General features: G+C 41.4%; 7 protein-coding genes and 1 long non-coding RNA gene across 11 annotated transcripts; 7 read left to right on the top strand and 1 right to left on the bottom strand.

The window, feature by feature from the left end:
• Positions 1 to 4555: 4555 nt before the first annotated feature.
• Positions 4556 to 19777, bottom strand: LOC108709063 (erythroblast NAD(P)(+)--arginine ADP-ribosyltransferase-like). Its single transcript, XM_041584684.1, has 4 exons — positions 19526 to 19777; positions 10593 to 10689; positions 8904 to 9633; positions 4556 to 5090 (listed from the first exon to the last, which is right to left on the bottom strand). The coding sequence occupies exons 2-4, from the start codon at positions 10671 to 10673 to the stop codon at positions 5041 to 5043; spliced, it is 861 nt and encodes a 286-aa protein (XP_041440618.1). The 5' UTR covers positions 10674 to 10689; positions 19526 to 19777; the 3' UTR covers positions 4556 to 5040.
• A 10481-nt stretch (positions 19778 to 30258) lies between these two features.
• Positions 30259 to 39336, top strand: art5.S (ADP-ribosyltransferase 5 S homeolog). Its single transcript, XM_018248765.2, has 5 exons — positions 30259 to 30349; positions 32840 to 32915; positions 35890 to 36595; positions 37735 to 37776; positions 38271 to 39336. The coding sequence occupies exons 2-5, from the start codon at positions 32853 to 32855 to the stop codon at positions 38342 to 38344; spliced, it is 885 nt and encodes a 294-aa protein (XP_018104254.1). The 5' UTR covers positions 30259 to 30349; positions 32840 to 32852; the 3' UTR covers positions 38345 to 39336.
• A 6951-nt stretch (positions 39337 to 46287) lies between these two features.
• LOC121400734 (E3 ubiquitin-protein ligase TRIM39-like) lies at positions 46288 to 47995 on the top strand. The gene has a single exon (XM_041584683.1). The coding sequence runs from the start codon at positions 46319 to 46321 to the stop codon at positions 47912 to 47914; it is 1596 nt and encodes a 531-aa protein (XP_041440617.1). The 5' UTR covers positions 46288 to 46318; the 3' UTR covers positions 47915 to 47995.
• Positions 47996 to 62581: 14586 nt separating this feature from the next.
• On the top strand, positions 62582 to 69232 carry trim39l.1.S (tripartite motif containing 39 like gene 1 S homeolog). Its single transcript, XM_041584682.1, has 2 exons — positions 62582 to 62629; positions 67031 to 69232. Exon 2 carries the CDS (start codon positions 67043 to 67045, stop codon positions 68666 to 68668), a length of 1626 nt encoding a protein of 541 aa, XP_041440616.1. The 5' UTR covers positions 62582 to 62629; positions 67031 to 67042; the 3' UTR covers positions 68669 to 69232.
• Positions 69233 to 72824: 3592 nt separating this feature from the next.
• On the top strand, positions 72825 to 117056 carry LOC108710094. Of its 3 annotated transcripts, none has more exons than XR_005965947.1 (4): positions 72825 to 74194; positions 115168 to 115445; positions 116303 to 116517; positions 116649 to 117056. It is a non-coding gene; the product is annotated as an uncharacterized LOC108710094 (long non-coding RNA). The 3 variants fall into 3 exon arrangements; XR_005965948.1 differs by lacking the exon at positions 72825 to 74194 and adding an exon at positions 108693 to 108927; XR_005965949.1 differs by lacking the exon at positions 72825 to 74194 and adding an exon at positions 108702 to 108816.
• Positions 82665 to 85570, top strand: LOC108710093 (E3 ubiquitin-protein ligase TRIM39). The gene has a single exon (XM_018250498.2). The coding sequence runs from the start codon at positions 82745 to 82747 to the stop codon at positions 84323 to 84325; it is 1581 nt and encodes a 526-aa protein (XP_018105987.1). The 5' UTR covers positions 82665 to 82744; the 3' UTR covers positions 84326 to 85570.
• trim39l.3.S (tripartite motif containing 39 like gene 3 S homeolog) lies at positions 96387 to 98630 on the top strand. 2 transcript variants are annotated; one of them, XM_041584681.1, is made up of 2 exons: positions 96387 to 98139; positions 98236 to 98630. In XM_041584681.1, exon 1 carries the CDS (start codon positions 96409 to 96411, stop codon positions 98074 to 98076), a length of 1668 nt encoding a protein of 555 aa, XP_041440615.1. In that variant the 5' UTR covers positions 96387 to 96408; the 3' UTR covers positions 98077 to 98139; positions 98236 to 98630. The 2 variants fall into 2 exon arrangements, with proteins under 2 accessions (XP_041440615.1, XP_041440614.1); XM_041584680.1 differs by having other exon boundaries at positions 96388 to 98151; positions 98248 to 98630.
• A 4977-nt stretch (positions 117057 to 122033) lies between the features above and the next one.
• On the top strand, positions 122034 to 132598 carry trim32l.S (tripartite motif containing 32 like S homeolog). The gene is made up of 2 exons (XM_018250496.2): positions 122034 to 125805; positions 129170 to 132598. Exon 2 carries the CDS (start codon positions 129234 to 129236, stop codon positions 132204 to 132206), a length of 2973 nt encoding a protein of 990 aa, XP_018105985.1. The 5' UTR covers positions 122034 to 125805; positions 129170 to 129233; the 3' UTR covers positions 132207 to 132598.
• Positions 132599 to 144179: the final 11581 nt, after the last annotated feature.

Genomic DNA, 144179 nt, shown 5'->3' with positions numbered 1-144179 from the left:
GTAATAATTGAAATCACTGCTGGCAAAAACTACAAATCACTTTGTTTTTCCAAAGTTACTCCAGGTGAGTTGCCCCAGAAATTTCAATGATTTCTGATGGAGAAGAATTTTTCGGGAATTAAAACCTTTATACTACTAGAGCTGACATATCTATGTTACAAAAAGCCCATTTGTCTGAAACAGAATCTATGAAGTAGGAGAGAATGGGTTGGAACGATTGGGGTTTTTTCTCCAGGAATTCACAAGAAAGCAGGGGTAGCAATATTACTCAACAATTCTTTAAATCTACAAATCCTAAATTCTGAAAGACATCATTTTGCTAGATTTGTTTTTGCACCTGTGTTCTCTATATGCACCTAACATTAATAAAAGAAGAATTTCACTCTCTGATAATTAAAAAAAAATAAGTCTCTGTTCCCTAAACAAATGAATGGTTGGAAGAGACTTCAATGAGTCAAATATCAGTTTTTTGGTAAGAATAGAACTTTGCAAAGATTCTCTTTACCAAATCCAAATTACTATCTAGTTTATTTAAAACAAGCAGATTTAGTAGATATATGGAGAAGACTGCACCATCTGGAAAAGATTTTACTTTTATCCCCCATGCACATGAAATTGGAACTGGAAACAAACACAATAAAATTAATAGAATTGAATTTTGGATTTAAAACACAAAGTACATTTCTACGCTATTTGGGAGTTAATCTTACAGCTAAGCTCTCTGAACTATATAAAGCCAACTTTCCTATGATGTTTAAATCATTAATACAAAACTTGTTGCAATGGGGTAAACATCATATATCTTGGATAGGGAGGATACATTGTGTTAAAATGGTGATAATACCAAAAATTGTTTACTTATTTCGCACTTTGCCGATTAAGCTCCTTATAGCAGACTTGAAAAAATTCCAATCTCACATAAACAATTTCATATGGCAGAATAAACGCCCACGAATTTCGAGAAATATTTTGTATCTACATAAAAAAAATGGAGGCCTTTCGGTTCCAAATGTTATAAGATATTACCAGGCGGCCAGACTGGCACAATGGACTTTAGTACATGCAGGATCATCGGCTCCTATATGGGTCCAAATAGAAAATAATCTATTGTACCCATATAGCTTGCAGCAAGTATTATGGTTAGCGAAAATACCATTCCAAAATTTCAATGAGGTCTCCCCTATTACAGCTGATATGCTAGATCTTTGGCGAATGCTTGCAAAAAAGAACGATCTTTTATCATCCCCCCCACTACTCAGATCTTTTTTAAACAATAGAGAATTTATCCCAGGACTTTCACAGCAACAGTTTGGGTGGTGGATGAATAAGGGAATCACTACGCTAGATTCTCTAATTAGAAGAGGAAAATGTCTCTCTATAAAACAGCTTGTCGACACCTATCAACTTCCTCCGCAAGAACTATTTAGAGCCTCACAAGTATTACATTATGTAAAAAAGCAGATTGCATTAACTGAAAGTGGATCACTTACTTTGTCTAGTTTTGAAGCAGTGTGTAAACAAACACCACTGGCTCCCGGGATACTTAGCCTGGTATATAAAAAATTAAATCGATTGGCACCGAACAACAAGAAGCTCCCCTATATGCTGGAGTGGGAAAAAGATTTTAGTGACCAATTTTCAACTCAACAGTGGTCAAATTGTAACTTGATAGCGAACAAGGGGAGTAACTGTGTGGCTGTCATGGAGACATCTGTAAAATTGTTACATAGAGCGTACTTGGTCCCAGCTAGATTGCATAGAATTTATCCCTCATGTGACCCGAGATGTTTCCGGGGGTGTACTGAAAGGGGAACCATGGCACACATATGGTGGGAATGCAAGGTTGTATCTAAATATTGGGATAAGGTAGTTCACCTGTTATCAAAAGTGATAGGTTCCAGATTTATTAAGGATCCTTTTGTTATGCTGTTAGGAATGAGACCAAAAAAGATGTCTAAAATAACATACAGATTATGTCAACATATACTTATGGCAGCTAGGATAAATGTTTCCAGTAATTGGAAAAAGACAGATATATCTATAGCATCTCTCAAAATGAGAATAATTCAGATAGCAGCCAATGAGAAACTGGATCATATGCTATTAAATGATATGGAAACATATGAAAAAACTTGGCTTCCATGGTTAATATATGAAAAAGATGCAACACTCAATTTAGTACTACGTATCTAGAGAAATATACTGGAATTATGAGAACTGAATAATTAGGGCCACTGCTAAAAAGGCAAAGGTTGTAAATCATAATACGAAAAACCCTGGTTGCCAAAGGGGGTTGTGTTTTTTTTTTTTTTTTTCTTTTAGGGGTTGTTATGTATAGGAAATATTGTGAATGCCACTTTTTTTCCTGTAATTTATTTTTCTTTTTTTTTCATGTCTTTTGTTTGAAAATGTAATAAAAATAAAAATATAAAAATTGAAAAAAAAAAACAAGCAGATTTAGTAGATATATGGAGAAGATTGCACCATCTGGAAAAGATTTTACTTTTTTTCCCCCCATGCACATGAAATTGGAACTGGAAACAAATATTTATTTTCCTTAATGGATGTTTTTAATAATATCATCTCAGATAATAGATGAGCAATTGTGCTTCTGTTTTTGTTCAAATCAAGTCGAGGAGAAATCACACCAAATAAAATGTGATTTTTTTAATAAAGAATTAATGACAATGAGAAAGAAACAAGCCTATCTTACATTTATCAACTATCCGACAAAACAAAATAGAGATAAATAGAAAGATACTGTGAAAGCTCTTAAATAGTGGAGTAAACTTAGAGATACGTTTTTTATGAGCTAAACCAAGGCCACATTCAATAATTTCAACAATAAATCAAATAGACTTCTTTTTAATTTAACCCTCCAGTCGAGTTACTCAGTTCACTAAGGGGCAGATTTACTAAGGGTCGAATATCGAGGGTTAATTAACCCTCGATATTCGACTAGGAACTAAAATCGCTCGACTTCGAATATCGAAGTCGAACGATTTAGCGCAAATCCTGCGATCGAACGATCGAAGGATTATTCGAAGGATTTTAATACAACGATCGAAGGAATATCCTTCGATCAAAAAATCCCAGGCAAGCCTATGGGGAAGTTTTTCTTAAAGAGACAGTACTTCGACAATCGAATGGTCGAATAGTCGAACGATTTTTAGTTCGAATCCTTAGATTCGAAGTCGAAGTAGTAGTCAAAGGTCAAAGTAGCCCATTCGATGGTCGAAGTAGCCCAAAAAACACTTCGAAATTCAAAGTTTTTTTAATTCGAATCCTTCACTCGAGCTTTGTAAATGTGCCCCTAATTGTCACGCAAGAAGTTAAATTCATGGATTCAAACGTTTTAAAGCTGGGGGTCCTGATAGTCTTACTTCCCCTTTCTACATATCTATGATTTATATATTAGCCCATTTTTTATCCACTTTATTCAATGACATTTATATCAACAAAGTAGTATTACCTTTCTGCTTCTCATGTTAAACTAGTTCTGAAAGAAGGTATAGATCCATCATTACCAACTTATAGACAAATCCTATGGATGTATTTATTTGATTATCTAAGACTTTAAGATTTTAAGGAACACTGGGGTTCATTTATAAACACTGGGCAATTTTGCACCTGGGCAGTAACCCATAGCAACCAATCAAATGCTTGCTTTCATTGTTCAACCTGCAGCTGGCTTAAGAAAGCTAATCACGGATTGGTTGCTATGGGATACTGCCCAGGTGCAAATTTGCCCAGTGTTTATAAATGAGCCCCAGTGTGTCAGATAGAAAATCAACCATTCTTCTTGATATAATATCTCCCCATCAGAACAGTTTTGTTAAGGGATTAGGACCTTAATAAACACAATTTACTTTCCTAATAAATGTGGTACATCTTGTAAGAAAACAGAAATGGAGTTACTTTTCCTTTAATCATGCATTAGCAGTTTTAAACCACTTATATGCTTTCTGTACCAGACAATACAAAGATATAAGTTGTTGTGAGAGCAGAGTCTGTGCAGCTCATGTTCAATCTACTGCTCGTCCAAACCCAAGTGTCTCCAGTGATTTCCCTGATAATATAAAGGTGTGTTGCTATTCATTCACATCTCCCAGATTCATTATTATAATATTTATTCCCAGTGCCACAAGGTTCTGCCCCAGTAGGAACAGACAGAAGTAGTGGTGGGACCTTTGCTTGGTGCTGGTCAGGAGAACATGGTGACCTTGGGCAAAAAAAATATCTCCTCTCCTGGGATGAGAACCTCACTTTCACTGATGTCTATGGAGAGGAACTCAATGTTCACCCCATAGCTGGTAATTATCTGAAAGAATTAATCCTGGCCAAACCCTACAGCAATATGTTCAATAAAGGAGAATAATGTCAGGATCTGATCCTCTGGGGGCCTCTAGGGTTACCACCTGTCCAGATTTCACCAGTATAGCGATTGGTTTTTGGAAGGACTATACTGGTGAAAGTGCCTGACAGGACATTGAATTTAATGATCAGCCAATCACTGATCCCCCTGATGTAACAGAATAAATGGTGATTCTGCTGATAACAATACAAACATTTATTTAATATAAAATTTGTGAACATGCAAAGGTTTTAAGCCACACAAAACAGCACAAAACAGACTGTTTCCATATGTGCTAATGGGCAAAGAGTCTCAAGCAGCTCCTAATCAAAGCATTGCATGGCCTCTCTATTCACACGGCTGAGAAACAAATTACAATTTAAGAACAAATTATACCAGTCGCTGGAAGAGGCAGCCGATTGGCTGAAAAGCGGAAGCCACACACTAACCCCCCCACTGCTCTATATGACAGGATGGAACACAACCAACTAATACCCACAATGCAAAGTGTCAGTGAAGCTGCTTGGGGCTTACAGGTCACTCAGTGGGAAATCAGTCAGATCCTTACAGAAGACATTGAGAGGTTACAGTCTCTGGGGACCTTTGGGGGAATGAGGCCAATCTCCAGACTGTAGAAATCAGGGGTCAGGGGAAGAGCAGAGACCCCAAAGGGCCCCAAAGGAGTATCAGCCAAAATAATGAAAAATCGGAAGACTTCCATTCCCGGCGCTTGTGGCTGGAAGAAATAAAGAAGAAATATTAAGAATAATTTAGAGACCAACTGCAACATCCCCACAGACACAAAAGGCACGATTTTACTTTTATAGAATGGGTGCAAAAAATTATTGGAAAATATATTTCTTGTCCATCATAATGGATATAATTTCTGGGTAGTTATGGCAATGGTAAAGCAAAGTCATTTCATCAAACACTTTGTAGGGGAAATATAAATTGGCGACCCAGGGAGGCGACTGTGAGTTTTATATAAAGAAACCCATTCTTCTGTGTAACACCATTATCTCTCAGTAACTGTTTCTATCTTTATTTGTGGGATCACACACTCAATACATCACACTGTTTCCTATTTGATATGGACAGTATGGGGTCTGGCCTGGATGTGATGACCCACAATCTGAATTGATCATATATATATATATATATCTATTGTGCCTGAAGTGTTACTATAATGGGTCACATGGTGGATCACATGTACATGTCACCTTTAGAAATATTATAAAGAGGTGCAAGAGAAGAACGATGGCTAAAAGAGTGGCACTTTTATTTAGTAGACCACTACTTTGCCTTTAGTCATAGACTCACACAAGTCACATACCTTTAAAAAACTAGGTGTAAAGTTGAGGGCGAGGACTTACAAGGTAATTTTCTCCGAGATATTCCCTGAGCCACGAGCAACACTAAGGAGACAGCGGGAGCGTAGGGAGATTAATGTGGGGCTGAGAGATTGGTGTAGGGAGGAGGGTTTTGGGTTTTTGGAGAACTGGGCTGATTTCTCAGTCGGCTACAGGCTCTTTCCTAGGAATGGGGGCACCTCAATGATGATGGGGCAGCTGTTTTGGGAGAGAAGATGGCTAGAGGGTTGGAGGAGATTTTAAACTAGGTGGGGGGGGGGGAGGGTTCAGTAAAAGATTCAGTGGAAGTCAGGTTAGATGAGATAGTGGGCAAAGAAAGGGAAAATGGGGGAGGAGATTCGTCTGGGGGTTAAGGATAGGGAGGAGCACATGTCATATGTTCAATATGGGACCAGTATTAAATGTATGTTTGTAAATGCAACGAGTCTGACTGGTAAAATGGGAGAACTGGAGCTGCTGGTGCTGGAAGGAAAATATGATGTGATTGGCTGAAACATGGCTGAATGAGTCACATGACTGGGCAGTAAATATCAGTGGCTATACTTTGGGACAGAGGCAATAGAAAAGGAGGAGGGGTATGTCTGTATGTTAGGCAGGATTTAAATCTAATATAAAGGAGGAGGTTATGTTAGAAAATGAGGGGGCAGAAGTCGTATGGGTGGAGTTCTTCACCAATTGTAAAGAATCCAGCAAATTAATTGTAGGAGTCGCTATAGACCCCCTAATGTAAGTGACGAGGAGGAGGAGAAGCTCCTGATGCAAATAGAAAAGGCTGCTAGTTTGGGTAAAGTAATGATAATGGGGGATTTTAATTAGCCAGATATTGACTGGAGCAACAGTACTGCCAGATCAGTTAATGGGAACAAGTTTATAAACTGTTACATGACAATTTTATGGCACAGGTTGTTGAGGAGCCAACCAGAAAAAATGCTATTGTGGATCTAGTGATCTCTAATGAGCCAGAACTTATAGCAAATGTGCAAGTCATTGAACCCCTGGGTAATAGTGACCATAATGTTATATCATTTAATGTCTGGTGCAAAAAACTAATATATACTGGGGCAACAAAAACCAGGAATTTCAGGAAAACTAATTGTAGTGACTTGAGGGCTGCCCTACAGAGTATTGATTGGGGCATTAGGTTTTCAGCTAAAAATACAGAACAGAAATGGTTGTCATCTAAGAATCATCCTGTGTGGCTTAATACAGAGGTAAAGAAGTTAATGGGAAAGAAGAGAAAGGCATTTAATAACTACAAATCTGTAGGGACAGAAGCTGCATTTAATTAATATAAAAACTGTAATAAATGTTGTAAATCAGCAATCCGGAAGGCTAAGAAAGGAAATGAAGAGTTAATTGCGGTGGAGGTGAAAACTAACCCTAAAAAGTTTTTTAAATATATTAATAGTAAAAAGATGCAGGTTGAGAGTGTTGCTCCATTAAATAATGGTACCAGTCTGGTTGTAACAGATACAGAAAAGGCAAATGTGTTAAATCAGTTCTTTTCTTCAGTGTATACAATAGAGGAGTGTGAGTTCCCAGGCTCACTTTATAGCTGCACTAATGGCTCAGCTCAATCTAGTCAGTGGCTGACTCAGGATATGATTCATAAAGCTTTAATACAAATTAATGTAAACAAGGCTCCAGGGCCTGATGGCATACACCCCCGGGTTCTAAGAGAGCTTAGTTCAGTTTTAGACCAGCCCCTATTTCTGATTTTCTCAGATTCACTTACATCTGGTATGGTGCCTATGGATTGGAGAAAAGCTGATGTTGGAGAAAGGGCACTTAAAGGGATACTGTCATGGGAAAAACATGTTTTTTTCAAAACACATCAGTTAATAGTGCTGCTCCAGCAGAATTCTGCACTGAATCCATTTCTCAAAAGAGCAAACAGATTTTTTTATATTACATTTTGAAATCTGACATGGGGCTAGACATATTGTCAATTTCCCAGCTGCCCCCAGTCATGTGACTTGTGCTCTGATAAACTTCAATCACTCTTTACTGCTGTACTGCAAGTTGGACTGATATCACCCCTGTCCCTTTTTTCCCCCAGCAGCCAAACAAAAGAACAATGGGAAGGTAACCAGATAACAGCTCCTTAATACAAGATAACAGCTGCCTGGTAGATCTAAGAACAACACTCAATAGTAAAAACCCATGTCCCACTGAGACACATTCAGTTACATTCAGAAGGAAAAACAGCAGCCTGCCAGAAAGCAGTTCCATCCTAAAGTGCAGGCACAAGTCACATGACCAGGGGCAGCTGGGAAATTGACAAAATGTCTAGCCCCATGTCAGATTTCAAATTTGAATATAAAAAAATCTGTTTGCTCTTTTGAGAAATGGATTTCAGTGCAGAATTCTGCTGGAGTAGCACTATTAACTGATGTGTTTTGAAAAAAAAAAAGAGGTTGAACTTGATGGACGTGTGTCTTTTTTCAACTTTACTTACTATGTATGTTACTATGTTACTAAGTAACATATATAACAGTAATAAATATAACAACAGTAACATATATAACAGTAACATATATAACAATAACATAACACTACCATATTTAAAAGTAATATAGTGTATATAATAGTAACATATATGAGTAACAGTAACATATAAAACATTAACAGTAACATATATAAGAGTAATATATACAACAGTAACATATATGAGTGACATATATAACAGTAACATTTATAACAATGACATATATAAGCGTAACAGTAACATATATAAGAGTAAAATATATAACAACAGTAACATATATAAGAGTAACATATATAACAACAGTAACATATATGAGTAACAATATCATTTATAAAAGTAACAGTAACATATATAACAGTAACATGTATAACATTAATAGTAACATATATAACAGTAACATATATAAGAGTAACATAAATAAGAGTAACAGTAACATATATGACAATAAATAACATAAAACACTACCATATATAAAAGTAACATATATAATTGTAATATATATAAGCGTAACAGTAACATATTTAACAGTAACATATAAAACATTAACAGTAACATATATAACAGTAACATATATAAGAGTAATATATATAATAGTAACATTTATAACAGTGACATATATAAGAGGTAGATGAGAGTTTACTGTACATAAAGGTGGAGCATCTGAGTAGAGATTTTAAGTAGAAACACTTACCTTTCACCAACTCACAGTTGTACCTACTATGATTTTTCATAGACTTAAGGGTCATCTTGTTTTTATTATTGTTTGTACTGAAATCGGTGACTTTGAATTTCTCAAAGGGCGGGATAAGCACTTCCTCCTCATTAGGGAAGAACGATAAGTCCCTAATTCTGACCCCATAGCAGGTAGTGATGGTAAAGACCGTGTCATCTCCAAACTCCAAAGCTTTCTGGTAATCTGTTGATGAAGATGTGAACCGGCCAAAACGGACTTGTTTCCCTTGCTCAGTTGTGAATCGAGTCTTTGCTCCTCTGAAGACTAAGTGACAAGTTGGTGATTCCACAGCATCGAGCAGCTGAAGGGCCCTGGTCAGATAATAATGTAGAGCCTTGAAATGGAAATGATTTAGATAGAAATCTCTGGATTTCCCAGCCTGGCGCACGGCCTTATTGAAGGGAGAGTAAATATTTGGCTTATCATTGGTGTAGACCAACGTTGATATTGCATACTCATCCTTAAATCCAATGGGAACCTTAGTGTTTCCCTTTCTCTTTTCCCATTCTCTATTGGCACAATCCCAGGCATCAGCAAAGTCCTTGTTTGAGGTCTGCTCATCATGAAGGATTCTGTAGATGTTGTTATCCATGGCCTCAGTGCAGCCCAAGTACTGATCATCATAGGAAGATTCAGTCATGTCCAACACAATCTTCTTTGATAAATCTCTTCTGAACCTCCTGTCCCCCTGAACAGAGACACAATATAATCACTGGGCTCTTGTCCATCATTCCACCCAGGTCCCCCCCAAACACAGTGTCAATGTGAAGCTCCTCATTACTAAAAGGCCGGGGCTCAGAATTTCACCCCATATATAATAAAGGCCACTGAGTTTTCCTAGGGGCAGTAACCCATAGCAACCAGTAAAATCTTTGTTTTTACATGTGACCAGTAAATGCTAGTGGCTGATTGGTTGCTATGGGTTACTGCCCCTATTTTATTACTGCCCATATCTTTTACCATCTCTCCTACCGGCTGTACCATAAGGGGCTGCTCCACTCTCTTCCCAAACTCCCACCCAACATCCCATACTGGGGGCAACATTCAGTGACAGAGAAAAACTGGTCCCATGGTTTAACTGGTGAAGTTACATATGTCATGGGGTGAATCAGTAACTACCACACGGGGAGGATCAGTACCTACCTATCAGGGCTGGATCAGTACCTACCTCTCAGGGCTGGATCAGTACCTACCTACCAGTGGTGGATCAGTACCTACCTACCTACCAGAAGTGGATCAGTACCTACCTCACAGGGGTGGATCAGTACCTACCTCTCAGGGCTGGATCAGTACCTACCTCCCACGGGTGGATCAGTACCTACCTACCAGGAGTGGATCCATACCTACCTCCTAGGGGATGATCAGTACCTACCTCACAGGGGTGGATCAGTACCTACCTCACAGGGGTGGATCAGTACCTACCTCACAGGGGTGGATCAGTACCTACCTCACAGGGGTGGATCAGTACCTACCTCACAAGGGTGGATCAGTACCTACCTCACAGGGGTGGATCAGTACCTACCTCACAGGGGTGGATCAGTACCTACCTCACAAGGGTGGATCACTACCTACCTCACAGGGGTGGATCAGTACCTACCTCACAAGGGTGGATCACTACCTACCTCACAGGGGTGGATCAGTACCTACCTCACAGGGGTGGATCAGTGCCAAGGTGGAGATGAGAGCGAGTGCCCAGGTGATGCTGATAGCAGGACTTCCAGTCCCCATCCTGATCAATATATTTCTATAATGACAAGGCAGTGAGGAGTCAGTTGTTTATAGTTCCAGCACCCAAACCCAGAAGCACCAATCCCTCCTCCCCAGAGGGGCCACTCACTATACACTCACATGTTATACAGAACATTTCCAGAGCAGAGGAACAGAGCAATGAATCCCTTGCTGGATGTGGTATATGAAATTACATAGTCCTACTTGTGAGATAACTCATGTGGTATATGAAATTACATAGTCCTACTTGTGACATCACTCATGTGGTATATGAAATTACATAGTCCTACTTGTGACATCACTCATGTGGTATATGAAATTACATAGTCCTACTTGTGACATCACTCATGTCACTATATGAAATTACATAGTCTTACTTGTGACATCACTCATGTGGTATATGAAATTACATAGTCCTACTTTTGACATCACTCATGTAGTATATGAATTGTATTGGCAAATAATAAAACTCTCCTGCTGAATTATATCTTCCCCTGACCCTTGAAGGTTCTCAGTGGGTGAGAGATGGGTGTTGTTGAACTACAGGCTGCTGTTATCAGGAATAACTGAACCCACAGACATGCCTATCACTAATGTTCCACTCACTGTGTACAAATTACACACACTGTGCACAGAGGATACACTAGTTGTATCATTAGTACGAGGCGATTAGGTTGTGTCTCTGGAGGATTCCCCAATCCTGGGCTGTTTTATATCAGCCTCTCCCTGTATATAAAGTGCAGGGAGTGGGGAATATAAAGTAAATAACTGGCCCGTTACCTTTTCTCCTCTTGTGCCAGTGACCAGGGATTGCTCAGCTTTGAGGATATTATATAAGGCCTGAGGGTTGTTGCTTTTATTGAGAGACATCTGATCATATTATGGGATATAGTATTAGGGATATGGTGTAAGGAAAGAGCAGCAATTCCCACTCAAGTACTAGAAACTGTTTGGGGGGCTGAAGAGCCAAAACTATGAGCCCCTGGGCTTCTTTCTTAGACAGGGGGCCCTTGTGTTCCTTATGGGGCCCCACCAGAATGGGGGAGCTGATGTCCATCCCCATGTCCTGGTTACACAATTAAATGGTGAAGAGATTGGGGGGAATGTGGGGAGAGCAGTGACATGTAGGAAGTGCTGAATGGAAAGTGAAAGGAATTGCCTAAGGTATAGAGGAGGGGCAGACAATATTTGATTGACAGCTGAGATGTTTAAATGAGTTTACAACAGCTATGAATGCTTTAATAAAAAATAGAAATTGGATTTCCTGTTTAATTTGAAAAGGACTTTTATTATACAGATTTTTGTGTCTGGGTGACAGGTCCACTTTAAGCAATTAAAGGCAATTCCAGTAAGTATTGGCAAAGTGTGTGGAACCATGTGACCTGGAACAGGAGATCAGATATGGGAAATAATAAGGTTTAAGGTATAAGAAGGGGTTGGATGGTGTTTAGCAAGTGAGGGAATACAGGGATATGGGAGATAGCTCATAGTACAAGTTGATCCAGGGACTGGTCCCATTTTGGAGTCAGGAAGGAATTTTTCCCCCTCTGAGGCAAATTGGAGAGACTTCAGATGGGTTTTCGCCTTCCTCTGGATCAACTGACAGTTAGGCAGATAAGAAAAAAACTAAAAGGTTGAACTTGATGGACGTGTGTCTTTTTTCTACCTAACTTACTATATTACGAGGTTCACCTGTAACTCACATTTTAGAACGTTGGAGATAGCGAAACTCTCTTTTGAATTATTATGCAATTAGTCTTCATATTTTATTTTTTATGTATTTTATTTGAATTGTTAAACTTTCAGCAACTCTCCAGTTTGGAATTTCAGCAGCTGTCTATTAATGAAAAAGAATTGGGCAATTTATAATATACTGAAAAAAGTTAAAGTGATTGTCATGATGTTTATGGTGTCGTTTTTATTTCTAAATGACACTGTTTACACTGCAAATAATTGACTGTACAATATAAAAAGTCATTCCTGAAGCAGCAAGTGTATTTAGTTGTAATATTGGTGTGTAGGTGCATCTCAGCTCATTTTGCCTGGTCATGTGATTTCAGAAAGAGCCAGCACTTTAGGGTGGAACTGCTTTCTGGCAGGCTGTTGTTTCTCCTACTCAATGTAACTGAATGTGTCTCATTGGGACCTGGATTTTACTATTGAGTGTTGTTCTTAGATCTACCAGGCAGCTGTTATCTTGTGTTAGGGAGCTGCTATCTGGTTACCTTCCCATTGTTCTGTTGTTAGGCTGCTGGGGGGGGGGAGGGGTGATATCACTCCAACTTGCAGTACAGCAATAAAGAGAGACTGAAGTTTATCAGAGCACAAGTCACATGACTGAGGGCAGCTGGGAAACTGACAATATGTCTAGTCCCATTTCATTTCAAAATTAAATATAAAAAAATCTGTTGAGAAATGGATTTCAGTGCAGAATTCTGCCGGAGCAGCACTATTAACTGATGTGATTTGAAAAAAACATGTTTTCCCATGACAGTATCCCTTTAAGGTTCTCTGATGCCAGGAAAGGAAATACCTGGAAACATTCATGTCCTTATGTACAATAATATCAGAGGGATGGGCAGGAATTCTCTTTCCATTTTCCTGAATTCTTTCCCACAAATTCTTAATTGCCCTTTAAACATGTGTCATTAAATGGTTTGTATGTATTGCCCGGGCATCTATACGGGCAGAGCACACGGCACTCGTGAGGTTCCTTTATACAGAGGCCGGTGGGAGGGTTTGACCTCTGATTTGTGACTCAGAGAAAGTATCTTCCTTAAAGGAGAACTTAACCCTAAATCTAAAAAAACCCTACCCCCATCCCCACCAAGACCCCCCTCCCTCCTCCCCCCAGCCTAAGTGTTACCCCCAGCAAATGCCCCTAATTCTTTACTTACCACTCGGTGCAGATTCCGGCATCGGAGTTCACTGACGCCATCTTCTTCTCTTCGCTAATCTTCGTAATGAGACCGGCGCATCGGCGCATGCGCAGTTGGAGCAATTTTCTGTTCCACGACAACTGCGCATGCGACAAAACTCACAAAAATTGCAGAAGCGCCGGATATCAGGATCTCCTGCCCCAACACCTTGTGTGAGCTGAGCCTTCTGTACTACTACAGCGTAGCTTCGGAGCTGATCAAGCTAAAGAACTGATTCTATTATAACCAATATATTTCCAATATTAATGGCACCACACACTGAACCCACATCTTGTTACTATGGCAACCACAGGATTCCAGGTGAAATGCTCAGGAGCAAATGTACAGATGTTCAACTCTGCTCCCCACTTATACATTTTGGAGATGAGATGGATCCAGACTGGATATACTGAGAATTCATCTTCTGTTTCTTCATGCCCACCTACGAGAAGCTCAGTCACCTCTCCACTACACGTGCCGTTATATTGCCACTATTATTGTTTATCTTGGACTTTGGATTCTGTGCCCTTCTGCATTAAACCTTTGCCTGGACTTTGACCTTGAACCTGCATTAACCCTTGCCTGTACTTGTGTCTGAACTTTTACCTTGTGCTTCCTCCTAGGTCCTGACTCCCCCACTAGGAGCCGCTAGGCCCCCTGACAGCACCAAAAGCAGTGGTTCTCAACCTTCCTAATGTCGCGACCCTTTAATACAGTTCCTTATTAATGATCTGTGGCGTTTCAATGCGCCAAATAATTTGCGAATTTCACAAAAAAGTTGCGAATTATTTGGTGAAATGAAACGCCACAGATTCGCCCATCACTAACAAGGAACAGTATTAAAGGGTCGCGGCATTAGGAAGGTTGAGAACCACTGGTCTACGAGGCGGAGCAGCTGCACAGAATGAAGCACAAACTGTAGGACTATATGAGTCTCTGTCTGTCTGACTCAGCTCTGAGTTCTGTCTGTCCCACAGGTGAAACACCCAGGATCTCCAGCTCAGTGACTTGTGACTTGCCCTTTAATCTGATCTGCACTGCTGTATCTATACTATATATATATACTATATACTGTAACTATACTATATTTATATATAGTAATATAATATATTTGCCCCGATGCTATCATGTTGGATAAGGTTTTTAGTCCATTGATCCAAATGGCTCCTTCATACATTAAAGAGACAGGTCACTTTTTACACAGACTTAGATCACTTGAGGATGAGGTGGGAGGAGATACCATTCTGGCCACATTTGATGTGGCAGTTTATATACCTCCATACCCAATGCAGATGGTACACGAGCATGTGCTTGGATACTTAAACGACCAGTAACATCAAAAAAATGTTTTTAAAAATTTGTTAGTACACAACAAAAAAAAACACCTAGACAAATTATACTTTAAAATCCCAAAGTCTTTATTAAGAAATAACTTACAGAAACTCTGCTTACTGTCTTCTACAGAAAAGGCGACAGGGCGACTATCCATGGAGCGGCGCTCCATTTCTCCCCCCTGGCTTTCTGCTGCTGGATCCTTTAGCTCCCACATGAACGATGCGGCTGCTCTCTGCTCTGCTTTGCTCTCCTCTACTTCTCCTCCCTCCTGACGAGCTCTGCACCCCCATATTCCCCTCCTCCCCTCTCCCAGTCTCTCCAGCCTGACAGGCCCCGGGCTGCTGTATCTTCCTCCCAAGAGCTGGGGGATGCGGTGGCTGTGACCCAGACGAAGAGGGGAAGATGGGAGTACAGAGCTCGCCAGGAGGGAGGAGAAGTAGCGGAGAGCAAAGCGGTGCAGAGAGCAGCCGCATCGTTGATGTGGGAGCGAAAGGATCCAGCAGCAGCAGAGAGAAAGCTCAATATTCTGATGCACAGATGTCCTTTTTTTTTGGAAGGACTGGAGCTCATATTGGGTTGTAAATATTTCACTTTTAACAATCGGTTTTATCTCTAGTTGTGTGGTACTGCGATGGGATCCAACATTGCCCTATAATATGCCAATGGCTTCATGGCATGGCTTGAAGATTTTTCGCATGTAGACTTCACCATGCATTGTCTGGCATGGTGGAGATACATCGATGATATTTTGTACTTGGCGGGTGACGTTGGCTCCTTGTTGCGGTTTTATGAGTGACTGAATGAGATGCACCCTTCGATCACTTCAACACTGACCCATGATCTCCATCAAATCAATTTTTTGGTTGTCTTGGTATGGAAGGATCAGGGGGGACATTTAAGTACTTCTCTTTTCACCAAGCCTACAGACCGCAATCAGATTTTGCACTTTAAAAGTAAACATCCGCCACATGTAAAAAATCGATCCCCGTGAACCAATTATCTAGAGTACATGGGCTAGTAAGTGACACACATGAACGGGCTACTCAATCACATAAGATGTGTAAGAAATTCTTTGAGAGAGGTTACCCAAGGAATATCATACGTGAGGCACAATATCGGGTGAATCACCCAAGAATTAGGAAGAAACAGGGTGAACGTATCCCTTTTGTATCACAGTATTCTGACTACAGTGAAGCAATTGCTGAGGTATTACACAAACATTGGTACATACTTAGAAACGTAAATCCTACAATGAGAGAGTTTAAGTTGCCACCTTTGATTTCATATCACAGGGGTAGAACCATTGGAGCCTCAGTCACCTCCTCAAATTTGAAAGTGAAACCAAAAGAATCCACTACCTTTTTGGGTACAAGATTTAAAGGCACGGATGTGTACAGTGGCCTTATGTTCATAAAGGAAAGGAGTTTGTTTGTCCCAATAATGATCTGAGGATACAAATTAGGGACAACTACACGTGTGACTCCAAGTATGTGATTTATGTCTTGATGTGTCCGTGTGGTGTCATGTATGTAGATGAGGCCACACAGATGGTCAAGTCACGTATTTCACAACACCAGTCAGCTATTATTTTATAACACTTTATAGAGAAAGGACACACTTCTGAACAGCTGACGTTTATGGTATTAGAGTTTATTGCCCCTCAGAAAAGGGGAGGTGCCAGAGATCTCAAGTTAAAAAACAGAGAGGTTTGGTGAATCAATAGGCTAAATTCATACACCCTATTGGTCTTAATAGAGACTATGATTTGTTTCTATTTATGTAAAATAATGTTTGACATTGTTTGCAGTATATTTATGAAATGAAATGTATACTCATGTTACTTGATATGTGATGTCACTTCCTTCTGAATCCCTTTAAATGCATTCTGCGTACCTGTAGCTTCATAAAGGGCATGTGACTTGCCCGAAACGTCGCATTATGATGTGACTCTTTTAATATACGTTTTCAGCAAATTACTAAAGAAAATGCCGCCTCTGCTTCTTGGACTTTTATCTATGATTGGGGACTGAGCACTGGGACGGGTGCTAATAGAGAGTGTGCTGGGGCAATTATCTAAGCTTTTTCTATATATATATATATATATATATATATATATATATATATATAGTGAATAAAGTACCCCCTTTTGTAAAATATAGGGATATTATAAGTTACCGAGGAGTTTTTATACAGGTCATGGAACTCCGAGGTGACTTCTAATATCCTCATATTTTGCAACTGGGGGTACTTTATTTATTATAATACACAAGTTTCAGTGAGTCATGTGACCGAAATGACATCACTACTCACCATTTATAACTGATGACATCAGAACTCACCGTTTATAAGGATATAATTTACAGGATATTCATGGCTTTTGTGTATTATATAAATATACACTATATTCTGTCACTACATATATATATATATATATATAGAAATCCATCAGTAGAAAGCAGCGCACACTGGAATTTTTAAAAGTTTAATTTATTTATCAAAAATTTTTAAAATATTACATGTATCGACGTTTCGGTCCTGGTCTTGGACCGTTCTCAAGACCAGGACCGAAACGTCGATACATGTAATATTTTAAAAATTTTTGATAAATAAATTAAACTTTTAAAAATTCCAGTGTGCGCTGCTTTCTACTGATGGATTTCTGAATATTTGACACAGCAGCAGCACCTGGTACTTTTCCATTCGAAGGTGTGCGAGAGACCAATTTTGTGCTTTCTATATATATATATATATATATATATATATACACTATCTATTACTATCTATTACTATCTATTACCATCTTTTACTATCTATTACTATCTATTACCATCTATTACCATCTATTACTATATATTACCATTTATTACTATCTATTACTATCTATTACCATCTATTACTATTTATTACTATCTATTACCATCTATTACTATCTATTATCATCTATTACCATCTATTACTATCTATTACCATCTATTACCATCTATTACTATCTATTACTGTCTATTACCATCTATTACTATCTATTACTATCTATTACCATCTATTACCATCTATTACCATCTATTACCATTTATTACTATCTATTACTATTTATTACTATCTATTACCATCTATTACTATCACTTACTATCTATTACTGTCTATTACTATCTATTACCATCTATTACTATCTATTACTATCTATTACTATCTATTACTATCTATTACTATTTATTACTATCTATTACCATCTATTACTATCTATTACCATCTATTACTATCTATTACTATCTATTACTATCTATTACCATCTATTACCATCTGTTACCATCTATTACCATCTATTACTATCTATTACCATCTATTACTGTCTATTACTGTCTATTACTATCTATTACCATCTATTGCCATCTATTACCATTTATTACTATCTATTACCATCTATTACTATCTATTACTATCTATTACTATCTATTACTATTTATTACTATCTATTACCATCTATTACTATCTATTACCATCTATTACTATCTATTACTATCTATTACCATCTATTACCATCTGTTACCATCTGTTACCATCTATTACTATCTATTACTATCTATTACCATCTATTACTATCTATTACTATCTATTACTATCTATTACCATCTATTACTATCTATTACCATCTATTACTATCTATTACTATCTATTACTATCTATTACCATCTATTACCATCTATTACCATCTATTACTATCTATTACTATCTATTACCATCTATTACCATCTGTTACCATCTGTTACCATCTATTACTATCTATTACTATCTATTACTATCTATTACTATCTATTACTATCTATTACTATTTATTACTATCTATTACCATCTATTACTATCTATTACTATCTATTACTATCTATTACTATCTATTACTATCTATTACCATCTATTACCATCTATTACTATCTATTACTATCTATTACTATCTATTACCATCTATTACCATCTGTTACCATCTATTACTATCTATTACTATCTATTACCATCTATTACTATCTATTACTGTCTATTACTATCTATTACCATCTATTGCCATCTATTACCATTTATTACTATCTATTACCATCTATTACTATCTATTACTATCTATTACTATCTATTACTATCTATTACTATCTATTACCATCTATTACCATCTGTTACCATCTATTACTATCTATTACTATCTATTACCATCTATTACTATCTATTACCATCTATTACCATCTATTACTATCTATTACTATCTATTACTATCTATTACCATCTATTACTATCTGTTACTATCTATTACTATCTGTTACTATCTATTACCATCAGTGATGTAAGTAATGTGCAGTGTACAGATAACTGTGAAAATAAGACTAAATAAAGAGCAGAACTAAATATAAAAAGTATAACGCATCAAAACAGTGTTAATGTAAAGTCCATTATAAGAATATTCAGTTTCTCCCCGTGATGAAAATGTATTTAATAGTGACCTAAAAGCATATATTGAGCAGGGCGACTATTGCGGAGAGCGACTACTATCGGGTAGCAAAACAGGAATCTATAGAACCCATTCAGGGAAAGTGCATTTAGTCCTTCAATACTTACGCCCGTGTCGCCCTTCTTGCAGTTGCGGTGTGATATGTATGACCTGGCACCCTAACACGTATGACCAGCTGCTTGTGTCCTCCTCCAGCTCCCGTGTGGCGTCTGGTTACTATGGCAACAATACGCTTACTATAGCGCTTCTCTGCTGCGTCCGTGTGTTGCTCCCATCCTTGGCTTGATCACTTCTGTGCCGGCTGGTTTGGCTGATTTAACTGTCAGTTCCACGGTGCTGCCACCACGCCCGCTCCTGCATCATCCACTTCAGTCTCTCATGTATTACTGAACTGGCAGAAGGAAATGCCTGGGAGTCAAACACTTGGTAACCCTTTAGCCTCTGGGTTCCTGTATCCCCTTAGTGTTTGCCGTATTTCTAAAAAATATTCAAAAAATCGGGAGTCCACAAATGAATTCCAATTAAGCCGAAGGGACCTGCCCCAGTTCACAGGCAGTCGCATGCAGAGAATTTAGATCAAAAAGATATCTGTCCCACGGCCTCTTTCTTTCAGTAAAAATTGTTTTTTATTTATATTCACATTAAAATTCAGATACACACTGACCCCACATGGCCCACCTTACGCGTTTCACACCCTCCGGTGCTTAGTCATAGGCTTAGTCATAGGCAAATATTCTATTCTATCCGATTCAGGTATAACAGGTAACATCGAACTCATCACCTGTTATACCTGAATAGGATAGAATAGAATAATTGCTTTAAATACTTAAAAGATTTTTACTGGAGAATTCTCAACAGAGAGAACTAGTGACGGCTTCTATAGTTAATAAAATGTGCAAAATGGTTGATGTAAATTAAGTTTGGATAATAATACAATTTTAACATAACATGCTGTATTTACTTAAAGGGATACTGTCATGGGAAAACATGTTTTTTTCAAAATGAATCAGTTAATAGTGCTGCTCCAGCAGAATTCTGCACTGAAATCCATTTCTCAAAAGAGCAGATTTTTTTATATTCAATTTTGAAATCTGACATGGGGCTAGACATATTGTCAATTTCCCAGCTGCCCCCGGTCTTGAGAAATTGTCCCATACTGGAGATCCATCCTGCTTTTAGCCCTATGTCGATTTCTTTATCAAGCTCAACATTGAATAAAATTTCATACTTTCATTACCAAGTCCTGTGAGTGCAGCTTACTGTATCTCTGGGTGCTATAGATATATACAGTATATATAATATATACTGTAACTGTACTATATATACTATATACTATATACTATAACTATACTATATACTATAACTATACTATATACTGTAACTATAACTATACTATATACTGTAACTGTACTATATATATATACTATATACTATAAATATACTATTTACTGTACATATATGATATATTGAACTTACCTGCCCGGAGTCTGTAGGGGGAGGAATATTAGGAAAGGCAGGTGTGAGGGCTACTCACCCTAGTGGCCTAGTGGTCCGGGAGCGCTCTCGGTGGGGACGCCCGCCATGCCGGTCTTCTTCCTCTAATGCGCCGGTTTCCTAGTGCGCGTGCGACGTGCCTCTGCTATACTTATAGGCGCATTGGCGCTGGCGTAATGACTTCAGCACGCAATGGCGCCAAACTCAAACTATTTAAAGGGGACTTGGTATCTTATTCATTGCCCGTTATAGGTTCATTCCTTGTGAGTTCCTGGTGCCTTTCTGAGTTATTCTTGTCTGATATCTGATTCCTGTTGTGACCCCTGCCTGCTACTGACCATCATCATCATCATCATTTATTTATATAGCCATCCTGACTTCTGAAATCCTGACCCTGCCTGGTAACCGGGTCTCCTGTATCCGTATCCCTCCTGATTGATCTCCTGGTTGACCCCTGCCTCTCTGACTCCGCTTGTACTCTGCCTGCCCCGACCCCGCATGATTGACTACACTTTCTGCCTTCGCCTTGTCCCGTGACCTTCTACCCAAAGACTTTGCTTTACCGTCGTGCCCCTTTGCTCATCCAGATCCCCTCGCTTGGCTCCTCTCTTAATAAGACCCGGCAACATCCGATTAGCCGAGGCTCCTCCCGAGGTGAAAGGCGACTGTTAAAAGCGGAAGCGAGAGCTGAGACCAGGGAGCATCGGTTCTGGATTTAGGCTGCCGACCGTGACAGCAGGGCATGATGGGAGATTGGCTTGTGTGACATTCATAATGAAGGACCAATTACTGCAAAGTGCATTTATTTACACTACATGTTTCGGGTGTCGAACCCTTTATCAAGTGTAGATACTTTTTATAAAGGGTTCAACACCTGAAACATGTAAATAAAAGCACTTTGTAGTAATTGGTCCTTCGTTATGAATCTTATAGTTGCACTAGTAACGTCTGGACGAGACGTGGAAGGAAATAAAGCTATAACTGTGTGTGGGCAAACAATTGTGTCACTAAAGTGATTTCTATCAAATAAACGTATAAAGTGATGTCTGTCTGCCCCCATGTGTTGCAGGGTCAGTGTGTGGGGGGGGAGGGGTATGTGCAGCTGGGAATGCTGGGAAATTGCAGCTAAGCCTTTGTGCTTGGGAGGAGTGAGAGCTGTGCGGCCATTACTCTCTAAACTCCATGTCCTGCTGATCCAGCTAATTAACATGCAAGAGAAGCCACCAATCAGAGTGTCTGTTACCATCCCCCAACTGTTTGGCCTTACTCTCCCCATCCTCCCTCTTCTCTCCCCTTCTATATTTCTCCTCTCCCCCATTTGTCTCTCTACTCCCTAACCCCCTTTCCCTTCTCTCCTTCTGTTTCTCATCCCCTCTCCTTTCCTTTTCTCCCCCAACTGTTTGGCTTTACTCTCTTCCATCCTCCCTCTTCTCTCCCCTTCTATATTTCTCCTCTCCCCCATTTTTCTCTCTACTCCCTAACCCCCTTTCCCTTATCTCCTTCTATCTCTCACCCCCTCTCCTTTCCTTTTCTCCCCCATCGGTTTGGCCTTACTCTCCCCCATCCTCCCTCTTCTCTCCCCTTCTATATTTCTCCTCTCCCCCATTTGTCTCTCTACTCCCTAACCCCCTTTCCCTTCTCTCCTTCTGTCTCTCATCCCCTCTCCTTTCCTTTTCTCCCCCAACTGTTTGGCCTTACTCTCCCCCATCCTCCCTCTTCTCTCCCCTTCTATATTTCTCCTCTCCCCCATTTGTCTCTCTACTCCCTAACCCTCTTTCCCTTCTCTCCTTCTGTCTCTCATCCCCTCTCCTTTCCTTTTCTCCCCCATCGGTTTGGCCTTACTCTCCCCCATCCTCCCTCTTCTCTACCCTTCTATATTTCTCCTCTCCCCCATTTGTCTCTCTACTCCCTAACCCCCTTTCCCTTCTCTCCTTCTGTCTCTCATCCACTCTCCTTTCCTTTTCTCTCCCAACTGTTTGGCCTTACTCTCTCCCATCCTCCCTCTTCTCTCCCCTTCTATATTTCTCCTCTCCCCCATTTGTCTCTCTACTCCCTAACCCCCTTTCCCTTCTCTCCTTCTGTCTCTCATCCCCTCTCCTTTCCTTTTCTCTCCCAACTGTTTGGCCTTACTCTCCCCCATCCTCCCTCTTCTCTCCCCTTCTATATTTCTTCTCTCCCCCATTTGTCTCTCTACTCCCTAACCCCCTTTCCCTTCTCTCCTTCTGTCTCTCATCCCCTCTCCTTTCCTTTTCTCCCCCAACTGTTTGGAATTACTCTCCCCCATCCTCCCTCTTCTCTCCCCTTCTATATTTCTTCTCTCCCCCATTTGTCTCTCTACTCCCTAACCCCCTCTCCCTTCACTCCTTCTGTCTCTCATCCCCTCTCCTTTCCTTTTCTCTCCCAACTGTTTGGCCTTACTCTCCCCCATCCTCCCTCTTCTCTCCCCTTCTATATTTCTCCTCTCCCCCATTTGTCTCTCTACTCACTAACCCCCTTTCCCTTCACTCCTTCTGTCTCTCATCCCCTCTCCTTTCTTTTTCTCCCCCAATTGTTTGGCCTTACTCTCCCCCATCCTCCCTCTTCTCTCCCCTTCTATAGTTTAAGTGGAAAGGAGAAGTTGCAATAAAATCATCTGATCGGAAACAAAAAGATTTAAAAAGAAAAATTTATACAATTGAAGCTAAACAAATAGAGAAGCTGCATGAAGAAGTTGGACCCTGGCAGGAAATATATAAAATAAACAAAGGTCTGTAAGTTGTGGAACCCGGAATTGAAGACAATTTAGCAAATCTAATAGTCTGGGCACAGAATTTGCTGAAACGTGAACAGAATATTGATAGAGAGGCAAGAGAAAGAGAACGGGCAGAATGTGGCATTAGATGAGAAGGAAGATGAGGATGAAGAGGAAATGTCGAATTCAGTTGAGACTAGAAATGTTTTTATTTGCAGTTTTATCAGACGTAGTGATGTCACTATGGGGCTCATTTACATCCGATGCTGCAGTTGCGCAAATTCCCCACTGTCAGTAACGTTTAAACCCCAATTACTAAATGGCAAAATGAGCTCCTTGCTCCGCCGTGTAGTTGCACCGAGTGCGGATCCATCTTTCTCACCTACTGTCCCAAATTAAACTCAGTTTCACCAATTGGCTTTGGGGAAAACTAGAGCTACAGCCAACTCCAAACCAGGTGTTAGTTTGGGGGTTCAATAAGCGCAGTGTATAAAGAATCAGTCCCACGTGTCACTCTCACTCCCAACACTGGAAATGGCTCAGACCAGAGATATAGAAAAGATTTAGCACAAGGTGTGTGTGTCGCACAGGTTATTGTATTTAGTAGCACAATAAACTCAATGAGGGCAAGTTTCTCTGAAGAGATGTGGATAAGAGAACATTTGGGAGAAAGTGGGACAGAGTGTGGGAGAGAATTCCAGAGGAGGGGAGCAGCCCTAGTGAATGTGAGTGTGTGAGGAGGTAATGAGAGTTGAGGAGCAGGTCAGTAGAGGAGAGTAGTAAGCGCTTGAGTATATAGAGATGAGTTCAGAGATGTAGGAAGGAGCAGAGTTATGAAGTGCTTTAAAAATGTCAAACACTGGCACCATGGGTCACTGGGGTTAAAAATTTGAAAAGTGGGCGGAGTCTCCCATAGCCAATCAAATATTAGCCATTTGTTTCAATGGGAAAAGTTAAAACTGTCGCCGCTCTTAGATTGTTCATGGGAGGGGCCTCAAACTTGGCACAGTTGGTCCCTGGAGGACCGGGATCAAAATCTGGAAAAGTGGGTGGAGCCAAAAACAACCAATCAGATTTCTTGGATGATTTAAATGGGAAAAATTAAAATTGCTGCCATTTGCACATCATTGATGTCATAGACCTCGAATATCACAAATGTGCTCACTGGGTGTTTGCACTTCAAAGTTAGGAAAAGTGGGTGGAGCCACCAACAACCAATCAAATGTCATTCATTGATTTTCAAGAGAAAAACATAAAATTGCTGCCATTTTTACAGGTTAAATGTCATGATTCCGAAACCTTAAAGTGTTAGTCACTTGGTGACTCTGGTTCAGAATTAGGAAAAAAAGGGAGCGGGGCAACAACAGCCAATCGGATTTCAGCCATTGACCTTAATGAAAAACACCAAATTGCTGCTATTATTACGGCGTCCATGCCAAGTGTCCCAAACTCAGCACAATTACTCACTGGATGACTGTGGTCAAAATTTAGGAAAAGTGGGCGGAGCCAATAACAGCCAATCAGATTTTACCTATTGACTTCAATGTAAAAGTTTCAAATACTGCCATTCTCACAGTTTTAAAGCCAGAGGCCCCAAACTTGGTACAGACCATGACTGGGTGACTGGGTTTAAAATTCAGAAAACTGGGTGGAGCTTAAAACAGCCAATCAAATGTTACCTATTGCTGATCAATGTCAATATATAAGTTGCTGCCATTCTTTCACAGTTAATGGCAGGGACATCAAACTTGGCACAGTCGGTCACAGGGGGACTGGGATTCAAATTTTAAAAGTAGGTGGAGCCAAAAACAGCCAATCAGGTTTTTTGATTGATTTAATGGTACAATTTGATCTGCTTCAATTTTCACAGTTTTAAACCAGATTCTACCGACTTTGTGTACTCTCTATGCACCAGGGGCGACTGGCCCCAACACCCTTGCGTTTCAAAGCCAACATCTTGTGGTTTCTTCAGAAATGACACCATCTAGTTAAGAATTGATCTACTACACAATGGTCAGCAAGGAGTGATCCCATGCGTCAGTCTGAGAAGATCATGGAAGCAACTCAAAATGAGGCTACAGGACTAAGCAAAAACTTGCAAGTTAAAGAGTGCCATCATGACAATATTTTGGAGCTTCATTTTAGAGTGATTTAATGCTACAAACATTTATAGTTTGTGGATATTGCCATTGGTACAGTTTAAGACTTTATGATGGTCTCACCACACTTGGGAGATGAATTTGAAAGGTTTGAGAGAGATGCTGGGGAATTATCTGGGCTAGAAGACTATGATTCATCTACAGCAAGACCAAGAAAGATAAAACGACCATTTGATGTCAGCCCAACAAGGGGGCAAATTCACTAAGATTCGTAGTTGTGCCCGGTGTAACTTCGCCACACTTTGCCAGACGTAGTTTCGCCAGTGCTTCGCAAATTCACTAAAATCCGAAGTTGCGCTCAGTGGTAGCGTAAGGCTGCGAAGTTGCACTAGCGTTGATTCGCTAAGTGAATTTGCATACGGCCCCAAATTCAAATTTCAATGGAGGAATATGTAGCAGCACTACACAAGCCTGGGAAACCTTCAAAACATCAAATAAAATGTTTATTTTGCCCTACACATGTGCCCACTGTATAGTTAAGGTGCCATGAGTCAGGAAATGTAGGGGGGAAGGAGGGGAGCCCCACAAAATTTTTTCAGTCTAACACCCATAATATAGAAAAAACGCCAGCGTTTTTTGGGAAAAAATTGTAACTTTTTTTGAAGCAATCCCTATCTACTCTATTGCGCTTCGCCTGGTCTGAGGTGGCGAAGGAAGTCTGGCGTAAAAGGTAGCGTTCAGTACACTGCGCAAGTTAGTGAATTTGCGTAGTTATGTCACTAGCGAAGATTCGCCTGGCGTAAGGGTGCGAAGTAACACTAGCGAAGTTACGCCAGCGTCCGTTAGTGAATTTGCGAAGTAACTAAAATGGCCATCGCTAGTGAATTGGCACTAGCGTTAGGCGCTTCGGCGCTTAGTAAATTTGCCCCAAGGACATGCGCAACTCAGCGTAAGAGATAAATTCAGGGTTAACCCTTTCCTCCCTATACTGGATAAACTGTTCCATGAGCTTAGAATTAAAGCAGAGGATTATTTAGAAATACGATCATACAGAGCAATGGGGATTTCACCAAACCCATCATCTGTTCAGTCAGTACCCAAATGACTTGGATAACAAACTGCCTAATGAATGTCTGTATCTCTGCTCTTATTTAAAGTAATGTATTGGTGCCCTGGACATCACTATATCTGAGCTGCTGAAAACCAGTGTTGAAGACTCACTGGGAGTGATTTAGCCAAATGTAACATTCCACAAGAACAAACTGCAGGGCTGAAAGATCCTTTTCTTCTACCCAAGACCTTCTCTTAGTGAAGAAAGGCTAAACTGCTTCATTGATACGTTTGCAAAGATAAAAGTTCATTCTAAAAGGCTTTGTTAATCCTAAACTATAATCTCTATACTTCAAGCTAATTCATGTGTTATTGTTTAGTATATTTACTGATATATACAGATATACTGATTATTGCCCAAAAGTCCAGTTTCACTACTTTCAGTCCTGTCCTAATCTCTCAATTATGGGAGAATTTATAAAGGTTCCTGTCTCTTATCTTAGAGGGGAAAATAAAACTGTAGCCAATGTTTGTTTTATTACATTTAATTGAGGGTGATTTTTTGACAACTCAGCCTTGAAACAGAGAAGGAATTATTAAGTTTATAAATTTTTTATCTTTATATTTCTTTACTGGATTCAGAGAGAAGTCCCTACTTCATAGGAAGTTCTTTTCTCTCTAATCCAGTTGTGCTTACAAGAAGCTTTTAGATACATTTTTAATTAAAATAAAATTGTTTATGGTTCAGATATCTGGATTTATTTGATAGGCCCAAGAAAAACTTACTGTCTAAATTGAGATTCACAAGGTCATCTGAATAAAAATTTTATTAAAATTTGGAATATTTCCTGGGAATTTTTCTCTTCTTCCCATTTAAGGTTCTAAGTGATTTACCCCCACACGTAATAAAAGGCACTAAGTTTGCCCAGGAGCAGTAACCAGTAGCAACCAATAATATGTTTGCTTTTAAACATGTGACCAGGAAATTCTACCTGCTGATTGGTTGCTATAGGTTACTTAGTGCCTTTAATTACATAACCCCATATATGTTTCATCTCTTCCATGTATTTTTCTTTGCTGTAATTGTGTTTGGATCTACTTTTACTTTTACTTCTGTAATTGTTATGTTTTTAACATACTCCACTATTTCAAGCTTTCTTAGTGATACAAAGTTTAAAGACAGTGGCACTCGTTTTGGACACACCACAAGTAACAAAAGTTATAATTCTGCTTTATTAGAATAGATTTCAGCTCAGATGAGAAATGTCTGCAGCACCGGCACAAAGAGAGCTTTGATGGGTGAAATAAAGGCAGAATTATGGAAGAATTAAATCATTTGTGTCGTCTTAATGAATGAAAGAAGCCCTCTGACACTAAACTATGTTGTGCAAAGGCAGGAATTTTTTTTTTAAATATATTTTTATTGGTTACTGAGGTAAAGCAAAACAGGGGGGGGTACAGAAATGAAAAAAGGTGGGGGTTGAGGTCTAATACAAAGTACAAAATATCCAGATCTCACAGTACATTTATATGTTTATACAATGTATCGTGTTGATGAAGTACGACAATGGTCTCCAGCAGGGTATGTCGCCAGAAGCCAGCAATTGAAAACGCATAACAGATCAACACAAAAAAGTTTTCGTGCGTACCAAAGCATTCGGGGTATCAGGGTTCCCAGGAGGGCTTAAATCTTACAGAATCTATGGGGCCGAGATGCATGTCGAAAACGTCCGTCTTAAGGGCGAATTCTCTATGCGCCGAAGCGTTAATTCGCTAGCGTTTGGCATTTTCGTTACTGTGCAAATTCACTAACGAACGCTGGCGTAGTTTCGCTAGTGTTACTTCGCACCCTTACGCCAGGCGAATTTTCGCTAGCGACGTAACTACGCAAATTCATTAACTTGCGCAGTGTACTGAACGCTACCTTTTACGCTAGACTTCCTTCGCCACCTCAGACCTGGCGAAGCGCAATAGAGTAGATAGGGATTGTTTGAAAAAAAGTCAACATTTTTTCTAAGTCCCAAAAAACGCTGGCGTGTTTTCTACATGATGGCTGATAGGCTGAAAAAGATCGAAAAAATTTTTGGGGCTTCCCTCCTTCCCCCCTACATTTCCTGACTCATGGCAACTTACCTAGACAGTGGGCACATGTGTAGGGCAAAATAAACATTTTATTTGCTGATTTGAAGGTTTTTTAGGCATTTGTAGTGCTGCTACTTATTCCTCCATTGAAATTTGAATTTGGCGCCGTATGCAAATTAGCCTTCGCTAGCGTAACTTCACTTTATATAGCGAATCAACGCTAGCGCAACTTCGCAACCTTACGCTACCCCTGAGCGCAACTTCGGATTTTAGTGAATTTGCAGAGCGCTGGCGAAACTACGCCTGGCGAAGTGCGGCGAAGTTGCGCCTGGCGAAACTACGAATGTTAGTGAATTTGCCCCTTAGGGTGTCAAAAGTTGTATATAATCGTCTGTATCTCTAAATAGCAACCATCTCAACCATATGTCTCTATATTTCGAGTGTTGCTTGCTAGAGAAGGTAGATAGCTCCTCAAATTTTTTGACTTTCATAGCCCATTCTTTAACAGAGGTGGCAGATTTCCAAAGTCTAGGGATAAGTACCTTGGCGGCGTTAAGTAGGTGTCGCTCTAATGACATATCCGGGGATCCCTCTTCATTCTCCATTTCCCAAAATAATAGTATTCGAGCAGGGGAATCAGGTAATATCCTCCCTAAAATGATAGAGCAAAGCCGTAGAATGGTGGCCCAATATTCGGCTAGACCGGGGCATTCCCAACAGATACGCAGAAGAGAGCCAACGTTGGCTTTGCATCTCCAACATGTGTTTAGATCTACTTTTTTATGATTTGTGTTGGATCTTTATGGTTCTACATTTGTTCATGTAGATCAGTTGAGCTCACAAGAGACATGTTACTCACAATCTACTTGGATGTTGCTCCCAGTGGCCTTAAACAGGAGATTATTTTTGAATTCCAGGCTTGGAGGCAACTTTTGGTGCATAAAAACTGGGTGTAATGCTATAAAAGCCTCCTGTAGGCTGCTAGTCCACATAGGGCACCAAATAGCCAATCATTTGGCAACTCCAGGGACTTCTTTAATGCTTGTGTTGCTCCCCAACTCTTTTTACATTTGAATGTGGCTCATGGGTAAAAAAAGTTTGGGGTCCCCTGATGTAGATCAACACCCGTTACTGCATTTTTATGCTTCTACATTCAATATTTTGGAATTCTGTTTGTGCACTGCTCTATTATTAACTTATTTCTGATAATAATAAATACGTTGTAAAATGAAATGATTGTGCAATTGTGTCAATTGTATTCTTAACGGGAAAACAGTAAAAGAACTTCCAGTTTGTTACAATTCCCCTTTAATCAATGAAAGGCCTGTCTGCTCCCCCTGCACCTCCCTAACTTTCTGCTTGAGTTTCTTCCCCTCATTCATTCCTTTAATTACAACAGAGAAGTGAAAGTAGAGCAGCCAGAACCCGAGGAACAACTCACAGGTCCCATCACTTCTTGCAGCTCAGCGTCGGGGGTAAGTGCCATAAGAATATGAATTGGGCTCAATGGACTGCAGGGTAACCAGCCATGTTAGTGAGGGGCAACTGGTGGGTACAGGGAACTGGCAGCTTTAGGAGTCTATTCCGGTGTTTTGGAATCTTCCAGTTCTGCTCTGAGTACCAATAAATCCTTATGGACTTTCCCATAGATCCAGTGACTGTCAATGAGGAAACATTGTCACCAGATCAAAGTCTTTATCATCAGAATATTCAGCTTATTCCAGCCTCATACATGGATCACTTCATACAGATCAGGGAGGCCATACTTCAGAGACCCCCTTAAATCCAGAAAGTAACATTTTTATCCCCCCCCCCGGGCACATAGGCTCACGCTCGTGTTCTTGCATTTGTTATCGGTTCTGCCCAAATCTCCAGGGCACTTGTGTTGTAAGGGGATCATTATATACGTAATAACCAATCAGCAGGCAGCATTTACTGACACTGTTTTAGGAAGTATTTGAGTGTTACTCTTGGGAGAAACAAAACAAACTGTTGTAATAATACTCTATTAATACTGTAAGATTACTGGGGTAATAATTTTATGAAACATAGCCTTTTATTGAAGGATAGATTAGTTTGGGGCGGATTCATCCGTATGATATGGGATTTTGGGGGGATATGATCATTATATATAAATATATAAGGGGATATGACCACTATATATAAATATATAAGGGGGATATGATCACTATATAATATATAAATATATAAGAGGATATGATCACTATATATAAATATATAAGGGGATATGATCACTATATATAAATATATAAGGGGATATGATCACTATATATAAATATATAAGGGGATATGATCACTATATATAAATATATAAGGGGATATGATCACTATATATAAGGGGGATATGATCACTATATATAAATATATAAGGGGGATATGATCCTATATATAATATAAAGGGGAATGATCACTATATAAATATATAAGGGGATATGATCACTATATATAAATATATAAGGGATATGATCACTATATATAAATATATAAGGGGATATGATCACTATATATAAATATATAAGGGGATATGATCACTATATATAAATATATAAGGGGGATATGTACTATATATAAATATATAAGGGGGATATGATCCACTATATATAAATATATAAGGGGGATATGATCACTATATATAAATATATAAGGGGGATATGATCACTATATATAAATATATAAGGGGATATGATCACTATATATAAATATATAAGGGGATATGATCACTATATATAAATATATAAGGGGATATGATCACTATATATAAATATATAAGGGGATATGATCATATATATAAATATATAAGGGGGATATGAATCACTATATATAAATATATAAGGGGGGATATGATCACTATATATAAATATATAAGGGGGATATGATCACTATATATAAAATATATAAGGGGGATATGATCACTATATATAAATATAGAAGGGGATATGATCACTAATATATATAAATATATATGGGGATATGATCACTATATATAAATATATAAGGGGGATATGATCACTAATATATAATATATAAGGGGGATATGATCACTATATATAAATATATAAGGGGGGATATGATCACTATATATAAATATATAAGGGGGATATGATCACTATATATAAATAATAAGGGGGATATGATCACTATATATAAATATATAAGGGGGATATGATCACTATATATAAATATATAAGGGGGATATGATCACTATATATAAATATATAAGGGGGATATGATCACTATATATAAATATATAAGGGGATATGATCACTATATATAAATATATAAGGGGATATGATCACTATATATAAATATATAAGGGGGATATGATCACTATATATAAATATATAAGGGGATATGATCACTATATATAAAATATATAAGGGGATATGATCACTATATATAAATATATAAGGGGGATATGATCACTATATATAAATATATAAGGGGGGACAGTAATGAAATAAAGTACAGAGAAGAGCGACTAAGCTGATAAAGGGAATGGAAAGTATCAGTTATGGGGAAAGACAAGTTGGGATTGTGACTGGGGGGTATGATCATTATATTACACATTAACAAATCAAACACCAGGATCAATGTTTCAGTCTCTTGGCTCATTTATTCCATAACTCCTATTGGTTAGGGTCAATGTCTGGTTTACAACCCTATACCCTAGTGGTCTCTATATCACCCAATATTTAAATATATATAAAAGCTGAGCCCCAGTCTATCCTGACACGCCCAGTTATTCACATAAACTCCACCCACTTTCCAGTGATTAGGGACAGTCCCACCTTCTCAGGAACAAACCAATATGGATGAAGGGCCCCAGACCTTGTATTACACAGATACACTGACACTGCACATATTAGTTATAGTCAGTACCGTGGGATTATTTGTTCTATTTAATTCTATTTTGTACAAACTCATTGTGATTCCTTTATTATCAGACTAACAATCAAGATGAATCATCTGATACGTAACTGGCCAATCACTTGCCTCTTAATCCTGCCAATAACAGCGCAGGTAAGCTCCGCCCTTTCTTACTGATAATCTCGTGTTTTACCTCAGAACCCAAAGAAAACTGTAGCACACCGATCAAACTTGTCTTGTGAAAAAAAGTGTTTTTATTGGCTCACGGCAGACATAAAGTTTGGCAACGTTTCGGGCCACGCAGGGCCCTTTATCAAGCCTGTGGACTGTCTAGCACCCGGCACCCGAGAGGGTAATTACGTTCAGGTGAGCACTCTAACTCTGTGTGGAATTACCTCAGAACCCAGACATAATAAAAGAGGTTTTTAGCCACACCCAGTAACCTATGACCCCACACTTGGCATAGAGGGGACGGTGTCATATCTCCCAACATTTCAGAAATGTAAAGTGGGACAAAAATATTTTATCTTAAATTGTTACAAATGTATCTAAGTGCAGCTGCTGAGTGTTCTGGGCTCTCTGCCAAAAAGCCTCTCGTTTTAATTAAATTTCAGACACTTTGGGGCAGATTTACTTAGGGTCGAATATCGAGGGTTAGTTAACCCTCGATATTCGACTGCCGAATGTAAATCCTTCGACTTCAGATATCGAAGTCGAATGATTTCGAGCAAATAGTTCTATTGAACGTTTGAAGGAAAAAAAATTTCGATCGAACGATTAAATCCTTCGAATTGTTCGATTCGAAGGATTTTAATCCATGGATCGAATGATTTTTCTTCGACTTAAAAAACATCAGAAAGCCTATGGGGACCTTCCCCATAGGCTAACATGGCATGGTTTTAGGTGGCGAAGTAGGGGGTCCAAGTTTTTTTTAAAGAGACAGTACTTCGTCTATCAAATGGTCGAATGATTTTTAGTTTGAATCGTTCGATTCAAAGTCGAAGGTCGAAGTAGCCAATTCAATGGTCGAAGTAGCCAAAAAAAATCATTCGAAATTCAAAGTTTTTTTTTTTTTCTATTCCTTCACTCAAGCTAAGTAAATGGGCCTCTTTGTATCTTTTTCTGGGATCAGTGCAGGACATCAAAGAGAATCTCGGGACATTTTAGTAAAAAACCCAGGACTGTGGGCTGAAAATCAGTTTTGTCTCACAGAAATTGGGAGGTATAATAAGGAGTGGAGATCTGGAAAGAACCATCTACTGGTGCATTTGAGTCAACTGTACCCCCAGATCGGCTGGTTTAGTAGCAGAGTTCCCCCCATATTCAGTGGGACAGTCAGTTGAGGTTGAGGTGATTAAGAAGCTTCATTGAGAGGAGGATTAATGGTTTATTGTTGGATGAGACTTGGCCTCATTCCTATTGGGCAGACCATTTCAGAGGGGGATGATCTTTGGGGTTCAGGACTCTTTGTCTGACAGTTTCGTTTTCTGGGAAATGACTGAATCACTAACGAGTGGTGAAACCAGTGATTATTCAGGGGGATTTGCTTTCCATTCAACAGCACAAGAGACAGAGAGGCTCCAGGAGGCAAATACATCAATTAGAACAATATCTGTGCTGTTTAACCCTTCTTATACCTTTCTCCTGTAATACGTCTCTTCATTCCATTCATTTCAGCTCCCACTAAACTTGGTACAAAAAAATCTCAGATTCTCTGCACCTCCTCCTCCTGGGCTGTTCTCTTTCCCATGGTCCTGAAGGAACCTCCCCTGGGATATGTGAATCCAATCTCCCCCAGTATTTACCCAAGTGCAGGACCGTATTTACCTTTAATATTTGTTATTGGTTGTTTTTGTATCTAATCAGTGTGTTTTGTCTGTACACCCATTCATGGTGCAGTGTGGGATATGTCGGCACTTTATTAATACATGTTAGTAAGTCAGGTAAGAATGTCCCTCCACCTCCAGACAGATCTAGGGGCACATTTACTAAGGGTCGAATTTCGAGGGTTAATTAACCCTCGAATTCGACCCTCGAAGTAAAATCCTTCGACTTCGAATATCGAAGTCGAAGGATTTACCGCAAATACTTCAATCGATCGATCGAAGTAAAAATCGTTCGATCGAACGATTAAATCCTTCGAATCAAATGATTCGAAGGATTTTAATCGATCGATCGAACGATTTTTCTTCAATCAGAAATAGCTTAGAAAACTGATGGAGGTCCCCATAGACTAACATTGTAGCTCGGTAGGTTTAAAGTGGCGAAGTATGTAGTCAAAGTTTTTTTTAAAGAGACAGTACTTGATTATTGTATGGTCGAATAGTCTAACGATTTTTAGTTTGACTCGTTCGATTCGAAGTTGTAGTCAAAGGTCTAAGTAGCCTATTCGATGGTCGAAGTACCCAAAAAAAAACTTCGAAATTCAATGTTTTTTTACTTCGAATCTTTCACTCGAGCTTAGTAAATGTGCCCCATAGTGTATGTCATATTTCACCTTCATTTTTCCCTTTCCAACATAATTGCCAATAATGGACAGCAGGGGGCGCTGTATCATTCAGTCAGTTTGCAATTAAAGTTTTGTTACCGGAAACTGCAGTGATACAATGTAACAATGTGCTGTTGTGACCCCCAAACTGACTGAGTAACTTCCCTTTGCATTGAATGAACTGGCTGTGCCAATATGGTGTGGGGCTCATTTACATTGCATTTACATTGGCCGTGTTTTTGCACTTTGTATGCCGTGTCGTGCATTGTGTAACTACATTAGTCAGCACTGTGTTGGTGTAGGTGGACAAAGAGATTAATCTGGTGGGCAAAGCTGCTTACTCCGGGGTGTAAATGCCTCCTAAGTGAGCACTAAGGGGTGTACCCTATATCCTCTAGCATGAGCTCAAGCAAACGACCCCTTGTACCACTTCATTGCAGGTTTTCCCTTATTCCTCAGTGAGAAGAACCCCTCCTGCCATACAAGTAATGGCACCAATACTGGGCACTCAATATCCAGTGCTCCCCAATTACCATCACCCCAAAATGAATTTCTTGTGGTCACTTGACTTTTCATGCTTATTGTCCAACGGCTCAGTCCTCATATTCCTGATTACATTCAGCGTTTCTCATTTTAAAGGGAATCTCCCAGGAGCCCCTGGACATGGCAGCGGATGCCTTTGATGACCAGTACATTGGGTGCAGGAACCACGTGGACCTTCTGATGGAAGAGATTCTAAAGACTGAGATGTCCGAAAATAAATTGTTGAGAAGAGCTTGGACTGAAGCAGAAAAGATATGGACCCAGCAGAAGAAAAGGAAGGTTGAGTGTGAGCTGCCGGATGGGTTTAGAGATAATCATGGCATTGCCCTGGTGGCATATTCTGGGTTTATTAAAACATATTTCAATGTGGCTGTGAAATCAGCCGGCAGGTCCTACAGTGATTATTTGCACGGGTTCCACTACAAGTCCCTCCATTTCTACCTGACTGTGGCTGTGCAGCTCCTGTCTGACGGATGCACCAAATGGCACAGAATTGTCTTTTCTGGCACCGAGTCAGCCCATTACACCAGTAACAATACAGCCCATTGGGTCAGGTTTGGCCACTTTCTATCCACCTACACCGAGAAGGAACAGGCCACGGTCTTTGGAAACGGCACAGTCTTCACTATCAGGAGCTGCTATGGGGTTGAGATTGAGAGGTTCTCCCAGTTCCCCCATGAAGAAGAAGTTCTGGTCCCAGGATACGAGATGTTCTATGTCTCTCATTCCCATGAGTCCAATGAAATTACTTTGGAGACTTCTGGGCAAACCTTCAGCAAATTTAACTGCGTCTTAACTGGAGGTGGGTCTGTTCTGGCTGGTGCTGAAGCTTTGGCAGATATAGGGGCACTTGTTCTCATGTCGGACCATCATGGTCGCCTTTATTCCAGAGGCAATTGATAGAAATTCTAATCCAAAATATCATTTGATCAGGTACAAACAGAACCCTCCCCAAGTGATAATGAATAGATTGGAACTGGAACCTCCTAAGAAAAAGTCACAAAATATAGAAAAGTAGAGAAAGTTTATTTTACAAAATATCATAAAAACAAAAACCTAAACTTTTTTCATCTAGTTGAAAGGGGGCCGAAGGGGAGGTGCCTACATGCCTCTACCCACCCCCCACCCCTCATTAATACAGAGTTGCTGAACTCAAGGGGGGTCACAAGTCTTTGTTCTCCACTGCAGGAGAGAAGAAGACAGTGTGCAAAATAAATGGCTGATTGCACCCCACTTTAGCACTTTGCACCCTGTCTTCTGTTTAATAAGTGACCCCCATTATGTTCCTACGATGGGTTCAGTCCAAGAATATTATAGGCTGCCGGGTACATGTCAGCACATGAAATGGGTGTTGCTGCTGTTATACAAACATGAGGATGATGATGATGATGGTGATGATGATGATGATGATCTGTCTCATTGGAAATGCAAGAAAAGAACTCAATTAGGGTAAGGCCAGACGAGGAGATTCAGGGAGATTTTGTCGCCTGGCGACTTATCGCCACGTCTTTTGCGCGACTATCTCCCCGAACTGCCTCAGCATCTTTTCCCCATAGGCTACAGCGTAAAATCGCCTGCGCTAATGCACACGCGGCGATGCGTTTTCAATAGTCGCCCAAAGTTGCCTCAGTGAGCATTAGCGCAGGCGACTTTTCATTCTAGCCTATGCGGAAAAGACGCTGAGGCAGTTCGGGGAGATAGTCGCGCAAAAGACGTGGCGATAAGTCGCCAGGCGACAAAATCTCCCCGAATCTCCTCGTCTGGCCTTACCCTTAATAGCATAGAAGTTAAATTGCCACAATGCACCAATCAGAGCTTACGGTGACTCAAGGTTAGGAAGTGAAAGCAAAGATCTGATTGGCTGTTGTGGTTGAATCCACTTGTACAATTTACCCCTGTGTTTATTCCCTTCTATTCTAAATGGATTTTATTTCATTACAGGCAGGAAATACCACCCGAACCAATCAGAGTATTTCTCCTCCGGTAAGACACATTTAAATCTCCTCATCAACAGGACCCGCCATTATTGTGATTGGCTCATGTAGATAAAATGGGACAAGGTAGTGATTTGGGGCCTATCCCCCTCTGCCTATGATCTGCATTGGCATAAAGTGAACTGAGCCTTGTGGCAACCCAGTCCCTGTGGCATCTGTCCCACTGATATTTTACATTTAGTGTCCCGTTACATGTGAACTCTCCTAACTCTGTTTATATTTATTGCAGTATATTTATTGTGCTCTGTACATGGAAGCTGCCATATTGCTTAGAGTTTGATGCAATACCCTGTGCTAACAGCAGGTGGCTCCACTAGTGACTCCAGCTAACACATTACACAAATCATATCCTTTATCAGTGGCTTGGGGTTGTGTCACATGGAAGTCACTAGCGTGTGAATTAGGAAATGTGCCTGTATGTGACCAACTCTACAGACGTCAGACATTCCCTTTGCACTAACGAGTGTTTGTGTGTTGGTGCAGGTACAACGGGGAGGATCCTCCGTGCGGCTACAACTCACCTGCTCCTGCCTCTGTCCATATTGACCTTGGTATAAAGCCCTGACCTTCCCTACGGATGGAACTCATTGCCCTCTGTGCCTGGGACCCCCCGCTCTTTCCATTCATCTCATTGGTCTTTATTAGACAGGGGGTGGGGTCAGTAGTGGGTGGGTGGAGCATGTTTGTGTAAAAGCATTAACACTATAGTGGGTTGGTACATCAGTTGGTTTGTCTGTGGATATTATTAATGCCAGTGGTGTCGCTCAGGTCCAAACTGGTCAGAGTCAGAATAGTCTCTGGCATTTCAGGTACACCCCAATAATAGTGCTTTACCTTTAAATATGTTATAGAATGACCAATTCTAAGCAACTTTTCAATTGGCCTTCATTATTTATTTTTTTTATAGTTTTTGAATTGTTTCTTCTTCTGACTCTTTCCAGCAATCAAATAGGAGTCACTGACCCCATCCAAAAAGCAAATGCTCTCTAAGGCTACAAATGTATTGTTATTGCTACTTTTTATTCCTCGCCTTTCTATTCAGTCCCTTTCCTATTCATATTCTCTTATTCAAATCATTGCATGGTTGCTAGGGTAATTTGTACCCTAGCAACCAATGGCTGAAATTGCAACCCGGAGAGCTGCTGAATAAAAAGCTAAATAAGTCAAAAAACCACAAATAATAAAAAATGAAAACCAATAACAAATTGTCTCAGAATATCCCTCTCTAGATCACACTAACAGTTAATTTAAAGGTGAACAACCCCTTTAAGGCATCTTACAGCCCCCAATAAATAGTGGGTGTCTATGGCATTTTACAACAGCTCCCCAGATTTTCCAGAACCCCCAGATTTCTAGTCTGATGTTGAGGGGATTTTTGGGGATTGAAAGTTTCTTTTCATGTTACAATTTGTCGTATGTTTTCTAATATTGTGTTTTTTGCATTGTATCTTGTGTTCCCATTTGCTCCAGTATCCTGTGGGAGGATCTCGTTGGATTTAATTGTGTGGGTGATTATTAGCCAGGAAATAATAAAGTTTATTGGCTCTTTCTTCCTCCTCATATTTGGGTTATTTCTCCTCAGACGCCCCCTAGAGGTGGGTCAGGATATGCATTGGGGGAGGGGGACAGTAAATCCCTGTGGGTCAGGGACAAATTAACTGGACTGAAAGTCCTGAAGCCGCGAGTTCAGTTCTACCGACACCAATGTGTGTTTTTATTTTATTAAACCCCTGGCCCCCAATGTATTACTTTAATACTCTATAGGTCCCTGTCATCGGTTTTTTAAAAAAAAAAATATTCTCTGGGGCCCCAATGTTTCTTTTTAACTTCTAAGGTGGGGCCCTGACACCAACATTTTTTTAACCTATGGGGAGCCCTGACCACCAATGATTTTTTTCAAAACTTTTATGGGGGCCCTGGCACAACAGTTTTTTTTTGTAACTTATAAGGGGGCCCACACCATCAATGGCTTTTTATAACTTGTGGGGGGGGGGCGATTACCATTTTTAGCGCTGACGTCTGTGTGGTCTTTTAACTGTGGTGTGGGGGCGGCCCCAGAAAATGTTGTTGTACAGGGGCCCTTGATTTCTAATGGTGGTCCTGCTCAGCAGTGCCCCTCCCCTAGTCTGCTGGACCCCCTTTAAACACTCAGGTAGGTTCTATATAATCCACCAATTATCTGGGTTCTTTCTATTCTCACCTATGATTCCATTTCATGCAAATAAAGTGACCGGTTCTGTACACGTGTGGTGTCCTGTGTAGCCACTTCACCCCCAAAATCTGTGCGACACCCCAACTCCATTCAGTTATTTTTTCAGCCTTCAGTATTTTGTGTTGATCATTAATAATCCACTCCCCATTCCAATGCCCCCCAAGCCTTTCCACCTCTGTATCCCACCCCAGGCTCAGTGTTATTGATACAGGGGGGTTATATCATCCATTCCAAGACTGACAAATCTACAGTCAACTCTAGTCCATGGCCCCAGCCTTGCAAGGGGAGATCTGTTATTGCCCCCCAATCAGGAGGTAGTTCCATGGCTGCCTTTGCCCTGTAGCTTCTGTGGCACCATCTCATTGCAGTCCCCAATATATAATAATGCCCCATTGGTCAGGACCAGAAGCCATATTTGTATCCTTTTTCCCATCAGCCCCTGTATCACCTGGCACCTCATTTACCCACAGGCTCATTTCCAACTCCAGGTGTCTAATCCTCTCAGTCTTCTTATCTGCACTGGATACCAGTTCTCCCAGTTTGGTCTGTACAGAGTTGGATTCCAGTCTCCCAACCTTCATCTCCAGCTCCTGCTCTTTGGCCTCCAGCTCATCAGCCAACTTCTACTCCAAGATTCCTTGGCATTAGGATACTCGGTCTGTGTGTCTCTAAAGTTCTCATTGGACAGACAGAAGAGGTTAGAGTAACCAATGCTAGTTATATTGGCTCTTCTGCTCTTCCCAGAGATGAGCAGAGAATCAGAGGGACACAAGTGAGACAGAATTTAATTCATAAACCTAAAGAGAGAGGATGGTTCAAGGAGGCGATGAGATAAATTAAAATTGAAATAAAAACTTTTTGCACCTATACAGAGGCACAAGTGAAACAGAATACAACCTTTATGGACTCATAGAAATGCAGAGGTGAGATACTGGAGCTTTATAAATAAGTGTGAGGAGTTAAAGGAAAACTATACCCCCCAAACAATGTAGGTCTCTATAAAAAAGATATTGCATAAAACAGCTCATATGTAAAATCCTGCTTCATGTAAATAAACCATTTTCATAATAATATACTTTTTTAGTAGTATGTGCTCAACCAGGTTAGTATTCAACTCAAGTGCCAAGTATCAAGGTATGTCTCTCAATGATGTTCTTCTCACTAGTCCTAACCTAACTAACAACCTTGTTGGAGTACTTATGTGATTCAGAAAGGAGCCAGTCACTATCACAGCTGATATCCAGCAGACGTTCCATTGCTTTTTCTTACAAGAGGACCCCTCAGTGCAGATTCAGGCATCGGTGTTACATAGTTACATAGTTACATAGTTACATAGTTACATAGTTAAATTGGGTTGATAAAATACAAAGTCCATGAAGTCCAACCCCTCAAATTAAAACCCAGCCCCATACACACACCTCTCTCTACTTTTAATTAAATTCTATATACCCATACCTATACTAACTATAGAGTTATAGTGTTCATGGGCGCCATCTTCAGCCGCTTAGGTAAACTTCGGTATGAGACGGTTGCTTCAAGTTTCGGTGTATGAGCAGCTGTCACGTGCGCTGCTCCGGTGGTCTTATTCCAAAGATTACCGAAGAGAAGAAGATGGCGCCCGTGAACACCACTGAACAGAATCTGCACAGAGGGCTGAGTAAAGAAAGTAAAGAAGGAGGGGGGTCTATGTAGGGTAGGGGGTAGGGTTTTTTTTTAACTTTTTAAACTTTTGGGTTTGCTTCTCCTTTAAGATGGGACTTATTGCATGACACATTTGGCTTCCAGGTTACCACCTCAGACAAACCATTTACCAGACTTAGTATCTTATCAATAGTGAACAGCCTGTATAATCCACTGGGGTTTCTTGCTCCCATCACTATACAAGGTAAATCTTTACTAAAACATCAGAGACTGTTAAACACTGGAATACTCCCTTAACAACTGACAAACAGTTACCACAAATCTGGGCCTGGCTGGATCACTCAGTGGGACATTCAATGAGATTAGTTGTTGCTCCAGTGTCCGCTTTGCCGCACTTCGCCAGGCGTATTTTCACCAGCGCTACGCAAATTCACTAAAATCCGAAGTTGCGCTCAGGGGTAGCGTAAGGTTGCGAAGTTGCACTATCGTTAATTCGCCAAGCAAAGCAAAGTTACGCTAGCGATGGTTAATTTGCATTCAGCGCCAAATTGAAGTTACAATGGAGGAATATGTATCATCACTACACAAGCCTGGGAAACCTTCAAAACAGCAAATAAAATGTTTATTTTGCCCTACACATGTGCCCACTGTATAGTTAAGTTGCCATGAGTTAGGAAATGTAGGGGGGAAGGAGGGGAGCCCCAAAAAAAATTTGATCTTTTTCAGGCTATATCACTCATAAAAAATGAAAAAACGCCAGCGTTTTTTGGGACTTAGAAAAATTTTTAACTTTTTTTGAAGCAATCCCTATCTACTGGCGAAGGAAGTCTGGCGTAAAAGGTAGCGTTCAGAATAATTTGCACGTTATTGAATTTGCGTAGTTCGCCAGGCGTAAGGGTGCGAAGTAACACTAGCGAATTTACACCAGCGTCCGTTAGTGAATCGTTAATGCGCTACGCTGGCGCATTCATGCTAGCGTTAGGCGCTTTGTTGTTTAGTGAATTTGCCCCTCAGAATCTACAACTTCTGCAGGTATTTTCATTCTCCTGGATCCAGACAGAGACCCTGAGACTCAACCTTTGTCACGAGAATTGACCAAGGCTTTAAGGTTGTCAATGATGTGAAAGCTTCTCCTAGTGGGCAAGACCATTGTGACGTTAGTCTACATTGAATATTGTTAACATTCATAATGTACAGATGCTAAAGGCTGATGTGCCTGGCACCTACACCACAAATCTCCGACTCCAGCAGATATTGATCAAAGTGAATAAATTCTAATGTACAGCACCATGGCTTTTCTGCAGAAATCAAGCGCATTCTTAGTAAGAAAAACATTTTTAAAATAAGTCCTATTGCCAACCTGAATCCAGTAATTGAAGTGATTGATAGCACGTTAAGGGTTGGCAGATGCTTGAACAGGGTCACAATACAACAAAATTAAGAAAACCCTTTGCTAATACCTGGTAACCATCACATTGCTTATTCGCCATCACTATGAGTAAGTCAACTTGTACTGACCCTATTGTAAGAGACTCGCACTGTTTTTCACTTGAGAACCTACAAGGGCCATTGTTATATTGAAATGTCGTGTGTATTGCATCGCAGGCTTCTTTTTCTCTTCTGTTTTTCAGATCTCAGGATCTTTAAGCAAATTTGCACTAATGTTTATTTTGCATTTTCATAACTACCGTTACGTTTAACACAATATAGTGGTATCTAAAGATTCCAGACGGGGAGTGTGCTGTCCTAGTAGTTATAAGTTTGTTATGTTAAAATGTATATGTTTAATGCTTATATGATTACCCATTATTATGCTGCCACCTAATGACCAAAGCTATACGGCAGTCTCTGTATTTCCTTGTTTGTAAACCCTCCTCCTATTCCTTCCTCATGTATGATGTCACTTCCTCCCATCATTCTTTGTGTTCCTGCCTTTGACGAGTGAGGAGCTAAAGCTCAGAGGTTAGAAATATAATTTTTGACCTGCAGTTGTGCTTATACATCCACTGGTACATTTGTCCATCCAGCTCAAATAAAGCAGCTTTGTGGATCCCTGGTGAGTTCAGCTCTCTTGGAAAGATTGCCCTCAGTGGTTGTTACAGCTCCATACAGGCCCAGCAGGGAGGTCTCACTAAAAACATTGCTTCCCTCTTTCCATAATTGGCCAACCAGATTCTATTGGTACAATCCTCTGCTCCTGCCAATACCCCCATAGGAATGGTATATGTGCCACCCGAGCGTTGCCTTCCCATCATCCAGCAAAGCCATTGTTCCAAGCAGGCCAGGCATCCTGGTACCAAGAAAACTTTGGAACTTGTAAAGCGACTTGTCTAGTGGTGAACACTTTGGTAGGATGTCAAAGACTCGGCGCTATCTGTACTTCTTCAAAATCTAGTCACTCACATCCATCTGTTGCAACCTCTACCCATTCCTTCCCGTCCTTGGACTCACTTCTTCCAGGGGAAACACAGTTACATGGGTAGTTATTGACCACTTTAGTAAGATGGCACACTTCATTCCTCTTCAGAAACTTCCTTCTGCAGTAGAGCTCTCTCAGTTATTTATTCAATACATCTTCAGACTTCATGGCTTTCATGGCTTTCAATCCAACAAGGCAGCTGAAAAAGTAAACCAATCACTGGAGCAGTTTGTGAGAAGTCACATATCTCTGGTCCGATCTACTCTCTTGGGTGGATTCTCTCACAACAATGCTTGTCATACTTCTACTGGGCAACATCCTCAAGCTTTCCCTCCCTCTTGTCAGATGTTCCAGCAGCCAATGATCATTTGGCCCACATGTCCACCATTTGGTATTCCACCAAAACAAATTTGGAAAAGAGTGCATTGGTCCACAAAGACTATGCCGATCAAAGACAGAAATCTTCTCCCTAGTATAAAGCAGGAGACAAAGTGTGGCTCACAACAAGAAACATTCATCTTAATTCATCCTAACTGGAGTGGGATAATTGGGGGACTGTGATATTCCTAGTGCTAGTGAGTCTGTCAGTGGGTGTTTTATTTGCTAGTCACACAGACCCCCACGTGTCCCCAGTACAGGAGTTTATTGTTGCTGCAAATCTCTGTGTATTCTATATGGGTTGCCCTGATGTGTTTCCCTCACTGCTCATTAGATGGAGGCATTGTGGTGTAATAACCCAATTTCCCAGTCTCTCCCAAAAGGTAAAAGTGCCAGACTAAGGGATCCTACTCTAAGGGAATGTGCCAAGAATTGGTTACTCAGTACTTCACTAGTCAGGCAGGTGCCACTTCAGACGGGTTCTTCTTCATTAGAAGCCAACTCTTCTCTTTCACTATAAAGTTTATTCCAGTTACAATCTTGTGTATTTCATTTCCTAGTGTGTTCCCTTGAGGTGTATCTCTTATTGCCCAATATGTGAGACACCCCCAGTCAATTCAATAACTAATTCCATGGGTTAGACTTAGACCTGCATATGTGCAATAGTGTAACAATTACTGAGTACCAGCCCAAACAAACTTAATTGTTGAATTCATGGAGGGGTGTAACAGCACAAATGTGTAAGAGGATGTGGGCATAGGGTAGGACTCACACAAACACAACTCCTTTGGGGAATGAGCTCTTTATTGTAGCAGGGCAACTTCAACATCACAGGTTTTCCTCAGAGTCTAGATGGTAGCCAGTTGGCACTTAGTGGTTCTGCCTGGGAATGATGCCAGAATTGGCCACTGCTATTGCTGGTCACTGGGAAATGTGGGTACAGCTGTGATGGCTGCAGCTTGGCAGTCTTTGTGATCTTCCATTTGTATAACAAGATTTGGAATTTTTGGTAGCCAACTTTGTAAGCCAGAAAGGGAACGGACCCTGTTGTAAATGCGGAATAGGGTTTTATTCTTTCTGCCGACTACAAAAGCAGCTTCCAGAGGGGACCAATTATATTACATTCCGGTTGGTCCATTATAGGTACCGATCCAGCCCTGAATTGTGATAATGTCAATCACAGCTAAGATTGCTTGACCAATGGGGTGCCATTTAGTGAGCATGCCCAGTTTAGTCTGCATACAGAGTCTTGGGAACAACTGTGTGTATTGTGTTATAGAGGGTCCTGGAATTGTTTGCCCTGCCAGTGGGGTCACATAACAAAGAATGGGGGTTGGCTAAACTTAACATTAAATAGGGCAAAGATTATCAGTTACATAGCATCTGATAAAGAAATGTGGCACAGGGTGTTAAGATACTTTTAAACATAATGCTATATAATAAGCTGTTTTATAGTAGGGGACACAATTATGGACTCCCCAGTGAATGCAGGTTTCCTTGTTCTTTAAATTACAGTTGTCCCAATCTTTCCAGCAAATTCAGAGGATTCCAAGGTTTTCCTCAATCAGCAGCAGGTGGGTGCCCTGTACTGGAGTGTGATGCTGTTCTGAAGGAGTGGGGCAAGAAAGGGTTAAATGCAGACAAACTGATCTGATTGTTTTCCTCCAAATACTAATGAGATTTACACAATTGTACTCACAGATTTTATCTTTAAGTAAACTTCATTGGTTTTGATTGGATTATGCCTTAAATCACTAGTGATATTGCGTGGGAAAGAATCTTGCCCTGTGTGGGTTAATGTTTCAGTGAGAAAGTTCCAGGATGTCCAAACTGTTTCCCAGACTTTCGTTTATTTTTCCTGTTTCTTGGAGGAAGTTCCTGATGTCAGTGATGGCGACTGCAGACGTGAGAGACGAGCTGAGCTGCTCCATCTGTCTGATCCTTTATACTGAGCCTGTAATGCTGCCGTGTGGGCACAACTTCTGCCAGGGCTGCATTGAGAAGGTGCTGGACACCCAGGAGGGATCTGGGGCTTATTCCTGCCCTGAATGCAGACAGGAGTATGAGGAGCGCCCTGCCCTGCCCAGGAACAGAACTCTGGGGAACATAGCAGAGAGATTCCGTCCAACTGAGACACAACTGGGAGAGACCGGGATCTTCTGCACCTACTGTGTCCTCTCTCCTGTACCTGCTGCTAAATCCTGTCTCCTGTGTGAGGCTTCTCTGTGTGATACCCACCTGAGGGGGCACAGCCAGTCACACAAGCACATCTTAACTGCCCCCACACGTTCTTTTGGGGAGAGGAAATGCCCCCAACATGATGAACTTCTAAATTATTACTGCCTCAAGGACTCCGTCTGTATCTGCCTGTACTGTGCTGGGTTTGGGCATCACAAGGGGCACAATGTGGAACCTCTGAATAAAGCCTTTGATAATAAAAAGATCCAGTTAAGACAAGTTCTAGAGAAACTGCCCATAAAGAGAGAAGAGACTGAGAGACGAGTGCAGAGACTGCAGGAGCGCAGGAGAGAAGTAGAAGAAAAAGCAGCCGGTGAGACAGAGAGAGTCACTGCCCTGTTTAGAGACATCAGGGAACAGCTGGAAGCTCTAGAGAAGAGACTCCTGAGTGACATCTCCAGCCACAAAGAGAAGATTTCTCTCCCACTCACTAATCTGATCCGGGAGCTGGAAATAAAGAAGGAAAAGCTGGGAGAGAAGATGCGTCACATTGAGGAGCTGTGCAACATGGGAGATCCATTCTCTTTGTTAAAGAAAATGGAATCAGAAGGGGCTGATATTTGGGAAGCCGACTGCAGAGATATTGGGGGCCAAGAGAGTGATGATGAAATGCTCCGTGATGCCAATGATCTGGATGAGGTTCTGATTATGGATCCGATATACAGGGGCTTACAGGGTATAGTAACAGGGACAAAGAAAGGACTGGGGAATGAGTCAATAATCATGGATACAAACACAGCTCATAGGGACTTAACAATATCAACTGATGGTAAATCTGCATCTTACTCAGCATCACCTTTATACCAGGATTACTACAATCAATCACAGAAATTTCAGGTTTATGCTCAAGTTTTAAGCACCAGGAGTTTCTCCTCAGGGCGACATTACTGGGATGTAAATTGCAGTAAGTCAGCACAGTGGCGGGTTGGGGTGGCCTATACCAGTATAGAGAAGAGGGGAGATAACTCACTTATTGGGAATAATAAAAAGTCCTGGGCTGTTCAGAAACAGTTTAACTCAGTTCTAGTGACACATGATGGAAACACAATCTCTCTTCCTATTATTTCCTATTACTTTGGTTACAAAATCCGAGTGTATCTGGACTATGAGGCCGGACGTCTGTCCTTTTATGGGCTAACTGAGCCAATCAGACACTTACACACCTTCTCTGCCAAATTCACTGAGCCCCTCCATGCTGCATTCTGGGTAGGGGAGGGCAGTGTGATTGTTATTTACTAGAGATGAGCCCAACAATTTTGATAGCTGAGTGTGCAGCACCCAGTCCCCAGTGTTGTAAGGAATTAGTGGGAAATCAGATGTGGGGGGGTTAGAATGCTGCCTCTAAAACCAGTCAGGGCACTGTTATATGCCAAAACCATTTATATAGCTATCGGCATCACTGGGGGCAGGAGGGCAGTGGTCGGAACTACCGGGGGTGCAAAGGGTGCAACGGTGCCAGGGCCCATGCACCTGCACACCCGATGGGGCCCGCATCCATTTAGAGAAGTTACTTATCTGAGCGTCACTGTGCCGCTTAGCACGTTGCACGTGATGTCACAGACGGCGCGCTCATGTGCGCAAACAGTTCCTTCCATTTGGCGCCAATCCCTCCTGTTTGTCGGGCACACTGCCCCGCAAATCTCTCTGAATAAGACGGAGAACTAGAGGCTCTCCGACTATGTGCACATGCAGTACCGGCTGTGTGTGAGTCGACGGGAGATGAAGGGATAAGCAGCGGCACAATGGCAGGATTCCTATAGAGATTGGTGCTAATCCTGCAAGCGAGCGCTGACATCTACACGGCAAGTAAGCGCTGCTCCCACCTCTCTGCTCTCAATCAGTTGAAGATAGCTGGTCAGGGCACTTTGGGATGGGTTGTGGCATTGCTCGCAATGGGACTGTAAATTGGATTCTGTATAATGGGACTTTGTGTAATGGTATTATGATGAGGGGGTTTGGGAATAGCATATGGGATAGTCAGGAGCTCAGGGGACAGAATATAACATTTGTGAGCGCTGTGTGTGGCCAGTATGCACTATGAGAAAGGGAACAGCTTGCATTGTCTCACCTTACCAGAAGCTGCTGCTCTCATCACAACACACCTCACTAAAGCAATTCAAGCAAAGGTGTTTTTACAGGTTGTTCCAATGCTCCTTCTTATGTTGCCTATGTAATTGCAGTTTGGCTCTGTCTTTAAATATTTCATTTCAATTAGTCTGCACCTACAGTCATGCGCCAGTTTACCTATTGCACATGCCCCCCATAATGTAACATTAAAGGGGTGGTTCACCTTCAGGTTAACATTTAGTATCTTATAGAATGGTAAATTCTAAGCAACTTTTCAATTGGTCTTCATTTATTTTCTCTTAATAGTTTTTGTTATTTCTCTCCTTTTGAGTCTTTTCAGCTTATAAATGGGGGTCATTGACCCATCTAAACAACAAATGCCTTGTAAAGCTATACATTTATTGTTATTGCAACTTTTTATTTTTGTTCAGGCTCTCTGCAATTCGTATTCCAGTCTCTCGTTCAAATCAATTCATGGTTGCTAGGGTAGGTTGCTAGGGTAATTTGGACACTAGCAACCAGACTGCTGAAATTGCAAATTGGAGAGTTACTAAATAAAAATCTAGATAACTCAAACCACAAATAAGGAAAAAAACAAAAACAATTGTAAAGTTCTCAGAATATCCCACTCTGCACCATATTAAAGTAAAGTAAAGTAAAGGTGAATGACCCCTTTAATGCTGCAGTGATTAACCCTTGTCTTTACAGTAAAAAATGTATTTCAGACTCCTGTGCTTATATCATTTGAGTATAGGTATGGAACCTGTTATCCAAAATGCTCAAGGCGTGGGGGTTTCTGGATAACTGATCTTTCTGTAATTTGGATCTACATTAATAGAAAATCATTTAAACATGAAATAAACTCAATAGGCTGATTTTATTTCCAATAAGGATTAATTAATTGGGACCAAATTATTTTTAAAAAGTTGTAATGTTTAATTATAATGGAGTCTATGGGAGACAGCCTTTCCATAATTCGGAGCTTTCTCGATAACGGGTTTCTGTATCCCATACCTGTACTAAAACACTAATTGTTTTTAAAGAATAATTGTCTTTCTCAGATTGATTTATTTTTCTCTGTCCCTATATATATATATATAGAGAGAGAGAGAGAGAGAGAGAGAGAGAGAGAGAGAGAGAGAGAGAGAGAGAGAGAACTCCATTTGATGTTTGTATATATATATATATATATATATATATATATATACAAACATCAAATGGAGTCCGCACTCTCAGGATTTACAATAAACTTTTTTATTTAATAAAAGCTACAAGCTCACATTTGGCCTCTCCGAGGCCTTTCTCAAAGCATTGGCCTCAAATCATTGAGAAAGGCCTCGGAGAGGGCAAAACATCAGCTTGTAGCTTTTATTAAATAAAAAAAGTTTATTGTAAATCCTGAGAGTGCGGACTCCATTTGATGTTTCTATGAATATTTACTGAATCTGCACCCAGGCAATTTTGGACTATATATATATATATATATATATATATATATATATATATATATATATATATATATATATATATATATATACACACACGTATATACTGTAATTCTGTATTCCAGCCCAATGTGTGAGGAGGGAGGGGGGCCCAGTTGTACATTTCCATACCAGGGCCCTTAGGGGTCTAGTTACGCCACTGCAGGGGGGTAAGGACACAAATGTTTCCAACTGGTTCTGAATTTTCATGCAGGTGGGTGGGTGGCAGTAGTTTTTGTAATGGCACACATCATACTACACTGAAACCTACTGCTTCCCCCAAATGATCTTTAGTGGTCTCTCTGTAAATACATATGTAGGTAACTAATAAATAGATTCCCCATTTATATTACAATCCCCTAAAGTTTTGCAACTGATAGGTCCCTTTGTTTATACAGAAGCTATGCTCCTCTTCCTGGGTCAAAGCATGACCCCTAGAGTTCTCAGGTTTAGCCACTAGATAAGCTGATGCACACATGTGCTCAGGGTCCATTTTGCCAGTCCCCTTACCTAAGCACGCAGGAAGAGTGCAGTGAAACCTAGATAAGGTCTAGCTAGTAATAGGCTACTGAAAGGTCCCTCTAGGATTCATAGATAGTCTGGACTATTTAGCCAAGCAGACTAGACCTACAGATGCCCAGGGGAGGCCTCTTTGTGCAATTCCTTTAATTAAACCCAGGGGAGGTTCATTGATGCCCAGGCAGAGAAGAGACCCCCTCTATTGCTCAAATGTCCCAGCTACTCACAGAGTGGAGAAAAGATTTGGAGGTAAACTCAGGTGCAACCTCTGGGCCTGACACCCTCAATAAGGAGGGAACAGCAGCCAGACAACCACCCCTGGAGCTACCACTATAGAGCTGGGAGTGGCAGTGGCCCCCAACGCACCTGGAGCCAGCAGAGCCAAACATTGGGTTAGATTCCCCTCTCATAAGAGGAGGGTAGTGACCAGGACAGAGACTTGACTGCACCCACAGTGGGGTTACAGATGCGTGATGTGACACATGCCCCCATAGAGAAGTATACTCAATAGGGGGTGACTTTGGAAACTAGGCCCAATCATGCCTCAGAGATGCAGGGCCATCAACAGATAATGGAGCCAATGGAGTACAACCAGAGGGATCATTATATCACAAGGTGGCAGTATGTGACTTGGGGTTCATGGGGAGGTTGACTCTGACAATTTATCCTACCCCTCTGGAACCACCACGAACTCCGGTGATGCCCCAAAGCTAGACTAGGGCAGATTTTCTTTGGGTAGGCTAGGATGTGTATTGCCTGTGGCCCCAACATTTAGAGACCCACCCTCTCCTGAGACAAAGGTTGATCCCAATTGGACCTCTTTCCCCATGGATAGTGATGAGGAGTCAGGGTCAGAGACACCCAAACAGATTCAGTGTGAGTGCCAAAGAACTGTGGTCAGTGAGCCAGTAATGACACCAAGCTCCAAAGTTGCTGCACATGTTACCCTCACCTCGAGGTGAGAGAGAATTGGTAACTACAATCCCCAAAGTTAAAGAGGGCTGTATATTGAGATTGCTTCCAGGTGGGAAGAATATGAGGAGGAGACCCCCAAGCCTGAGGAAAAGCCTACTTCCTAAGTGGTTATGCCAGTCAGCTTTTCTGCACCTCCAAATAGGTCCTGAGGAGGAGAAAGATTTTTGGGTACTCCCCTGGACAAGCAGACCCCAATATTTTCAGGTCGGTTTCTTGTGTGCAATGGGTAATAAACTTCCACATCCACAGAATCTGAGGCTATTTTATGCATTATAACCCACTGAGGGTTTATGATAAAGTGGTTGCATCCCATGAAAACTGGTTGATTGATGAGATCATGCAAAGGAGAAGATGCACCACAGACTGTGAATACCTCAGGTCAATAGAGAAGGAATGGGGGTACAGGCTTACCATCTTAAAGGATGATTTGAAAAGCTGTAGGAAGAACAACCTCACCAAGAACTCTGGAGGTTTAAGTGGGGGATGGACAATGGGTGGACAAACTGCACCCCAAATTGGGTGTATTATTTTGAAATGTGTTACTTTGTTCCTTGCCGGGACAGAAGGAATTCACCAGAGGAGAATTGTCACGGTCGGCACCCTAAACCAGAATTAGTGCCAAGCTCCCTGGTCTCGGCTTCACCAGTAGTGTGACCGCCTTTGGCTTTGGGAGGAGCCCTCAGCGTACTCAGATGCCACCTGGACTTTTCGAGAGGAGCAAGGCTAGGAGTTCTGGCAGGCAAAGGGGCTCGACAGTTGTAAAACTCAATTAGGCCACGGTACAACGGGATTAGGCAGAATCGTAGTTAGGCAGGCTGGGTCGAGGCCGGCAGATAGCAAGGATCGTCAAACAGGCAAAGGGTCAAAACCGGGTGATCAATCAAGGGGTTAAACAGAAGAGTTGTCGTAGGCAGGCAAAGGTCAGGATCCAGAAATCAGAATAGTCAAAATAGCCAAGCAGGGGTCACAACAGGAATCAAACAGGTTCAGAAGATAGCAGACAAATAGCACAAGGCTCAGGAGAACCAGGAAATACAATCCTATCACGGGCACTGAATCTACACAGAGATCCCTTTAAATACTTTTTAAATTGCGCACCACTGCGCGCTGATGTCATCACGTCAGCGCGCATGCTCTACAAATCAGGATACAGTTCCTAATGGAACCGGTGCCTGCGGAGGAGCAGCAACTCCGCGCGGCGGGCGTCCCTGCCGTCCCCCCACTAGACTACCAGGGTTAGATTTCATTGCAAGAATGTAGGGGACTGATAAATGGCTTCCCCATTTATATTGCAATCCCCTAAAGTTTGGCCACTGAAGGGCCCCTTAGTTTATACAGGAGCTAGGCTCCTCTTCCTGGGTCAAAGCATGACCCTAAAGTTCTCCGGTTTAGCCACTAGGTGCAGTATATAACAATATTCAAGTTGAACACACCTGTGCTCAGGGTCCATTTTGCTGAGCAGGCAGGAAGGGTTCAGTGGAAACTAGACAAGGTCAGGCCTAGCTAGTGATAGGCTACTCACTTTAATTACCTCATTCTAGGAGTGACAGATAGTCATGGCTATTTAGTCAAGCAGCACAGGCACAGGCTCCACCGAGGAGTGTTGAGTAAAACTAGGATCCCTGGTACTAATTGCCCAGAAGTAGGGACTAAGTGTGCAGCTCCATTTAGGGGAAAGGCTGAAAGCTGGGAGTGCCTCTGTCTATTCTCTCTCTTACCCAACGGGGATTTATATTGACCATTGGTGCTGTGAGTATCTGCATATCCAGTGTTGCTCTATGTTCCTGCTTATCTCTCATTGAACTCCTATGTGAATTGTGTTCTTTAATAAATACATTATATAGTTAAGTTATAAGAACCACTGGCGTCCAATTATTGTGCACTGTATTCACTTTTAGTTGCACAAGACCCTGCCTCCACACCATTGTGAGGGCTCACCTCCTGAGAATATGGGGTCTCAATTGAATCAAATATATGGTTAAGCTAATAGCTCAGGAGTAAAGTTAAAGTAAAGTAAAATAGAGTTGCTTTCTTTTGTGTAATGGCTGCATGAGCCTGCTAATAAAGCACTGTTATACTCTACTCATCCTCGGCTACCCAAACATAACAAGTAGTATTGTCAAGCTAATCTATTTGTAATTAGAGTTCCTGGACAAGTTAAATTCAGTTATGGGACCTGTTATCCAGAATGCTTGGGACCTGGGTCTTTCTGGATAACTGATCTTTCCATAATTTGGATCTTCATACCTTAAGTCTACTAGAAAATCATGCAAACGTTAAATAAACCCAACAGCCTGCTTTTGCTTCCAATAAGGATTCATTATATTTTAATTTGGTTTGATTATAAGCAACTGTTTTATTATTACAGGGAAAAAGGAAATCATTATTAAAAAATTTAATTATTTGGATAAAATGGAGTCTATGGGAGACAGCCATTCCATAATTCATAGCTTTCTGGATACCGGGTTTCTGGATAACAGATCCTTTACCTGTATAGGGGTTTTGTCAAAGGTATCCACTACTATTTGAGCAGATTGGATCCTTTTACTCATTTAGCATTTCTTTCTTGTAATTAGCGATAAGGGAACATCTGGAAAGAACATCATTCCATTTTGTGGTCAATTCTAAATCATCCGGTGCAAAAGTTGCAAATTTTAGGATATGTAATCCCCTAGGGATTCATGCAACTGAGATATATTTTTCCATAGAAGCAATGGAGGATATAAAATGGGGCTGTAGACATTGTCTACTTCTATTTCATTTGAATCAATAAAAATGGAATCCAGGCAAAATTGTGCATACGTTGTTCTGGACCCCTTAACTAAAATATACACAACAGCTCACCAATATATCACCATTTTTTTTTACATTTTGGAGCCTTGATTTTCCCCAGTTATTATTATTTTCTGATCTGCTCAGTGTAACCCCAGGCTGCTGTTCTGTATTATACAACAGGCCAATGATAATACTGAGCTTCATCACGTGACTTATAGGAAATGTGCAGGTTCCATGAATGTTCCACTTTTGTCAGCAGGAAACCTGATCATTTGAGATGCATTTACATAAATAATAAATCATTGCTCAGTAATGCAAATTATTAGTTGCTTGCCCATTCTTTTCTTCTATATAGTCAGTGCTTGAATTGGAGTGATAAAAGTGGAGGGATGCTCTGCGTGGTGAGCGTAGCGTAGCGTTCTAAAACAATCCCCTCCTACAACCATAAGCCACACCCAGTGTTATAAAAAGCCTCACGCACTAATACTTTCTGTTTCACCCACTATAAAGCAAAGCCATTTTGCTATTTCCATTTTGCTATTTCCTTCTAATGTAAAGTTTAATGGCCAATATGCATAGATTTACCTAAGTATGTGACCCGTAGGGACCCCCAAAAAGAAAATGTACTTTTCTTGCCTGCCAATTCAACTTCTGCAAACATAACACCTTTTCTGTGTATTGTGTGTCATAACATAGCACAACCCCATCCTATTCTATATTACCCAAGAATATTTCATTTATATATCATTCTCTTACTATTCCTTAATCTGATGCTGTTTAATACATTTTCTTTTTTTGTTTCCTGTTTTCTTCTTTTCTCCTTTCTCCTCCGTCTTTATCTGTTTAACACTTCTCTATCTTTTCTCTCCTCTATATATTTAACTATATTATATTTTCCCTTTATATTTTCTTTGCATGCAGAAGTGGGGAAGAGCAAAATAAAGTTCTGGGATTCAAAACTCTTGTCTCCCTACTGAGGAGATTAATATTTTACAGAAATAAAGAAGTGAAGGGATGGATCCATGTCTATCCCTCCCCAATGTGTGAATACAAATGGTGTTTAATACAAAGTTGTGTTAAACACCAGTGTATTCAACCTGCCTCTTCTGTCCAATAGGGATTAATTAATTAATTAGTGACCAGGGCCCCCTATAATTTAAAAAAAAAAAAACATTGGTGCCAGGACACCCCTTACAAGTTAAAAAAAAGTGGGGCCCCAGAGAATATTTTTTAAAAAAAACATTGGTGCCAGGGCCCCCCTTAAAAGTTAAAAAAAATTGGGGCCCTAGAGAATATTTCTTTTTTTAAAAATGGTGGCAGGGACCTAGACAGTATTAAGATAATTCATCGGTGGCCAGGGGATTAAAAAAAATAGCTGTTTCATGACTTTGGGTCTTTTCGGTGCTTCAGGACTTCAATTTCGTCTAATTTCATAACTTCTGGTCTTTTTGTCGCTTTGGCTGTTTTTGTGACTTCGGGTCTTTTCGGACTTCAATTTCAGATGTTTTCGTGACTTTGTGTCTTTTCCCGCTTTGGGACTTTGGCTGTTTTCGTGACTTCGGGTCTTTTTGGAGTTTCAGCTGTTTTCGTGACTTCGGATCTTTCCAACCACCACTTTGCAAGTTCAGCTGTTCAGTTTTTCGGCACCTCAGCTGTTCAGGACTTCAGGAGAGGCGGCACGGCTTCGGTGCTGTCAAGGGGGGCCCAGTTATTTTGCTGCAGCACAGCCAGGCCCCCTTCAGGCCCAGTACAGCAGTACCCCCTGTGCCCCCCTGATGGTGGCCCTGAATGGGACTGTGTGTTACTTCATGTTTGCCATCAGGGAGGTACCCCAGGTTTCTATTTGGTTTTCATTATTTGAACTGCTCTACAGGAGTCGCCTACAAGGCCTAATTGCCATTGAGAAAGAAACATGGGAGCACATCATGCAGATTAATAAACCCACAGTAGGGAATATAATCAATCGGCTAAAGTCCTTTATCCCTGGGGATATATTACTCATTATAATGTTAGCGAAAAAAGGGCCTGCACTCCAAATAAATAGATAGACCAAGTGGTATTTGAATAGTCATATATTTATATATTTAAAAAGAAGTACATGCATAATACAGGGCAAATAAAAAAAAGAAAAAAGAACGCGGATACACCTGCCCCCTTGAAAAAGGCTAAAAGCCGAAACGTCGGGGTGATTCTCCTCTCAGGGCAGGTGTATCCGCGTTCTTTTTTCATATTGATGTTTGACCATATTTTAAGTGGTATGTATAATTGATTTTCTGTGATATCTTCTGGCTTGTTATTTGCCCTGTATTATGCATGTACTTCTTTTTAAATATATAAATATATGACTATTCAAATACCACTTGGTCTATCTATTTATTTGGAGTGCAGGCCCTTTTTTCGCTAACATTATTCTGTCTTTGGCCTTATATGGGGGCTTCTTTTGGGCTTTTTTTGCACCCATAAGGTAATAATATTGCATATACTTTATATTAGAGTGCCCTCCATCTGAGAATATTTTTGATAGATTACTCATTTAGCAGGTTAGAGCTCCTCTATATCACAACACCTCACATTTATAATTAAAATCAATCCCCAGGTTTATATATTCACAAGATATTATTGGAGTGAACAGTTAACAGTACCAATCAGAAATGACAATGAAATCCACTGTACAAACTGATTATGTGACAGTATTTCTCATAAAATGAGAATCAGGAAAGAATAAAAACAGTTGCACAATCTCAGCTTTTTCACTGTGAGTTTCCTGCACATTCAACTTAATGGGATAAAACACTTTGTATATCAATATAATGTCACTTACTCTGAGTTCCACTTCTAAATCCTTTACTTTGCAGTTTAATATAACACTAAGATCCCCCCTGAAGATAAAACAATTTGCTCCCAGCCAGGGTCTATAAATTGAAATATAAGATGAGGGAACTTTGCTTCTCCAGTCCCTGCTGAGATTAGTTTAATATCACGTCATGTAAATGTCTGTTCGGTGTCACCGGCCTAATCTTCTAGTGGGACTCGGGCAGTGAAACTTCTACACATTTCACACTTTGCACTTTCTCAAGAATGTCACCTGGGGGTTCCAAATAGCTTTAAATACCCTCATCTCTTAACCCTTTACTTCCCATCAATGAGACTATGACTCCCATCATGCTCAGCTTGCTGTACTAAGTTCTAGACTAACCATTCACAGATCATAATATGTAATTAAACAACCCTAATATTACTGCATATACCGTATATACTCGAGTATAAGCCGTCCCGAGTATAAGCCGAGGTACCTAATATAACCTCCAAAAACTGGGAAAGCTTATTGACTCGAGTATAAGCCTAGGGTGAGAAATGCAGCAGCTTCTGGTAAGTTTCAATCAAAAAATTGAGGGTTTCTGCTCCCATTGGAGGTGCCGGCTTCTCGTTTTTGGATGCCAGCGACCATTCTTGGACGCCGGCGAATATTCTTGGAGACTACTCTTGGACGCAGACGACTATTCTTGGACGCCGGTGAATATTCTTGGAGACTATTCTTGGACGCCGGCGACTATTCTTAGACGTCGGCAACCGTTTTTGCTCTTGACCCGAGTATAAGCCGAGGTAGAGTTTTTCAGCATATTTTGGGGGCTGAAAAACTCGGCTTATACTCGAGTATATATGGTACTTTAATAAAACTTATTTACCTAAATAAAACATTCCAAACATTACTGCTTTTACCCCAACTAAACATTCCAGGTGTTACTAAATATACGTTAATAGAACACTCCAGGTGTGACTGCATACAGGTAGAAAATACTTGGCTTTACAACAAGAGAAATACCAGAGGAGTTATATCAGTTTTCTGAAATAAATATATCAATGAAAAATAAACATATTTCAAATAATGGCACGTCATAAAGCTAAAACACCCACCTTTATCATTCCAGATCTTTTTTCAATTTCACCTTGAATTATTTTACAACATTTCCCATGTACCCCTGAGAGACATTCATTCTGTGTACTAGAGATATTTCTGTGTACATAATTATTTATAACAAACATCACCCCATACAAGTGTAGACTTTTCAACTTTTGTCAGCTTTGTCACTTCAATGAAATGTAGATTGTTTTTTTCTGAGAGCAGACAACTCAAGAAGCAACAAAATACAGTTGGTCAGTGCCCAGAACACACCACCCTGAAAGCATCTGATCTCAGAAGCCAACCAGGTCTAGGCCTGGTTAGTACCTGTATAATGGAACACCTGGGAGTACCAGGTGTTGTAGGCTTTTCAACATCTCATCTCAGAAGACTTCCAGGGCTGGACCTGGGAAACCATCTACTCTGCCTGTGTCTGCTCTTCTCTTTCTGTGTGTGTCATACTCTGCCCTATGCTCCCTGTATGTGCCATACTCTACCTGCCCTATGCTCCCGGTGTGTCTCATACTCTGCCTGTGCTATACTCCCTGTGTGTGTGTCATACTCTGCCTTCCCTATGCTCCCTGTGTGTGTCATACTCTGCCTGCCCTATGCTCCCTGTGTGTGCCATACTCTACCTGCCCTATGCTCCCGGTGTGTCTCATACTCTGCCTGTGCTATACTCCCTGTGTGTGTCATACTCTGCCCTATACTCCCTGTATGTGCCATACTCTACCTGCCCTATGCTACCTGTGTGTGCCATACTCTGTATTCCCTATGCTCCCTGTGTGTGTCATACTCTGCCTGTGGACAGTGCACCTGGTAGGGGGTTGTTAGCAAGGTATTTAATTATATGCTGGGGGTGCGGTGTTACCCACAGGGGAGGAGGAGGAATTTGGATTTAAGGAATTAAAAAACTTGTTTCAAATAAGTGATATCCCTGCAGTGAGCACCAACCATTTGGTTTTTTTTGGTTACCAGCATTAATGTGGGTATTATCTTAATATCACTTGTTTTACATGGATGTGGTGTAAAGTGGGTGTGGTTTAAAAGGGGTGTGGCTAGCACTGGCTTCCGTTATTGGCCCTTCACTATAGTAGCGCTGAACAATTACAGCCCTTGGTACCATAGAAGTTGGACAGCAGTGCAGTAAAATGTAGATGCAGTGACTCATTGTAATAGAAGATAATAACAGTGTATGGAGCTCAGTGAGACAGAAGTGATCAATTGAACTGTGTATGAACAGGGCTACGAGCAGAGACACCCAGGGAATTCCATCCCGGAATAGAGACTTATCCTGGGTCCTTTTCCACTTAGAGCCCAGTACTAGGCCAGTATTGCCTGAGGGACACTAACTCCACTAATATGACTGTAATGCTAATTTGGGCTATCCAGACCCAAAGGAGTTAATGTCCAGCAAGTTGTTAGAGCATGGGGTACATGTGACACTGCAGGCTTGGGCCTTCCTAAATGAAAGATTTCAGGAATGATGTAGTGCAACTACAACTCACAGGCTACTGTGCAACAAAACAGGAAAAAATGGGCGCCAGGAGGTTCTTGTAATATAACAAAATAAGTTTTATTTGTCCAAGACAAATGACCCACAGGTTACTTACAGTGGTACAGAGGTAGAGGCAGAATATACAGACACAACTGTCACACAGAGCTGACAGAGAGATGCCGGGAATTTCCTCCAGAGACAACACTGTGACCTGGATCCTCACACGTTGGATCAGGGAAATGACTAGACCCAATCCCTATTAGTCTGTGTCCCTATATTACAGTCTTGCCTGAGAGGAGACCCACCTCCTTGTATCCCTCCTAGTTGGAGCCAAACTGCTCTTTCTATCTGTTCTCTCTATCTCACTCTCCTACAGAGTCTATAACAATTATATTCCTGCCACTCATTCACGGGGTCCCTGCTCCCCAACTTATCTCACTAGAGGTACTGGTCCCTGTAAAGCACATGGCTTCTCTGGGCCTTGTTCTACTCAGGCTCCCCTGGAACACCAGTCGGATCAGCATCCAGCAGCCAAAGAGGAAGCTCCACCCCTTCTCTCTCACTACAGAGTATGAGAGGGCGTGGTCACAGCACCTCCTGGCCAATAATATAAATATGCAAATATCTCTAGCTACATGGGAATCTGCCCAGCAACTAGGACTATCATATCAGGAAGTGAAAGGAATTAAAGCTGTAGGGGCACATTTAACTGTATGGGTCCCTAAAGGCTAGTCCACACGAGGAGATTCGGGGAGGTTTTGTCGCCTGGCGACTAATCGCCTCGGTGAGACAACTTCGGCGACTATAGAAAACGCATCGCCGCATGTGCATTAGCGCAGGTGACTTTGCATTGTAGCCTATGGGGAAAAACGTAGAGGCAGTTCGGGGAGATAGGTGCGCAAAAGACAAGGCGAATTAGTCTCCAGGCGACTAATCTCCCCGAATATCCTCATGTGGCCATACCCTAAATACCTGCCCCTAATCACTAACCCTGTCTGACTTACACCCCAGGCTTCACCATAACTATAACTATCAATAGCAATTCCTCAATCACTGGCTCATGGTATCAAGGTTTAATCCAGAAGGTGAGGCCCAGTCCAGCCTCTGAACTCCTAGTGCTACTCCTGGTTCTACTCCTAGTTCTACTCCTAGTGTTATTCCTGTTTCTACTCCTAGTTCTACTCCTAGTGTTACTTCTGGTACTGTTTCTAGTGCTATTCCTAGTTGTACTTCTAGTGCTACTCCTAGTACTATTTCTAGTGCTATTCCTAGTGCTACACCTTGTTCTAATCCTAGTGCTACTCCTAGTTGTACTCCTAGTGTTACACTTAGTTGTACTCCTAGTGCTACACTTAATTGTGCTCCTAGTGCTACACTTGGTGCTACTCCTAGTTGTACTCCTAGTGCTACTCCTAGTTGTACTCCTAGTGCTACTCCTAGTGCTAAACCTAGTTGTACTCCTAGTGCTTCTCCTAGTTGTACTCCTAATGCTACTCCTAGTTGTACTCCTAGTGCTACACTTAATTGTGCTCCTAGTGCTACATTTAGTGCTACACTTGGTGCTACTCCTAGTTGTACTCCTAGTGCTAAACCTAGTTGTACTCCTAGTGCTTCTCCTAGTTGTACTCCTAATGCTACTCCTAGTGCTACACTTAATTGTGCTCCTAGTACTACATTTAGTGCTACACTTGGTGCTACTCCTAGTTGTACTCCTAGTGCTACTCCTAGTGCTAAACCTAGTTGTACTCCTAGTGCTTCTCCTAGTTGTACTCCTAATGCTACTCCTAGTTGTACTCCTAGTGCTACACTTAATTGTGCTCCTAGTGCTACATTTAGTGCTACACTTGGTGCTACTCCTAGTTGTACTCCTAGTGCTAAACCTAGTTGTACTCCTAGTGCTTCTCCTAGTTGTACTCCTAATGCTACTCCTAGTTGTACTCCTAGTGCTACACTTAATTGTGCTCCTAGTACTACATTTAGTGCTACACTTGGTGCTACTCCTAGTTGTACTCCTAGTGCTACTCCTAGTGCTAAACCTAGTTGTACTCCTAGTGCTTCTCCTAGTTGTACTCCTAATGCTACTCCTAGTTGTACTCCTAGTGCTAAACCTAGTTGTACTCCTAGTGCTTCTCCTAGTTGTACTCCTAATGCTACTCCTAGTTGTACTCCTAGTGCTACACTTAATTGTGCTCCTAGTACTACATTTAGTGCTACACTTGGTGCTACTCCTAGTGCTACTCCTAGTGCTAAACCTAGTTGTACTCCTAGTGCTTCTCCTAGTTGTACTCCTAATGCTACTCCTAGTTGTACTCCTAGTGCTACACTTAATTGTGCTCCTAGTGCTACATTTAGTGCTACACCTAGCTGTACCCCTAGTGCTTCTTCTAGTTGTACTCCTAATGCTACTCCTAGTTGTACTCCTAGTGTTACTCCTAGTGCTACACCTAGTTGTACTCCTAGTGCTTCTCCTAGTGCTACTACTAGTTCTATTACCTGCTCCCGACACACAGCACAGAAAGCCCAGCCCTATGATCTAATGTTAAATACATCCCATAATATCAGCACTAAAGAGAAACAACTTCCTCCCACCTCAGTAAGTGAGTGCTGGCTTTACACACGCCCCCAGAAGGGAGGGGAAGGAGGAGGAGCCCCTAGTGAACCTGTGAGGGAGGGGGAGGAGCTAGCTGTGCTGCTGTTACACTGGCTGGAGGTTTTGTGCGTCGTGTGAGGAGAAAGTAAGTGACTGGACTGTTTCTTGTTTCCTCTGTGAGTGTGAGTGTGAGTGTGAGTGTGAGTGCTGGCTGTGTTACTGTGTTACATGGGGGGGAGTAGATAGAAATGAGAGAATGAGTTGTAAATAAAAAGTCTGATAGAATAAAAAGGAGGGAAGTGAGTGTGAGCTGTAACCCTGTGATACAATATATAATTAATTACACAGACTAATTGTCCATCACAGGGGAGGGGCCTCACGAGCAGCTTTAACCCTAGAACTGCCCATACGACTCCCACAGCTCAGTCTAATACCTGACACTTTATTTCCTCAGTCACAGCCATGAAATAGATTTAAGTACAAACACTGAGACTATAGTGTAGCTCCTCCCATCTGCCCCATCAATATATATCAGTAACGAGTATCTGCCCCTGCAGCAAAGTGTTACTACTCCCAGTCATTACACACTGGCCATACAGTAGTACTACTAGCCCACGGGCCTGAGCTCCTCTTATACTTATACGTATTGTGTGTAACGGAGACTGACTCACGCGAAACTTCGGGCGACTTCGGAAAATGAAGCGAGTGCCATCCCACCGTTCACTTAAACTCTAGCCGACAGGAAGGCTTTTCAGGAAGATTAGTCGCCCGAAGAAGAGGCGATTTGTCCCTAGGTGACTAAATGTCCCCGAATTTTAGTGACATTGATTCACATATTTCTAAGGAGAATAAGGGGAGTCCACTCCTCGGCGCTGATATCATTACTACTACTACTACTACTCTGTATTTACTACAGGGAAAAGCACCTGCGAGTAACGGCACTCGATTATTACTCACAATTAATTTATATGTAGCGCAAGACACAATTACATTTACAAACAAATTGTATTAATATTCGCCATAATAAAACTGATTCATTATTAATTCATTGTATAAAGTTATATGTAAAACACAATATTTCTATTTACACAATGTGTAGCGACCCATAAACTTTACTCATCGTATCCCAGTCCATCCGGTATTTAAAGGGCAAGTCAAAATAAAAATTCTAAGTCTAATTAAAGAAAACAGGATTCTAAGCAACTTTCCAAGAGACATTAAAGTTATTTGTAATGTTACTTCTTTTCCATATTGCAAAAGTCTTGGTTCCCCGGCAGCAAATACAGGTCAGTGAATCAGTTCCTTGTCCTACATTGTATCAACAGTCTGAACCATCAAGGCAGAGAACAGAAAAGGACAGACACGGCTTTCAGTAGCAAAACATCTTCAAATAACTTAAAAACCATAGAGAATTTAATGAATGTATATTGCAAAGTTGCTTAGAATTATGAATTCTTTTATTAGGCAAAAAAGTTTTTTTCTTGACTTGACATTCCCTTTAACTTAGACGGATCTCAGTACAGTTCTGTACTATGCCCAGATCTGAAGAATTTGCTGTTTAATTGCATTTTCCAGACATTTCTAAAAGTGCTGTAGTGGAGCGAGTCAAAGTGGACTCCAAGTCCCATGATGCACAGAGGTGATACCATTGTGTGCTCAGTTTGTCTTATACTCAATATCAACTTGTAGTCTTAGTCCTTAGTAGTGAGGGGCGAATCTCACCATTTTACTCCAATGAAAATTAGCAAAACAGTGAAAGGTTTATGGGCGCGTCTATTACATGTGTCAAACTTTTTTTGACGTGCACCAATTTTTTCCATCCATTAGACTCTATGGCGCAAATTCACTAAGCGCCGAACGCTAGCGTCAATTCGCTAGCGTTTGGCATTTTCGGTACTTTGCAAATTCACTAACGAACGCTGGAGTAGTTTCGCTAGTGTTACTTCGCACCCTTACGCCAGGCGAATTTTCGCTAGCGACGTAACTACGCAAATTCACTAACTTGCGCAGTGTATTGAACGCTACCTTTTACGCTAGACTTCCTTCGCCACCTCAGACCTGGCGAAGCGCAATAGAGTAGATAGGGATTGTTTCCAAAAAAGTCAAATTTTTTTCTAAGTCCCAAAAAACGCTGGCGTGTTTTCTACATTATGGGTGATAGGCTGAAAAAGATCGAAAATATTTTTGGGGCTCCCCTCCTTCCCCCCTACATTTCCTGACTCATGGCAACTTACCTAGACAGTGGGCACATGTGTAGGCCAAAATAAAATTTTTATTTGCTGATTTGAAGGTTTTCTAGGCATTTGTAGTGCTGATACGTGTTCCTCCATTGAAATTTGAATTTCGCGCCGTATGCAAATTAACCATCGCTAGCGCAACTTCGCAAACTAACGCTCCCCCTGTGCGCAACTTCGGATTTTAGTGAATTTGCGGAGCGCTGGCGAAAATACGGCTGGCGAAGTACGGCAAAGTGCGGGAAATTGCGCCTGGCGCAACTTCACATCTTAGTGAATTTGCCCCTATGGGTGTCATTCTTGTGATGAAAAAATTTTGCTTATCACTAGTCGTTAGTCATAATCTTTAACAAGCGCAAGTGTGAGGTTTTATTCAAGGACATCCTATGACATCACACCACTGCCAGTACTTTACTGTACAGCACACCTCTGTCATTCATATTTAGTGTGTTTTATCTGTATATGTAACAAATTGGATGAGATATCTGTTGCAAATTGCAATCCAGGCCTGGATTTGTGGCAAAGCCACAAAGGCCCAGGTTTAGGGCAGCAATATTTTAGGGGTGGCATGCCACCCAGCCACATGCAGAGCAGAGAATGCAGAGTTCCTGCTTTGCGCTCGCATGTGGTGCGTGCTAGGACCGCGAGGCCTCGGGGTATTGTGGACGCAAATCTAGCCCTGTCAGAAACATTTTAGGCCATTTTTGGAAATGTAATAAAAATCACTAACTTTAGCAAGGTTTTGCTGTTTGTCAGTTTGGAGTGGCGAGGCATCTATCCAGGACATACACATCAGCTTGTTTATATAAACTATAGTAGTACTTATCTGTTATCTACTGTGTATCCTGTGCTTGAATGGCTGCCCCCATGGCTACACAGCAGCTTGTTTATATAAACTATAGTAGTACTTATCTGTTATCTACTGTGTATCCTGTGCTTGAATGGCTGCCCCCATGGCTACACAGCAGCTTGTTTATATAAACTATAGTAGTACTTATCTGTTATCTACTGTGTATCCTGTGCTTGAATGGCTGCCCCCATGGCTACACAGCAGCTTGTTTATATAAACTATAGTAGTACTTATCTGTTATCTACTGTGTATCCTGTGCTTGAATGGCTGCCCCCATGGCTACACAGCAGCTTGTTTATATAAACTATAGTAGTACTTATCTGTTATCTACTGTGTATCCTGTACTTGAATGGCTGCCCCCACGGCTACACAGCAGCTTGTTTATATAAACTATAGTAGTACTTATCTGTTATCTACTGTGTATCCTGTACTTGAATGGCTGCCCCCACGGCTACACAGCAGCTTGTTTATATAAACTATAGTAGTACTTATCTGTTGTCTACTGTGTATCCTGTACTTGAATAGCTGCCCCCATGGCTACACAGCAGCTTGTTTATATAAACTATAGTAGTACTTATCTGTTATCTACTGTGTATCCTGTGCTTGAATGGCTGCCCCCATGGCTACACAGCAGCTTGTTTATATAAACTATAGTAGTACTTTTGCATATACTGCAGTACTAGCTATAGTTCTAAAGGTGTGCACTTTTTCTGAAAATAAATATGTCCGTATGTAGCACATTCCCTATGTCGGTATTTGATCAGATCACAGAGCTGACGGCTGAGCCCTGTAAACATAGAGAGCAGCCAGGGTTGGACCCTGAAATAACCCTGTGGGTTCCCGTTTCTTGTGGGCCCTGCCGGCCCAGATCCTCACCCTGCACCTCTTCCTTTCCTTGTGCCATAAGCAACCGGTTGCGGCAAAAATAGTGCGCATTTGCGACAGAGGGGGGTCGTGAGGAAACAGTCCCAGTGGGCCTTGGGCCCCCCAGTGCGACCCTGAGAGCAGCCGTAGTTACAGGGAGATTCCAGGGAACACAGTTGTTGGGAGAAAGCTTTGCATTCAGCATAGGGGAGGGTGGAACTATGTTTGTGATTTTGTGACATCACAGCAAGGTGTACCCCCCCCCCCACTCAGTAATCTCTTTCAATTGGCTCTCGGAGAAAGAAGCCCAATAGTCTGTGATATTATTTTATTTTAAAAGTAAGTATTTTTATTAAACAGATTTGAGCATATTATTTTCATGATATCCGTCCAACTGGACACTTCTTATTTTTATGATGGTTCTGCTTCGTGGTAAACTCCATGGATTTTGATTGTATTATCCCTTGAACTTATCATGATATTGAGTGGGAAAGAATCCTGCCCTGCGTCGGTTAATGTTACAGTAAGAAAGTCCCCAGATCTGAAAATTGTTCCCCAGAAAGACTTTCAGTTTCGTTTCTTTTTTCCTGTTTCTCAGAGGCAGTTCCTGATGTCAGTGATGGCGGCTGCAGACGTGAGAGACGAGCTGAGCTGCTCCATCTGTCTGATCCTTTATACTGAGCCTGTAATGCTGCCGTGTGGGCACAACTTCTGCCAGGGCTGCATTGAGAAGGTGCTGGACACCCAGGAGGGATCTGGGGCTTATTCCTGCCCTGAATGCAGACAGGAGTATGAGGAGCGCCCTGCCCTGCCCAGGAACAGAACTCTGGGGAACATAGCAGAGAGATTTCGTCCAACTGAGACCCAACTGGGAGAGACCGGGATCTTCTGCACCTACTGTGTCCTCTCTCCTGTACCTGCTGCTAAATCCTGTCTCCTGTGTGAGGCTTCTCTGTGTGATACCCACCTGAGGGGGCACAGCCAGTCACACAAGCACATCTTAACTGCCCCCACACGTTCTTTTGGGGAGAGGAAATGCCCCCAACATGATGAACTTCTAAATTATTACTGCCTCAAGGACTCCGTCTGTATCTGCCAGTGCTGTGGATGTTTTGGAGATCACAAGGGGCACAATGTGGAATCTCTGAATAAAGCCTTTGATAATAAAAAGATCCAGTTAAGACAAGTTCTAGAGAAACTGCCCATAAAGAGAGAAGAGACTGAGAGACGAGTGCAGAGACTGCAGGAGCGCAGGAGAGAAGTAGAAGAAAAAGCAGCCGGTGAGACAGAGAGAGTCACTGCCCTGTTTAGAGACATCAGGGAACAGCTGGAAGCCCTCGAGATGAGACTCCTGAGTGACATCTCCAGCCACAAAGAGAAGATTTCTCTCCCACTTACTAATCTGATCCGGGAGCTGGAAATAAAGAAGAAAAAGCTGGGAGAGAAGATGCGTCACATTGAGGAGCTGTGCAACATGGGAGATCCATTCTCTTTGTTAAAGAAAATGGAATCAGAAGGGGCTGATATTTGGGAAGCCGACTGCAGAGATATTGTGGGCCAAGAGAGTGATGATGAAATGCTCCGTGATGCTAATGATATGGATGAGGTTCTGATTATGGATCCGATATACAGGGGCTTACAGGATATAGTAACAGGGACAAAGAAAGGACTGGGGAATGAGTCAATAATCATGGATACAAACACAGCTTCTATGAACTTAACAATATCAACCGATGGTAAATCTGCATCTTACTCACGCTCAAATTCAATACAGGTTTACAGTAAAAAATCACAGAAATTTCAGGTTTGTGCTCAAGTTTTAAGCACCGGGAGTTTCAACAAGGGGCGACATTACTGGGATGTAGATTGCAGTAAGTCAGCAGAGTGGCGGGTTGGGGTGGCCTATCCCAGTATAGAGAGGGGGGGAAATAACTCCCTTATTGGGAATAATAGCAAGTCCTGGGCTGTTGCTCACAAAACGTTTTTAAGTTTTTTTATGGATGGATATATAGTTTCTGCGGCACATGATGGGAAAAAAAACAGCTTATCTGACCCACATGGCAGATCTGAACCCATTAAGCAAATCCGAGTGTATCTGGACTATGAGGCCGGACGTCTGTCCTTCTATGAGCTGAGTGAGCCAATCAGACACTTACACACCTTCACTGCCACATTCACTGAGCCCCTCCATGCTGCATTCTATGTAGGGGAGGAAAGTCTGACTGTTATTGACTAGAGCTGAGCCCGACAAATTTGACAGCCGAGTGTGCAGCACCCAGTCCCTAGTGTTGGTAGGAATTAATGAGAAGCAGATGGGGAGAGGGTGCAATGCTGCCCCTAAAACCAGTCAGTGTGCTATTACATGCTGGAGCCACATTTATAACCATTGGCACCACTGGGGGAAAAGGGGTCAGGACCTATATTTTTCTACCTAGTTCTGAATTGTCAGGTATGAGGCACTGAAACCTAATGCTCCCCCCCAAAATGACCTTCCGTGGCCCCTCTGTATATACATATATAATAGGGCTCATTCATGAAATGGACCACAGAGACCAGTGGCTATTCACACAATGCTCCATGCAGTGGGCAAAGTGCAAAAAATGTCACATTATGTAGGACATGTTCTGTATATAAACCCTAATGTGTTGGGCAAAGCAAAAAGAAAGATTTATGGGAAATAGTTGGGAGAATCCTGCACTGCCAGTAGGATAATGATCTATAATACACAAAAGCCATGAATATCCTGTAAATTATATCCTTATAAACCGTGAGTTCTGATGTCATCAGTTATAAACGGTGAGTTCTGATGTCATTTCTGTCACATGACTCACTGAAATTTGTGTATTATAATAAATAAAGTACCCCCAGTTGTAAAATATGAGGATATTAGAAGTTACCTCGGAGTTCCATGACCTGTATAACTCAGCCTTCCGCCTCGTACTTTTATATGGTCATGAAACTCCTCTGTAACTTATAATATCCTTATATTTTACAAGAGGGGGTACTTTATTCACTATATTATAATATGCTGGGCAATCCAGGGTCACTATGCTGTTATAAAATGGGAAGTATATGCTGTGGGGTCATTGTATTATTCTACTGCTGTCCTATTGAATTGTAATTATATATATATATATATATATATATATATATATATTGGTGAATGGAATAAACAAATTACTTACATCTGAATACAGTCTGCAATTCTGAGCAGGGAAAAATATTTATTGTACTTCTGATGTTTGTTCCTGAATGTGGGAGAGAATTCCCTTATGTTCATGTAACTGTCTGTATTTCCTTCCTGTCAAACACAGCAGCACTCTCTTGCTTTATGGCAGACATTTTCTAACTGTGACATTTTGACCACTCCTGTTTTGTGACCGCACCCCTTAAATGACGCGTCCATTTAACCAAATTTGGCAGGTTTTAAAAAGTTTTAACACGGGGTTTAGGGTCTTGTTTTATATGTTGAGTAAATTCATTTACAGGTATAGGATCCCATATCCGGAAACCCGATATCCAGAAAGATCCGAATTACGGAATGGCTGTTTCCCATAGACTCCATTTTATCTATATAATCCAAATTTGTAAAAATGATTTCCTTTTTCTGTGTAATAATAAAACAGTCGCTTGTACTTGATCTCAACGAAGATATAATTAATCCTTATTGGAAGCAAAACCTGTCTATTGGGTTTATTTGGGTTTAAAGGAATTTCTAGTAGACTTAAGGCATGAAGACCCAAATTACGGAAAGATCCGTTATCCGGAAAACCTCAGGTCCCGAGTATTCTGGATAACAGGTCCCATACCTGTATTAGTATTAAGAATTAATGCTGTTATATAATAATTAAAAAATGGCCGGCCTACCTTTTTGCACCTCACATATAAAGACAATAAATAGCTGTATTAAATAATCTAAAAACCATTAAAATTAATTAAGGAGGGATTCATAAGCAATGATGTTTAGTTAATAGAGTTTAACCTAAAGCTCATGAATGGAGGCATTAAAGGGGTTGTTCACCTTTAAATTAACTGTTAGTATGATGTAGAGAGGGATATTCTGAGACAATTTGCAATTGGTTTTATTATTTGTGGGTTTTTACTTAGCATTTTATTCAGTCTACAATTTCTCCTATCTGGTTGCTAGGGTCTAAATTACCCTAGTAACCATACATTGGTTTGAACAAGAGACTGGAATATGAATAGGAGAGGGACTAAATAGAAATAAAACTCAAATTCGAGTTTTTGGGTTCATTAAATTTGTCCAAGCTGAGAAGATTAGATTTTTGATTTGTCAAATTTAGAATTTATGGGAGTTTTGAATAACTCACATGAATTCGAAATTTGACCCGTGATAAATGTGCCCCTAGATGTGAATGAGTTAATAGCTCTAGTCATGTATGCCCTCCTGCCCTGCCCATACACATATTGATTTATTTTATGGGGCAGATTAATCAAGGGGTGAATAAAAAATTTGAAATTCAAATTTTCCATTTTTTTTATGATCAAAACTGTCAAATTTGAATAGGGAGTTTTTAAAATCCGATTCGAAGAATTGTTATTATACGCGAATTTGATCTGTGATGACTGCTTACCGCACGAAATGTATAACTGGTAGATGGAAAGTGATAATGTCATCTATGTCACATGTAATAACTGCATTTTGAAATTAAAAAAATAAAGTTTAAAAAAAAAAAAAAAATCCAATTCGAGTTTATAAAATATTTCATTTCGATTTTTGAGCTTTATCATACTCTGGCCTTTTAAGAACTCAAATTCGACTATTCACCACCTGCCGAATTGCTGTATTAGTCAATGGGAGCTGTCCAGGGATCATTTTGGTGATGTTTGCAGCCTTCAAACTCAAATGGAATTTGATTCGAGTTTTTGGGTCCATTTAATCTATCTGAGTTTGAAAAATTCTATTTTTTAATAAATTTCGATTTTGAATTTATGGGAGTTTAGACGAGTTTTTAAAAACTCAACGTGAATTCAAAATTCGACCTTTGATAAATGTGCCTCTAACTGTTACATTGGGCCTTAAAGGGGAATTAAAGCCCCCCACTATTAAAAATCCCTACCCCTACCCTACATATTTCCCCTTCCCTGCTCCCTCCAGCACAGGTGATAACACCTGTAAGTGACCCTAATCCTTTAATTACCTCTTGTTGCAGAGTCAGCGCAGTGGAGCTCACGGCCGCCATCTTTGGTATTCTTGGGAAAGTGACTGCAGTATTGGCGCATGCGCAGTAGGAGGAGTCTTCCAGTTCATGAAAACTGCGCATGCGCCAAAAGTGATGAAAATTGCTGAAATGAAGGAAGAGGACCCAACCTGAAGAGCCGGAAGATGGTGCTGTTGAGCTCCACTGTGGGACACACATTACACACTAAGGGGCACATTTACTTAGGGTCAAATATCGAGGGTTAATTAACCCTCGATATTCGACTGCCGAATTAAAATCCTTCGACTTCGAAGTCGTAGGATTTAGCGCCATTCTTACGATCGAAGGATTTTAATCCATCGATCGAAGGATTCTCCTTCGATCAGGAAATTGTTAGCAAGCCTATGAGGACCTTCCCCATAGACTAACATTGACCTTGGTAGGTTTTAGGTGGCGAACTAGGGGGGTCAAAGAAATTTTTAAAGAGACAGTACTTCAATTATCGAATATTCGAACGATTTTTAGCTTCGAATCGTTCGATACGAAGTCGTAGTCGTAATTTTCACCTGAACAGTTGGGTTTTCTGTGGCCCATTTGAGTCTCAACCTTGTGAAACCCAAACAATAATCTGCCCAATAAATGAAAAACATTTAAATACGAAGATCCTCACCTTAATGTGGCTCAGTTATTATCAAGTGCCGTTCATTTATTATTACAGGCACGGGACCTGTTATCCAGAATGCACGGGAGCTGGGGTTTTCCACATAACGGATCTTTCAGTAATTGGATCTTCATACCTTAAGTCTACTAGAAAATCATATAAACATTAAATAAATAAAATAAATTAATGATATCTTAGTTGGGATCAAGTACTGTTATGAGACCTGTTATCTAGAGTGCTTGGCACCTGGGGGTTTCCAGATAACAGATTTTTCTGTAATTTGGATCTTTATACCTTAAGTCTACTAGAAAATCATATTAAATAAAGCCAATAGGCTGGTTTTGCCTCCAATAAGGATTAATTATATCTTAGTTGGGATCAAGTACAATATATTATTATATATCATTTATAAGAATATTAATTTTTTGTATAAAATTGCATCTATGGCGTTTCTGTAATGATGAGCTTTCTAGATAACGGGTTTCCAGATAATGGATCCCTTACGTGTATTACACAAACACAAAAAAGCAAATGAATAAAAACTATGAATTTGTTTTTCTAAATGAGCACTGCTGTATTTCAGAGCTTTCTGGATAAGGGATCCCATACCTGTAATGAAAGGGTTGGGCGTTACTCGTCGGGTGGAATATACACAGAGTTGTCACCCGTGTGGGTCTGAATTGGACATGAAAACTTTCTGTCTGGTTTAAGACATTGAGAAACCTGGACAGAAATTTGCATCTAAATGATGGGATAACCCCTTTCTGGTGGACAATGGGGTCCCCACCTGTGATGTCATCACTGCCCCACCCCCAATGTTATCTGCCCCACCCCCTTGTTTGGCAGTGACAGTCACATTAACCCCTTCTGTAAGGCCCATGCACTGGGGAGGACCAACTGACAGAACATACAAGGGGGGTTTAGGGAAAGTCCATTAGGGACTACAGTCTGGCAAAGATTCTGCTCAGTGTGTGACTATTATTTCCACACAGAACTTATCTGGTCCGTCTATTATAGATAAACAAGAAGTGCTGTATGGCTCTGTCCTTGAAATGAAAAAGTTATAAGTCCAAAAGAAAAAACAAAATCATGAATTATAAAATGTTCCCTCAGCAGGACAGTCCCTGGGATGTTAATCTATTTTTTAATATGTACAATTCAAAGTGGTGTGAGGTCCATTTACAGTAAATCAGTAGCCTGAGTCTTGATAAGATAAAGACTTTATTATAACAAACACAAAGCCTGGACGGCTGTTATTCATAGGTCTGTCCATTATAACTTAATTAGAACCAAAATAAACAGTAAAACATACAACCTTATATGTTGCACTCCAGGTAGGGTTACCACTTGTCTGGATTTCACCCCAATAGCCCAGTTTTTGGAAGTTCAGTCCGGGTGAAAGTGCCTGTCCAGACTTCCAAATGAGGAAATCCAGGACATTGAAGTTAATGACATGGTGATCAGCCAATTACTCATCACCATATTCACCAGTCCCGCCCACCGACATCACCAGTCCTGACCTGTGATACAAATGTGATGTGTGTGTCTATGACTGACTAATTGATTAGCCAGAATAGAAAGGACTGGGGTCAATATAATGAAGCATAGGCAATAGAGATAATGATTAAGGCTCCTGTAGGTTACTAAAAGTCAAAAGAACAATTCATATAAACATGTTGTTGCAAGCGTGAATCATAGTCATGAGACTGATATTTGCTGCCAAATTCAATAGTTCCTGTAGGTTACTAAAAGTTGTTGTGCAACATCAGGCCCAATCAGTAATTGCCTTGTGGGATCAACCCCACGAATGAAGTATAAGGTTTGAGATTTTCCCATAATAGCTAGGGACTTTGCCACTGCTGACGAGCTGTGTGATGTTGTTATGGTTTGCTGCCTCCAAAATCGTGTCCCCCGGTTGGAGTGATGATATAATATCTCGGTAACGTATTAATTCATTAACCCTGTATATATTAACTCTTTTCACTGATAAGTGTAAGTAATAAAAAGTGTTGCATGACAATTGATTTCCTGTTTTAATACAGTGAGGTGTGGGTGGGGTAGGTTAAGCTACCAATCATAGCAATACATGACCCCAACGTCATCCGCAATACAAAAGAGGAGGGTTGTGGGTGCACTCCAAGGCTAAGTAAAAATGTGTTTAAATATAATGGAAGTGCTACTGATTTGGCCAATTAATCAATGCACATTCCCTGGTCTCTGTCTCATAAGTAATTCAGTATATATATGTAGGGAAGTGTTATTTGCCCTTTCCCTAACTGCATAACCCTGTGACTTTAAATCTGGAGCCACCAAAAACATGGCCGCTGCTTGCACTGCAGTGAGACAGTTTTCTGCCACAGCCTGGCCAATCAGCAAGAAGGATTTGCTTCTGACCTTGTGACCTCTCTGAAAGAAGTTTGGAGCCAAAATGAAAGTGAGGCTGAGGTTAAGCAGGAAGAAGAGAAGAAGAAAGCATGGTCTCTGCACAGCAGCCTGAGATTTCTTCTCTCTGCTGTAAGTGTTCCTGCTGATTTATCTGAGTAGGAAGCCAGGGATTTCACCTATAGAATATTTACCCATATAGGGAATCCCATAGTCAGAGCACAGGGAGTTAACCCTTTCCAGTCAGCCATCATAGTGAGTGGAACTAGTGCAGCTGAGCTATTGCTGGGGGAGTGATCCCTGTAGGATAGATAGGACTTCAGCCCTGTAGTGAGTTGCCAGCGTGTACACCCGATCTGGACTGTGGATTTCCCATCAGCCTCTGTGACACGTACAGTGGATCCTCAGGAATTCAGGAAGCCTTTCCCTACACCAGCATTCCAAGCTCAGTGTGGATTAAAGCTGCCAGACTGCTTCCCTGTATCTGCTCTGCCTCACAGGATCCTTCTTCTTTCACTATCACTGGGAGTTGGTGAGACCTTCACTTTACACATCCCGGGGGCTTCAATCTGGTGTTGCAACACATAATTCTCATCATATTACTGTAGGGTTAGGGTTATATCCCCTCAGACCCCTAGTGTGCACACTCACCATTCTTAAAGTGACAGTGGACATTTTCATACAAATGGTGATACTTCTTATATTGTCTAATATTCATTGTATTATTGTTATTTCACTGTTCTTATTGCATTGCATATATTACATTACATATTACTGCATATCTGCTTATTGTGTGGTTTATTGTCTGCTACAATTGGTACCAAAATCACTGCTATTGCAGTTCCCAGTGAGTTATATGCCACCAACATCTGGTTTTAGCCCTGGCTGGAGGCACTTAACTTATCCAAACCCCTAAATCTCCCACTTAGCGGAGGCTTGGGATCTATATTGTTAGCGCCACAGTGTGGCCCTGGATATTCCTGCCAAGAAAGGGTTACATAAACAAGTGCATGTAGTTACAAATACAGGGTTTTTAGTTACAAATTTCTGATCATAAAGTTGATAAGTCCCAAAACCACGTCCCTAACTTGTTACCTCTGCTCATAGTATAAAAGTACCTCTGTGAATAGTAACATTACTTGTAATGAATGTCTCCTGAACTTTGGTTTCAGTCTGAGGGCTAAATCCTCCCCTGCCACTAGTTTTTGTGGCTTTTAAGAGAGACAGAGATTGCCCAAACCAACGCCCATTTGACATCACCCTCCCCACCCCCTGCCCATTTTCCAGAATCTGAAAAGGTGTCTACCCTAATCCTGGTCAGTATATTGGTACAATCCAAATTATTCTTCCTGTCTGCAGTTTAACCTCTTGCTGAACAGAGATATTTGGCACATTCCCTTAGGACAGGATCCTATTCCAATATAACACTGCTGACTCCTGTGGCAAATCGGCAACCTGGCAACTCTCTTTAGGTGTGGAGGTGAAACACTGGGAAATCAGGTTATTGCCTCCACCTAGGGGTCAGTGAGAGATACACCTCCCAGGGTCCCACTGCCACACGGGTATCCAATAGGGAAATTAGGGTCTATCAGAAGACCTTTAGCTGGTGATCACAAAACACTGTCAACAAACAGCTTGTCTATATCACCCTCCTGTTTCATGCTTTTCATCAGATTACATTAAAGGAGAACTAAAGCGTAACTAAAGAAGTAGGTAGAAATGTTGTACGTGATGTTTTGTGCTTCTGTACCAGCCCAAGGCAACCACAGCCCTTTAGCAGTAAAGATCTGTGTCTCCAAAGATGCCCCAGTAGCTCCCCATCTTCTTTTCTGCTGATTCACTGATTCACATGCTCTGTGCTGCTGTCACTTACTGAGCTTAGGGACCCACTCACAATATACAGTACACATAGAATAGAAATGTCACAATATAAGACTGATTAGTAATTAATACAGATAATTACTACATGGCAGCACAGAAACCAGTGCAATTAGCATCAGAATTTAATAATCAGCAAACCTGTAGCATCAGCTTATATTACAGCCAGGGAAGCTCATTTTCTGCTGCTGGATAATTAATGACGAGCCCTAAGCTTAGCTTCTCAACAGCCAATCAGAGCCCACTGAGCATGTGAGTGTCACAGACACTTTCCAAGATGGTGACCCCCTGTGACAAGTTTGAAGTCCTGGATCATTGCTGCTATTGACAAGCTCAAACTTTAGCCTCCTGCAATAAGTTCACTATAGAAAATATGCAAATTTAGCCATATTCAATTTTAGGGTTTAGTTCTCCTTTAAGGTTACATAACAATATACATTTTGTCATGAATCAATATTGAAGTAATACTTTCCATGGAAGAGAAAGCTAACAATGTCTTTATAGATGTAGATCAATGGGACGACATTAGTAAAGTGTGAGCACTCCTGCACTAGCACATAGAATACACAGAATTGCAGCAATATAATAATATATTTTATAATAAACATGAAATGCGACTGCATCTGATATAAATAATCCTGAGCAGGGGACAGACAGGGGTCAGACTCACTAGCACAGTCCCCTTTAATATCACAGTCCCACCGTTTTACACCAGATGGAATATAATAATAACACAGTTCAGTTCAATGCAATATGTTTCTTTCAATAAGATTCTTATACCCCAGGTAGTGCCCCAAGTACCTCTCCTTGTTGTTGTTTAAATTCCACTGCTTTGGTTGGTAAAGCCCAACGATGGCTTTTCTTTTTAAGAAGGTTGAGAAAAGTAAATCTCCCTAGAAAAAAAGGGGTTGCAAATGGGAGTTGAAGGTAATGGGTTTGCTTCGATTGCACATATTCTGGGTTATGCACAATTAATGCACTTTATTATTGGCTGTGAGAGGAGGTAACAGATCTGCACTTTATTGCACAACACAGCGATGGGAATAAAAAATAGATCATGTGAATTTTGGTTATAGGCACAATAATTGCACTTTATATTAGGTACAATCAAGCACAATAATTGCACTTTATAGTAAGGTGGTAGTAGAAATAACTGGCACAAAAAAATAAAGAAATAATTGTGTGTTAAAATGAAGGAGTGGGAGCTGGAAAATGGGTTTTCTTCTTCTTTGTATTTTATTATATATTCTTGGCTTGACAGTGTATTCTGAAATATGTTTGGATTTTTAACACAGTGTATGTTTGTTTGGGAGTATATGTAACATGTATGTGGTTTGGGGGGGAACATGGACATTGCAATTTCATCTCATCATATATGTATTTCTTTCTTGTATGCAGAAGACATGATAATAAACATGACCAAGACTAAGGGGCAAATTCACTAAGATTCGTAGTTGCACCAGGCTTAACTTCGCCGCACTTCGCCACGCATAGTTTCGCCAGCGCTCCGCAAATTCACTAAAATCCGAAGTTGTGCTCAGGGGTAGCGTAAGGTTGCGAAGTTACACTAGCGATGATTAATTTGCATACGGCGCCAAATTCAAATTTCAATGGAGGAATACGTAGCATCACTACACAAGCCTGGGAAACCTTCAAAACAGCAAATAAAATGTTTATTTTGCCCTACACATGTGCCCACTGTATAGTTAAGTTGCCATGAGTCAGGAAATGTAGGGGGGAAGGAGGGGAGCCCCAAAAATATGTTTGATCTTTTTCAGCCTATCACCCATAATATAGAAAAAACACCAGCGTTTTTTGGAACAATCCCTATCTACTCTATTGCGCTTCTCCTGGTCTGAGGTGGCGAAGGAAGTCTGGCGTAAAAGGCAGCGTTCAGTACACTGCCCGCGTTAGTGAATTTGCGTACTTACGTCCGTTGCGCAAATTCTCCAGGCGTAAGGGCGCAAAGTAACACTAGCGAATTTAAGCTAGCGTCCGTTAGTGAATTTGCAAAGTAACGAAAATGCCTAATGCTAGCGAATTGACGCTAGCGTTAGACGCTTCGGCGCTTAGTGAATTTGCCCCCTAGACTTGTTTTTCTGCCAGTTCCTATATGTGTTTTGAGATTTTTGTTATTAAATTCTTTGTTGAAGGGCAAGTCAACCCCAAAATAAAAATGTGCTTAATAAAAGAAAACAAAATTTATTTATATACATTTATTAGACATTTTCAGTGCTTTTAAAGTAATTTGTAAAATGTTGCAAAAGTGTGAGTTCCCCTATAGCACAGACCGGTCTGTAAAGCTGCCCATAGACGCAAAGATCCAATTGTACGAATCATCAAACGATCGGACTTCCCCATCTCCCGACCTGCCACTGACCAGTCAGATGAAATAAAGTAGTAAAAGAAGAGATGAGCCGATGTTCTGCCCCTGACAGTAATCGTATGAAAGTTTATGTCTGACCAAAGCTGGTGTCTCCCACTGATCTCATCAGATCAGCAATACACACACAGATATTATCTGCAGCTGTTGGATCTGCTTCATTCAGTGCCCCTGATATCTTGCTATTCAGAAGCTTTAGGCTGGAAGGTCAACTAACTATTTATTAAGTAAAACAAAGTAATAACAAAAGAACAAAATAACAGAGCTTAGGTATATCATACCTCCCAACTGTCCCTTTTTCGGAGGGACAGTCCCTCTTTTGACAGCTCAACCCGCAGTCCCTCATTTGTACTGGAAAGTCCCTCTTTTCTCTGCACTGAACAGCCAGAAAAAGAAACAAAGTTTCTCACTTAATTGGCTTTTAGCAGAGAGCCCAGAACAGCTAACAGGTGCAAATAAGATACTTTGTAACAATTTTGAGACACAAAAACACAGTTTAGATAAGGAGAAATATTTTCAATCTTTCATAACCTGCCAAATTTTGTAAAACAAATATGGTAATTAGGGGGTGTGGCCACAGAAAGTGGTGTGATCACAAAAAATGTTGTCCCTCTTTTTACTTCCAAAATGTTGGGAGGTATGGGTATATATCTCTATATATATCTCTATATATATCTTTATATATATCTCTATATATATATATATATATATATAGTGAAGTTTGAGGGGATCACAGCGGGATTGTTGGCATAAATACAGGCCACTCCAAGGTGAAAAGCAAAACAGTCCGTTTATTTTGAACACAAAGATCTTCCAGCAACAGTCACAATGTAACAGAAAGAAAACAGCTTCATTCAGCAACATAAAGTCCAGCAATAAACAAAATAGCTTACTTCAGCGTTTTTTAAGTTTTCAGTACCCCAAGGTACTATCCAGGCTTGGTCTGTGGGGAAAACCCCAGGAAAATATCCCCCTGGCTATCAGGCCCCCCAGGTCTCTGAAAGTCCAGCCATTCCAACAATCCAGCCCTCCTGTGCAGCTCCTTCTCTCACTAACTGCACTCCTGCTGCTCATTCCCTTACACACCCCTTGGCTGTCCCACCTTCTGGCTGCTTAACCCTCTGGTGTTTCTTAAAGGGAACATTCTTAAATGGATGGCTCAGAACCTGAAAACCGGGGATACATATCTGCCATCCACTATAAATCCCTTCCTGCTTGTACAATATATAGTGAATAAAGTACCCCCTCTTGTAAAATATAAGGATATTATAAGTTACTGAGGAGTTTCATGACCATATAAAAGTACGAGGCTGAAGGCCGAGTTATACAGGTCATGGAACTCCGAGGTAACTTCTAATATCCTCATATTTTACAACTGGGGGTACTTTATTTATTATAATACACAAGTTTTAGTGAGTCATGTGACAGAAATGACATCAGAACTCACCGTTTATAACTGATGACATCACTACTCACCGTTTATAAGGATATCATTTACAAGATATTCATGGCTTTTGTGTATTATATATATATATATATAGCCTTGTCTTATAAAGCAGTCTTATATTATATTATACCTACTACCTACATATTTAGCCACTCTGTGCTCTCCCTTATATACAAAATCACATCCATTCAAACCTATTCACATCCAAACTCCCCCCTGCCAAAGGGTAGTCACACCCTAGAGAAAGTCCCAGCCAATCAAGTCGATGTCATATGATGATCCATGGAAACCTCCAAGTTTATACTTATGTGTATTTGTATTCTTGGAAGAATCCCTCTCGATGGGAAACAGAAGAGGCGCAAAAAGAAAGGCCCAAGTGTCCCACTGGAGTGTCGATCACATTTGAACGCAAGCTCTGCCCTTGGGGTCTATTTAGGCACAACATGAAATGACTCCACATCAGTAGCGATGAGTGAATTTTCGCAAAACGAATTAAAGTCAATAGGCTCCAAATGCATTAAAGTCAATGGGCATTTATTCTTATGGCGACTATTTTGTCCTCCACATTAAAGTCAATAGGCGTTTTTTCTTATGGGCGTTTTTTCGTAGACTGATTTTACCGCGAATTTTTGCGGGCATTTCGCGAATTTATTCGCTCGGCGCGAATCGCGCAAATTCGCCGCGAATTCGCGCATGGCAAATAAATTCGCCCATCACTACTAGAGACCTTTGGAACCTGCTCCTACTTGTATGATTAAAGACACTCTGGTTACCTTATACGTTTGCTCACCTCCTCCTCCTCCTCCTCCTCCTCCTCCTCCTCCTCCTCCTTGCTCACCAGGTGTTTGTAATTTGCCAATAAGGGGCTTTATAAGCCTGTTGCAAACGATACCCGGGTGCTTGATCATTGAAGCTCCCAAGCTAGACCTAGCCTACTACTTCTTCCTCTGACTCCTTGTTCCTGTGACTCCAGTGCCTGATTCCTGCCTTGTTCCCTGTTCCTGTCCTTGTCCTGCCTGGTTCTCCGCTCCCTGCTCCCATTAACTATTGGATCTCCTGGTATTTGACCCCGGCCTGTCTCTTCGACCATTCTCTGCCTTCAGCCTGCCCCTGACCTGGGCCAGTTTACCGGACTCTCCAAGTTTGCCGCCAGTTCTGACCTTTTTGCCTATTCCTAGGATCTTGTCTGCAGCCTGCCTCTGACCACTGACCTGGTAAAAGGACTTCTGTTTTTCTTGCAAATAACCAGCCTGCATTTACTTAAATAAATCTTTCCACGCTACAACATGTTTCTTGTGTGTCTGCACCTTAAATATCCGCTGTTTTCATGTTACACAGCACCTAGGCTCTTACCTGTAAGCCACTTACCTGTGGCCCAGCCTGACAATCCCACTCTACTCTATCCCACCCTACTCTATCCTACTCCACTCTATCTATCCTACTCTACTCTATCCTACTCTACCCTATCCCACCTACTCTATCCTACTCTACTCTATCCTACTCTACTCTATCCCACCTACTCTATCCCACCCTACTCTATCCTACTCTACTCTATCCCACCTTACTCTATCCCATTCAACTTTATCCCACCCTATTCTATCCCACCCTACTGTATCCTACTCTACCAAAGGAATGAGAATAGCCCCACCGTTTGGAATCAAGGTCTTTGTCAAGGGGAAAGAACCTTGTGTAGGGGTAACTTATGGTCTCTGCACCTCTTATACTATTATCTAGAAAATTTACTAATCCGGTGTGCCCTCCATCCACTGTTAACTCGATAACTTAAAGGTTAACCAGCAATTTATCCCCTTGTGTCACTTGTAAGCTCTTGTGAGCAAGGCCCCGTGATCCTATTTTTGTTCTGGGACCCATGTTTATTTTACATTCATGTAACTGGCTGGGGCGCTATCAATAACTGGTGATGATGATAAAGCTTTTCTCATCTCTTTTGTGAAGTTAATAAGAACTTTTATCATTTCTATGGGTGTTATTTGTTCTCACTTGTTGATTATATTTTGTGGACTATGACATCATCACAGAATTTTGATGCCATTACTCCACACTGGGGGTACATAGAGGGTTGGGGGATATGGATCCTGATGGAAAGTTCCCTGAGCAGGACTAAAACAAACCAATACCAAACCATGAGTGTTGATTAGTTATAATAATCATCATTTATTCTACAGCAGCACCAGGGCACAACATACAGAGACACTCCCCATTATATGAACAACAAACATTTATTCTCAGTGGAGGATCCAAAATACACAAGGAATTGTTTCCTGTAAACTGGAGCCATGGGGGTTAATAAAAGGGAGACCACGCCCAGTGGGAGGGGTTAGAGGAACAAGGGGCGAGTTTCTTAGAGACAAAAACTTGAGTTTCGATTCCTGTTCCTGATGTCAGTGATGGCGACTGCAGACGTGAGAGACGAGCTGAGCTGCTCCATCTGTCTGATCCTTTATACTGACCCTGTAACCCTGCCGTGTGGCCATAACTTCTGTCAGGTCTGTATTGGGACAACATGGGACACCCAGGAGGGATCTGGGGCTTATTCCTGCCCTGAATGCAGACAGGAGTATCAGGAGCGCCCTGCCCTGCCCAGGAACAGAACTCTGGGGAACATAGCAAAGCGACTCCTGACTATTCACCCAGAACCTGAATGTACTGAGATCTTCTGCACCTACTGTGTCCTCTCTCCTGTACCTGCTGCTAAATCCTGTCTCCTGTGTGAGGCTTCTCTGTGTGATACCCACCTGAGGGGGCACAGCCAGTCACACAAGCACATCTTAACTGCCCCCACACGTTCTTTTGGGGAGAGGAAATGCCCCCAACATGATGAACCCCTCAATTATTACTGCCCCAATGACTCCGTCTGTGTCTGTGAGTCCTGCTGTCGGATTGGGGAGCACAGGGGCCACACGGTGGAGCTGCTGAGTGAGGCCTCTGAGAAGAAGAAAGAGAAAGTGAGAAAAGTTGTGGAGAAACTGAGGCCAGAGAGAGAAGAGACTGAGAGAGAAGCCCAGAGACTGCAGGAGCGCAGGAGAGAAGTGGCAGAAAAATCAGCCGGTGAGACAGAGAGAGTCACTGCCCTGTTTAGAGACATCAGGGAACAGCTGGAAGCCCTAGAGAAGAGACTCCTGAGTGACATCTCCAGCCACAAAGAGAAGATTTCTCTCCCACTCACTAATCTGATCCACCAACTGGAAATAAAGAAGGACGAGCTGTCCAGGAAGATCCGTCACATTGAGGAGCTGTGCAACATGGCAGATCCACTCACTGTCCTACAGGAACGGGAATCACATGGAGCTGAATTCTGTGGGGCAGATAATAAGGCCATAGGGAGAGATGATATGAAGGTCCCACCAGTAGAGGATCTGGATGTGACTCTGATCTCAGAGATAATAATTCAGAGCTTGGAAGGAAAAGTCAATGAGATAAAGAGAAGCTACTGCTCCCGGGAGAACCCGTTCCTGTATCTGGATGGTAACACGGCTCATCGTCAGTTAAAGATTTCAAATAACAGTAAAACAGCAACATACACCCCAAACATCTTCAACGCTAATCCTGAGACGTCACTGACATTTCAGACTTATGCCCAGGTATTAAGCACCATCAGTTTCCACTCGGGGAGACATTACTGGGATGTAGATTGCAGTAAGTCGGGGTACTGGCGGGTAGGGGTGGCCTATCCCAGTATAGAGAGGGGGGGAAAAAACTCCTATATTGGGGATAATAACAAGTCCTGGGCTCTGCATAAACGGGACAACTTGGTTTCAGTGAAACATGACAAAAACATAATTCCTATTAATTCCGTTTGTTACAAAATCCGAGTGTATCTGGACTATGAGGCCGGACGTCTGCACTTCTATCAGCTGAATGAGCCAATCAGACACTTACACACCTTCACTGTCACATTCACTGAGCCCCTCCATGCTGCATTCTGGGTAAGGGAGGGCAGTGTGACCATTACTGAATAGAGAAAGTAATTATGGCCCCTTGGATGGGATCCTTGGGCTCTATAGACCTTCCCCCCATATGTTAGTAGATATATTTTATGTAATAGGTGGAAGTGTGAAGATAAACTAAGTCCATTAGTACCAGTAGATACTACTGAGGGGGCTCCAAGGGGTTGACAGTGTAAGTCAGGTAGTGCAAAGACCCTGGACAGAAGAGCAGTGAGGGGCACAAGAGCATTACTACTACATTTTACATATTACTACACTTCTTCTGTTGAGGGTCTGGGCTACTCCGCAGCTCACACTGGCTACCTCATGCACAGGGTCAGGGCACAAGCCAACCTTAGGGAACGTTGCATGTTGTGCTGCTGCACTTGGTCTTTTTATAGTTCTCAGATACAGGTTTTTATTGTGCAGCTTCCAGGATATTAGAGGGCAGGTTTCAGTTCAGTCATTATAGGGATTCATGTTAATCCTGTCTCTATAAGTTTATTCCTATGTGTTTAACATGAGCAGAATTGCTATGTTATCTCATTTAATAACCTTATTATCACAAACCATATCCTTTTTGTCACCCATAATAACCTTGGTGTCAGATATAATAACCATATTATTACATACAATAACCTTGGTATCTTATATAATAACTTTATTATGTCTTCCATAATAGCCTTACACACACTGGCCTTGGTATCTCATAAAATATTCAGATTATCACACCTGGTGACCTTGGTATCTCATACAATATTCTTATTATCACACCCTGGGACCTTGGTATTTCATTTGATATTCTTATTATCACACCCTGCGATGTTGGTATCTCATATAATATTCTTATCACACCCGGTGACCTTGGTATCTCATGTAATATTCTTATTATCACACATGGTGACCTTGGTATCTCATATAATATTCTTATCACACCCGGTGACCTTGGTATCTCATGTAATATTCTTATTATCACACATGGTGACCTTGGTATCTCATATAATATTCTTATCACACCCGGTGACCTTGGTATCTCATATAATATTCTTATCACACCCATTGACCTTGGTATCTCATGTAATATTCTTATTATCACACATGGTGACCTTGGTATCTCATATAATATTCTTATTAACACACCCGGTGACCTTGGTATCTCATATAATATTCTTATTATCACACCCAGTGACCTTGGTATCTCATATAATGACCTTGGTATATTTCATCAGTGTATTATTTGGTGATCTCTGCAATAAAGATTTATTCTGTGGCAAAAAAGTAACTGTCATTTTCTCGTCTGGTCTGGAAATTACATAATGGTGCCCTCTGGTGGGACATGGGTTGTTACCCATGGGTCATACTCACTCACTAGCTTGACATTATTAGTGGTGGAGCTGAAACTACACAGTGGACCCCACAACCATCTGGGTCCAATTCTTTCCTAGGACCCCCATGGCTGTATGGTCTGTGTATGGGAGTTACACCACTGGTTCTCCAGCATTTTATACCCTCAAGGAAGGGGTTCCCAAACTGTGGCCCTGGCTTTACCTGGAGATCTCAGAGCAGTGAATGGGGGGCTTTGCATGAAGGCCAGTTGGGGTAAGATTTAGGAGTAGATATGTATCTGTTTCCTAATATAATTGGCCTGTTGATTACAGCAATGATTGTCTATAATGTAGTTATGGGCTGGAGGGGAGCTTGAAACCCAACTGCTTTAAGGCCTTGACACATGGGGCTACTTCATGCACTTTAATCATTGTGTTTTTTAGTATCACAAAGACCTTGCACTAAAATCTTACAAGAGCCCCCCATAAATGTATAGCACCCCCCGTGCCATTGCCCTTAATGTTCATGCACCAGTCGTAACTCAATCACAGTAGCTCCATGGAATTCAGTTGAAATATATTATGGTGTGAATGTTAAGGGGGAACTATAATAGAAACCAAATATAATAAAAGCTTCATGTCATGGAAATAAGAAACTTTGTATCTAGAATCAGTTTTAAATATTCATTTCCCTGCTGAAATAATCACGTCTTCCCTCTCCCCCCCTCTCGGCATCTGTCTCTCTACCTGCAGCTTTTTACTGGTCATTTGTTTGATGGACAGTTAAAGGGGAACTATTGCGAAAATGAAAATTTAATGTAAGCTTCCTCATAGGGATGCGCCGAATCCACAATTTTGGATTCGGCCGAACCCACGAATCCTGTGCGACAAGTTTTGGCAGAATACTGAACAGAATCCTAATTTGCATATGCAAATTAGGGGTGGGAAGGGGGAAACATTTTTTATTTCCTTGTTTTGTGACAAAAACTCATGCGATTTACCTCCCCGCCCCTAATTTGCATATGGATTTGGGTTCAGTCGTGCAGAAGAATTCGACCAAATCCTGCTGAAAAAGGCTAAATCCTGTCCAAATCCCGAACCGAAACCTGGATTCAATGCATCTCTAATTCCTCATACTGAAGTAAGAATCTTTCTAAATACAATCAATTAAAAATTCTGCATTGTTTCATCAAGTTTATCTTCACTATTCCTCTCTCAGCATCTGTTTCTCTTCATTCTCTCTTCATGCAGCAGTTGGGTGTCAGATATTCACTGACAGTTAGATCCAATATATCTTATAGGGGGGCTCCTTTCCTAGCAGATGTATTAGAGCTCACTCAAATAACTGATTCCAGTACAAACAAAATCTAACAAAATAACTGCCTTTTGCACAAATCCGGCATGTAGAGAGACATGATGTCTGGTGAGTTTAATAGAGTGAGCTCTAATACATCTTCTAGGCAAAAGGAGCCCCCCTATAAGATATATTGGATGTAACTGTCAGTGAATATCTGACACCCAACTGCTGCATGAAGACAGAATGAAGAGAAACAGATGCTGAGAGAGGAATAGTGAAGATAAACTTGATTATTTCAGAAACAATGCAGAATATTTAATTGATTGTATTTAGAAAGATTATTGTTTCAGTATGAGGAAGCTTACATTACATTTTAATTTTTGCAATAGTTCCCCTTTAATTGTAATACATCAAAGTACAGACCCACAATGTACTGTCAATCAAAACCTGACTCCGCCTCTTGCGTGTGCACAGACAGGTTAGTGAGAGGGGGGACAGGGAGGAGTAACCGGATACCAGAAAGTCATGTGCCTACAGGGACCTGAACCTCTAGTGTTTAAGTTGGGGAGCAGGGACCAGTGAATGAGTGGCAGGAATACAAATGTTATAGACTCTGTAGGAGAGTGAGATAGGCAGGTAAAAGAGATACTTGCATCTGAAAATAACTATTTTTATTATCTATCACAACATTATCTTTGGATGCTATTTATAAATTTGCCATAAAAGTATTTGCCTTGTGCAGCAGGAGTCCATTAACATTAGAAACTCTGACAGTTTAAGAGGGGACAGTCAGGTTGGCAGAACTATCAGTGAAAAACGATCAACGTGACCTATAGGGAACTTCATGTAGATTAATATTTTGAAAAGAACATTTTTAGTGTCAGTATCACTTTAAAGGAACAGTAACACTAAACAATTTTATGTGACAAATCCACTCTAAACTGCTTCAATAACAGCTCTATTGTGCATAAAGTTTATTATATTCAATGCTTTGTCCAAAAAACATATTAAATCTCTGCTTCCGGATGTAAACTGTAGAATGGCGAAAGGGCGATTCTGTAAAGCAGGGAAGGAATGTCCGCAGTGCTGAAGTTAGTGTTACTGTTCCTTTAAGTAGCAAGAACAGCTTGGCTTCAACTAGGAGGGATACAAGGAGGGTCTCACAGACTAATAGGGAATTAGTGAGTGCTGATCCAGATGATGGTGCTGAGATCCTGAGGGTGTATCTATCCAGGTGTTGCTCTATCTCAGGGGTGCCCAGGACGGTCTACCACTAGATCCCCATAATGTTCCTGGAAGGCCGCGACGGACCAGAGAGGAGGGGATGTTATAGACTACGGCAGTGAAGTGACTAAGGCTCAGAAGCTGTTTCTCTACATCCGGCTCTAGGACCTCTCCTCCATCCCTGCTCCGCTGAGTTGTGGGTATGAGATGTGCACGAGGGGCCCAGAGCCCATATAAAAGGTGCGGATAGAAGCGCAGGCTGTGGCCTCTGTGCCAGGAGGGGAAGGCCCAGGAGATGGTACTGAGGAGTGACCGGCCTTATACTTGTTGGCTGCACAATCAGAACCTGAGATGTCCGACTCTTCCAGGTCACTCACCTGCTTTCCTGACCCTCACGGTCTCCTTCATCCTCCTAAACCCTCCTGTTACTTCACAGATGGGTCATTTGCAGCTGCCCAGCACATTAGCCATCGGGGTCAGGGGCTACTTAGACTGAGGGCAGGTACAACACAACACTTGCCAGGGGCCCGTGGGGAGACATGTTGTTGTTTAACACTTGTGCAGCAGTATTGTCCCATGTTATATTATTAATGTATTATACACAGCAGGACTGGGAGTAAAGAACAGCCCAGGCAAACACACACAGACTCACACACACAGACACACACACACACAGACACACACAGAGACACAGATATACACCATGTGCTGTAGTGTAGACGGCCCAGTATTTTTATGAAGGTAGATGTGTGGGGTCCAGGTATTGAGAGTAGATCTCAGGGTAACAAAGTGTGGGCACCTCTATCTCCTCAGTTAGTTCCACTGTGTCTGTGTTGTACTTGTGATTATGTGCTGGGCCTGTGTGTGTGGATTGTAAGTAATAGACTTGTGCAGGGCCACACTGGTCACACACACTAGACAACCTGCTCGGCCGTGGCAAGTTGTGTCTCTTACACACGAGTGAACTAGCGCTTGTGCACTTGTGGGAATTGTCGTGTGCGTATGTGTAGGAGGAAATATCAGATGTAGTTGGGGAGAGAGGGGACCAGACAAGGAGTAGGTGACAGAGCAGGTTTGTGCCTGATGCCCCCCAGCTTTGTACCCTACGCACTTGTCTACTCTGACTGCCCCTACTTCCAGCCCTCAACCTCTGGATCATTTCACTTGGACTAATAAACTGCTCTATTTTTATTGCAAGAACCTCCTGGCGCCTTTGTATTTTGTTTTTCATGCAAAGTAGCATATGGGAGTTATAGTTGCACTACACCCTTACTTCACTGCTTCCATATAGCAAAGGCTCAGCCTGGTGAATTAGAGTCCAATGTAACACAAGCTCCATTCCTATGGCCTCTATCCCTGCTGTGAATAATCTCCTTTTCCTTTAACTTTAACTATTCATTTCTACATCCAAATCCCTCATTGCAGATCCCTAATTCCTCCATCTCTGCCTTTAAATCTTCAGTGTCCTGAGGGATTTCAATCAACTTTCTCTGTATTTAAACAACATTTCTATTAGTTGGAGGGAGCAATTGTCCAGGACTTAATTCCAGCTTTTTATTTCTTCACTGCGGCTCAACTCCTTCAACATTGGTGGAGCGGGGAAACTTTTGGAGTCTGCACCCCTGTGACATCATCTCTCGGCTAAAAAATATACAAAGTTTCTAACTTATTTGGCAGAGACCCCACAATACGTCGCAGCTGCACCCAGATACTTTTGTAACAATTTAAGATAAACAAAGAAACTATTATAATAATTTAAGATAAGCAAAGAAACAATTGTAACAATTTAAGATAAGCAAAGAAACAATTGTAACAATTTAAGATAAGCAATGAAACAATTGTAACAATTTAAGATAAGCAATGAAAAATTTAAGACAAGCAACTAAACAATTATAAAAATTTAGGATAAGCAACTAAACAATTGTAACAATTTAAGCAACAAAACAATTGTAACAATTTAAGATAAGTTTAGAAACAATTAACAATTTAAGATAAGCAAAGAAACAATTGTAACAAAGATAAGTAACAATTTAAGATAAGTAGCAATTTAAGATAAGCAAAGAAGCAATTGTAACAATTTAAGATAAGTAAAGAAACAATTAACAATTTAAGATGAGCAAAGAAGCAATTGTAATAATTTAAGATTAGTAAAGAAACAATTGTAACAACTTAAGATAAACAAATAAACAATTGTAACAATTTAAGATAAGCAAAGAAACAATTTTAACAATTTAAGATAAGCAAAGAAGCAATTGTAACAATTTAAGATAAGTAAAGAAACAATTGTAACAATTTAAGATAAGTAAAGAAACAATTAACAATTTAAGATAAGCAAAGAAACAATTGTAACAATTTAAGATAAGCAAAGAAGCAATTGTAACAATTTAAGATAAGTAAAGAAACAATTGTAACAATTTAAGATAAGTAAAGAAACAATTAACAATTTAAGATAAGCAAAGAAACAATTGTTACCATTTAAGATAAGCAAAGAAACAATTGTAACCATTTAAGACAAGCAAAGAAACAATTGTAACAATTTAAGACAAGCAAAGAAACAATTGTAACAATTTAAGATAAGCAACAAAACAATTGTAACAATTTAAGATAAGCAGCAAAACCATTGTAACAATTTAAGATAAGCAATGAAAAATTGTAACAATTTAAGATAAGCAATAAAAACAATTGTAACAATTTAAGGTAAGCAAAGAAACAATGACAATTTAAGATAAGCAAAGATACAATCATAACAATTTAAGATAAGCAGGTCTCTTGGGGAAACTGTGACTTGCAGCTTAAAGGGAAATTTCACCTTCATTAGCAAAACTGTAATAACACATAAAAACCACAGAAATGTGTTCAAACATAACCTGCCAAATTTTGTAAACTGAACATGGTAATTAGGGGGCGTGGTCACAAAAATGGGTGTGGTCAAACATTTTGCAGCACAATCTTTTTGTCCCTCTTTCTATTTGCAAAATGTTGGGAGGTGTGAGCGTGGGCCCAATCTGCACATCACTAACTGAAACCTTGTGGGTAACCAGTCTGGGCTTTCACCTAAACAGCAGTGTAGTCAAGCAGGAACCGCAGAGCAATACACAGTGGGGGAGGTGCATATTAGGCAGAACAATAGAGTCGTCCCATATGGGCTGGAGCAACAAATCCAACACCCAAAATCCCCAACCCCTGAGCTCAGACAAACAAGGGGGTAATTGCTGCTCAGTGTAGTGACAAGTGCACAGATCTCTGGGGCAAATAAACAACAGTCAGTAAGTAAATGCCCCAGAGTAGGGGGTAACTCACCAGGAGAAGCCTCAGCAGTCTCTATAGGGTTTTGTCATTCACTCCTTCCATACTGACTGCCCTCTCTCTCCCCTAGAATTAGATATTGATTTATATAGACTGGCTATGTATTTAGTGCTGTGTATTTCTATGATACAATAATAGGGGGGATTCACACAAGTGCCTGATATTGAGACACAATAAAACTATTTTGTCTTTTAATCAGACAGTTTCCAGATTTTGTTTTTCGCACAACATCACAAACACATTTCAGTGTCTAACTTACATTATAGTGTCTAACTCAGTCATCAGGTGATGCTCAGGTGATTGACAGGTGATTGACAGGTGATTGTCAGGTGATTGACAGGTGATTGTCAGGTGATTGTCAGGTGATTGACAGGTGATTGACAGGTGACGCTCTGGTGATTGTCAGGTGATTGACAGGTGATGCTCAGGTGATTGACAGGTGATGCTCAGGTGATTGTCAGGTGATTGTCAGGTGATTGACAGGTGATTGTCAGGTGATTGACAGGTGATTGACAGGTGATGCTCAGGTGATTGTCAGGTGATTGTCAGGTGATTGACAGGTGATTGACAGGTGAGGCTCAGGTGATTGACAGGTATACAGGTGTGACATGCAAGTGATTGTGCCTTTCAGAGAGGAGATTCCCTGCCAGTAATAGGGAGCACTCGCTGTATCACCTTTAATTTCAGTTCATTTCTCATATCTCAAATGATGAATACAGCACCACATGAGTTATATCTCCTGGCAAATTTATAATCTTAACGTCCGGGCAGAGATGTTCCCTCCCCAAACACATCAGTTGCACTTGCTCCAATATAATGGAATGACCACACCCACTGTACAAGGGCCGCTAAGTCGCTGTGATCAGTCGCTGTGATCCAATGAGATGGCAGGTTTGTTTTTATAAAGTCGCTCAACAAATCACCATGTGTGGCTTCATCCTTACTGAGACACTAGCCCAAAATCCCAGTTTGGTGCCATTGTGTATGTGACTATTTCTTCATCAGCAAGACGGATGTTGGGAAGAGAAGGGACACAGTGGGAGTGGGCTGGAGGCTCTGTACTACTACTACTACTACTACTACTACTACTACTACTACTACTACTACTACTACTACTAGTACTACAGGTTTGGGACCTGTTATCCACAATGCTCAGGACCTGGGGTTTTCCATATAACAGATCTTTCCATAATTTGGATCTTCATACCTTAAGTCTACTAGAAAATCATATAAACATGAAATAAAGCCAATAGGCTGGTTTTGCCTCCAATAAGGATTAATTATATCTTAGTTGGGATCAAATACAAGCGACTGTTTTATTATTACACAGAAAAAGGAAATCAGTTTTTCAAAATTTGGGATTTTTTGGATAAAATAGTCTGTGAGAGACAGCCTTTCTGTAATTCAGAGCTTTATAGATAACAGTTTTCCAGATAACAGATCCCATACCTGTACAATTAAAATTTACCAGGGAGCCTTTTAATTTCCCTTTAAATGAACAACTGGGGAAGCAGTGGGTGAGACAACAGCCAATCAGTAGGACTTGTACCTGCGCCCGCAGTCCCCTAGTTACACCACTGTGTATAAAGATTTATACTATCTATTCACTCACAATCACAATATTGTCTTGTTCAATTAGCAAAAACGAGCAAAATAATGCAAATAGGAGGTAAAACATATCTTGTGTATAAACCAATAAGCAATTTCTATATAAACAGAATAAAATACACATTATTTCCAATCTGATTATGGAAACACTAACGAAGTTTTACACCTATTGCTGTTCTGCGATTAGATAGAAAATGAGGTTTGTACCTGCCATTAGGCTGCTGAGCCCCAACAATATGCGAATGAGCCCCCATAGTGCCTCTATAAATGGGGTGAATGGAGATTGGAGAAAACAAAGCAGAACTGATGCAGGGGGCGGAGCTACACTGAGATTTACTCCATTTTTAAATGTCATTAAAAATTTTGTTTTTCAGTTCCGTATCATTTTAACAAAAGTGTCTATAAACTGTAGTTTCTTTTAAAGGGGTTGTTCACCTTTAAATTAACTGTTAGTATGACATAGACAATGATATTCTGAGACCATTTGCAATTGGTTTTCTTTTTTTTATTATTTGAGGTTTTTGACTTATTTAGCTTTTTATTCAGCAGCTCTACAGTTTGTAATTTCAGCCATCTGGTTGCTAAGGTCCAAATTCCCCTAGCAACCATGCACTGATTTGATTAAGAGACTGGAATATAAATAGGGGAGACCTGAATAGAATAGAAAGATGAGGAATAAAAAGTAACAATAACAATACATTTGTAGCCTTACAGAGCATTTGTTTTTTAGATGGGGTCAGTGACCCCATTTGAAGGCTGGAAAGAGTCAGAAGAAAATGGGAAATAATTAAAAAAAAAACTACACAAAATATATAATGAAGACCAATTGAAAAGTTGCTTAGAATTAGCTGTTCTATAACAAACTCCACTTCTGTGAATTCCCATTGCCCATTTGGTTAACAGTCCCTATGGTCAGGGTCAGACTAGGGGGTCAGGGGTCACGGGCTTCACATCAGGGCCCTGCCCCCCTTCCACAGTCACAGCCCCCCCCTACACTGGCCTGTACCTGCTTTGTGTCTTCCCGTGGGGGGATGGGAAGTCAGAAGCGACGTCTCACTTCCATTATTGATTAGTGATTGGAAAGGGGTGTCACCTCTTCTTTTGCCTCCCATTCTCCTCCTATGAGGATTTCTCTGAGAACCCCAAAAATGTCTCTCAAGTGCTCCAGTGTGGCACTAACTAATGATAGAAATGTTCTGTTCATTTACTGGTCGGCCCAGAGGGATCAGGTCAGGGCTATTTCTAAAGCAGCAATGGAAGAGAACATGGGACTGGGATTATAAAGGGACTTATAGCTTTACTATTGTATACTGGGGAGCCTATCGTACCAGTACTGAACTGGGGGTCACTGTACCAGTATATGTCATGGGATTATTACTGTATTACTACTGTATTATTATTATTATTATTAACATGTATTTATATAGCGCCAACATATTGCGTAGCACTGTAAAGTAAATGTGATTATACAACTACATCACATGAATTACATATATAGAATATATGGAGTAACAAACATCACAATCAATACAGGTACAAAAAGGTGAGGAAGGCCCTATGCATAGGCATACAGTCTAAAGGGAAGGGAGTAATACACAAGGTGTGGGAGTGGGCAAGATCGAATTGAGTGGGTGAGAAATGTGGTATTGCGTACTGTACTACTCAGATGCTTTATATATATATATATATATATATATATATATATATATATATATATATATATAAATATATATATATATATTTATATTATTGTATTTAGTACAGCCCATACATACACATCTATAGGTGGCGGTACCTATAGGATCCCCACAGAGGCCTGTGACACACTGAACTTACACCAGGTCCGGACTGAGATTCAAAACAGGCCCTGGCATTTCAGCTACACAGAGGCCCAAACAGCCCCACCAGCCCAATAAATAGTGAGTGTCTATGACAACTTACAGCAGCCCCTCTGGCATTTGCCAGAACCCACAGATTGCCAGTCCAGAGCCTGACTTGCACCCACGGAATTGCGGCACATGTACCCTGGAAGCGGCAACATCTGGAATTCACCACAATTTCATTTGATTTGCACCAAAACGTGTGTGAATTTCAACTCATCGCCCACAATTGCGTTCTCTCCCTCGCACATTGTGGGCAAAACACGTGGTGATTGTGTGATTGTGCACTTTACCCACTGCACTTGTGTGTTTCATTCATGTTTATTGTGCTATTTGGGAAAATACACTTTTTAAAAACTTTTATGTGGAATTAGCATTGGAGCTACATTTGTGCTGCATTCTGGGTCACTGCACTGGCACAATACAAAGTGTCAGCATGAAACTGCCAGCGTCCCACTGCCTGGCAACTAGATATCCCTGCACAACTGCCACATATTTATTATTTATATATTATTATTCTTATATTATTCTTCTTCTTCTTCTTCTTCTTATTATTATTATTATTATATATGATTATATTATTATTATATTATTATTATTATTATTATTACTATTATTACTACTATTATTATATTGTTATTATAATATTATTATTATTATTATTATTATTATTATTATTACTAAAACGCACTTCTTTCGAGAAGCCTCCCCTCACTCTGCTTAACTACCAAACGCAACACCACATACAATACCACATTTCTCACCCACTTAATTCCATCTTGCCCACTCCCACACCTTGTGTATTACTCCCTTCCCTTTAGACTGTATGCCTATGCATAGGGACTTCCTCTCCTCTTTGTACCTGTATTGATTGTGATGTATGTTACTCCATATGTTCTATATATGTAATTCATGTGATGTAGTTGTATAATCACATTTACTTTACAGTGCTACGCAATATGTTGGCACTATATAAATACATGTTGATAATAATAATAATAAAATAATAATACTATTATTATATTATTATTATAGATTATTATTATTATATCATTATTATATATTATGGTTATATTATTATTATTATTATTATTATTATTATTACTATTATTATTATTATTATTATTATTATTATTATTATTATTATTATTATTATTATTATATTATTATTATATATTATGGTTATATTATTACTGTTCTGTGAATCTCTCATTCAGCCGATGCTGCAAACTGCCCAGGAAGTATATTTATACAATGGATCACGATTATTTCTTGTTATATGAACTAACAGGAGATATTTATCTGTTACCTTCCCCCGCTGAACATCAGCACAACACACTATTATTCTTACAGTGTTACTGAGTGCTGGAGCCACAGGGGTTAATCAAAAGGGAATGTGAGACAACGCCCAGTGGGAGGGGTTAGAGGAACAAGGGGCGGGTTTCTCACAGACACAAACGTGAGTTTCACTTCCTGATGTCAGTGATGGCGACTGCAGACGTGAGAGACGAGCTGAGCTGCTCCATCTGTCTGATCCTTTATACTGAGCCTGTAATGCTGCCGTGTGGGCACAACTTCTGCCAGGGCTGCATTGAGAAGGTGCTGGATACCCAGGAGGGATCTGGGGCTTATTCCTGCCCTGAATGCAGACAGGAGTATGAGGAGCGCCCTGCCCTGCCCAGGAACAGAACTCTGGGGAACATAGCAGAGAGATTCCGTCCAACTGAGACCCAACTGGGAGAGACCGGGATCTTCTGCACCTACTGTGTCCTCTCTCCTGTACCTGCTGCTAAATCCTGTCTCCTGTGTGAGGCTTCTCTGTGTGATACCCACCTGAGGGGGCACAGCCAGTCACACAAGCACATCTTAACTGCCCCCACACGTTCTTTTGGGGAGAGAACGTGTGGTGACTCCATCTGTGTCTGTGTGTCCTGCTGTCGGATTGGGGAGCACAGGGGCCACAGGGTGGAGCTGCTGAGTGAGGCCTCTGAGAAGAAGAAAGAGACACTGAGGCAAGTTCTGGAGAAACTGAGGCCAGAGAGAGAGGAGACTGAGAGAGGAGCCCAGAGACTGCAGGAGCGCAGGAGAGAAGTGGCAGAAAAATCAGCCGGTGAGACAGAGAGAGTCACTGCCCTGTTTAGAGACATCAGGGAACAGCTGGAAGCCCTAGAGAAGAGACTCCTGAATGACATCTCCAGCCAGAAAGAGAAAATTTTCCTCCACCTCCAGGGTCTAATGGAGCAGCTGGAAATAAAGAAGGACGAGCTGTCCAGGAAGATCCGTCACATTGAGGAGCTGTGCAACATGGCAGATCCACTCACTGTCCTACAGGAACGGGAATCACATGGAGCTGCAGATAATGAGGGGGGCAGAGAGAGAGATGATGAAGAGGAACATAATGTGGAATATGATACTGAGGAGGAGGATTCTGAGGGGTCAGATAGTGAGGGGGGCAGAGAGAGAGATGATATGAAGGTCCCACCAGAAGAAGATCTGGATGTGATTCTGATCTCAGAGATAATAATTCAGAGCTTGGAAGGAAAAGTCAGTGAGATAAAGAGAAGCTACTGCCCCCGGGAGAACTCGTTCCTGTATCTGGATAGTAACACGGCTCATCATCTCTTAAAAATAACAAATGGCAGTAAGAAAGCCGAAAAAAACGAGTACTGGGCAGATAGGAAGGTTATCGATCAGACATCAGAGAGCTTTCTGGATCACACCCAGGTATTAACCACCAGGAGTTTCCACTCGGGGCGACATTACTGGGAGGTCGATTGCAGTAAAGCAGTGAACTGGCGGGTAGGGGTGGCCTATCCCAGTATAGAGAGGGGGGGACATCATTCACATATTGGGAATAATAACAAGTCCTGGGTGGTGGCTCAGAAAGCTAGCATTAGGAATGGCAAATTTCAGTGTTCACTTTGTGCGGCACATGATGGAGAAGAAACCAGTTTATCTGACCCACAAGTCAGTTCCAAGCCCATTAAGCAAATCCGAGTGTATCTGGACTATGAGGCCGGACGTCTGTCCTTCTATGAGCTGAGTGAGACCATCAGACACTTACACACCTTCACTGCCAAATTCACTGAGCCCCTCCATGTTGCATTCTGGGTAAGGGAGGGCAGTGTGACCATCCAGCAATAAAGTGCCCCATTGAAGGTACCGGAAATACCAAAAATAACATTTTTATTTGAACCTGTAATACTATGATTTCCATATCTATATCCATAGTGTGAATAAAGAGATTTTTGCAGCAAAGCTCTGCGTCGACCTTGGACTGTTTCAACCAACAATATATTCTACTGATTTCCATATCTATTCATTGATACAGATGTGCGGCTCCTTTGTGCTGTATATTGACTAAAACTGCCCAATTTGCCCCCACAATTGACCTCAGTGGGAAGCATCTGGCACAGTCTATCAGACATTTTTCTTGGAGGCAACAGAAGGTGGCGGTGGGGGCATGTTTTTTATTTTTAATGCAATTGGGGTTGAAAATGACAACGATCCATCCTCTTAATCTTTATTGTAACTGTACTTTGTATTTATTATTGTAATGACCCCCCTGTCTGTCCTGTTTATTTATTGTTCTGTTGTACAATGTTGTGTTATAGGTGACACCAGATAAAAATATACCAACACGTTACCCACTGTATTGACCAGTCAATAATCAACTGAATTAAATATCTAGGAATAAAGACCCTCTTAGTTTCAGGAGATTCTTCTTGATCCACTGATTGTCCATTTTTTCTTCATAGCAGGGACCTCCCATCAGTGTTTGGGACAGAATTCATTTTAGATGGTATTATTTCTAAAATGTCTTTTTTTTTTCCACAATATCCCTACTTTAATCTCCCGGAGATCCCTCACAGCAGCCCCCTTACACAGAGGAGATCTTCTCCTTCCCAACCTTCACTTGTATTACTCAACTGTCCCAGGTTCTTGGTTTGTCCCAGATGCTGAAGAACCAAACATGCTCTTCCCATCACTAATCCAAGTATCCCTGGAACCTCCAGCTCATAGTCCCCTACGTAAGATGAGAGATTCCTTTGGTTTAACAGACTCCCCATTGTTCCTGGCAGGATTCTAGGAAATTGACTCCTTATTTACAGGCCCCACATACACCAATATAGGGTCATTCTCACTTTGCTTGCCTGCGTTCAGGGCCACCATCAGGGGGCACAGGGATGATTGTTGTCCCAGGCCCAGGCAATGTTGGGTTCTAATTGGGGCCTAATTGTCTGCAGAACAAGTAAAGAAAAGACCAAAAAAATGCTCCGGAAAAAACTTAAGAGCCACAATGGAAAAGAATGAAGAAAACCAAAGAAGCTGCAATAGAAAAGAACAAAGTACCCAAGACGGAAAAGAACAAAGTAGCAAAGACGGAAAAGAACGAAGAAGTTGCAACGGAAAAGAGTGAAGTAACCAAGATGGAAAAGAACAAAGAAGCTGTGGCGGAAAAAAAAATGAAGAAGCTGTGACGGAAAAGAATGAAGGAGCTGTGATGGTAAAGAACAAAGAAGCTTTGATGGAAAAGAATGAAGTAACGGAGACGGAAAAGAACAAAGAATGTGTGAGGGAAAGGACCAAAGTTGCCGAGACTGCACGCAGAGGAGGAGCAACCTGCCGAAATGTAAAGGTAAGTTCCACTGAACACCAATGGTTTTTTTAACTTGTGGGGGGAGGGGCTGGCCACCAATGTATTTTTGAAATGTGTAGGGGCCCTGGCCAATAATGTTTTTTAATCTGGGGGGGGTCTTGCCACCAATTGGTTTCAATTTGCACGGGGGGCTCTGGCCATCAGTGGGGTAGGTGAGCTCTGGGGTGGGTGGGGGCATTTTGTCATATGGGGCCCTACCTGCGTTACCTGCTACATTTCATATATTGGCCTAGACTTGAAGTTAAAACATTAGAAGATATTTTGGACAATGGAACATCCTTATCACCAGCCCCAGAACACACACAAGGCCATCACATTGACCACTTTCCCTACATACAACTTACACAGACTTTTAGGGTCCAATTTACTGAGGAATCCCCATTCCAAGAAGCCACAGTCGTACTTATATAGAACATACACAATCTTTCCCTTTACATAAAGCTCTTCATGGCACCAATCTCTCGCTACCATTACACATGAACAATGGGAAGAGGTCACAGACCCCACATATTATTTCTTAAGAGAGAGAGACTGGTCAATTTTCACATTTTGCCTCATTTCTACTACACTCCCATTAGGTTATGTGAAATCTTTCCAGATAGATCCCCAGCCTGCCCTCATATTCCCCAAGTGGACTTTCTCCATGTTATGTGCTCATGCCCCATTGTGGAGAGGAATTATGTAAAGCCTAAATAACAATCTGGAGATTCCCTATACAGGTATGGGATCTGTTATCCACAATGTTTTGGACCTGGAGTTTTCTGGATAAGGGATCTTCATAGCTTAAGTCTACTAGAAAATCATATAAACATTAAATAAAGCCAATAGACTGGTTTTGCCTCCAATAAGGATTAATTATATCTTAGTTGGGATCATGTACAAGCCACTGTTTTATTATTACAGGTATGGGACCTGTTATCCAGAATGCTCGGGACCTGGGGTTTTCTGGATAACTGACCTTTCTGTAATTTAGATCTTCATACCTTAAGTCTACTAGAAAACCATGTAATCGTTAAATAAATCCAATAGGCTGGTTCTGCTTCCAATAAGGATTAATTATATCTTAGTTGGGATCAAGTACAAGCGACTGTTTTATTATTACAGGTATGGGACCTGTTATTCAGAATGCTCGGGACCTGGGGTTTTCCGGATAATGGATCTTTCTGTAATTTGGATCTTCATACCTTAAGTCTATTAGAAAATCATATAAACATGAAATAAAGCCAATAGGCTGGTTTTGTCTCCAATAAGGATTAATTATATCTTAGTTGGGATCAAGTACAAGCGACTGTTTTATTATTACACAGAAAAAGGGAATGAGTTCTAAAAAACAGAATTATTTGATTACAATGGAATCAACGAGAGACGGTATTTTCAGTAATTTGGAGAATTCTGGATAACGGGTTTCTGGATAATGGATCCTATACCTGTATTATCCCACTTGAATTTTTGTTTATTTAGCGTTATAGATGAGAACAACTGTGTAGAACATTATTTAATGCTAAAAAAACCAGGGTTTAATACTCGAGTGGTTGAAACCTGTTCCCCCCTCTGTCTCTCAATGGACCAGTCCAGTCAACAAAATCCTACGGCCACAGACGTTAAGATTTCTCTCTTCCTAAAGACAAATTCTAGTGCGATCAGATGATTCCGCCAAATAATCGTGAGGTTAGTGGCCACCAAGTGATTGTGCAGATAATGAAATTTTGTCCGACATCGATCAGAAAATTGATCGGCAGGTTATAAAATTCTGATCTCTTTAAAACCCTAAGGTCTATGGCCTCCTTTACTTATAAAGTCAGAGGACTTGATACATTAGACCCAATCTGTCCAACCCACATTGGTTCAGAAACACTGGGGATGAGCTAGAGATTCATTCTTTATATTTCCCATGTGCCAATCCCCATTGCTCTGGTCCAGATGAGGAAAATTTTCACGAATAAAGGGGAGGGGACAGGGGCGATGACTGGCAGTGGCCTAGGGGCTCCCACTATGTAAATCCAGCCCTGGGTTTTGGCTTTAGCTGATACGACCATTCCTTTCCCTCGTTAGACACATTCAGTGATGGGGCAGATGTCAGATTTAGGGGAAACGGCAGGTTCACGTGAGGGAGAAACGGGGTCAGTTAGGGGGATACTAAGTGCTCAGTCAGCTCATGGGCGAAAAGGAGCCCAGAAATAGAAATTATATTCCAATATTTTTATTGAGTTTACAAAACAAAAACAAAGTTGACAATAGCCGACAGTAGCATAGTAAGAGACAGTACAGATTGAGTCTGCAAATATACCAGAAAGTCTCCACGTGTAGGTACATCAAACAGCTCACAAATGTACACATAGCTTATAGATAAATTATAAACATCCACTGTTGGTGAATAAAAAACAAAATACTGACAATCAAATGACCATTAAACTAGTGGACAAGTTCTGAAAATCCTATAAAAACAGTGACAAGTGAGATAAGACAGTGGTAACGTTTCAAATGCTAAGAAAGGCAGTCGGATAATTAGTACCGTATCTATATTCAATCCAAGGGGACCAAACCAACAGGTATTTCTGGTGGGTATCAAGTAAAATGCTAGACATTTTCTCCTGGACCATTATCCAATCAATTTTACTCTTCGTGGCCTCGACAGAGATATACCTGGTTTTCCAAGCCTTTGCGATTGTTTGTTTGGCAGCCGTCATAATCAGCAGGAAAAGTTGGAATTGGTGTGACGTGAGAGCATCAGGTTTTTTACATAATAGGGCCGTACTAGGATGTTTGGGAATAGGCGTATTAAAAATGGAATAAATCATATTATAAATTCTTATCCAAAATCTTTGAACCACAGGGCATAGCCACCAAATATGATACATAGTACCCTTATGAGTACAACCCCTAAAACACCTATCATCAGCCGAAGGTATAAATCGCGCTATACGTGCGGGGACCAAGTACCACCGGAGTAAAACCTTATAATTTGTTTCTAAGAGTGAGACATTCCTTGAAGATTTCTTGATATTAGACCAAATTACTTCCCAGTCGTCTAAGCCCATTTGACATCCTATGTCCTCTTGCCATAAGTGTGTATATGAAACCTGACGGGTGTCAGTCAGGCCAAAAAAGTTATTGTATAAAGTTGAAATCACTCCCCGCGATTTGGGCGCTTTACAACACCAATGCTCAAAAAAGGTCTGAGAACTGTTCACCACCCCAGAAGATTTCCATAAAGATTGAGCATAATGCAATACTTGGATCACTCTATAGCTTTCAACCTGTGGCACGCTATATTTCTGAGAAAAGTTCTGAGGGTATAGGGCCCTAATAAGGAGAAAAGCTGCCCTAGGTACAAAAAGTTCTGATCTCGCCACCATTGAAATAGAGTAGGTTGCAAGCCCGGTGGAAAAAGCGGATTACCCAACAAAGGAGCTGCTGGAGTCAATGGGGATTGCAACCGAAACCGCAACCTAACACTATCCCAAAGCCTAATAGTATGTAATAAGCACCCACTACCTAATTTAGGTCTAAGTTTGGTGGGGCACCAAATTAAAGCCGAAGGGAGAGTAGGGCTTACAAAAAAGAGCTTCTAGGTGGACCCAATGAGGGCTATCAGCAATCGTGTGTAAGGTCACTATTTGAGCTAATTGGGCCGCCTTATAGTATAGCGAAAAATCAGGAAAACCTAACCCCCCCTTATCCTTAGGCAACGTCATATTCGTTTTGCTAATGCGTGAGAACTTACCAGCCCAAACAAATCGCAAAAGCTTGGAGCTAAACCCAGCAAGATCAGATAACGGAACTGCAACAGGAAGGGTTCGGAACAGATATAAAAGCTTAGGAAGTATAGACATCTTTATCGAGTTGATACGCCCTATCCAAGACAGGTGGTGATGCGTCCATTTCTCCAGCAAGGCACCCAAGGATTTGTACATCGGTAAATAATTAAATTTATACATGGACTCATAGGAATTAGTAAGTTTGACCCCCAAAATAGTAATATAGTGAATTTGCCACACAAAGTCAAAGTTCAGCTGTAGTAATTTAACTTCCTGGTGAGAGAGGGAGAGATTCAAAGCCTCTGTCTTATTATGATTAATCTTAAGCCCAGATAAGGTCCCAAATATGTCCATTAATCTATACAGGTTAGGAAGAGATGTTAGGGTTTGGAGAGGATAAGTGTCAAATCGTCTGCAAAAAGGCTCACTTTATGATGAGTACCGGCAATGGCTATCCCAGAAATATCAGAATTGGATCGAATTGCTAGAGCTAACGGTTCAATAGCCAAATTAAACAAAATCGGGGATAATGGGCACCCCTGTCTGGTGCCTCTACGAATTGAAAATGTGTGGGAGGAGAAACCAAACATACCAACTATCGCGGTGGGATTACGGTAAAGTGAGTGGATCCATTGCAGAAACCCCTCCCCAAACCCCCACTTACCCAAAGTATAATACAAATAACTCCAGTTAAGGGAGTCAAACGCCTTACAAATGTCTAACTTCAACAACATAGCTTTAAGGTTACAGGTTTTAGAGTGTTCCATTAACAACAAAAGTCGTCTAATAGCGTCTGAGGCTTGGCGTCCAGGAACAAACCCGACCTGATCTTTGTGAATCACTTGAGGGAAGAAGCTGTTAATGCGTTGAGCAAGAATTTTCCCCAACAACTTCACATCCGTGTTCAACACTGAAATGGGCCGATAGTTCTTACATTCAGATAGATCAGTGTCGGGTTTAGGGATAGCCGAAATCTTAGCTTTGAGCGTTTCAGGGTGTAAGGACTCTCCATTTTCAGTGCATTCAACATAGAGGTGAGGTGGGGCCCCAATTGTTCAGCAAATTTCTTATAATATAAATTAGATAAGCCATCAAGCCCGGGAGTTTTACCAGATGCTAAGGATTTAATAGCAAGAGAAACCTCTTCTAAGGAGACATCCCGGTCAATAAGCTGAGCCTGATCAGGGGACAACTCGGGAAGGCTAATCGTAGAGAAAAACTTATCGAACGCCGATTCAGGCACAGATACTGGAGCTGCATAAAGGGTTTCATAGAAATGAGCAAATTGGTTCGCTATCTTACTGGGGTTCCCGACAAGGAGCCCTGGGATGTTCTAATCCTATGGACAGTGGGAGGCTTACATCTCTCATTCAGTTTCCGAGCCAACATTCTTCCCTGCTTGTCTAGGTTACCATAAAGTTTATGTCTAGCCCATCTCAACTTTTTCTCAGCATAAGTTGTTAACAGCATGTCCAGTTCCTTTCGAAGTTGGGAGAGTTGAACAGAATAATCTAATTCAGGGGAATCATTCTGAGCCTCCACCAAGTTATCTAGTTTCTGAGTCAGGGAATTAATAGCCGCCACTCTAGCCTTTTTGGCCCTAGAGCCCTGTTGTATAAAGACACCCCGGATAACCGTTTTGTGAGCCTCCCAAATAGTAACCGCAGAAGGAACTGTAAGGAGGTTCTCCCGAAAGTAATTAACAAGGGACTCTTTGATTATTGCAACTGTAGCAGGTATACTCAATAAAGAGTCATTCAGACGCCAAGCCCCAAAGCTAGACCTTTCCCAAATATGGGAAAGTGTTATACAGTTAGGACAATGATCAGACCAGCTTATATTAAACAGTTTGGCAGTACGGAGTGCAGGCAAAAGCGCGGGCGAGAGAAAAATATGGTCGATACGAGAGGATAGCTTGTGAGGAGCAGAGTAATGGGAAAATTGTCGCGTTGTAGGGTTACATTCTCTCCAAGCGTCTATCAGCCGATAGGACGCTAAGATTTTCTTAAACTTAACAGAATCTCTACTGAATTTCCCGGGACTCTGGGGCTTACCAATTACCAAACGGTCTAAATTTTGATTCCAAAACAAGGTTAGAGTCTCCACAGAGAATTAGTTGTCCCTGTTGAATTTGAGAACAAGTATCAAATAACTGCGACAGAAATTTAATCTGATCTAAATTCGGAGTGTAATACGACACAATAGTGAGCGGAACATCCCCAATGCTAACCATGGCTATGACGAATCGACCTTCAGGATCAATAATGGTATCATTAATCGTAACCGCCAATCTGGAGTGGAAGCAAATTGCTACCCCCTTTGTTTTGTTAGGACTAGTAGCTAATAGTACTGTAGGGTACCTCTTATGTAGATATTTGGGATAAGAGGAATGGGAGAAGTGGGTCTCCTGTAGGCAGAGGATGTCTGCGTCTAGGGACGAGAAGTAGGAGAAAGCTTTAGTACGTTTCATAGGAGAATTAAACCCTTGGACATTCAAACTAAGCACTTTAACCCCCATGAGGAAATATCAATACCTCTATACCATAATTGCCCCCCGCAAGCCATGGTGAGAAAAGGGGAACAGAGTTCTGCCACAATAAGCCACTGCCTATCAATATAAGTAAATAGAAAGCAAAAATCGCACTTGCAACATTAAGCCATGTGATAGATAGAAAAGGAATTTCACTTGTCAACAACATAATATAATTTAACAATAAACCAAAAATTCAACCAGAGTAGCAGTTTGTTTCCGGGGAATAGAGAGTCACCGTCAAAAAGCACTCCCGGACCAGCCTCAGGAGCCCTTAGGGGACTCAATTCCAAGGGGGGAAAGCATTAGCCAGCCGGCAAGTAACAGAAAATATATGTCCAAAATCAGCACCCAGTAGGAGGGAGAACCCAGTGGCCACGTAGTGGGTCTCAGCAAGGTCAGCAGGCGACTGACCCAACCTGGGAAAAGAACCAGGTTAGTATAGCAATAAACCGTCCAATGTCAACCGTAAAACAAAAAAAAACTGCAAAAGGAGAAAGGGAGAGAACTGAAGCCTCCTGGAGCAGAAGGGGAAAAGGCCAACTGACCAAATGAGTCAAATAAAGTGCCCAAACACATCATGTAGAAAGGACTCCGTGAAAGCTGAAGGAGTTCAAGTAACGGAGGAACGTGACCTCTGAGAATGGGATCTCACCTTTTCCCAAATGGGGAGAACCTTGCGCTGGGAACTGCTTGAGGGCAAAACAGCCTCCACAGGTGCGTCGGAGAAGCCCAATTTCACCAATACAGCCAAACCCTCCTCTGGGGAAGCAGCGTTATACTGCCTGTTGTTGTAAGAGAACATCAGTCGAAATGGAAATAGCCATCTATAAGGTATCTTACGAAGTTGAAGCACTTTGGTGATGGGTGCCATATTCCTCCGCTTTTGTAATGTAGTCGGGGAGAGATCCATATAAATCTGATAGGGATGAGTACGGAACACCAAATTGTCGACCTTCCTCGCCGCCGCTAAAAGCTGCCACTTGGGTTTGGTGGTAGTGCAATCTAAGGATTATGTCTCGTGGTGGATCATCTGGTCGTCTAGGCCTCAGGGCCCGATGAACCCGATCCATCTCCAATCTCGCAGCCGGTAGGGCCGGAAGTAGTTCCTGCAGCAAGTCCATAATCGATTGCTGTAGATCCACAACGGATTCAGGCAACCCACGGATCCTCAAGTTATTACGGCGGGATCTGTTGTCCGCATCTTCAATACGATCATTCGATTCCTTCATCTGTGCCTGCAAGGAAATTATATCCTGTTCATGGGAATCAATCACCGTAATAATATCATCAATTTTGGCCTCCGAATCATTGACCCTCTGGCCCAGTTCAGCAACTTGCTTAGCTAGGTCAGCTGCGATTTTAGTAGCCATAGTGTCAAGTTCCTGTTGCAGCAAGAGTTTAAACCTCATCCGAAGGTAGCGAAGCCTCGCCCTGCTCTGAGGAAGTTGATGCCTGGCTTCCGAAAAGGCTGCTCGGCGACGCCATCGGGCTTAGTTTCGGTGATGACGCAGGCCGCAGGGCCTTCTCCAAAAAGTCAGAGACTGGGCGTGTCCGGGATGGCGGGGGAGAAAGGGTTTTTCCTCGCCTTCTGCGTGCCGAACGAGTCTGCCGACTTGCCATACGGCTAGCCAGGAGGTTCCGCTTACCGTAGCTACAGGCTGCGAGGCTGTGGGGTGCTGATCTATGCGGCAGAGAGCGAAAAAACTGCACGGCTGGTGCGGAGCTTTCCTAAATGGCGGCCATCTTGGATTGCGCGCGCATGCACCCCCCCAGAAATAGAAATTAAAGGGGGTTGTTCCCCTTTAAATTAACTGTTAGTATGATGTAGAGAGGGACATTCTGAGACAATTTGCAATTTGTTTTTATTTTTTATTATTTGTAGTTTTTGACTTATTTAGCTTTTTATTCAGCAGCTCTTCAGTTTGTAATTCCAGCCGTCTGGTTGCTAGGGTCCAATTTCCCCTAGCAACCATGCACTGATGTGAATAAGAGACTGGAATATGAATAGGAGAGGCCTGAATATAAAGAGGAGGAATAAAAAGTAACAATAACAATACATTGATAGCCTTACAGAGCGTTTGTTATTTTAGATGGGGTCAGTGACCCCTAGTTGAAAGCTGGAAAGAGTCAGAAGAAGTCAATTCATTTAAACTATAAAAATAAATAATGAAGACCAATTGAAAAATTGCTTAGAATGAGCCATTCCCCGCCCGTTACCTTCATGATTTTATTTTTATTATCATCATTATTATTGTTATAATTAATTATGACTATCATTATTATTGTTGTTGTTATTAATTATTATTATTATTATTTAGGGAAGCACTGAATCCTGGATTCGGCCAGGATTCGGCCTTTTTCAGCAGGATTCAGATTCGGCCGAATCCTTCTGCCCATTATGTAAATTAGGGGCAGGAAGGAAATCACGTGACTTTTTGTCATAAAACAAGGAATTAAAAAAAGTTTTCCCCTTCCCACCCCTAATTTGCATATGCAAGTTCGGATTCGGTTTGGCATTCAGACAAATCTTTTGAGAAGGATTCGGTGGTTCGGCCGAATCCAAAATAGTGGATTGTGTGCATCCCTATTACTAATACAGTATTATTATTGCTGCTGGGGCCAGTCCCAGGGTGTCACTAATTACAGGACAGACTCAGCCACTAGGTGTCACAATGAAACAGTAATAAAACTGGATAGAACAGAGGAATCCGAGTGGAACTACATTTCCCAGTATGCCCCGCGCTCCATAGACAAACAGCCTAAGAACAACACACGCAGGGGGCGCGTATGGCAGGATCTGTGGTTGCGCCTGCGCAGTGGATGCTTGGTTGCGCATGCGCATCTAGAGAGCGGCCTCCAAGTTTCCCTGTACAGGGGAGAGCAAGATGGCGGCTCTGAAGCTGTGAGAGAAGGGGCGGGATATATCTGGTCAGGTGTGTGACAGCGGATTTCCCCTCTCTCTTATATCTGCCCTTATGTTATTGTTCTCTGTCATTCACCCTGACACAGTCCATGAGGAGGAGTCTGTATTATTTCTAACTGAGGTGAATGTGATTATTGTCACTTCTCTACTGCTTTATACCCCTGTGTGTCACTACTTTATACTCCTGACTCACCTGTAATGTCTTATACACCTGTCTTATCACCTGCTCCTCTATCTGCCCCACCCCTGACATTCCACTCTTTTCTATAGTCTGGGTGCTGTCTCTCTGGAATACACAGCAGTCTCACCTGTCTCTCTGGGATACACAGCAGTCTCACCTGTCTCTCTGGGATACACAGCAGTCTCACCTGTCTCTCTGGGATACACAGCAGTCTCACCTGTCTCTCTGGGTTACACAGCTGTCTCGCCTGCCTGTCTGTCTCACACTGCTTTGTGCTGTCTAAAGGGCCCCAGGCAGGTAAGATCAGGGCAGGGTGTGGCCCCATACAGTCGATGCCATTGTCCTGTAGTTGTCAGTTTAGGGGCTCGTTGTGTTTCAGTCGAGTTATTGAGCTGTTAGTGGTGCTGCCATATGGTTTCCTGCACATAATACAATGGTATGACCCTCTATTGTCTTTATACAATAGCAGCAGCCAGACATGAGTATAAATACTGATATACAGGGAGGGAATGAGGCACATCATAAGTTATACCCTCATACTGAACTAAGGGAATCAATATGGCAGCTCTCATTTCCAGGGCAATACATGCAGGATATAGGGGGGATAAGAAATGTGAGTAGAAGTGATTTGTACACTGCTGGCTTAGACCCCTGGGCACTGCAATGACTTGTGGGTGACTAGTATATTAGCACCAACGTAGCCCGACCCCCGTATAGTACAACTGACTTTATGTCACCAACATCAGAGCCAGACATCAAATATTTCCCCTGTAGTGAGGGACGTCTTTATTTGTTGGATAAATAGGAAATGGGCCATTACACTTGTACCCATAATGCACTTCCCCAGCAGGAGGGCTGTTGTATTTACAGTGGGGGCGGCAGCTACTCGTTATGTAATTAATATGTTTCCTCTGCTGTCTCTCTCGTTATCCTGAGCACTTCATACACCTTACTACTGGGGAGGGAACTCTGAGTATCACTCATGTATTATAAGGGATAATGTACCCCCTACTGTAAATGATAAGGATATTAGAAGTCACTGAGGGGTTATTCTGTGACCATATAAAGGCACAAGGCTGCAGGCTGAGTTATACAGGGAACTCTGAGTATCACTCATGTATTATAAGGGATATTGTACCCCCTACTGTAAATGATAAGGATATTAGAAGTCACTGAGGGGTTGTTCTGTGACCATATAAAGGCACAGGGCTGCAGGCTGAGTTATACAGGGAACTCTGAGTATCACTCATGTATTATAAGGGATAATGTACCCCCTACTGTAAATGATAAGGATATTAGAAGTCACTGAGGGGTTGTTCTGTGACCATATAAAGGCACAGGGCTGCAGGCTGAGTTATACAGGGAACTCTGAGTATCACTCATGTATTATAAGGGATAATGTACCCCCTACTGTAAATGATAAGGATATTAGAAGTCACTGAGGGGTTGTTCTGTGACCATATAAAGGCACAAGACTGCAGGCTGAGTTATACAGGGAACTCTGAGTATCACTCATGTATTATAAGGGATAATGTACCCCCTACTGTAAATGATAAGGATATTAGAAGTCACTGAGGGGTTGTTCTGTGACCATATAAAGGCACAAGGCTGCAGGCTGAGTTATACAGGGAACTCTGAGTATCACTCATGTATTATAAGGGATAATGTACCCCCTACTGTAAATGATAAGGATATTAGAAGTCACTGAGGGGTTGTTCTGTGACCATATAAAGGCACAAGGCTGCAGGCTGAGTTATACAGGGAACTCTGAGTATCACTCATGTATTATAAGAATAATGTACCCCCTACTGTAAATGATAAGGATATTAGAAGTCACTGAGGGGTTGTTCTGTGACCATATAAAGGCACAAGGCTGCAGGCTGAGTTATACAGGGAACTCTGAGTATCACTCATGTATTATAAGGGATAATGTACCCCCTACTGTAAATGATAAGGATATTAGAAGTCACTGAGGGGTTGTTCTGTGACCATATAAAGGCACAAGGCTGCAGGCTGAGTTATACAGGGAACTCTGAGTATCACTCATGTATTATAAGGGATAATGTACCCCCTACTGTAAATGATAAGGATATTAGAAGTCACTGAGGGGTTGTTCTGTGACCATATAAAGGCACAAGGCTGCAGGCTGAGTTATACAGGGAACTCTGAGTATCACTCATGTATTATAAGGGATAATGTACCCCCTACTGTAAATGATAAGGATATTAGAAGTCACTGAGGGGTTGTTCTGTGACCATATAAAGACACAAGGCTGCAGGCTGAGTTATACAGGGAACTCTGAGTATCACTCATGTATTATAAGGGATAATGTACCCCCTACTGTAAATGATAAGGATATTAGAAGTCACTGAGGGGTTGTTCTGTGACCATATAAAGACACAAGGCTGCAGGCTGAGTTATACAGGGAACTCTGAGTATCACTCATGTATTATAAGGGATAATGTACCCCCTACTGTAAATGATAAGGATATTAGAAGTCACTGAGGGGTTGTTCTGTGACCATATAAAGACACAAGGCTGCAGGCTGAGTTATACAGGGAACTCTGAGTATCACTCATGTATTATAAGGGATAATGTACCCCCTACTGTAAATGATAAGGATATTAGAAGTCACTGAGGGGTTGTTCTGTGACCATATAAAGGCACAAGGCTGCAGGCTGAGTTATACAGGGAACTCTGAGTATCACTCATGTATTATAAGGGATAATGTACCCCCTACTGTAAATGATAAGGATATTAGAAGTCACTGAGGGGTTGTTCTGTGACCATATAAAGACACAAGGCTGCAGGCTGAGTTATACAGGGAACTCTGAGTATCACTCATGTATTATAAGGGATAATGTACCCCCTACTGTAAATGATAAGGATATTAGAAGTCACTGAGGGGTTGTTCTGTGACCATATAAAGACACAAGGCTGCAGGCTGAGTTATACAGGGAACTCTGAGTATCACTCATGTATTATAAGGGATAATGTACCCCCTACTGTAAATGATAAGGATATTAGAAGTCACTGAGGGGTTGTTCTGTGACCATATAAAGACACAAGGCTGCAGGCTGAGTTATACAGGGAACTCTTGAGTATCACTCATGTATTATAAGGGATATGTACAATTGAGTCATTATGGGGCACTAAGTAGCTGAGACACCAGGAGATGATGTGACTTGTCTGTGGTCACAAGGTAGATTCCTGTGGGGGCCCATTTTCTTATTCCTTCAGTTTCCCTAATGATCCACTGCCCGACCCTCAATAGCCCAACCAACCTTCCCCTCTGGGACCCGCGGAACCGGAAGTGGCGTCACTCCTGCACCAAATCTGCACAAAAACAGAAAGAAAACTAACAGAACTACAGGGAGGGATCAAGCTTTGTTGGGTACCCAGCCGGGTTACTTGCACACCCAGGGTATCAGGGAGTTACTGCCCAACTGCCTCGGTGCAATTCTCTAACACAAGCCGTTGCCATGGGGAATTGAACCAGGGTCTCCAGCAGGAGCTCCCACATCAATGACTGATCACTTAACGTCCATTATAAGAAGCACATTCATGCCCAGTACATCCCGGCTGGGCTTCTGCTCCTACAGGCCCGGCAGGTTTAGGCTCCAGCCAAATAACTTGAGATGCCGGGGCCACTTTGTACTGTCAGTGTGAGGCTACTTGTGGGGCACATTGGCTGAACACTTTGGTGCTGCTCCAGGGGGGACAATTATTGTCCCCACTCACCTGCTGACTGTTTAGGCCTAGGGACTGACGGACACATAATACTAATTAATAAATAACTTATAATATCCTTATATTATACAAGAGGGGGTACTTTAGTTACTATATAATATATATATTCATGACTCCGTCCCAAGAACCCCACTTCTGTCTCTTCACTGTTGCTTTAAATACACAACTAAAGTATGTTTGTCAACAAATGTTTATTTTTCGGTAAAAAACGAATAACCAGGGAATGGAAAGAATGTCTCCTACATCTCCACATTTATGTACAATCGATCATTTAATATATAATAAACAGAGGTTCTACTCAAAGGTGCTAAAGAATTTGGGCTGAATAGTTAACTGTTAGTGCTCCATAGATTTAATATAATAAGAGAAAATAGAATGTGAATGTATAAAAGCAACTTGTTTTGTGTTTCTTGTATCTACACAATATGTAACCTGTCAGTGTCACGTACAATTCACCTGTCATGTCTGTCTGACAACACTTCTCTTTTCATTCAATAAACTTGTCTGAATTCAATAAAAAATAAGGTTTTGTACCAACAAGATGCCCTTTATACTGGGCAGCAGTGGGAGTGGACTGGGAATAAATAACAACACAGGAGATGTTGGTGCAGAGCTGGTCCCACTGTTGTTCTGTTACTGGGAACCAGTATAGAGGGAGGGAAGTTTTACAGGGAGACTGTCACCCAGTTTTGTGCCAGAATGGGCCGGACTTTATCATGCCAAAAACAGGATTCTCTCTCTACACACTAACACACTGACACTAACACATTGACACTAACACACTGACACTAACACACTGACACTAACACATTGACACTAACACATTGACACTAACACACTGACACTAACACACTGACACTAACACATTGACACTAACACACTGACACTAACACACTGACACTAACACACTGACACTAACACACTGACACTAACACATTGACACTAACACACTGACACTAACACACTGACACTAACACACTGACACTAACACATTGACACTAGCACACTGACACTAACACATTGACACTAACACACTGACACTAACACATTGACACTAACACACTGACACTAACACACTGACACTAACACATTGACACTAACACACTGACACTAACACACTGACACTAACACACTGACACTAACACACTGACACTAACACATTGACACTAACACATTGACACTAACACACTGACACTAACACACTGACACTAACACACTGACACTAACACACTGACACTAACACTGACACTAACACATTGACACTAACACATTGACACTAACACATTGACACTAACACATTGACACTAACACACTGACACTAACACATTGACACTAACACACTGACACTAACACACTGACACACTGTAACTATATTTACTATATATAGTGTATGTATGAGCTGTACATGCTCTGGGCTCCCTGTGCCCCAGGTTTGTCACCTCTTTTGTTTCTCACACTTATATCAGCCGGGCAGCTGTAAATATTATTCAGCCTTTCAGATAAAAATAAATGAATCCTTCTTCCGCTCTGATCCTGAGTGGGTTTGTAGAATCCCTGCACAGGAAGTAGTTGTCACAGGAGTAACAGGAAATATCTTCCCCTACAAAAGGTGCCACTTCACTGATGTAACATGTAAAGAAGGTTCCTAGCTCTTGTCTTACTGCACTGATCCCCAACCAGTAGCTCGTGAGTGCTACATGATGTTACTCTCCAACCCCTTGGATGTTGCTCCCAGTGGCCTCAAAGCAGGTGATTATTATTGAATTCCAGACTTGGAGGCAAGTTTTGTTGTATAAAAACCAGATGCACTGACAAACAGAGCCTCAATGTAGGCTGACAATCCACATGGGGCTACTAAATGGCCAATCACAGCCCTTATTTGGCATCCCAAGAATATTTTCATGCTTGTGTTGCTCCCCAACTCCTTTTACTTCTGAATGTTGCTCACGGATCTAAAGGTTGGGGATCCCTGTCTTAGTGTGTGTGTGTCCCCCAGTCATACAGCTCAATGAACATAAGAAATATACCCCCCACACCAGATTTCAGGGGTTCAGTTCATTGTATTAGGAAACATGGCTGCAGCGTTGATGCTGGGCAGGGATAACAGACAGTGCAAATACAGTGTACTTACCTCAGGGGTGGGCAGGGCTACATTATAGATATCGGCAGAGCAACACTGTAGATGTGGGCGGGGCTACACTGCAGATGTGGGCGAGGCGATACTAGATGTTGGCGGGGTTACACTGTAGATGCGGGGGGGCTACACTAGATGTGGGCGAGGCTACACTGCAGATGTGGGCAAGGCTATACTAGATGTGGGTGGGGCTACACTGTAGATGTGGGTGGGGCTACACTTCAGATGTGGGCGAGGCTATACTGTAGATGTGGGCTGAATTTCCTATAAAGCCTGTACCTTCTTTGTTTTTGCAGGGCTTGATGGCAGAATGGAGCAGCCAGAGCTACAGAGTGGATGACCCAGATTTGGCCCTAACCTTTCCCACCCGGCCTGGTTTCCGTAGCTTTCCCAGTCCCCAAGTCTTTCCTATTTTCTCCCTCTTGCCACAATCTGATCCCTGCAGTAACAATGAGCTGGTTGAGTAAACTTAACCCTCGGGGAGCTGGCGGCAGGGCCAAGTGTCAGTCTCCAACCGCCGCTCACTGCCGATCCAGAGACCTGTCTGATGGTTCTCAAGAACCTCTGGTCCCAGGTAAATGGAATTGCTTGTATGGAAGTCATTCACTTTAACAGGCACACACAGTGCATAGGGGAAGATCACCTGTAAGCTCCAGTTTATAGGCACAGGGCAAGATCACCTGTAAGCTCCAGTTTATAGGCACAGGGGAAGATCACCTGTAAGCTCCAGTTTATAGGCACAGGGGAAGATCACCTGTAAGCTCCAGTTTATAGGCACAGGGCAAGATCACCTGTAAGCTCCAGTTTATAGGCACAGGGGAAGATCACCTGTAAGCTCCAGTTTATAGGCACAGGGCAAGATCACCTGTAAGCTCCAGTTTATAGGCACAGGGGAAGATCACCTGTAAGCTCCAGTTTATAGGCACAGGGCAAGATCACCTGTAAGCTCCAGTTTATAGGCACAGGGGAAGATCACCTGTAAGCTCCAGTTTATAGGCACAGGGCAAGATCACCTGTAAGCTCCAGTTTATAGGCACAGGGGAAGATCACCTGTAAGCTCCAGTTTATAGGCACAGGGGAAGATCACCTGTAAGCTCCAGTTTATAGGCACAGGGCAAGATCACCTGTAAGCTCCAGTTTATAGGCATAGGGGAAGATCACCTGTAAGCTCCAGTTTATAGGCACAGGGGAAGACCACCTGTAAGCGCAGGTACATTGGTACAGGTTGAGCTCACCTGTAAGGGCACATAGATGTGCATGGGAAATATACAGAGGAAAAACAAGCAAACTTGTGCAGGTAACCTATATAAAGTTACCTGTATGGGCAGGGACACAGGGAAAGGTACCTGTATGGGCAGGTAAGGAGGTGCATGGAGCGCAGTGTATGTCGCATTACAAGGATTACATGCAGATTGTGTTTATGTTGTGCAGGTGCTGCGCATTCTCCAGCGCCAGGGCCCCTCCTCAGAGTCAGTAACTGCAGACGACCTGAGCAGCGAGTGTAATAATACTTACCAGATGGTCAGCCTTTTGGCCGAGGAGATGGAGACGGGCCGGGCCCTATTCTGACATATTTGGCATCAGAGGGAATCCTAGAGACAATATTGCAGTGGCACCGGCAGCGAGAATTAACTGAGGATAAAAAGGTATTTAACCTGTTATTGACTGGTTCTGCTCTTATTTGTGCTAATGACGTGGCAATCGAATTCTTTGCTGTGTTGCTATGGTCAGATTGCATGGATACTCATATGGATACTGGGTGTCCCTTTATTTACAGGTGGAGCAGCTGAAGTTGTATGAGATGCTCATCAGCCAATCCCGCCAGCCCCTGCCACGTTACCAGCCAATCCTGCGCCCCCTGCTCATACTCCTGAGCACCTTCTCCCCAGGTACAGTCTCACCTGCGCTTGAGAATAACCTGCTGCTGCTCAATCAGTTGTGAGTGTCTGGCACAGGAACCCTCCACCCTTTTCTTCTAATCTCCCTCTGGTTCCAACGACCCTGCCAACCTGATTATCTTCTCTCGGCTGGTGCCCTTTATACACCCACTGATTGGGCAGCAGGCACGGGATACACTACTCCTTATCACGGCCATGTCATCAGCAAACCCAACTACAAATACATCACTGACAATTCCTTCTTTTGCCCCGTCAGTCTAACACTCCCTCTTGTGCACTTTCTCATTTCCACCAATGAATCACTCATTCCCCTCTCTTGGTAGGGAATCCCATAACTTGACTGTCCTTACAGTAAAGAACCCCTTCCTATGCTGATGGTGAGATCTCCTTTCCTCCCCACCAATGAATCACTCTTTCCCCCTCTCTTGGTAGGGAATCCCATAACCTGACTGTCCTTACAGTAAAGAACCCCTTCCTATGCTGATGGTGAGATCTCCTTTCCTCCCCACCAATGAATCACTCATTCCCCCTCTCTTGGTAGGGAATCCCATAACCTGACTGTCCTTACAGTAAAAAGACCCTCTCTATGTTGATGGTAAGATCTAATTTCTTGTCTGCCTGTTTAAAGGAACAGTAACATCAAAAATAAAAAAGTAATAAAAATAAAATGTACCTTTGCCCTGCACTAGTAAAACTGCTGTTTTCTTCTACTGTGTATCCTGTGCTTGAATGGCTGCCCCCATGGCTACACAGCAGCTTGTTTATATAAACTATAGTAGTACTTATCTGTTATCTACTGTGTATCCTGTGCTTGAATGGCTGCCCCCATGGCTACACAGCAGCTTGTTTATATAAACTATAGTAGTACTTATCTGTTATCTACTGTGTATCCTGTGCTTGAATGGCTGCCCCCATGGCTACACAGCAGCTTGTGTTTGCTTCAGAAACACTACTATAGTTTATATAAACAAGCTGCTGTGTAGCCATGGGGGCAGCCATTCAAGCACAGGATACACAGTAGATAAGATAAGTACTACTATAGTTTATATAAACAAGCTGCTGTGTAGCCATGGGGGCAGCCATTCAAGCACAGGATACACAGTAGATAACAGATAAGTACTACTATAGTTTATATAAACAAGCTGCTGTGTAGCCATGGGGGCAGCCATTCAAGCACAGGATACACAGTAGATAAGATAAGTACTACTATAGTTTATATAAACAAGCTGCTGTGTAGCCATGGGGGCAGCCATTCAAGCACAGGATACACAGTAGATAACAGATAAGTACTACTATAGTTTATATAAACAAGCTGCTGTGTAGCCATGGGGGCAGCCATTCAAGCACAGGATACACAGTAGATAAGATAAGTACTACTATAGTTTATATAAACAAGCTGCTGTGTAGCCATGGGGGCAGCCATTCAAGCACAGGATACACAGTAGATAACAGATAAGTACTACTATAGTACTACTGTCCACTAGGAATTTTCTGTAGCCACGGGCTCCTATGGGCTAGACAAGTGCATCCCACTAGCTGCACAATTGATTCAACTTGATTCAGGACCTGCTCTCTCTCTGTCTCTAATCCAGACTCCGCCCCTCTCAGCAATTCCGCTGTTTGTACCAATGAAGAGGAGCAGATGGCGGCACAGAGCAGTGAATGGATTAGAAGGCAATGGTTCCATGTTAAAGGGACGGCTCTCCCTCCTTCTATCCCATCTCATCTCTTTTGGGACTGAGATCTGCTCACGAGGTGGGGAACGAGGGCAAGTTTTGTGTTTAGGGAAGTTCCAGGTGATTCAAGGGAAGGGCTGGTGGCGCCATTGTGTGGCTTCCTATAGGGAACAGGTATAGCAGTGGTGGTGAGAAGTGGAACTGCAAGTGATAAAAGTGACATTGTGTCACCGTAAGTCCAACATCCAATAATAAAACATTGCACCTTTTTGATTCAGTGACAATATGGCTGGATCTGGTAAAATGAGATTTTATATTACCGCACACCTCCTTCCACTTATTCTGCATAGTGGTGCTGGTCTTCCGTTGACCTTGCCAGGTCTCCTTACTGCTTTGTAATTTCGAAAAACGGTCCGCACACACCAATATTGCAGTCGGGGATTGTGCCCTTTTATTAATGCCACCAACAATCAATAATCAACGTTTCGGGGGGACACAGCCTCCCTTCTTCAGGATAAATTCACAAAGTGCACAGTGCCATATTCTTATACCCTTAACTCCTCCCATCTCATCTGTGTAACATCTCGTTAGTATCATTCATGTGATTAACTCATTCAGTTCATTTAAGTACAATATATCAGTGTAAATCATGTTTTGAATAATGTTATAAATAAACATATATTTCTTCAGGTAGTGAAAAGCATTCTTTCAATTAATAAAAAACATTTTTTTACTCACTGCCCCTGGTTGTGTTTTACTTTAGCTTTAATATTTGGAATATCTTAACACCTCTCGTGTGTAATTGGGCTATCATGATACTTCATCTGTGAAGGAAAAGGGTGATTGTATAAATTATTAAATAGTGTATAAATATCTAAAAACCTACAAAACCACATATATTACAGAAAACATGTCAAATGAAGATTTTAATTTGACATGTTTTCTGTAATATATGTGGTTTTGTAGGTTTTTAGATATTTATACACTATTTAATAATTTATACAATCACCCTTTTCCTTCACAGATGAAGTATCATGATAGCCCAATTACACACGAGAGGTGTTAAGATATTCCAAATATTAAAGCTAAAGTAAAACACAACCAGGGGCAGTGAGTAAAAAAATGTTTTTTATTAATTGAAAGAATGCTTTTCACTACCTGAAGAAATATATGTTTATTTATAACATTATTCAAAACATGATTTACACTGATATATTGGACTTAAATGAACTGAATGAGTTAATCACATGAATGATACTAACGAGATGTTACACAGATGAGATGGGAGGAGTTAAGGGTATAAGAATATGGCACTGTGCACTTTGTGAATTTATCCTGAAGAAGGGAGGCTGTGTCCCCCCGAAACGTTGATTATTGATTGTTGGTGGCATTAATAAAAGGGGCACAATCCCCGACTGCAATATTGGTGTGTGCGGACCGTTTTTCGAAATTACAAAGCAATATGGCTGGAACCACCACAATTTGAACATGTTTTATGTACCCCCGCCTTCTGCCCGTACATCCCGCACTTCTTGCAAAAATCTGGCATTCCTGCAAAAAAGTCCAGGTTTGCGTTGCCAAGATGAAATCTGGCAGGCGGGATTTGAGTTCCCTCAAAGGTGACTTTAAACCTGTATTTTGAGGCCAATACTCCAATTTCATTGAAAACTTTTCCAACAAACATAGAACACTCCCAGTTTCATCACGAGGGATCTAGCTGGAGTGGGGGTGATTACTGCCCGTTGTCAGTTTTATATTTAATTTTGAAATCTGACATGGGGCTAGACATATTGTCAATTTCCCAGCTGTCCCTGGTCATGTGACTTGTGCCTGAACTTTAGGAGAGAAATGCTTTCTGGCAGGCTGTTGTTTCTCCTACTCAATGTAACAGAATGTGTCTCAGTGGGACCTGGATTTTACTATTTAGTGCTGTTCTTCGATCTACCAGGCACCTGTTATCTTGTGTTAGGGAGCTGTTATCTGGTTACCTTCCCATTGTTCTGTTGTTAGGCTGCTGGGGGGGTGATATCACTCCAACTTGCAGTACAGCAGTAAAGAGAGATTGAAGTTTATCAGAGCTTATCATGCGCCAAAAGTCACGAAGTGAAATCGGAAAACTTTGTGACTGATGGCGCATGCGCAGTAGATCGTACGGACGAAATGGTCCTACTGCGCATGCGCCGGTCAAAGCAGGAAGAAGATCGCGTGGAAGAAGATGTCGTCTGTGAACTCCATGGACTGGACCTGCGCAGAAGGATAAGTGACAAGTTAGGGGCATTTGCCTAGCGGGACAGGTAGGCCAGGGGGGAGGGAGGAGGGAGAGCAACACACGGGAGGGGGGAGGGTTTTTAGTTCCACTGGGTTTCCTTCTCCTTTAAGATGACAATAGCCACCGATGCCTGCTAGGCCAAGGGTAGATGTCCTGCAACACCCAGTGATTTAGACACGAGATCTAAGCCAATAGGCCGAGAAGCGACCAGGTTGGAACTATCAGCTCCATCAAAAGATCTGTTAGTCCAGCACATTACCATGTGTTGAGCTGTGCCAAGTAAGCCTCAACTTCCCTATCCCGTAAACCATAGGGAGAGAACAACCCACCAAGTCTCCTTCATTTCCATATCGGTCAACGTTGACCAATCACAAGAGGACTTTCCAATCCATGTTAAAGACTGCCTGCCAACAACATAGCCCTTTGCCTAGACTCTATGACAATTTGACATTGCCGCTATCCCGTAATACCATAGGGAGAGAAAAAAACGGCAAAGTATTCTTCATTTCCATATCGGTCAAAGTTGACCAATCACAAGAGGACTTTCCAATCCATGTTAAAGACTGCCTGTCAAACAACATAGCCCTTTGCCTACTATAGATTCCTCCTTGCCATACAAAAGAATAGGAAGACCCACACCCATCTATCACAAGAACTGTCAGTCACGTAGCCCTTTGCCTAGACTCTGACAATTAGAGATTACCCACATTTATGAAAAAGTATAGGATCCCCCGAGCAGTTCCATCACAAGATCTGTCATTCCAACACATTGCCATGTGTTTAGCTGTGCCCAGCAAGCCTCTGTGTTCTGGATCAGCCTCAACCTTTTGGTTCCTGCACTATGACCCCCCCTCTACATATCCCCCTGTCTCCTGGGGCACCCTGACCCCTAACTGCCCTGTGGGACCCAGCCAATCCCAGGTGAGCAGCAGAGAACCATTACTTTTCTGTCTTTCCTATTGGCTTAATGTCACATTCAGCAGCCTATATCCAGAATCCAAGCTAAGCTCCCTGGTCTCAGCTCTCACTTCTGCCTTTAACCGTTGCCTTTCACCTCGGGAGGAGCCCTCGGCTAATTGGATGCTGCCAGGTCTTAACAGAGAGAGGAGCAAAGCTAACGGTTCTGGACGAGCAAAGGGGCACGATCATCTCACCAGGAAACTGAAGGAAGAACCACCAGGAACAGGCAGGCCGGGCCAACACAAGCAGAATAGTCAGACAGGCCGGAATCAGGATAGAGATCGTAGAATAGTCGGGGGACAGGCAAAGGTTTCAGGATTGGAGAGATCAACGTAGTCACAGACAGGCAAGGTCAGGATTGGAGAGGTCAGAGTAGTAAACAGGCAGGTAAGGGTCAAACACAGTAGAATAATCAGGAATCGCTCAGGAGAACACCCAGGAACTTGCTAATAGAACCTAACAATGGGCAATTTGCTGAAGACTGAATTCCCCTTTTATACTGTTTGAATTTCGAGCCAATGCGCTGGCATCATCACGCCAGCGCGCCTTTAAAAAACGGACGCATGTGGCGTGCGCGCCATAGGGGAACCGGAACCAGGAAGGGACCCTGCTGTGCTGGACCCCGCTGCCCACTAGATCACCAGGTAACTTCCTTACTCTTAATGGAAATAGTGATGTAGCTAGAGATCCAGTCTGATTGGCAGATTCCCCGGAGTCCCGCCCCCGCGGTTCTGATCTTGTCTTTTTTGTGTTTCACCTGCAGGAAAGGAACCTTTGTGTCTCCACCCTCTGACTCCAGGGCCCCCCCCTTTCTGATATGATTGGAGTTGCCATGGAGATTGGTTATTGGTGTATTTTTGCTGGGAAGGGTTAATATTTGTTACAGATCAGTCTTGTGCCCCATCTAGGTGTGGGGGCAGATCTTACACCCCTAAGGGCAGGACACTGGGGTGGGACTAGGGGGCCCCAGAAAGTCCTCTGGTTCCTACAGTGGAAGAGATGTACCTGAACTACAATAAGAGAGGACCCCCAAAGTGTGGGCAACCCCCACTCAACCCCCCACAAACTGACCCAGAAATGGCCGTGGGGTCCAATGAGTCTGTATGTTCCCCCATTGTTAGGGGGCTTCACTTCTTTGTTGAGGCCATTTAATCTTCCAGAAAATTTTACAGCCCATTGCTAAGGTAAGTTTCCCTATCAACCAGGGCACAGATAAAATCCAACCCCCCAAATGCAAAGAATAAAGAAGGGATGGTTATGGGCAGTTGTGTGATGCTTCCCCTTTAAACAAGTCTGAGAAAGATCCTCTGATGTAAATAATTTAACTGACAAATCCGATAGGAAATGGGAAACCAGGATTGGGAAGAGGGAAATATGAGGAAGGGGAAGAGACATTTCCATTTTGCTTCTTTCACTTCCTGTGACTTTAACCCCTACACACACAGCTGAACCTCCCAGAGATGATGGGGTTAATACTGCAGTCTCAGTGATCTCTATCTCACGTTTATATAGGGACAGTTTCCCTTTATCTCTACTCTGAACCTTCTCAGTCCAGTTCTGCTCCAGATTTACTTCTCAGCTGTGAGAGGCTCAAGGTGTTTAGGGCCCAGAGCAGCGTGAGAATAAGGGGCGGGGCCTGAGGAGAAGATTAAGTGAGATTTGGTTTATTTGCACAAACACAGAAAATAAAGTAACCGGATCATGTGACTTCAATGATCGAAAACACCAGAACAAACAGGAAATTCTGCTTTATAATTAAATGATCTGCATCGATGCGCCGTTATTATTCCTCTGTATTTACTGTACTTACTGTATTTACTGTACTTACTGTATATAGAACCAATGTATTTGCACCAGTCCTGTGTATACTGTACTTATTGTATTTACTGTACTTACTGTATATAGAACCAATGTATTTGCACTAGTCCTGTGTATACTGTACTTACTGTATTTACTGTACTTATTGTAGTTACTGTACTTACTGTATATAGAACCAATGTATTTGCACTATTCCTGTGTATACTGTACTTACTGTATTTACTGTACTTACTGTATATAGAACCAATGTATTTGCACCAGTCCTGTGTATACTGTACTTATTGTAGTTACTGTACTTACTGTATATAGAACCAATGTATTTGCACCAGTCCTGTGTATACTGTACTTATTGTATTTACTGTACTTACTGTATATAGAACCAATGTATTTGCACCAGTCCTGTGTATACTGTACTTATTGTATTTACTGTACTTACTGTATATAGAACCAATGTATTTGCACCAGTCCTGTGTATACTGTACTTACTGTATTTACTGTACTTATTGTAGTTACTGTACTTACTGTATATAGAACCAATGTATTTGCACCAGTCCTGTGTATACTGTACTTACTGTATTTACTGTACTTATTGTAGTTACTGTACTTACTGTATATAGAACCAATGTATTTGCACCAGTCCTGTGTATACTGTACTTACTGTATTTACTGTACTTACTGTATATAGAACCAATGTGTTTGCACCAGTCCTGTGTATACTGTACTTACTGTATTTACTGTACTTATTGTAGTTACTGTACTTACTGTATATAGAACCAATGTATTTGCACCAGTCCTGTGTATACTGTACTTACTGTATTTACTGTACTTACTGTATATAGAACCAATGTATTTGCACTAGTCCTGTGTATACTGTACTTACTGTATTTACTGTACTTATTGTAGTTACTGTACTTACTGTATATAGAACCAATGTATTTGCACCAGTCCTGTGTATACTGTACTTATTGTATTTACTGTACTTACTGTATATAGAACCAATGTATTTGCACTAGTCCTGTGTATACTGTACTTACTGTATTTACTGTACTTATTGTAGTTACTGTACTTACTGTATATAGAACCAATGTATTTGCACTATTCCTGTGTATACTGTACTTACTGTATTTACTGTACTTACTGTATATAGAACCAATGTATTTGCACCAGTCCTGTGTATACTGTACTTATTGTAGTTACTGTACTTACTGTATATAGAACCAATGTATTTGCACCAGTCCTGTGTATACTGTACTTATTGTATTTACTGTACTTACTGTATATAGAACCAATGTATTTGCACCAGTCCTGTGTATACTGTACTTATTGTATTTACTGTACTTACTGTATATAGAACCAATGTATTTGCACCAGTCCTGTGTATACTGTACTTACTGTATTTACTGTACTTACTGTATATAGAACCAATGTATTTGCACTAGTCCTGTGTATACTGTACTTACTGTATTTACTGTACTTATTGTAGTTACTGTACTTACTGTATATAGAACCAATGTATTTGCACCAGTCCTGTGTATACTGTACTTACTGTATATAGAACCAATGTATTTGCACCAGTCCTGTGTATACTGTACTTACTGTATTTACTGTACTTACTGTATATAGAACCAATGTATTTGCACTAGTCCTGTGTATACTGTACTTACTGTATTTACTGTACTTATTGTAGTTACTGTACTTATTGTATATAGAACCAATGTATTTGCACTATTCCTGTGTATACTGTACTTACTGTATTTACTGTACTTACTGTATATAGAACCAATGTATTTGCACCAGTCCTGTGTATACTGTACTTATTGTAGTTACTGTACTTACTGTATATAGAACCAATGTATTTGCACCAGTCCTGTGTATACTGTACTTATTGTATTTACTGTACTTACTGTATATAGAACCAATGTATTTGCACCAGTCCTGTGTATACTGTACTTACTGTATTTACTGTACTTACTGTATATAGAACCAATGTATTTGCACCAGTCCTGTGTATACTGTACTTATTGTATTTACTGTACTTACTGTATATAGAACCAATGTATTTGCACCAGTCCTGTGTATACTGTACTTATTGTATTTACTGTACTTACTGTATACTGAAGCAATGAATTAATACCTCCTTTCCCTGCACATATAATGTTCTCACATTCTCACACTCACATGTACCTGATCTCCTGCACCTGTTCTTACCTGTGCCCCTCCCTCCCCGGTTCCGCCAGTCACAGTCAGAATATGAGAAGTTGTTGTTAGTAACCAGATCCACTCGCACAGGAGAGACTCTGAGACATCAGGCAGGTAAGTGACACTCAGGGACCTACTTTACTCTCTGTGTCTGTGTATAACACTTGTGGGTCTGACACTGGGTCGCTGTATTGAGGTAAACTGCAGGGGGCATGGGGGTTTGGAAAAGACCGTTGCACTGGGGCAGCACTAGAGGAGATATATATATATATAAAGATCCAAAGAATGAGGTGCACACTGGGAACATTTATAGAAGTAAAAAATCAAAATTTTTATTTAATACATCTTTAAAACCAGGTCAACCTTTCTGTCTTTTCCTAAGACCTTTCTCTTTTATATATATATATATATATATACATGTAGAGACATATAGTGATATACTGTATAGTGACATACAGTGATATATAGCGACGTATAGGGAGACATAGTGATGTATAGTGACTACGGTGACATATAGTGACATAAAGATACATGTAGTGACATATAGTGATGTATAGGGACGTATAGTGACATATAACAAACAAGGGAAAGTTGTGCTCACCACTAATTATAAAACCATTAGGTGGGGGTGCAATGAGGGTGTGACCACAAAATACATATAGTCAAATACAAGATTCCTCTGCACTCAACCCATTATCAATATATTTAAGACAGAGAAATTTTGTGCTACTGAATATGACTTACCCTTTAAACAACACAGGGATTGTTTGTCCATATATTACAATATATTTAATAATAAACTCATCCCATATCTGGCCAGTCCTACACTCAATTTTATCTGATTCATTAAGAATTCTATTGCTTCATTATACATTTTACACAGGGACTAAGTTTTACCTGCAACTTACTTGCTGCTTTCAAAGTAAAACTCCCAAACTTGGCTGCCCTTTTATTGGCCACCAGTGGGATCACCTGACTATTTTTCAGTAGCAGTAGCACAAAATGTCTCTGTCTTAAATATATTGATAATGGGTTGAGTGCAGAGGACTCTTGTATAGTGATATATAGTGACGTATAGTGACATAGAGTGATATAATGCAGGTCTGGACTGGGAGTCAAAATAGGCCCTGCCATTTCAAGTCCACAGAGGCCCAAACAGCCCCCTACCAGCCCACTATATGGGAACTTTCTATGGAACCATACAGCAGCCCCTCTGGCATTTGCCAGAACCCACAGATTGCCAGTCCGGTCCTGATATAATGTGAAGTATAGTGATATATAGTGACTATGGTGACATAAAGATACATGTAGTGACATGTAGTGACATATAGTGATGTATAGGGACATATAGTGACGTATAGTGATATTTAGTGATCTATAATGTAGAAACAAACCAGCAGCACATTGATTGAAGTGAAATAAGTGATTTGTTGTTTATTTTAGCCCATGTACATACAAGGAAAGGGCAATGTTTCAGACCCCACTGGGCCCTTTATAATGCCTGATAAAGGGCCCAGTGGGGTCTGAAACGTTTCCCTTTCCTTGTATGTACATGGGCTAAAATAAACAACAATTCACTTATTTCACTTCAATCAATGTGCTGCTGGTTTGTTTCTACATTATATGCTGGACCTGTTGGGCAGGAAAGGGTCATCCAGATGAAGCACCTGATACCCTGAACGGGGTTATATGTGAAGGGTTGAGCACTGCTAATTCTATAAATATAGTGACACATAGTGACGTATAGTGACATATAGTGAGATATAGTGACATATAGTGACATATAGTGATATATAGTGACATATAGTAACATATAGTGATATATAGTAACATATAGTGATATATAGTGATATATAGTAACATATAGTGATATATAGTGACATATAGTGATATATAGTGATATATAGTAACATATAGTGATATATAGTGACATATAGTGATATATAGTGATATATAGTGACATATAGTAACATATAGTGATATATAGTAACATATAGTGATATATAGTGACATATAGTGACATATAGTGATATATAGTGATATATAGTGACATATAATGACATATAGTGACATATAGTGATATATAGTGACATATAGTGATATCTAGTTCCAAAAGACCACTAATTCCTATTTTACATACAGCTTGATATTATATACAATGATACTATAACCAACTACACCTGCTGATCTACCAATGAGAATTCACTTGAACTGATTGATGGACTTGGGGTGGGCGGGACTATGTTGTCACTAATTGGGGCGTTGCACTTTTTGCCCCACCCATCACTTCATCTTTTAAAATTGTGGCTGAATACATCTCAAGCTCCACCCCTTTATGTTTCTGGACTTGGCTCCAAAATACAAGTTTGTCACCAGAGCGGGAATCCCAGCAGGGGTGTGAGATTTGGCTTTTTCCTCTCAACTAGCAGTGCATGCTGGGATTGGTAGTTCAGCAGAAACATTAGTTTACCTGGAAATGTGATCTCCCTGAAACCTGCTGACAATAAAGCGTTTGGCTCAAGTATCAGACTTTCCCTGTGAGGAAATGAATCTGCATGGCTGCATGGAAACCAGTTCTGCTGCTGCAGCCAATTGTCTGTGTCTGTTTCCCATTGCTATAGTGTTATACACTGCCCTGTAATTACATATATATAACATGGATGTACATGGCTGGGAGCTGCCATATTGCCCCAAGAGCTGATCATATGCGACATAAGGACAATACTCTCCTCTGTTACTATTCAGTCTCTCTCCATCTCTCAGTATCAGGATCTGCTGTCACTTATGTAAAATAAATGACTCAGTCTTGTCTTTCACTCCTTACCCTAATTATTTATTGTGCCTCAAACTGACTCTCTCCTAATATCTATCTGACTGTCTGTTCTCTCTATCTCTCTCTCATACTAACCCAGCACTCTGACATCCTGTCTCCTTCTGACCCAATACTCTTACAGATTGTCTTATACTGACCCAGCACTCTCACAGCCTGTCTCATACTGACCCAGCACTCTGATAGCCTGTCTCATACTGACCCAATACTCTTACAGATTGTCTTATACTAACCCAGCACTCTCACAGCCTGTCATATACTAACCCAGCACTCTCACAGCCTGTCTCACACTGACCCAGCACTCTCACAGCCTGTCTCACACTGACCCAGCACTCTCACATCCTGTCTCATACTGACCCAGCACTCTCATAGCCTGTCTCACACTGACCCAGCACTCTCACAGCCTGTCTCATACTGACCCAGCACTCTCACAGCCTGTCTCACACTGACCCAGCACTCTCACAGCTTGTCTCATACTGACCCAGCACTCTCACAGCCTGTCTCATAATAACACAAAGCCTACTCAGTCTCATACCCTGGGGTAAATGGAATGTACAAGTATAATTATGTTATGGTTCCTCTTTGTTTATTTGTATGGGAAGTAGAAGAAGAAGAATTGTCACTAACTTGTTTTGGTTGTACTTGCAGGGCACCATCACCAGCACAAGGAATGGCATAGAGGCCCCACTCATTACAAACACAACAATCCAACATGAGTTACTTTAAGGTTCTGCTGAGTGATCTCACCCAGACTTGCCTGGATTTAGAACAGATAAAGGCTGAACACACCAAGGACCATGAGCAGATCTCCAGATCCTTTGAAAGGACCCTGTTGTCCATCCTGAAACAGGAGCAGACCATCCTCACCCTGGTGGAAGAGGAGCACAGAAGGCTGAAAGATCAGCTTTCATCTGTACAGAAGGCCAACGATCTCGCCTTACAGAATGGGGTGTTTGAGATCAATACGATGGTGCATGAGATCTCTACCATTTCCACCCAGCTCAAGCAGATGTTGGCCACCTCCAATGACAGTGATCCCGTGGTGAAGGAGATCCAGAAGAGAGTGGCCACCATATTTGCTAGAAAGAAAAGCATTAATATCAGGTTACAAAAGGCACACTTTACTCCTCATCCCCTAGTGTCCTTAACCCTCGGAGAGATAAACTGTGAGGGGCAGTCACTTGGCTTCTCCATTCCTTGTCTCAAGCCCCAGGGGCAAACTCAATCTGATCTCAGTGGCTCAGCTCTGCTCCTCAATGAATCTCCTCCATGGGAAGAGATTTCCCAGAGCTCAGATGACCCTGGATGTGTCAGTGTAAAGATCATTTTAGGAGATGACAGTGACCAGGATTCTGTGTCCATCACCAAAGGTCCAGAGATGGGGGTTACAGTAAAGAAACAAGTAAACACTTCTCCAAGGGAACAAGCTATCAAGGAAGCTAACAATGGAGCACTGAGCCCTCGAACAGCCACAAAAATCTGGATTTCTGATATAAAGCAAAGTCCTTCTAGACAGAGCCGGCCAACTGGAATACGAGGAGGTAAAGTTCAAAGAGTTCTCAGTGAGGGACATAGTATGACCCCGAAATCTGATTCTTGTACCACCACCCATCTTCATAAGGAGTCACAAGTCCTAAAAGGTTTAACCATGGCTGTAACCAGCACTAGTGGAGAAACTAATCTTACAAATGCAAGCAGCACCAAAACACGGGACACAACAAATGCCAAGGAGCTGCAGACCCCCCAACATCCAATGAACTCCCCAGCAGTTCCCATAAAGAGTCATACCCCTCTCAGCAGAACAGGCCATCCATTTGAAGGGAAGGTGGTTAGAAAACCTGGCAGTAATTTATTCAGAGTACCCAAAATAAACCCTGACAAAAATGGCCTTGAATGTGCTCTACAAAGCTCCAGAACCACAATCAGCAAAAATGACCTCAACTCTTTTACCGAGCAAAATGGCTACCTGCTGACCCATGTACCTGATCATGAAACAATGTTCAAGGCAACTGCAACATATGTGTGTGACAACAGCTCAGATGAAGGTTTAGAAGAAGGACCCAGAGAAAGGGACCCCAAAACTTGCTGGGAAGAGGCCATCAGAGTGAGTCAGGTACCATCAGCTAAAAAGGATAGCAATGGTGAAGATGATGATGAGATCCACAGCATGAGATCCTATCAGAATACTCAAAACAAACCATTTGGGTCAACCACAGAAACAACATCTCCCCCTGATGACAATCACCTTCTTAGTGAGTGTCCTCCAAGACCACCATCACCAGCAGAAAGTGTGCAATCATCGTACACTTTTATTATTGACTCTCCAAGAAGAAGAGATGCCACTGATGGTGCCCACAAACCTCGATCAGTCTTCCGACTGGCATCTAAAGACACCAGCAAAGGGCGCCCTGTTATAAGGGCAACTGATGCCTCAAGTCCAAACTGTGCTCATGCTTTGAAACCAAAGCAGCATAGGAGAGTCCAGTCTGCTGGAAGCCTTCCTGGGTCACTGCATCAAGGAATCAACAACAGGAACAGAAGAACAGTGCAAGGGACTTCAGTCCAGAAGAGTGTCCTAAGATCAGCCTCCATGCCGTATATAGAAAGACTTTCAAGGCAACGTAACTCTAGGACCCATAGACCATTATCTGCATCAGACAGGAGGGACTCCTCCTCTAGTGCCTCAAGCTGTTGGTCCAATCCAAGAACCTTGGTCAGTTCTGCTCCCCCTGGTTCCAGTCGAGTATATGGAAGAATCTCTCAAAACAGGGTGAAGTCAGCTCGATCCTCTCGTGAGCGACTCACATACAAGGTTGATGGGTTCAGTAAAAGTGAGTCTAATCTTGTAGACTGCCAAAGAGTCAATGGAGAGAAGCCCAAAGGTCTCGTACGGCAGTTTGGCAAATTTGGGTCTGGCCGAGCCGAGCTGAATCTTCCTCATGGTTTATATGCCACCAAAGCAGGTTCTCTTTATGTGGTGGATTATGGGAACAGAAGGCTGCAAATAATGAACCCCCGGGGTAAAATCCTGCAGCAAATTGCCCTGGAGGCTAAGAATTATTTTGATGTTGCCGTCAGCAACCGAGGCCTGGTAGCCTTGAGCAACTCAACTGATCGCACCGTGGAAGTGTACAACAAGTATGGCCGCCTGCTACAAGTCATCTCCAAGAACTTTGGGGCCCCAAGGGGCATCACTACCAGCTATAAGGATGAGTTCATTGTAGCAGATATGAAGCTGGGAACCATTTGTACCCTGATTCTGCACCCCGTGACTGGCTGCCAGAAGGAAAGCACCATCATCCCTGGGTTCAACAAGCCCTACCTGGTGGCCTCCAACAGTCAAGGCCTACTGGCCATCACAGAGAGGGGCTTGGATGGGGGCTGCTGTGTCAAGGTGCTCGGGGAGGACTGTCAAATCCTGAAAATCCTGGGCCTCAAGGAAACTCCTGGCCCTAAACTCTGTAACCCATGGGGGGTTTGTATAGACAGTGAGGGAGGGGTGATGGTAGCAGACTGGGGAAACACTCACTCTATTGTCTATTATCCACCCAAACGGCCGGCAAAAGTGTTAGTATCAGAGGGGCTCAGTAGTCCCAGAGGGTTGGCTTTGTGGCAAGACACTCAGCTTCTGGTAGCCGACAGCATGCACAACTGTATTAAAGTCTTTCAGTACCAGGACATGTGACACCCAAAACCCAGCTGCTCCCACTTCAATCTGGGCAGTTGTTTGATGTAGATTTACCCTCACTGTGCTGCTGAGTATTTAATATTAAATGATATTTATTTCATGGCCGGACTGTAGCCTGTGGGGTTGTGGAATCAGTGTGTCTGGTTCTGGGGTGCAGATCTGATGTGGGAGTCATGTCAGGATTTGGGGGATCAATCAAGAAAGCCGGTATGTTCTATGAGATATGGACAAAGTACTGGGCCATTCTGCAGGGTTTTCTTCCAATACCTTGTTTTAACCCTTCCACTAATGTTCTCTCATTCTAGCTATTGTTAAAGTGATAGTGACACGAGTCCAGTGTCGGACTGGAACACCAGGGGCCCCACCCAAATACCTTAGATCAGGGGCGCACTCTCTGTATTATATTCTTCCTCTCCTCACTCAACCTCCAGTCTCCTCGTCTCTTTTGTTTACATACCATAATTACACTACTCAACCCCCCTAGACTTCCACCCCCCTCCCTCCACACTGCCCAGTCTCTCCTGTGCTCCTTCACCCCTGTCATTGATGAGGAATCTCAAAGCTTCTGGCCTCTTCTCACCTTACCACCTGCCGCTTGATCCAATTCCCTCAAAACTTCTCCGCAATACCAATCCTTGTCTAATCAAAGCCTTATCTCACCTATTTAATCTCTCGCTCTCAACTGGACTGTTTCCTTCTCAACTAAAACATGCTCTTGTCACCCCCATTCTGAAAAAACCCTCTCTTGATCCCTCCAATCTTGACAACCTCCGACCTATCTCTCTGCTACCTTTCATCTCTAAACTACTTGAGCTCCTAGTCTACAACCGACTAACCTCATTCCTCTCTGACAATAACCTGCTGGACCCCCTACAATCTGGTTTTAAGCCACAACACTCCACGGAAACTGCCCTGACTCGACTTACTAATGACCTTTTAACCGCTAAAGCCAACAATCATTTCTCACTACTAATACTGCTTGATCTCTCAGCCGCATTTGACACTGTAGATCACCCTCTCCTCCTCCAGTCCCTCCATTCCCTTGGCCTTCGTGACACAACCCTGTCCTGGTTCTCTTCTTACATCACCAATCGTTCCTTCAGTGTCAAATGAATCAACTCGTATGGTTTCCACTACCACCTCTATGCAGATCTATCTCTCATCTCCTGATCTCAACCCAGAACTCCTAACTCGCGTCTCCTCCTGCCTGTCCGCTATCTCTACCTGGGTGTCACAACCTTAAATTAAACCTCTCTAAAACTGAAATGGTTCTCTTTCCTCCAACTAACACCAGTAACATCCCCGAAGTATCCATCATAGTTAACAATTCCACTATCACCCCCTCTCCCCAGGCCCGGTGCCTTGGGGTTATCCTAGATTCTGCCCTGTCATTCACTCCTCATATCCAGTCACTTATTAAATCTTGTCACTTCCACCTAAGGAACATATCCAAAATACCATCATTTATCACCCAAGATGCTGCCAAAATTCTTATTCACTCTCTCATCATATCACGTCTAGACTACTGTAACTTTCTTTTAATTGGCCTTCCCCTCCAGAGACTGTCAGCTCTCCAGTCCATAATGAACACTGCTGCGAGGCTCATACACCTCAGCAACCGCTCCTCCTCTGCCTCGCCATTCTGTCAATCCCTGCACTGGCTTCTGTTACCTTTCAGAATCAAATTCAAATTAATGACACTGACTTTCAAAGCACTTCATAACTCTGCCCCACCCTACATCTCTGAACTCATCTCTATATACTCACCCACTCGCTTACTACTCTCCTCTACTGACCTGCTACTCAACTCTTCTCTCATTACCTCCTCACATGCTCACATTCAAGACTTTGCAAGGGCTGCACCCCTCCTCTGGAACTCTCTCCCACGGTCTGTCCCACTTTCTCCCAACCTTTCTGCTTTCAAGAAATCTCTGAAAACGCACTTCTTTCGAGAAGCCTCCCCTCACTCTGCTTAACTACCAAACGCAACACCACATACAGTACCACATTTCTCACCCACTTAATTCGATCTTGCCCACTCCCACACCTTGTGTATTACTCCCTTCCCTTTAGAGTGTAAGCTCTTTTGCATAGGGCCTTCCTCACCTTTTGTACCTGTATTGATTGTGATGTTTGTTACTCCATATGTTCTATGTATAGAATTCATGTCATTTAGTTGTATAATCACATTTACTTTACAGTGCTACGCAATATGTTGGCGCTATATAAATACATGTTAATAATAATAATAATCTATTATTCCATCTATTTATGCTCTTTGTTCTCATAGAATGGCCATGAAATAGGCCAACATTGAGCAGCATTTTGCTGCAGCCACTGGTTCTGCAGAGTTGGAGAAAGTTTATATTAAACAATACAAAAACTATAAACTCCACATTAGATTACATGACAACACAGGACCCAGTGCAGTCTGTATATTCTGATTATTAATCAGTCTTGTGTATCGGCTTCTGGCAGATATTATTTGACTTGTGCTGTTTTGATCATTTATGATGATCCCTAAGCAGCCCAGATCACACTGAGCATGTGCACAGTCTTAGTCTTGCAAAGATGTATAACAAAGTTACAAGATGGTGACCCCCTGTGGCCAACTTTGAAAGCATAAATCACTTGTTTGATTAGGCTTGTGGTGCAGTAACTCAATAATTTCTCCAAGGCATGCTAATAAGTAAAAAAATATACTTTATTTACATCAATAGTTAAAAACATGAGAAATATCCCCTCTAACGCCTAGAGGGGATATTTCTCATGTTTTTTAACTATTGATGTAAATAAAGTATATTTTTTTACTTATTAGCATGCCTTGGAGAAATTATTGAGTGTTTGGTTATACCTCTGTTTGGTCACTAGAGGTCTCCGGCATGCATACCAGTAATGTTTACTGATTCTACTCCCAATTTGACTCTAATAGTTGTGGTGCAGTAAGTTCATGTTTATGTTTAGTATACAAAATACAGCATTTCTAGCCTTATTCTATATTACTTCCCCTTTAATTATACTTGCAATGACCTCATGGTGTGGATTTCATTCACCAAAAAGCCAGGATCCAGTGTCCCACCCCTTTGGGAAGGAGGAGCTTGTCTCAGCACAGGAGGAAGAAGTAAAGTAAGTAGAGATAGGGAGTAACTAGTTACTATTGTCAGCTTTGGATCAATCCACTTGGGTTGGTTCAGATGATGTGACTTGGACAGGAATTGGTGCTCCTTGTACAGGTTCTACCTGGTGTCAGTTCCTTGGATTCACCATTCCCATTCTCCATCACTGCAAGTCCTGTGGACTCCTGAGTAATAGGCAGAGCTATGATGCAACGTGCTGCTCTGACGCTGAGTATTGAGTATCAGAGAAGCTTCTTCTGAGCATGGAGTGGAGCTTCCCCTTGTAATGGCAGCAATGATATCCTTGGGGGTGATGCTGTGTCCATCTAGCAGATACCCCAAGGATCATGTAAACAATAGGTGAATGTCTGTCAGGGAGAGGTGAGCCCATCATTAGCAGCTCATGCTACTAGAGCTCTTATAATAGAAGCAGAAGCCAATGGGCCAATGCTGCAGCTCATCCCTGATGGACTTACCAAGTATCTCCATGTCCTGCCCTTTGTATTGCCAAATGCTTTCCCTTCTGCATTAATAACGTATATTCCATTCTGGGACTTCCATCTGTATAAACCATAAGCTTCTCTGTGGCACCACAATGACTCATCCATTGAGCCACATTTGTTATTATCAGTGTGGACTTGTGGCTTCAGCTTAGTGCTAGCCAACGGAGCCCAATGTATTTGCTGGCAACCATAAAGCAACTTTGTCCTTCTCACGTCATGTTCAGAGAGTGACCTGGATATTGGATCTATTCTTCTTCTTCTTCTCATCTGCCCTTACTTGGGCCTCAGTGGAACCTGATGGTGCAGGTAAGTCCTCTCACCTCCATCTTCCTCAATTCACTTCACTCCCTAGATTTTTGGAAAGTTCACATTCTGGTGAATACAAAATGGTTATGTTTTAATGACATTTATGAACATCACCTAAAAATATTGCGATTGGTCGTTTTTTTATAAAAACAAACAAATATTTTTGTAAGGTACACATTCTGACATTCTACTTCAAACTACTCAACTGCAATGTTACACTAAAAGCAGCGGTTTTTATGACATTTTTGAAAATAGCCTAGAAATATTGCAATTGGTCGTTTTTTCTAAAAAAAATCAAATATTTTTAAAAAATACACATTCTGACGAGTCCTAAATGGTTATGTGTTTCTACATCAAACTACTCAACTGCAACGCTAAAGGCAGTGTTTTTATCTCTGGTCCCTGTCAGTGTAAAACAATCTCATTCTCTCTCCATCCACATTCTCTGCTGCTGCTGTATTTTCCCATAATTTGGATCTTTCTGGATAACAGATCCCAACATTACGCTAAAGGAAGCGGTTTTTATGACATTTATAAAAATCGCCTAAAAATATTGCAATTGGTCATTTTTTCTAAAAAAAATCAAATATTTTTGGAAAGTTAACATTCTGATGAATCCAAAATGGTTATGTCTTTCTACTTCAAACTACTCAACTGCAACACTAAAAGCAGCGGTTTTTATGAAATTTTTGAAAATCGCCTAGAAATATTGCAATTGGTTGTTTTTTCTAAAAAAAAATCAAATATTTTTAAATAATACACATTCTGACGAATCCAAAATGGTTATGTCTTTCTACATCAAACTACTCAACTGCAACACTAAATTCAGTGTTTTTATCTCTGGTCCCTGTCAGTGTAAACACTCTCATTCTCTCTCCATTCACATTCTCTGCTGCTGCTGTATTTTCCCATAATTTGGATCTTTCTGGATAACAGATCCCACACCTGAACTAATGAGTAAACCCACATTTTACAGATCATCTCTGGTCCCCTGTCTGTGTAAAACACTCTCATTCTCTCTCCATCCACATTCTCTGCTGCTCTGTTCCTTCCCATAATTTGGATCTTTCTGGATAACAGATCCCACACCTGAACTAATAAGTAAATTCCACATTTTACGGTTTATCGCTGGTCCCCTGTCTGTGTAAAACACTCTTATTCTCTCTCCATCCACATTCTCTGCTGCAGCTGTGTTCTTTCCTATAATTTGTATCTTTCTGGATAACAGATCCCATACCTGTACTAATGACTAAATCCCACATGTTACAGTTTATCGCTGGTCTGTCTCTGTGTAAAACACTCTCATTCTCTCTCCATCCACATTCTCTTCTGCTGCTGTATTTTTCCATAATTTGGAGCTTTCTGGATATCAGATCCCACACCTGTACTAATTAGTAAATCCCACATTTTACATTTATCGCTGGTCCCCTGTCTGTGTAAAACACTCTCATTCTCTCTCCATTCACATTCTCTGTTGCTGCTGTATTTTCCTATAATTTGGATCTTTCTGGATAACAGATCCCATACCTGAACTAATGAGTAAACCCACATTTTACAGATCATCTCTGGTCCCGTGTCTGTGTAAATCACTCTCATTCTCTCTCCATCCACATTCTCTGCTGCTCTGTTCCTTCCCATAATCTGGATCTTTCTGGATAACAGATCCCACACATGTACTAATGAATAAACCAACATTTTACAGTTTATTGTTGGTCCCCTGTCTGTGTAAAACACTCTCATTCTCTCTCCATTCACATTCTCTGCTGCTGCTGGTTTTTCCCATAATTTGGATCTTACTGGATAACAGATCCCTCACCTGTACTAATTTTCATAGCAGGGTTGCTATGAAAATGTGGACCCTAGCAACAGGATTACTGAAATTGCAAACTGTAGAGCTGCTGAATAAAAAGCTAAATAACTCAAAAGTCCCAAATAATAATAAAAAACAAGAATCAATTGGAAATAGTGTGAGAATGTGAGTCGAAGTGAGTGTATGTCAGGTACAAGCCAACACTGTGTTCCCTATTCTCATATACATGACATATAATAATGGGGCAGTGTGTGTATTCTATTCATTGTACCATTCCTTATACATATAATTATACATGCTGCAGGGCTGTCATTCCCTATACTGAGAATGGATACTGAATAAACACACTGTCGTCATGGCAACAAAACCCACTGCATTTTACTCCACAACTTATTTGTAATGAACTGAACTCAGTGACCGTTATGTAACTTGCTAATAGAACTGTCCTGCCTTCAGCTGCACCTGTGATGTCATCATGCTCTGAGTCTTTGTGATGTCATCATGCTCTGAGTCTTTGTGATGTCATCATGGAAAAACTGTCACGGTGATGTCATAATGGAAAAAGTCCAGGTGTCCGGCTGCAGCCCCGAGATTTCTCATTCTTGATCAGGAGACTGAGGTGAGTAGATCTCTGTATATTTGGGAGCAAATGGGATTAAAAAGAATCATTTTCTACTGGTCCCATGTGGGATTACAGACTGCTAACAGTATCATACGTTTGTTACACTGTCTGGACTTACTCACAATTTTATTTCTCTACTGGGTTTGGCTCATTTGCATCTCCAGCCCTTTAATCTGCAAAAACCCCATTTAATCATGAACTAAACCCTATAGGATTGTTTTGCCTCAAATAAGGATTCATTTTATTTTAGTTGGGATCCAGTAAAAGCTCTTGTTTTCTTATTACACAGAAAAAGGAAATGATTATTAAACATTTGAATTAATGGCGTCTATGGGAGACGGCCTTTGTGTAATATGGAGTTTTGTGCAGAACAGGTTTGTGGATAACAGAGCCCATAGTTGTATATCTATGTATACATGCAACACACACACACATATTGGCATCACTAAAGTCTTTCTTTTTGTCTCTACAGAGAGAATATTCTACCAACAAAGAGAACAAAACTACTAAACTACAATCACAAAACTACTAAATAATTATCAGAAAACTACAAAAGAACGATAAAAAAACAACAAAAGTAGAAAAGAAAGATCAGAAAAGAAGAAAAGTAGAAAAGAAAGATCAGAAAAGAACAACAGAAGAAAATGTTGAGATTATTGCGCAAATGCTTTTGCTTTCGCAAGGTAAGGACGTGGCTCTACTGTAACAGGACATTTCATTTAGTGACTAACTTGATGGAGGACAAACTTTATCATTAAAACTGGTCAATCTCTCCCATTTCCCTTTGCTGAAAAATGCGCAAAATTGCGAAAATATTTGTAAAACAGCCAAATTTCACGACACACATTAAAGTCAATGGGCGTTTTTTCTTATGGCGACTTTTTTGTCCTAATTCATTAAAGTCAATGGGTGTTTTTCTTATGGACATTCTTTTGCTGTGAATTTTTCTGTGACAATTTTTCATTGCAGTTTCGCAAAAAATTTTAAATTTCACCACAAATCCATGGCTCATGAATACATTTGCTCATAACTAATGGCAACCCTAGTTCCCAGTGATACTGAACATGAGTCAATAGATTGCTAGCTCCCCAGTCTAACTGTGTATTGTGCTGCAAACAAGCTGAAATGTGATTTTACAATGATAATGATATATATATATATGTGTGTGTATATATAGAATGTGAATTTAGTCGAGGTTCAGCAACAAAGTGCTGCTGGGCCTCCTCATAAATAACTCTAAAGAGGGGCCTGGCTCACACAGCCCCCCACTAGTGATGTGATAGTGATGAGAAAAACTCAACCCACACCGGCCCCTACCCACACCCCCCCAACCCGTCCCACCCACATCTGACTCCTCCTCCTTTTATAGACCAGCACTGACCTGCCCCACCAATGATGTCACAAAAGGGGCGGGGCAGGAGGCATCTATAAAACCTGAAGTTGGAAGTCAGAACCGGCAGTGTAAGGCCACAAGAGATGTACAAACCCCCCCGACCCACAGCTAAATCCCAGGGGTCCCTCGGGTATCAGACCGACCCCACATCACTACACCCCACCCACCTGCCAGGAATGTTTTGTCAATGCCCCCCAGCTCTCAATTAGGAGAGTGACTGGGGAGGGAGAATTCCATGTAACTATAGAGGAAGGAGACTTGTGTTCCCTGGGGAGGCAGCCTCTGATTCCTCTATAGTTAAGCCACACTCACGGTTGACTTGACTTATTTTAATTTTAATAAACCACTAACATTTAAGGGCACAGTTTATTCTGTTCAGAAAATATGAATTCATTGCAATTTGACTGTAAAGTTTATCTTGTTTGTATTGTAATATAATACAGGACATTTGAAATGTGATATATATATATATATATATAGGAATTTTCTCTTAACTAAATCTTTCAAATTATATCTTTGCCTATTTGTATATTTCTTTTTGTGATATAAACTTTTTTTTTCATTCTTCAATAGAAAAAAGACAAAAATGTAAAGAAATCTACGGATCAAGCTGAATTTATAGTGGTAAGCAGAGAAAACTGTACTATTATACTACTATACTATACTACTATACTGAGGGTTTAGTCACTTCATTCATACACTTGCCCCACATTTCCCCATTATTTCTCCTTTGAATAATATCATTGCATCAATAACCACAAGCACAGCTTAAACCTAATCTAATATTGAAATTCAGAATCATCCAGTAGCAGCTCTATCACTTCATAGACTTGACTTTATTCAGGAGAAAATCTCTTTTCCTTTCTTGGCTTTTGATTCATATCAGACTTAATCCCTACACAGACCCTGACTGTAGTTATCATTCTTCTTATTATTATTATTCCATTATTACTCCCAAACTTAAGCAATGGCACAAGGGCTTGTTAGATGAGATTCCTTTAGTTGAAGCCCTATTTAATATAAGTATTAATAGCTCATTGCTCTCTCATTGGAACATCAGGATAGAAGGGGTTGGATGGTGTTTAGCAAGTGAGGGAATACAGGGATATGGGAGAGAGCTCATAGTACAAGTTGATCCAGGACTGGTCCCATTACCATTTTGGGGTCAGAAAGGAATTTTCCCCTCTGAGAGGCTTCAGAAGGGGTTTTTTTTCCTTCCTCTGGATCAACTGACAGTTAGACAATTTATATATAGACATAAAAGGCCGTGTGTCTTTTTTCAACCAAACTCACTATGGAAAAAGTGGCACAAACCATGGAATTGATGCAGACATAGTTGGTTGGAGCTCAATGGTTACTATTAATGGAAATATAAGAATTTCCCATTAGTGATTATTACCAGATTTGCCATATTTCTCTGCAAAAATGATGCCCATAGACTAATGGGTGAAATTGGTCACCAATAGACATCAATGCATTTTTGGTGAAGTGAAACAAAAATGAATATAAACATAGTCTTTTTATGTCTGTGTTACAGTCAATAAGCCGCTGTATTTACAATCTATTTCTGGAATACTTAGCCAAACGTTGTGTTACTTTGCATTACATTGATCAGTGATTAATGGATTCTTCATGTTGTTTCTTGTGTTAACCAGGAGGAACAGATGAGTGAGCAGGAGGGATCTAACACCACCCCCAGCCACTGCCAGGTAAGCACAAAATAACCAGCAATCCAAATCTGTATTTTAGCCGCTTCCCTACAGAGCCAAATAGATGGGATAAAACATATTATTAATGACACATTTAAGCACCTCCATAGATGACTCACAAATGATCTCTCTATTTAGCAGGAGACACTGGTTGAAACTGGCAATAGCAGCTGCCAGGATGAAGAACCAGTAGTGGAGGACCTGGGCCCTACCATCGGCCAGGAAGAGCTGGAAGAGACTGACAACCTCCAAGAACCTATTGACCCTCTGAATGAGATCTGGGAGGTAACCTGCAAAGGATTTGATTTTATAAACAATACACACAATAAGATTAAAACCACCAACTCAGCATCACATTGAGCCACATAATATTCAATTAAACAAGTTCTTTAGAGAGACAAATGAATGTGATGAGAGATGTTTCTAATGATGTGTTTAAGCTCCTCACCCACAAAATGTGTCTTTATTTAACAGGAGTCAATAGAAAAAACTGGCACTGACACCAGCCAGAATGACTGCCCAGAGGAAGAACAGCCGGACAGTGAACTCAGCCAGATTGAGGCCGAGGAAATTGTTCAGGTTTGACATTATTTCATATTAAACCATTTTAACTAAGGATGCACTGAATCCCCTTTTTTGGATTCGGCCAAACCCCCGAATCCTTTGTGAAAGATTCGGCCGAATACCGAACCGAATCCTAATTTGCATATGCAAATTAGGGTCAAGAAAGGAAAAAGTGGAAAAAAATCTTCTTTTGTGACAAAAAGTGTCCTGATTTCCCGCCACGCCCCTAATTTACATATGCTAATTAGGATTCAGATTCGGGTTGGCCAGGCACAAGGATTCGGCCGAATCCTGCTGAAAATCGATGCATCCCTATCAAAAACATCGATATCTGCAAGAATTAAGAGAAAAATATTTGTTCCTGATCATGTTTTTCTGTCTTAAACAGGAAGAACAACTGAGTGAGCAAGAGGAGGATGATGATGATGAGGAGACATCCTCTAACTCCAGCCACTGCCAGGTAAGCAGAAAATAACCAGCAAATGTAAATCTGTATTTTAGCAACTTTCCTAGAGAGCCAATTAGATGTGATAAAACATGTTATTAATGAAACATTTAAGCACCTCCATAGATGATTCACAAATGATCTCTCTATTTAACAGGAGACACTGGTTGAAACTGGCAATACCAGCTGCCAGGATGAAGAACCAGTAGTGGAGGACCTGGGCCCTACCATCGGCCAGGAAGAGCTTGAAGAAGAACTGAGTGAGCAAGAGGAGGATGATGATGAGGAGGAGACAGCCTCTAACTCCAGCCACTGCCAGTTAGTGGAGGACCTGGGCCCTACCATCGGCCAGGAAGAGCTTGAAGAACAACTGAGTGAGCAGAAGGAGGAGGATGATGATGAGGAGGAGACAGCCTCTAACTCCAGCCACTGCCAGTTAGTGGAGGACCTGGGCCCTACCATCATCCAGGATGAGCTTGAAGGAGAACTGAGTGAGCAAGAGGAGGATGATGATGAGGAGGAGACAGCCTCTAACTCCAGCCACTGCCAGTTAGTGGAGGACCTGGGCCCTACCATCGGCCAGGAAGAGCTTGAAGAGAAACTGAGTGAGCAAGAGGAGGATGATGATGAGGAGGAGACAGCCTCTAACTCCAGCCACTGCCAGTTAGTGGAGGACCTGGGCCCTACCATCGGCCAGGAAGAGCTTGAAGAACAACTGAGTGAGCAGAAGGAGGAGGATGATGATGAGGAGGAGACAGCCTCTAACTCCAGCCACTGCCAGTTAGTGGAGGACCTGGGCCCTACCATCGGCCAGGAAGAGCTTGAAGAAGAACTGAGTGAGCAGAAGGAGGAGGATGATGAGGAGGAGGAGACAGCCTCTAACTCCAGCCACTGCCAGTTAGTGGAGGACCTGGGCCCTACCATCATCCAGGATGAGCTTGAAGAACAACTGAGTGAGCAAGAGGAGGATGATGAGGAGGAGGAGACAGCCTCTAACTCCAGCCACTGCCAGGTAAGCAGAAAATAACCAGCAAATTCAAATCTATATTTTAGCAGCTTTCCTATAGAGCCAAATAGATGTGATAAAACATGTTATTAATGACACGTGTTTTTATTTAACAGGAGTCAATAGAAAAAACTGGCATTGACACCAGCCAGAATGACTGCCCAGAGGAAGAACAGCTGGACAGTCACTTCAGTGAGAATGAGGCTGAGGAAATTGTTGAGGTTTGAGCTTATTTAACATTAAACCATTTCAACCTATTTTTGGTCCATGCATAGACCCCCCCCTATCCAACTAAATGCCACAAAAACTATTTAGCCCCCCCTTCTCCCATAACCAAATGTCAAATGCAAATACCCCCTAGAAGAACTTGAGAACTGAAAACCAAGATCCAGGTCGGTGTTAAAAAGATCAAGAAAACCCCCAAAAGAAGTTTGAGCAGAAATATCTCATTTAACATTTTTTTCTCAATATACATTTAAAGAGGATGTATGACCTC

This window comes from Xenopus laevis, chromosome 2S (assembly GCF_017654675.1).
Source record: "Xenopus laevis strain J_2021 chromosome 2S, Xenopus_laevis_v10.1, whole genome shotgun sequence".
In the NCBI taxonomy this organism is placed as follows: domain Eukaryota; kingdom Metazoa; phylum Chordata; class Amphibia; order Anura; family Pipidae; genus Xenopus; species Xenopus laevis.
This window is presented reverse-complemented; position numbering and strand designations above follow the sequence as displayed.

Bases quoted from the DNA above. Each gene is read 5' to 3' on its own strand.
- LOC121400734 (XM_041584683.1), top strand. From the start codon at position 46,319: ATGTCAGTGATGGCGACTGCAGACGTGAGAGACGAGCTGAGCTGCTCC.
- art5.S (XM_018248765.2), top strand. From the start codon at position 32,853: ATGAATCATCTGATACGTAACTGGCCAATCACTTGCCTCTTAATCCTG. The intron at 32,916-35,889 runs GTAAGCTCCGCC...CTCATTTTAAAG, and splicing joins TCCTGCCAATAACAGCGCAG to GGAATCTCCCAGGAGCCCCT. The intron at 36,596-37,734 runs GTGGGTCTGTTC...ATTTCATTACAG, and splicing joins TAACTGCGTCTTAACTGGAG to GCAGGAAATACCACCCGAAC.
- LOC108709063 (XM_041584684.1), bottom strand. From the start codon at position 10,673: ATGGGGACTGGAAGTCCTGCTATCAGCATCACCTGGGCACTCGCTCTC. The intron at 9,634-10,592 runs GTAGGTACTGAT...GTCTCTGTTCAG, and splicing joins CACTGATCCACCCCTGTGAG to GGGGACAGGAGGTTCAGAAG. The intron at 5,091-8,903 runs GTAAGTGTTTCT...TATTTCTTCCAG, and splicing joins CAACTGTGAGTTGGTGAAAG to CCACAAGCGCCGGGAATGGA.
- trim39l.1.S (XM_041584682.1), top strand. From the start codon at position 67,043: ATGTCAGTGATGGCGGCTGCAGACGTGAGAGACGAGCTGAGCTGCTCC.
- trim32l.S (XM_018250496.2), top strand. From the start codon at position 129,234: ATGAGTTACTTTAAGGTTCTGCTGAGTGATCTCACCCAGACTTGCCTG.
- trim39l.3.S (XM_041584681.1), top strand. From the start codon at position 96,409: ATGTCAGTGATGGCGACTGCAGACGTGAGAGACGAGCTGAGCTGCTCC.
- LOC108710093 (XM_018250498.2), top strand. From the start codon at position 82,745: ATGTCAGTGATGGCGACTGCAGACGTGAGAGACGAGCTGAGCTGCTCC.